General features: G+C 40.8%; 4 protein-coding genes across 9 annotated transcripts; 3 read left to right on the top strand and 1 right to left on the bottom strand.

Annotated features, from left to right (window-relative positions):
* The first annotated feature begins 24328 nt into the window (after nt 1-24328).
* Nucleotides 24329-27008, top strand: LOC118562320. The gene is made up of 2 exons (XM_036134607.1): nt 24329-25177; nt 26438-27008. Exons 1-2 carry the CDS (start codon nt 24341-24343, stop codon nt 26762-26764), a joined length of 1164 nt encoding a protein of 387 aa, XP_035990500.1. The 5' UTR covers nt 24329-24340; the 3' UTR covers nt 26765-27008.
* A 373-nt stretch (nt 27009-27381) lies between these two features.
* Nucleotides 27382-32409, bottom strand: LOC118562315. The gene is made up of 5 exons (XM_036134595.1): nt 32255-32409; nt 29791-30729; nt 29426-29539; nt 27979-29040; nt 27382-27414 (listed from the first exon to the last, which is right to left on the bottom strand). The coding sequence occupies exons 1-5, from the start codon at nt 32330-32332 to the stop codon at nt 27382-27384; spliced, it is 2226 nt and encodes a 741-aa protein (XP_035990488.1). The 5' UTR covers nt 32333-32409.
* A 25249-nt stretch (nt 32410-57658) lies between these two features.
* Nucleotides 57659-134449, top strand: mcm9 (minichromosome maintenance 9 homologous recombination repair factor). 6 transcript variants are annotated; one of them, XM_036134601.1, is made up of 15 exons: nt 57659-57736; nt 59957-60138; nt 60416-60575; nt 74187-74293; nt 84753-84959; nt 85084-85165; nt 91092-91292; nt 91382-91507; nt 98970-99089; nt 112248-112422; nt 125352-125554; nt 125712-125915; nt 128656-128738; nt 131492-131637; nt 132715-134449. In XM_036134601.1, the coding sequence occupies exons 2-15, from the start codon at nt 59974-59976 to the stop codon at nt 133607-133609; spliced, it is 2874 nt and encodes a 957-aa protein (XP_035990494.1). In that variant the 5' UTR covers nt 57659-57736; nt 59957-59973; the 3' UTR covers nt 133610-134449. The 6 variants fall into 6 exon arrangements, with proteins under 6 accessions (XP_035990494.1, XP_035990495.1, XP_035990497.1 ...); XM_036134602.1 differs by lacking the exon at nt 98970-99089; XM_036134604.1 differs by lacking the exons at nt 128656-128738; nt 131492-131637; nt 132715-134449 and adding an exon at nt 126136-126348.
* LOC118562319 lies at nt 67644-73263 on the top strand. Its single transcript, XM_036134600.1, has 2 exons — nt 67644-72867; nt 73113-73263. The coding sequence occupies exon 1, from the start codon at nt 67879-67881 to the stop codon at nt 70810-70812; it is 2934 nt and encodes a 977-aa protein (XP_035990493.1). The 5' UTR covers nt 67644-67878; the 3' UTR covers nt 70813-72867; nt 73113-73263.
* Nucleotides 134450-137041: the final 2592 nt, after the last annotated feature.

Raw genomic sequence — 137041 nt, 5'->3', positions numbered from 1 at the left:
AGGTCTACAGGTATTCTGTGCTGAGTGAAAAGGTCAGGCATGTCACAATACATATTGCTGTGCAATCCAGCGATTTCCAGTTCAGGTACAATAAAGCTGTCCATCACTTTCTCTTGTCCCATGGTGCGCAAAAGAATCTTTGTTTTTCTCCCAGTGAGATTCAGCTTGTCCATAAGACCCACTGTACAAAAGAATGCTGAACTCCCTTGGTCTAGAAAGGCATATGTTTCTACAATTCTTTGACCTTTCTTTGATTTTACTTTGACTGGCACAATGGAAAGCTTACAGTCTTGTTCCCTGGCCCCAGTAAGACCACTAGTCTGGACTGTGACAGGAGTGTTATCTGGCTCAGTGTCAAGTTTGTCCTTGTTCTTCTTGAACAAGGTCAAACTTGACACTGAGCCAGCTTTAATTAATTATATATATATAATATTTTTTTGGAGTCCTTGGAAGGGGTACTGGAGAGTGCCCCTCCTGGGGACTCCCTCGTTTTGCTGGGGGACTTCAACGCTCACGTGGGCAATGACAGTGGGACCTGGAGGGGTGTAGTTGGGAGGAACGGCCCACCTGATCTGAACTCGAGTGGTGTTTTGTTGTTGGACTTCTGTGCTCGTCATGGATTGTCCATCACAAACACCATGTTCAAGCATGGTGTTTCTGATGTGCTCAAATGTGCTCTTGGCACCAGGACACCGTAGGTCGCAGTTCAATGATCGACTTTGTTGTCGTTTCATCTGACCTGCGGCCGCATGTCTTGGACACTCGGGTGAAGAGAGGGGCGGAGCTCTCCACCGATCACTACCTGGTGGTGAGTTGGCTCCGATGGCGCGGGAGGAAGCCGGTCAGACCGGGCAGGCCTAAACGTACTGTGAGGGTTTGCTGGGAATGTCTGGCAGAGTCCCCTGTGAGGCGGAGCTTTAACTCTCACCTCCGGGAGAACTTTAAACACGTCCCGAGGGAGGGGGGGACATTGAGTCTGAATGGACCGTGTTCCGCGCCTCTATTGTTGAGGCGGCTAGTCGGAGCTGTGGCCGCAAGGTTGTCGGTGCATGTCGCGGCGGCAACCCTCGAACACGCTGGTGGACACCAGCAGTGAGGGAAGCCGTCAAGCTGAAGAAGGAGTCCTATCGGGCTTTGTTGGCCTGTGGGACTCCGGAAGCAGCTGATGTGTACCGGCAGTCGAAGCGGCAGGCGGCTCGGCCATTTCTTAGGAAGAATAATCATTAGCCCTTCTCTCCATAGCACATCATATGCTTTTTCCACATCAAAAAACACAACAACAACAGTTTCCTTATTAATCTGAGCTTTTCTAATATCATCTTCTAAACATAATACAGGATCTTTTGCTCCTCTCCCTCTACGAAAGCCACTTTGATAAGGCGCAATTATATTTCTTGACTCCAAATATTGTATTAATCTCTCATTCACCATCCTTTCCATCAATTTACACATATTAGATGTTAAAGCAATCGGTCTGTAGTTTCCAGGATTACTATGATCTTTCCCAGATTTCTTTATTGGAATAACAATGGCTTCTTTCCATTTACACGGCAATCTCCCCTCTTTCCAAATCTTATTATACAAAATTAATAATTTATTTAAAACATCATCACTCACATGTCTTAGCATAATATAACACACTTCATCTTTACCTGGAGCACTCTTCCTAGTTTTACACAACGCTCTTTTCAGTTCTCCAATAGAGAAAAGATAATTCATCAAATCATAAGAATTCCTCTCCTTCCTTCTTAAACTTTCAGCATTTTCCCTTTTAGTTTTCTCTCTTCCCTGTATTTCATTAACTGAGAAGTTTTTCCCACTAGGAATCTCCACAAACGTACTTACTAAAATATCAGCCTTCTCCCTGTCAGTTACTGCTACAATATTGTTTTTAAGTATCGGATAACTCCATTCTCTTCTATCTCCTCCCATTTATTTATTCATTCACCAAACTTCCCCTATCTTTGTACTACTACCAATTTTGTCACAGAAATTTCTCCAATATGTTCTTTTTGCTGTTCTTATTGTTTACTTTTGCCTGGGATTTTTTTTATATTCAATTAAATGTTGAAAATTATGACACCTTTTAACCAATTTAAATGCTCTATTTCTTTGTTTGATTACTTTTTTACACTCATTGTTCCACCATGGAACTAACTTTTTCCTATTTCTCCCTGATGTCTTTGGAATAGACTCCTCAGCAGCTGCCAAAATACACTGACTGATCTCTTGATTCATACTTTCAATACTCAAATCATTCTGAACATTTGAAATTTTACCTTCACATAAGTTATAAAATTTTTCCCAATTTGCTTTCCCAAATATCCACTTTCCTCCTATTATTTTAGGACTCTGTACCTGACCGATCCTTAAATTGCTGGTTATAATGTAATGATCACTACCAAAAGACTTATTTTTAACTTGGCAATCACATAATGGAGCTAAACAACTAGAAACAAATGTTAAATCCAATATAGATTACTTACCTGAATTAATATCAATTATTGTCTTCTTACCATTATTCAAACATACAAGAATATTACTATCTAAAAAATCTTCTAAAACTTTACCATTATAACCACCTTTTTTACTTCCCCATAATGAATGATGCACATTAAAATCTCCACACCAAATATTTCCTTTCATATCCATCTCCTCACGTTTACTTATATCAAGCTTCTTACAAGGATTGTAAAAAATTATAATCAATATTACCTTCTCTTCTACCCATATTTCAATTGCTACATACTCCAAATCACCTTTCTTTTCAATAATTTTATATGGAATACCTTCTTTAAACAGAGGAAGACACCCGCACCCATTTCCTTCTTTTCTATCATACCTCACTGCAATGTATCCATATACTCTGAAGTCCAAAAATTGCTTCAGCCAAGTTTCCTGTATACAAATTATATCAGGTTTTACTTCCTGCTTACAAATAAACTGTTTAAAATCTTGACCATTTGACAAAAGACTCCTTGCATTCCATTGTAAGATTAAAACTATCCTTCTTGACTTGCTTGACTACATAATTCTCCCCTTATGTCTTCCCATCGAATATTCTTAAAATCTAAGCAATGGCACGCTGCTTTAACAATAATCTGAATCCTTTCTGTCTTTGATTTCACATCTGTGGTTGCATTTATTACTCCTGCAATAAAATGCACCATTTTCTTTTTTTCCTCTTCTATTATCCTTTCAAATATTTCCATAACCTTTTGAATTAATTGTTTTTCTCCTGTCAAAGATTTCCCATTTTTTCTCTTTTTCAACCATCTTACATGCTTCTGCATATGTTACTTTCTCCATAACTTTTGTTTTCTGTATACTTATTTGCTGTTTCATCACTTCACATCCCCAAAAAGCAACACTATGCTCTCCTCCACAACTACAACACCTTGGTTTTACTCCAACTCCACATTTTCCATATTCATGGTCTCCAGAACATCGGGCACATCTCCTTTTTCCTTTACACATTTTTGCAACGTGTCCAAATTCCTAACAGTTGAAACATCTTACTGGTTTAGGCACAAATTCCCTGACACTAAATCTTATCAAACCAAAGAAAACCTCCTTCGGTACTTCTTTTGTTTTAAACTCTACCAAGACAGTTTCTGTTTCAACTTTCTCTGGACCCTTTGTCATCCTTCGTGCTCCTTTTATTTCCCTATTTCTTTTTTTATATTCCCAACTAAATCTTTCATATTTACATTTAAAGGCACTCCTGTGATAATTCCTTTACTTCCATCAATTCTTTTTTCACCCACTCTAACAACTATTCTAACTTTGATTTTACACAACCACCCAAGTTTCTTTGCCTTTTCCACCTGAACTTCCGAATTACATCCAATCAGAAGATTTCCGTCGCTCAGTATTTTGGCATATATATTTCTCCAACATGCGCTTTAAGTGCTTTTGTTAACTTAAGTGGATCAATCTTCTTGACCCCTTTCCTTCCTCAAATCTTACTATAATATTCATAGTTGGATTTTTTATTTCTTCTGCTCTTTCCTCAATGCCTTCACTATCAGTATCTTCTGTACTTTCCTCACTTAGTTTTTTCTTCTTTCTTTCAGCGGCTCGCTGCTTCTTACCACCCTTCCCCACTCTTTTTCTTCATTTTGACCACCCATCCCTTCCTGGTCACTATAATCCACACTATTCCAGTCACTTCTTTCTTTCAGTTCCAAACTTTTCTGTCTTTGCGCTACCGCAATCCTACGTGGCTCTCTCCTCCGACAAAATACAGTTTCCGCTTCCCCCACACCTACAGCCGCGTCAACAGCTCTTCCGGTTTGCTCCAACATAAAGGCGGAGGCGCCTCTTTTTCCCAGCGGGGAAGTGGAGGCGGAGTGAGGCTTAAACAGGGAAGCTGGCAGGTGGAATGGAGTCTGTCTAATTAAGCTTAACGGGTGTGACTGATTACTGAAGGAGTGGAGGGTAAGCTAAGTGAGAGGATGATGAACTGAAAAGTCATAGAACAAAAGGCAAGACCAAAACTAAACCCTGACAATATATATATATATATATATATATATATATATATATATATATATATATATATATATATATATATGGCATATATATGGCATAGAAAGTTTGACTGCTAGCTAATAATATAATAAGTTGGTATTTATTGCACTCCAAGCAGCTTTCTGTGATATTGATGGTGTTTATAGTGGTAATAATAATAATTGAACTTTATTGATCTCACAGTGGATAAATTCACTTCTGCATCTTAACCCATCCCCTTAGGGAGCAGTGGGCTGCCACTGTGCGGTGCCTGGGGAGCAATTGGGGGTTAAGGGTCTTGCTCAGGGACCCAGAATGGTAGCTTGTGGGAGATGAACTCAGAACCTCTGGGACCGAAGCTCTGTGCTCTAACCACTAGGCCACCACTCCCCCTACAAATGCCCTGTGTGAGGGATGAACTCACGACCTTCAGATTATGAGACTGACGCGCTGCCTGCTGCAGGTAATGCAACAAGGCTGAATTTGCAATATATTGTACAGCCTAGCCCACTGCACTGTATGGCTCTCTCAGATGCTTTTTGGTAGATCTGCCTCAGGGGTGTAGCAGCGTTGGGCTGATTTCAACATCAATACTGCTCTGGTACAGTGAGCCAAATGTTCTATAGCTTCCAAATCGATATGAAGTGGCTCATTCTAGTCTTCAAACTTTCAATCTATACATTAAAATGTTTAATTTCATTTTGCGTGTCTACTATTTTTTTTGTTTTTAGCTTTCATTTGTTAGATGGTTTTAAATGAAGGAAAAAAATTCAATCAAAAACAGTTCTAGATTTCATGTAAAATCTAACACATCAACATCTCTGTTCTTTTTGTGCTCTGTCTTCTCAAACCTCCAGTCGGTCATGGCAGAAAACTGTTCACACGTAGCCTGGTTGTGGTTCTGCTTCTGCTGGGGGTTGGTTCGTTTAAAAAAGTGTGGACTTTTTCTCTCCAGTCTCTACATGCATGCTTGGTATTTCTACATGCTGACATAATGCAAGCAACTGGCAACTGGCAACATGCTCCTCTCGGAGTGAATGCTGCAACTACAAGTCAATGACTTGATGCAATCTGCTGGATTACCTTAGAAACTTTAAACAATCTGTAGGATTTCATGTAACTGACTGTAAAGTGCTTTGAGATGACATGTTATATAAAGAAATTTTAACATCTAACACCACACAACAATATGAGACGAGACAAAAAACAGTATAATACGTTTGTACAATTTTCATAAGTAGTTATTATTGTTAAAAGTTTAGTTTTGCAAGATAAAACACATGTAAGCACTTCCTAGTTAAAGCTAACCTAGCGTGTTATTAGCATCAGCTGTCTCCGTCTGCAGCTCCGACCAGCTTCTGTTTCTTCAGCTCTTCTCTTCTGCGACCCGCTCTCCTATCCAAGCTGCTCACACTATGGGCCCTGCACGGGCCCATGACCGATACACAAGCCATGCTTGACCCAGTATGGGGTAAGATAGCTTTCTAAATAGATTTGTACATAAAAGGATAGTTGTGTCCATATTAGTCAGAAGTTGTGCATAAAAAACATTTGTAAACTCATAATAATTTAAATCACATTCAAAAGATACAACATACGGTTTAAATAGTTACAACTTCAATAACTAATAAATACAAATTTCAAGTTTAAATTTGTGCTTTACTCTTTATGAACACAAACAGCAGCGGCTGCCTGAGAATACGTATTTTTTCTTTGAGAATACGAATTCACAACAGTGGTCTGACGTCACGGTTTCCAAGGCTGGTTAATGGAGCACAGAGCGCGAAGATAGGAGCCGCGCATGCGTTCTTCAGACTGACCGTCTCAGAATGCACCGCGGCTGCAGCTTCATTCCAGACAGCGCAGAGCTCACAGTGGTAAGTTAAACACTCCCTTTTCTGCTGCTGTTGTTCTTCAAAAGTACGTTTTCAGGTAGTTTGAAGCGAGAACATTATACTTTTAAGCTTCCCTATGTGGCCTGTTTACAGAGTTAGTGCGTAATTTTAATAAAAAGTCAGACGTTGAGCGTCTGTGCCAACTGGTAGGTTTTTTATGATTGACAGCCTATTTCCTACTTTTATCTTTAAAAAAACAACATTGAGGATGGTATTAAACATGTGATCACGTTGAAATTGTGACTATTTATCTGTAAATAATTAAAATGAAAACATAATTTTTATATATTAGTAACAGTAAAGGAAGTAGAGTTAAGCTACTTTGTCTAACCTTCACAGCATTGTTCATTAAGGAAAAGTTATTTCTGTCTGTCCACCTTTACAGCGATTAATCTATAAATTATGTGCAGTTAGTTCAGTTAATTCTTTCAGTCAAATGGTAGAAATACCAGAGAAGGGAAGCCATTTGTTACATTTACTACTATACATTTGACCCTTTCTTTCTTGAGAACTATAATAATCTGCATGTTAACCACATATAGTTTTATGGTGTGAAAAGGTGAGAATTGAAAAAAACAATTATGGTAACATTTGGTATTTTTATTTACAGGAAGAAACAGAAACAAAATATGTGAGGATAAACACTTCTGTGCCAATCCTCCAAATATTTTTTAATGAAGGGGACCTGAAACCAGCCTTCAGGCTAAACAGGGCCACCATCGTCCTCCTCCTTCAGTTGCTGCCCATCAGAAGGTCCATGGATGGCCACAGGAGATAGAGGTGCTGCTGACCCTCTACTGGTTGGCCTGTGGTGCATCCTATAGGGAAACAGCTTGCCAGTAAGAAATCTTACCTTCTTGTCCTTAAATAGAGCCAACAATGACACACAATTGATACATACATTATATTAATTGGATAGAAGATTAAGACATATCAGCATATTACCTAAATTACAAGTTAATTTTTTATTTGGTACAGGTCAAGTGGAGGCACGCTACAACAGATACCACGCCAAGGCTGATAAACATAATTGAGCGTGTCTTTGGTGGTCTGAAGACACGGTGGCGTTTCATCTTCTTAAGGGTGCTGGAGTTCCGCCTGACGTTTGCCCCAAAAGTTATCACCGGCTGCTGCATCCTCCACAATATTAGTATAGTAGCAGGTGACCAGCTAGATGAGGAGGTGGACCCAGAGGAGGATGACCATCCGGCGGCTCCAGCTGGCTGCATGTTTAAGTGAACATGACTACACCTGACCTAATGTAGATCGGTTCTAGTCATGTCCACATGCTGCTTCATTTCATTTTTTTCACCACCTGTAACAATACATAAAATAATCAGTGAATTAATTTCCATTCCAACTATTTTTAATTGTATGTTTGTAGGTGTTGTCTATTTGTATAAGATGTTAATAGAAGTTATTTATTTGTTTTAAACCACGTTAGTAACTGTTAATTTGTTGAATATGTTACACCTTCATTCTGTTCCAAAGTTAAAATATTTGTATAAAATAAATATCTGTTTTTTTTTCATATATTGTTACTATTGTTTTCTTTCCCACTTTTTCTTCTCAATTTTTCGTGTCCTCACTCAGAGGAAACTCACTTAGGAAAAACATTTAAAGAATTTATTTATTTATAGATTTTATAAGTGTCAGGGTTCTCTGTGCTACTCTACTCTAACTCTACTCCTGAGGTGTGTCTAGTTGGCTGAGGAGGCGTGGCCCACACCTGCAGCTCGTTGCAGGCGGCTTCCTCTGGCTTCTTAAGCAGAGCACTGACAGATGGAAGACGCCAGAGCCTTAACCAGTCGTGGTACGACGTGGCCTCTGTCCCACCTTCGGAAACCAGCTTGTGAGTTCTTGCTCTTTGACTTTGACTAATTTTTGGATCTCTGTTTTTGCTTCAGATTTTTTGGTGCTTGGATGCACTCACCTGTCTTGACGTCTAGTCCGAAGAAACAGACCAGCAGAACTGTCTGCTCAGATTTTGCTCTGGCGCTCCCCTCATACTTCCTGGATGTTACCCAGCGAGGCCCGAGATCCCCTCTCCCGGTTCCTGCTGGTTCTGCATTCACTCTGGTCAATCCATCTGTCAACCATTGCCGACGAGGCTCGCTCAGGATCCCTCGCCAGTTACATCAGCCGTCCTCAGCCACTAGCCGCCTATCTCCAGCAGAGTAGAATCATAGAGTACTCCCGACGCTACTTCTTCCCGGTTAGGTCCGCCCAGCCCAATGGTAAGCAGCGCAACTTCTAGCAATTCTCCTGGTTCTACTTTCAGAGTTACTCACTCCCTCTTTCTTGCAGACTCTCCAGCCGTGACGTTCTGACCCAGCCGAATCGCCCGTAGTTCCGTCCGTAGATCTGCCTGTTTCCAAAATAAACATCTTTAAACTGTGCATTGCCTCCCGATCGTATCTGCATGTGGGCTCGTCACCTGAAAACCATGACAGAAGAAGGCTCTGGCCACCAAAGTCCAGCGGATACGTTCGGGCGGCAGATGGCCGCACAGCAGGAACAGATGCAGTCGCTAGGTTTAGCCGTCAATTCAACACAGGAACAGCTTCATAGATTAGCCGCTCAGTTTAGCCAGCTCATGGACACAGTCACTTCCGCGATGACGTCGCCTGTCACTCAAGACCTCAGCACCCCGCCTCCCGTCGCTCAGAGTACTGATAATCAGATTTGGACTCCGCCACTTGAGGGCGCGTCACCTTGTCCGGATAAGTTCTCTGGTGACAGTGGGAGTTGCGGTGGTTTCCTTTTTCAGTGTAAACTGGTGTTTAACCGATCCCCTCAGACATTCGCCTCAGATGAGGTTAAGATATCTTATGTCTTATGACTACTAACGGGTAAGGCTCTTAGATGGGCCGAGGCTCGATTCCCTGATTGTCAGTCATTCGGGGTTACTTTTCAGGACTTCGTTACCGAATTTAAAACAATTTTTTCACCCGAGTTAGATTCGGCTCAACAGTCTCGTCATCTCCTCTCTTTGAAGCAGCGCGGTCGACGCGTATCAGACTTCTCTGTGGAGTTTCGCACGGTTGCCGCTGCGGCGGGTTGGCAGCCGAGGCCGTTAAAGGCAGTATTTTTTCAGGCTCTTGATGAGACTCTAAAGGATGAATTAGCCCGGGTTGAGGAACCTGAGGATTTTGAGGATTTTGTAGCGTTAGCTATCCGTTTGGATTCCCGGCTACGTAGTCGGAGCCGGGTTAGACCGAACCAAGTCTTGCGATCAGCCACCTCTTCTACGCTTACCCATAGGGAACCCCGGTTCAGTTCACCACCTCCCGAACCCATGCAGTTGGGACAGGTCGGTTTAACTAATAAGGAGCGTCAACAGCGCTTCTCAGGCAACTTATGCCTTTATTGTGGAGGGGAAGGTCATTTCCTAAGAGACTGTCTGGTTCGGCCAAAAGACCCAGTCCGCCGTTCGTAACGGGGAGAACGGTGGACGGTAGTAGATCTATTCCCCGAGTAGCCACTAAAGCGCCTTCTCTTTCTCGCTTATGTTTGCCAGTCACTTTAATGTTTGACCAGGATACTTTCGATGTCTCGGCTCTAGTAGACTCTGGTTCGGATTTTAACTTGATTGACCAAACCATAGTGGATCAGCTTCGTGTGCCGGTCGAACCTTTACCCGAGCCTCTCCGGGTGTCGTCTTTAGATGGGCAGAAGTTAACTTTGATCACCCATCACACCCGACCACTAGTAGTGATAGTTTCTGGTAACCACCGGGAACAACTTTCGTTTTTTGTCTTCCCAGTAAAGCGTTCACCCGTGGTTTTGGGTTTAGCCTGGTTAAGTGTCCACAGCCCGCAGTTTAACTGGGCTGAGTCCCGACTAGAATCTTGGTCTCCAGCTTGTCATTCTCGTTGTTTACAGTCCGCTCGCCCCGTATCTGTTTCCCCTTCCTCCGTGACAGAATCAGGGGACGTTATTGACCTCTCTCGTGTTCCGGAGGAATACCACGATTTACGGAAGGTATTCAGTAAAACTCAAGCTTGTTCACTTCCTCCACATCGCCCTTACGATTGCGCCATTGACCTATTGCCTGGGGCGCCACTACCGGTGAGTCGGCTCTACAACATCTCTAGGTCAGAACGTCAAGCGCCCGAGAAGTATATAGGGGAGTCTCTGGCTACAGGGTTAATTCGTCCTTCATCCTCCCCATTAGGCGCCGGCTTCTTTTTTGTCGGTAAAAAGGATGGTACCCTTCGACCCTGTATCGATTATCGAGGGCTTAACCAAATAACCGTTAAGAATAAGTACCCGCTCCCTCTATTATCTTCAGCTCTCGAGCCAGTCCAGAATGCCAAGATTTTTACTAAACTTGATCTGCGCAACGCTTATCATTTGGTTCGGGTGAGACAGGGGGATGAGTGGAAGACGGCCTTTAAGACCCCGTTAGGTCACTTTGAGTACCTAGTCATGCCTTTTGGTTTGTGCAATGCTCCGGCAGTTTTTCAAGCACTGGTGAACGATGTCCTTCGGGATTTTTTTAATGTTTTTGTTTTCGTCTATCTAGACGACATCCTGATTTACTCTCGTGACCTAGAACAACACAAACAACACGTCCGTCTTGTTCTCCAGCGATTATTAGAAAATCGCTTATTTGTTAAAGCCGAAAAATGTGATTTTCACCAGTCTTCTATCTCCTTTCTTGGCCTTGTTTTAGAAGGCGGACAAGTGAAGTCAGATCCGGAGAAAATAAGGGCAGTAGTGGAATGGCCCGTTCCTGAGTCGCGCAAACAGCTCCAACGCTTTCTTGGTTTCGCAAACTTCTATCGGCGCTTTATCAGGAACTATAGTCAGGTAGCCTCTCCATTACATGCTCTCACTTCTCCCAAGGTCCCTTACGTCTGGAGTCCTGAGGCCGAGGAGGCTTTTAATAGACTCAAGTCTCGTTTTTCCCAGGCTCCCATACTAGTTCACCCCGATCCAGCCAAACAGTTTATTCTAGAGATCGATGCCTCTAATACCGGGGTGGGAGTGGTTTTGTCCCAACAGTCTGAGGTTGACTGTAAATTACATCCTTGTGCGTTCTTCTCCTGTCGTTTATCCCCGGCAGAGCAGAACTATGACGTAGGTGATCGTGAGCTACTAGCTATTAAACTAGCGTTGGAAGAGTGGCGGCACTGGCTAGAGGGATCCGAGCAGCCCATCATAATATGGACAGATCACAAGAACCTCTCCTATCTGCAGTCAGCCCGTCGACTCAACTCAAGACAAGCCCGTTGGTCTTTGTTTTTCTCTCGATTTAACCTCACCATCACCTACAGACCCGGCTCCAGAAATGTCAAGCCTGATGCACTTTCCCGTCAGTTTACCTCTTTTGAACAAGAGAGGGAGCCGGAACCGATTCTTCCCCCTACTTGTACTGTTGGAGCCCTGCATTGGGATCTGGAGGACAGGATCAGACAGGCCCAACTTTTAGACCCGGACCCAGGTACAGGTCCACCTGGACTTAAGTATGTTCCCCAGTCAGTTCGTCCTGAGATTCTACGCTGGAGTCATGATACTAAGTTTTCCGCCCATCCGGGCATTTTTAGAACCCAGTCCCAGGTGTCCCGGCGTTTCTGGTGGCCTTCATGGACTAAGGATGTTAGAGAGTATGTTCTAGCTTGTCCTGTTTGCGCCCAGAATAAGTCCTCTACTCAGCCACCTTCCGGTTTGTTAAATCCTCTCCCCATCCCCAGACGTCCATGGTCCCACATTGCTATTGACTCCGTTACCGGCCTCCCCTTGTCCCAAGGTATGTCAACTATCTTGACAGTAGTTGATCGGTTTTCTAAGTCTTGTCATCTTATTCCCATCCGTAAATTACCCAACGCCCTCCAGACAGCCCAGCTCCTCATCAAACATGTGTTCAGACTTCACGGCATCCCAGTTGACATTCTCTCTGACCGGGGTCCTCAGTTTATCTCCCAGGTCTGGCGGCACTTCTGCTCTGCTCTGGGTGCCCGTTACACACTCACCTCTGGATATCATCCTCAGACCAATGGCCAAACTGAACGCATGAATCAGCAACTAGAGACTACTCTCCGCTGCCTTACGTCATCTTCACCCTCTGACTGGAACAAGTTTTTGCCCTGGGTAGAGTATGCCCTTAACTCACACATCACCTCAGCTACTGGACGTTCACCCTTTGAAGTTGCTTTAGGATATCAACCTCCACTTCTACCCACAGATGAACTCAGGATTCCCTTCACCTCCGTTAACGACTACATTGCTCGCTGCCAGGACATCTGGAGAACAACTATCACAGCACTCACTCGCACCGCAGAGCGGAGCAAGAGGTTTGCCGACCAGCACCGCCGACCAGCTCCCCATTATCGCCCCGGTCAGAAGGTTTGGTTATCCTCCAGAGACGTTTTGTCCAACCCGTCCGCTAAGAAGCTTGCTCCCCGGTTCACTGGTCCCTATGAGATAGAGACAGTTATTAACCCGACCACCGTCCGTCTACGTTTGCCCCCTCACTCCCGAGTGCACCCTACCTTCCATGTGTCCCAGATCAAGCCCGTTTTGGACAGCAACTTGTGCCCTCCTTCCGGACCCCCTCCACCCTCCCAGGACAGTCAGAACCCTCGCGTTCTCAGGGTTGTGGATGCCCGTCGGCGAGGTAGGGGCCACCAATACCTCGTCGACTGGGAGGGTTGTAGTTCTGAGGAGCGCTCGTGGGTTTCTGCAGCTACCATCTCGAATAAGGACTTGATTTTAGATTTTTGGGCTACTCGACCCAGCACCTCTTCGTCTGGGCCGCCAGGAGGCGGCCGTTGAGGGGGGGGGTAGTGTCAGGGTTCTCTGTGCTGCTCTACTCTAACTCTACTCCTCAGGTGTGTCTAGTTGGCTGAGGAGGCGTAGCCCACACCTGCAGCTCGTTGCAGGCGGCTTCCTCTGGCTTCTTAAGCAGAGCGCTGACAGATGGAAGACGCCAGAGCCTTAACCAGTCGTGGTACGACGTGGCCTCTGTCCCACCTTCGGAAACCAGCTTGTGAGTTCTTGCTCTTTGACTTTGACTAATTTTTGGATCTCTGTTTTTGCTTCAGATTTTTTGGTGCTTGGATGCACTCACCTGTCTTGACGTCTAGTCCGAAGAAACAGACCAGCAGAACTGTCTGCTCAGATTTTGCTCTGGCGCTCCCCTCATACTTCCTGGATGTTACCCAGCGAGGCCTGAGATCCCCTCTCCCGGTTCCTGCTGGTTCTGCATTCACTCTAGTCAATCCATCTGTCAACCATTGCCGACGAGGCTCGCTCAGGATCCCTCGCCAGTTACATCAGCCATCCTCAGCCACTAGCCGCCTATCTCCAGCAGAGTAGAATCATAGAGTACTCCCGACGCTACTTCTTCCCGGTTAGGTCCGCCCAGCCCAATGGTAAGCAGCGCAACTTCTAGCAATTCTCCTGGTTCTACTTTCAGAGTTACTCACTCCCTCTTTCTTGCAGACTCTCCAGCCGTGACGTTCTGACCCAGCCGAATCGCCCGTAGTTCCGTCCGTAGATCTGCCTGTTTCCAAAATAAACATCTTTAAACTGTGCATTGCCTCCCGATCGTATCTGCATGTGGGCTCGTCACCTGAAAACCATGACAATATTAGGGCTGGACAATATAGAAAAAAGCATATTGATAAAAAAATGCATATTGATGGATAGATAATTATCAAAAAGATTTAAAACCTGGCTCTTATAATATTGCTAAATGACTTAATTTTAATATATCACACACAAACACTCAATCCCAAATAAATTCTTATTTACCCAACATTTTTAACCATAACTGATTTTTTTAAAAGAAAAATAACTCAACTTAAGAGACCTGGGTGATGTTATTAAATACTGACAAAGAATAAACTAAAGTGACCAGCGCTGTTAGAGAAAAACTTGCGTACCAGAACTTTATATCGCGGATCAAGAGTGGCAAGTTTGAAGCCAGGTTTTTCATATCCATCACTATGAAGCATGTTACTGCATGCGTGATGTCCTTATGCCGCCAGGACGCCTTGTCATTTTATCACAAAGAAGGAAGCCCAGTTTAGCTGCTGTACCTGCTTTGTTTTGGAAGAACTTCCAGAAGATTCCTAAGAAGATGACGCGGAGCCGCGCGGGGCTAAAACAGCTCGCGCTGCTGCGGGTGTGAGCGACTGAGCGGCTTACGTGATGAAACAAGTTGGTTGCGTTACCAGACTTTGTTTTTACCGGTTCCTTGCAAGTTTTACAAATCACTGGTTTATTTATTTCAGACTGGCGAACTAGTAAAACCCCGTTTTGGTACCGTTTCCCCCGCTGCTCCTTGCTGCGACATATTCACGTGCTCTGTGTTGTGGTTTGAGAGGGCGGCGCTTTGTGACGGCGTGCCTGGGTCCGTGATTACGATTGGTTGAGAGGAAGCAGTGACTGTAGCATCAACTAGGTTAAAAGGAAGTAAGGAAAACTGTCTCACCAACTTTTATCGATCCTTTTTTCCCTTATTGTGCCACACGTCTTTCGACTGATATATATTGTTATTAAATTATCGTCCACCCCTATTTTCTATGCTGCTGTCATCCATTTACAATTTATTCCAGCAATTATTGAGTTAATAAAGCAACACGCGTCAGTCTGATAAACACAAAACAAATAAATCAGACTCTTTTTTTTAAATTACGCACCAACTCTGTAAATTGGGAAGCTTAAAAGTATATTATTCTCGCCTCAAAAAATCTGAAAACGTACTTTTGAAGAACAACAGCAGCAGAAAATGGAGTGTTCAACTTACCACTGTGATCTCTGCACTGTCTTCTTCTTCTTCTTCTTCTTCTTCTTCTCTTGTTTTTAATGGCTTTTGGAAAACAACTTATAGGTGCATTGCCGCCACCTTCCAGAATGGAGTATGGATCAGACACTCTGCGCTGTCTGGAATGAAGCTGCAGCCGCGGTGCATTCTGAGACGGTCAGTCTGAAGAACGCATGCGCGGCTCCTATCTTCGCACTCTGTGCTCCATTAATTAGCCTTGGAAACCGTGACGTCAGACCACTGTTGTGAATTTGTATTCTCAAAGAAAAAATCCGTATTCTCAAGCAGCCACTGCTGTTTGTGTTCATAAAGAGTAAAGCACAAATTTAAACTTGAAATTTGTATTTATTAGTTATTGAAGTTGTAACTATTTAAACCGTATGTTGTATCTTTTGAATGTGATTTAAATTATTATGAGTTTACAAATGTTTGTTATGCACAACTTCTGACTGATATGGACACAACTATGCTTTTATGTACAAATCTATTTAGAAAGCTATCTTTCCCCATAACCCAGGGTCTGCTGAACTCACCTGCTGCTTCAATGGAATGACCAAGGGGAAGCTGAGGACCTGACTGAATCCAGATAAACAACACACTGCAACAGAGCTAAGTTTCACTCTGACTGCTGAGCAAACCAGCCGCCAAGTACAGATTGCCGAAACAGCTTTGTTCAATTTTGTCAGCTGTTACAGGAGAGCAGACGCAAGACGGTGGATGCCTCCCCTCACCAGACAAGCTGAGCGATATTGAATGGACATCGGTCCCGACCACACATGCGTGTTTCTGCTAGGCCGCAGAAACCTCAAGCATTCCCTCCACACGCTGTTGGTTAGCTCATAGCTGGAGAGCTAAGCGCTAGCCCGCCAACAACAAACCAACGATTCTCCCTGCTTTTACGTTAGGGTGACCAGACGTCCCCGATTTCCGGGGACTGTCCCCGGTTTGGACCACCTGTCCCCGGCAGGGGCGTTTCCAGCTTTGAAGGACATCCGGGGCTTAGCCCAGACCATTTTATGTAAATACAGGATCACTCAAAGTGTTTTTTTTTTTTATTATTATTATTAAAGTAACAATTTACTTTCAGTCAAAATACATCTTTAACATTATGCAAAACACATCTATCTGGTGTGTCCTTCTATATTTGTTATATTACTCTCATCACTTGCTGTTGTCTATACATACCCTAATTATTCATCTAAGGGTTTTTGAATTGATAATCATTTTAATGGATGATTACATTATTGCAAATGAAAAAGGATTTTTAAGCCAAAATCTCTCGGTTTTTACAGCATGCACAAGGTTAAAAAGTAGTTTGAAGAAACATCCTTAAAAATTAATCAAACTAATTTTCTTTATTTCCAGAAATGATTTTTATTTAGTAAAACGAAATTTAAACACCCAAGGACTTAGAACAGTTTGTTATGGTTCAAGTGATAAAGGAGTTTTGAACATATTTTAACCAGATAAACTTTATTGAGAAAAAAAACTTTAAAGTAAGTTAAACCAATGAACATGTATGGTGATGTTAAGCCATAAGCCTATAATAGAACAGTAAAACTTGACAAAGAATATTGTTCTCTTCTACAACACCTTCAACTTTATGATGAAGATGATAATGGGTTTATGAATGTCAACCTTCTGGGATGCTTCTGGATAAATATGTCTATGATTTTGTTGATGTCTAAATGAATGTCCTTGTGGACATACATAGTAGCAAAGCCACAAACCTTTCCTGTCCCATAGTCGACCTTAGCAAAGTTTTCACTGCTTTAAGGCCCAAGTTAGCACGTTCCACAGAAGCACTGGTAACAGGTAGAACTGACAGAAGGTTAAGAATCATAGAAATGTTTGGGCAGACCTTCATATTTGTTATCCTTAGAATTTCAGGGAGAGAGCTGGGTTTTTCCACTGATGATGACCACTTTGTGTGCCACAACTTCATTTCCTGCATGAATGTTGATCTTGATGGTAGATCATCTTTATATGATGTAAAGATCTTTTTCTCACTCTCATTGTTCATCATATACAAATTGAAAAAAAAAATCATTTTATATGCTTCAGGCTGAACAGTGTCTCTGTGACGACTTCAGTACTAAGCAAGAAACTCAATAAAATCCCAAAATCTAAAAAAATCTAACAAAACAAAAGCAACACTGTTTTCTGTGTTACCAAATTAGACATGTTTCAACCAGATTAAGCTTCTTTTGAACACATTGAGGTGGAACAAAAATAGCTCATGGGCAGGTTGTACAAAATTTGGGAATTTGTTAGAAAGAATTTCTAACAAAATATATTTCAAAATAGTTGTCTATGTCTGGAAGAAAACTAAAACCCTTTTAATAAAATGCCATCTCATTGAACTCATTTTACTGGTCAATTTATTTTTTAAATAAGTGGAATCTGACATCATGAATGAATAATAGTTATAATGAATCATATTGATTGTTATAATAAAACAAGGAAAGAATAATGGTTAATCAAGTGTCACTATGAAATTGTATTGGTCAATGTACACACTCGAGAGGGGTTCAGTTCTACTGATCAACTTAAAAATATTTCATGGCTGTGTGAAAGAGAAATTTGTGATTGAGCTATATTCTATAAGAGAAATTAAGTTTATATCAAGATAGATTTATTATTCGTGTTGGGAAGCTATTTATAAAAGTTTTGTTCCCCCCCCTCGGTTGATATATCATGATTGTTAAAGCGATCTTGTTTGTTATTTGGTTGACTGATTGTACATTTTGTGTACATTGTGGCATGTCTTTGTGTGTTTAATGCTTCTGTACTTTTAACATCAGAGAGTCTGATATTTGGGCTTGTTATTTTTTCCTTTTTAGTTGGGCAGGTTTTATGCTGGAAACTAAGTGAGATACAGCATCCTGTAGAGCTGTGTCTGCACTCAGGTCAAGCATTAGCATACATAACCATGAGCGGAGGTCCCAAGATGGCGGAGTGAGAGGTGGTGTTTTTGCAGGCTCTAGCATACAGTCTTTTTTTAGCCAAAATTTAACCTTGTTTTGTGCTTTAGCCCCTGTCTTAGAGCGCCTTGGGGTTTTTGTCCTTAGTTTAACAACTTTTTGAAACGAATTCAGCCTTCCTGTTGCTTTTTTCACCGTCTGTGAATTTGTATACGGAGGCAAGCATGTCTGACCACGACTACAGCCGGTCGGCTCTTCAAGAGGCTTGCGATGATGATGTTATTGAAGAAATGGAGTTGACTGGGGCCGCGACTGATCCTTCTTGTAAAGATCAAAAGGTAAACCGGGAGCATACACCTATTAAGAACAAAACTAAAAAGAAAATGAAGCTACAGGAGACTGAATGTAAGGAAGACACAGCGAACGCTATTCTTCGAGCGATAGGAGAGCTTAATACAAAGATGGATAATCAGACTGAAATTTTGAGAAGTATTGAAAAACGTATTGAAGCTAATACTGTCGCCATTGATGTAAATAAGAAAGCCATAGCAGAGCTTCAAGCTACGGTGAACCTTCTCAAAAAAGAAAACACAGCGCTGAGGATCTCCTGTGAGGACCATGCTCGTTACAAGAGACGCTGGAACCTGAGAGTGACTGGACTGCCTGAGAAAGATGATGAAAACATACGGAATTCCATCATCGGGATCCTCACGAGGATCATTCCTGTCTCCGTGGATAGGCTTCGGGATACGGTCGACACCGTTCACAGATTGGGGAAAAAAGCCGACGCCGCTTCGGCTAACAACCTTCCCAGAGCCGTCATTGTCCAGTTCGGGTTACGAACCATGCGAGATGAGGTCTGGAAAAAATCCAAAGATGCTAACGTTTGTAAAGAAATGCACATCAGCTTCAGAGAGGACTTTTCCAAGGAGGACAGGGTCGCCCGGGCTAAACTGTGGCCCCTGGTTCAGGAAGCCAGGAGCCGTGGCAAACGTGCCTATTTGAAGGAAGGTTTCGCTCTGATCGATAATCGAAGAGTGGACCCTGACTAAGTACTCCACCGTGCCTCTTTACTGCCACTGGTATGGCATAATATGTTCGTATTTGTTTAAAGGGCTATTGCACTTTTCCTTATAATTGTTATTGGCTGTTATCTCATTCCTGCTCATCGTTCCTGAGCTTAGTTTTTGCACAACTACTGTGTTTATTTCATGTTGTCTTTACTTTCACTTAATGCTAGGGGGTTGAAAAATAATGTCAAACGTAAGGCTACTTTTCTTTATTGCAAAGAGCAAAAGGCAAATTGTTTTTTTCTGCAGGAAACTCATTCATCCAATGAGGAGGCTAAATTTTGGAAACTTCAATGGGGTGACCATATTTATTTCAGTCATGGTACTTCACATTCTGCTGGGGTTATGATTATGTTTCATAAATTCCCAGGTTCTTTGTTGGAGCATATCAGTGATACAAATGGCCACTGGGTAACTGTAATAGTGGAGATTGGTGGAAATAAGATAATTCTGGTGTGTGTATATGGATATAATATTAAAGCGACGAATAGTATATTTTTTGCTGACATCGGAGAAATGATAAAACAATGGAAAACAAAATATGCCACTGATCAGGTTGTTTTGGGTGGAGATTTCAATGTAACTCCAGATGGATCGATTGATCGTCTCCCCTCTCGGGGGCAGCACCATATATACGACGATATTTTTGTAAACTTGACCTCTAATACAAATTTGACAGACTGCTGGAGGATTAGAAATCCTGATACCAGACAATACTCCTGGTTCAATCCTTCTGGAAATGGCCAGAGCTCTAGGCTAGATTACTGGTTAATCCCTCATAATATGTTAAATAATATTTCAAGCTGTGAAATCTCAGCCGCTCCTCTAACAGATCATTGTTCAGTCACCTTGCTTCTCTCCTTAAGTAAATCGAAACCACCTTCAAATTTAACTTGGAAATTTAATAGTAATCTACTGAATAATAAAAGGTTTTGTGCAGAAGTTCTGAAACTTCTTCAGGATATCTCAATAATGGATCTGTCGCCCTTAAATAAGTGGGAATGGTTCAAATTTAATGTCAGGACTACAGCGATAAAGACAGGCAAACTTGCTTCAAAACTGAGGAGACAGAAACAATCCCAACTTATTGGCAATATTAATTCTCTATGTTCAAAACCAGTTTTATCGTCTGAGGAGCTGAGTCAGCTCGATGTTTTCAAATCTCAACTAGATGATGTTTTTCTAGATAAAGCTAGGGGGGCTTTCATTCGCTCCAGGGCTCGGTGGATTGAAGACGGGGAAAAGAACTCTTCATATTTTTTCAATCTTGAGAAGCAGAGACAGTCCAAAAAGAAGATTCAGAAACTAATTATTAATGGTAATATCACTGAAGACCTGGATTTAATACATGCCACAGTTAAACATTTTTATAGCAATCTTTATTGTTCTAAGTATTCGGAATCCAACTGCCAGTCTTTTTTCGATGAAATTCAGGATTCTGTTGAAAAAATTAATCTTGATTTTAAAAATGTTATGGAAGATGACTTAAGAATTGAAGAGCTTGACGTAGCAATACAAAAAATGGCAAAGGGTAAATCTCCAGGCCTAGACGGGTTAACTACAGAATTTTATACTTTCTTTTGGAAAGATTTACGAAAACTATTATTTGAGGCCCTGCTGGAATGCATTTCAAACAATAATCTTTCTCCCACTATGAAGCGAGGTTTGATTACTCTGATCCCCAAAGCCAACAAAGATCCTTTATCACTGGACAATTGGAGACCGATCACTCTTTTATGTACAGACTACAAAATTTTAGCTCTTGTTTATGCCAATCGCTTAAACAGTGGATTAGGTTCGATTATTAATGAGTGCCAGTCAGCCTTTTTAAAGGGAAGAAATATCCATCATCATACTAGACTGATTTTTGATATGATTGATTATCGGAACTTTATTGATAGTGACAGTTTTATTTTATTTCTGGATTTCTTTAAGGCTTTTGACTCACTGGAACATTGCTTTATAATAAAAACCTTAAAATATTTTGGCTTTGGGGAAAACTTTTGTAACATAATTAGGTTATTTTACAGTGATATAAGTAGTTCAGTTTCCTTGGGAACGAGTATGACACCTAGTTTCTCTATGTCAAGAGGAATCAGACAGGGTTGCCCAATTTCACCTAAATTATTTATACTAACAACGCAAATGCTTACCTTACTAATTATGAAAAATTCAAATTTTCATGGAATCAAAGTTTTTGACAGGGAATTCAAAATAAGTCAATTTGCTGATGACACAACAATTTTTCTAAGAGATAAAACTATGGTAGACGTTGCGCTTAAATCCATTTCAAAGTTTTCCAAAGCGTCTGGTCTGTCTCTCAATATTAATAAATGCGAACTTTTGCCGATCCATTCCAGCTCTGAGGCGTCTCTTGCCTCTATTACAGTTAAGTCCGAAGTTAAATACCTGGGAATATTAATTTCGAAAAATGTTATTAGAAGAGAGGAGGAAAACATTGGTAGTTGCTTAAATGGCATGAAGAGATCTTTGAGTCATTGGTTAACGAGAGATCTGACTATTTTTGGACGAACTCTTTTATCCAAAGCTGAAGGAGTATCTAAATTAATTTATCCATGCCATTCTGCTTTTATTTCTGACAAAAATATTAGAAAAGCCAATTCAATAATCTTTCAATTTATCTGGAGGAATAAAACTCACTATCTACGACGATCACATCTCGTTAAAGATTATGATAAAGGTGGTATTAGAGCTTTAGATTTTGAGGCTTTGGTTGGTTCATTTAGGATAAATTGGCTAAAGACCTTTTTGTCTCATTCCAATTCAATGTGGTTTCATATTCCTAAATCTATATTTAAAAAGCTTGGTGGCTTGGATTTCTTGCTTAAATGTGATTTTGAATTAACCAAAATTAACATTTCGCTGTCTAACTTTCATAAACAAGTTTTACATTTTTGGAAGATGATATTTACTCACAACTTTACCCCTCATGGATCCGTAGTGTGGAATAACAGATCAATATTAATAAATAGAAAATCTATTTTTAAAATTGACTGGTATGAAAAAGGTATTTTGTTTGTAACTGATTTAATGGACAGCAATGGTGTTTTGCTAAATCATAGAGATTTTACCAACAAATTTAATCTGTACTGTACTTGTAATGAATATCTAAAAGTATGCAAAGCTATTCCTGTCGCTCTGATCCATCTCATCCAAAACACCTTAACATATTCAAATGTTAATCCATCTTTACCCAAATTGAAAATCGGAGAATATTCTGTGACTGATAAAAAATGTAATAATGCGATGCTTGTGACTGCCTTCAAATCCAAATTATTTAATGATTACTCTAACAGTTTTTTGAAAACAACCAATTTGCCTATATTTGAGAAGGCGTTCTCTAAGTATGTTAAATGGCCGGTTTCACCAAAGGTTAAAGAGACTCATTTTAAAATCTCTCACAATATTTACCCAGTGGCAGAATTTTTGCACAAAAGATTTAAATTTGACTTAACATGCTGTGCCTTTTGTGAATCTCCGGATGAATCCCTTAATCATCTCTTTTTTTCCTGTCCTTTTTCCTTTAAACTATGGAGAGACATTAAAAATTGGTTGTCCCTTAAAATTGAGGACATCCCAGAAATAACCATCACTCACATATTGTATTATGTTGATGACCTTGATAGTAAAATATCAGATATGGTTAATATTGTATTCCTTCTTGTCAAATATCATATACATTGCTGTAAATGGAGAGGTTCTACTCCTTGTTTTGATTTTTTTCTTAACCAATTTAAACTGTATTACACCTCACTGAAACATTTGAAATCTGTATCTGCCAAAAAAGTAACTGCCAGTATTTCTACATTTCTTTTGTTTTGAATCTTGCTCCATAATCTTTCATTGGCCTTATTGTTTATGTATCTGTTCTTATTGTTTAGACCCATTTTTTGAAAACGTTTTCTACCCATGTTGTAATGTTTGTACCTCAACGAGTCTTTGTACACTATTTGTTTGATATATTAATAAAAAAAAAAAAAAAAAAAAAAAAAAAAAAAAAAAAATACATAACCATGAGCAATGGTGTCAGGCTGAACACTGACTGAAACAAAAATTCACACTAGCAGAGGTTCTGTAATTACAACAGCTAGGAGCACAAGGATCAGAACAAGGCAGAGTTCCCTTCTGCCTGCAAGTAACCCAAGTTTCTTCAGTTTAGCAGTTAACCTGCTGGGTTCAGCTTCTTGTGCTCCTAGCTCTCATAGCTAACTCTCCTAGCGTCCATGTTTACTCCAGTGTTGACTTCAATGCTGACGTTTCAAACAGAAATTAATAGCGCTGCTTTCAGGTGTCGCTTGCTTCTTTGTCTCTTCTTGTAATTATTTGGTAATCAGACCGAATATCCATCCCGCTCTACCGACACCGACTGGGAACACTGCCGAACCACGGCTTCTCTCTGAAGACTGTTGTCTGACCCAGCGACCCGCCCCTCTCCAGCTGTAATTGGCTAGCAGGTTGTCTTCAGTCGTTGATTTGATTGGTTGAATTGTATGACTGACACATCAAAGATTGTACTAAAAGAATGATGGCCACTCGGAGGTTAAAAAAATAAAAAAGTACAGCGTGACAGTCATTACATTCGGGGCTTGACTCAAAACATTCGGGGCTGAAGCCCCGGCAAAATAGACCCTTTTCACAGTGACGTCATGTGAAAAGGGTCTATCGGCTGGCGACGCCACTGCTGCAAAGCGAGGTTTCTGATTTGAAAATTTAGATTTATGTACATGATATTTGGCAACGAATAAAATTAGATTGATAATATATAAATTGATAATATTTTTTTTGTTTTATTAGTGGGATAAGTACGGAGCCCCTAAGGGGACATGGAGAAAAAAATAAAAGGAAAGAAATCCCGACTTATTATCGCGAGATCCCGAGAAACTAAGTCGAGATCTCGAGATCCCGACTTATTATCGCGAGATCCCGACTTATTATCGCGAGATCCCGACTTATTATCGCGAGATCCCGACTTATTATCTCGAGATCCCGACTTATTATCGCGAGATCCCGACTTATTATCGCGAGATCCCGACTTATTATCGCGAGATCCCGACTTATTATCGCGAGATCCCGACATCAGTACATAACGACCTTTTTTTTTTTTTTTTTTTTTTTTCAGTACATAATGACCTAATCACAGTGATGGAGGACACCCACCCATGGGGTAGATATATAGATTTTTATTTCGAGCTTGGGCTTGAGTATAAACACATTAAATCAGTGCTTGACAGCAGACATGGATTTAGTATTAGTGAGAGACATCTGAAGAGAGTTTTCAGAGCGCGGGGACTCATTCGGCGCAAGTCCTTTTCCGACTTGGCAGTTTTGGTAGAATTCATTAATAACCAGCTACAGTCCTCTGGACAGCTTCACGGTTACCGATGGATGTACGCTAAATGCAGAGAGCATGGACTTCGTGTGAGAAAAGAAGATGTGCGCTTTGTGTTGAAGGAATTGGATCCCCAAGGGGTGGCACTGAGGCAGGCAAGACGTCTCAGACGGAGAAATTACTTTTCAAAGGGACCAAACTTCATCTGGCACATGGACTCCTACGACAAACTTAAACCATATGGAATATGCATCAACGCAAGTATTGATGGGTTTTCAAGAAAAATAATCTGGCTTAATGCTTACACAACAAGTAGTAATCCAAAGGTGATCGGGGGGTATTACATCGAAGCGGTGCAGCGTTTAAATGGCTGCCCTAGAGTTGTACGTGGTGATCTTGGAACCGAAAATGGCCATGTGAGAAGTTTCCAGCGTTTCCTTGTACCAACGGAACCAAACGAGACCCTTGACAGTTACCTGGAAGGAGCAAGTACAGCTAATCAAAGAATTGAATATTGGTGGCGTTTCCTTCGTAACCAGTGTGTGGAGTTCTGGTTGTCCCTTTTTGGAGACATCAGAGACAACGGTTACTTTGATGGTGGATTTTTAGACAAAAACCTTCTTCAGTTTTGCTGCATGGGGATCATACAGGTGAGTTAATCTTAATAATTTATTTATGTTTGGATAATAATAGCAAACTGAGATCCTAGAGGGATTACTTGTTTTTAAACACAGCGGATGCTGCGCAACTTAACTGCAGCAAGAGCCGGTGGCCGGTGCTCGCACACGCATCCGCTGTGTTTCCAAACAAATAGTCCCAACGTAGTTCATTTGACATTCAGATCAAATAATAAAGTCATACCAGAACTCTGGAGAACTCAACAGAATAGCGAGATCAGTCTACTTTGGACCGAGGACACATTATGGGTTCCAAAGTGTGGTTATATTCTACAAAAAAAGACTAGGACCCAAACAAAGCTTGAATCACAATAAAGGGAACAAATCCTTCCAACGTCCCAAATTAACACACATCATGCAAATGACTATTGAATGTAAAGTGTTTGACATGTTGCTTAGCCGTGATCCTCAGGGAGGTCTGAGGGTCCCTGGGGGAGGAATGGACTCTGGCTCTTCTGCCAGGCAACTTTAGATGCTTCCATATCAAGGTTATTGTTTTAATATCAGCTCTGTACTGTATGAATAGTCTCAATCTCAGTTATATGTACAGTCATATTCAATAAATTAGAATTTGGGATGAGTACTGTCAAATTAAAAGCACTTTAAAATAACCTTAAAGCAGGAGTTTAGTGTTTTTATTGGTGTGATGTAATATTCTAATCTAAAATGTTATATTTTCCTTAGCTGTAAGCAAGACATCATTTTCATTAACACATAAATGCTATGTGTTAAGTCCACTAGTTTAAGCAGTGGACTAAATAAATCAGTATGACCATGATTTGATCTTGCATACTTGAATTTGCTTAGCTTTCTCAGATGTTTAAATAACAATACACATATAATAATGTGTTTAACCATAGCTGGAGACACTGTAAGTCTTGAAAGATTTTTCCTGAGATGTGAAACATGCAAAATTGTGTTTGCAAACATTGTTGATGTGCAAAAAGTTGAATTTCATGTTAAAATTGTAGTCTAACTGCAGGATTCTTCTTTTTTAAGCCACTTTCAGTTTTGTTTGAATTGAATACAACATGGTGCAAATTTTAAATTAAGGACTTTATTCTCTAACTCATTGAGAATTGATGAAAATAAAATCAATAATTAATAATCATAATGAAATTGGTATTGCAAAGTTTTTAGGAATTCCTATCCCTATTTATGACTCTTATAATTTACTAATTTTAAAACAGATGAGTGTGTATGATTCTCATATTCATGTGTTCTTTGTGACAGGATGAGCTGGATGATACTGCCCAGGTTTGGAATGCACACTCCATCAGGCCATCAAACAACAGAAATGTCCCCAGTGGTCGACCCAATGTGATGTATGCATTACCTGAGCTCTACAGGACAAGAGACTTTCTTTGCCTTGTTGAAGAGGAACATGTTGAAGTATGCAAAAATGAGTGCATTTCTCGACTGACCAAACCATGTGATCCAGATGTCTTTGACCTCTGCAACATCCTTATGGCAGAGTCCCATCTGACCTTACCCACAGACGCTTACCAGGCTTTGAACTTGTATATGCATCTAAGAGAGGCAATCATTGCATCACTTTAAAATGTGCTGACTGCAAGCAAGAACATTTTTCAGCACCTTTACAAGCCCACTTAGAATGGCATGCAGATGTAAACAAACTGTTTCTTTTCTTTCAAAAGTATTTCATTATGTTCTCTAGAAGGGACAATGAAGAAATGTATTGTTCATTTGAGTTTCATGAACTGCCAGTTTATTCAACTGCTTCTAACCATTTTGTAAATATGCAATATCTGTTTCAGATCAAAATAAACTCTGTGAAAGCAAATACTTACTTGTCAAACAAAGATAAACATAAAAGGAAAATAAGGGTATTTAGTATAAATAATATTTATCTGAAAATGTAATTCTGTGATCAAAACAAAATGCTTCTTTTAAGTGATAAACTCTGTCCTGCCATTCTATTTTTAAAATAAATGTTGCATTAATTAACTTTTTAAAATTTGAAATGCTATAAAGAAAGGAAAAGTATTTGAAACAATCAACATGATACAAAGCAAAATGCATATTTCTTGCCTCTGAAGTTAAGGGTTGTAAACACAATTATGAACTTTTTAAAAAATCTGTAAAAACATCTAAAAGCTTAAACAGTAAACCTTACTGAAAGAACAAACTCTGCTTAAAGCAACATTGCACAGAGGCTACATCAACAGATCTGTCTTGTAGTACAGCATCTTGAAAGAAATGAGAACACATTTCTGTTTAATTACAAAAAAAGGGGTTAGAATATGATAAAATCAAAGGAGCACTTCTTCATACATTGAAAAACAAAATCTTAACAAGTAATTCTGGTCTAGTTTCTAGTGAAAATATCCTATTACACTTAAAATAACACAAATTAACTTAAAAGTAACTTTTCAGCAACACATAGCGTTTTAAGTAAGTAATTCTTTAATATTGATGAGAAAGTACTTGCTCTATTGGCAGATAAATTAACTTATAGGAAAAATATCTTGTTATAAGTTAAATAATCTTCCAATATAAACAGTACTTTTTAATCAATATTAAGGAATTATTTACTTAAAACAAGATCTTAAAATCTTGCGGAAAAGTAATTTTTACATTAATTTGTATTATTCACAAGGTATCTTTGAAAATAAATACAATTGAAATGTAAAGTAACAAAAACATACAGCCAAACCATGAAAACATAAAATCAATTGCTATATGACTGAATGCATTAAATATTTAAATATGAAATTTAGAAGAAAAAAAAAACTGCATTCAAAATTTCCAACATTACTGGAGAGGATGTTGTCGAACTCTGTGCGAAAGTCTGGGTAAGAACTATAAGTGCAAGGAAGTTCTAGGGTAGCTCCACAGGTGTGAGCAACAGGCCTTCTATTAAGCCCAGTTTCAGTGTTGAAACAAATGAGAATTTTGTCAACACAGATTACAGAAGAGCCGGTGCAGAAACGCAGTATTTTTTCAGCCTTGTCTTCATCAGCATTTTTTACAAAACGTTGAAGGTGGTTAAAGGTTGTCTGTTCTCTCTGGGACAGCGTCACATTTGCTGATTCAAACAGCTGTAACAGTCTTTTACCTGAGGCCTTCTTTTTTTCATACAAAGACAACAGACTTTTCTTGTCAGCAAGTTCCACTTGTACACATGCCATGGATGTGGAGAAGCAATCCAATATATACTTTGGCTCTTGAAGAATTGCCTTGTGAGCCATGGTTTCAATGGCCTGCTGAATGTTCTCATTGGGAGGCAGGAAGTGGGACCCCATCCTTGTGAAGAGGTCTAGCAAGTCCTCTTCATCACCTTGATCCATGGTGCCCTGTAGAGCCTTCTCAACAGCTGATCTCTCTACTAGAGGGAGGTAGTTGAGAAATGATGGGATCAATACATCATCATCCACTGATTCAATTCCATGGACACAAGCTAAAATGAAAGCTTTCGATAGCCTCACTGGAATGACTCCATGGTCTAGAAATCCTTTGACCCAAATGTGTCCAATGGCTTGCCATTCAGACTCACAAAAGTCAGGCCTCAACCTGGGAACTCGCTCTGTTTCACCCTCACACTGTTCCAAAAACTGCTCCCAAAATGCAGTGTAAACCTCCCTTGATACCCCAGCATCATCGATTGCTCTTTCATTCACAAACTCCATTTTTAAAGTCTGATTCCAAAGGTTGTTTTCCATAAACACAGCCAAAAGATCTTCCACAACCTTGATCCTGCGAATTGACACATGTAGATGGTTTGCTAGATTTTCTGAGTTACCAGCTGAAACAGATTGGGGCAGTAGACCGCTTGAACTTGGGTGAGAATCTTCGGGTGGAATCAAGCCAGAGTCCTGGGTAAAAGATAAAGCAATAACCATTATTAACAACACAGATACAAATATGAGATTTCTACAAACAGATTGGACATTTGTTTGTTAATATTCTCTTCATTACTATGTTATGATTACCAAGCTAATTTGTAGAACTTTGGAAGATCTGGTGGAACACTAACCCTTCTGCTTAATCTATACTTTAATACTTTCATATGATTTTTTTTAATTAAATAGAAAATACCAATTCAATTAAATGAAAAATATATATTCAATTCAATAAAAAAATATGTATTCAATTCAAAAGATGTAATAATTGCATGACCTTTAAAAAAAAGGTGGTACTGAGTTGTTCATTACAGAGGAGAAAATGAGCTCTGGGTTGTATTGACTGTGTCCATTTCACCTGGCCAGTTTGTCCTGCCTCCATATTACTGGTTTGCATTTGTGATGAGAAGAGACTCCTGGCTGAAGGCAACAGTATCGGGGAACCGTGTCCAAAGGGACTGCTGAGATCATCCTGAATGACAAAGTTGTACAGTATTGTAATATATAAAGTTATGTTTGATTACAGCACACAACACAAGTGTTAAACTATTCATACCTTTGCCTTAAGATAGATATTTATTTCACAGTTGATTAAAAATACATCACAAAAAAACTATGTAAATTCTACCAATTAATATGTTACTATTTTACCTCAATTCAAATGTCACATATCACTTCTATAAGTATCTAAATCGTATCACGCCAAAGTGTTTCTGATCTTACCTGTACAACTTCTTCAGTGTTGTCATAATTTAGTGTTACAACGACTATGTCACTGTCATCATCCAATCCAATTAGGTCCTCTTCAGGATTCCATACAACCGTGTCTCCCTCATCCATGTGTGGAACAGATCCAGAATTTTCAGAGCTGAAGGGCTGGGGCTGCCGAGGTGTGGATCCAGAATGAGGTGGATCTGTAAAATCAACAACTCCAGAATGGTTGTAGGAAGAGTCTAGGTGATTCAAAGTTTGATCATCACAATCCTCCATTTCACCAAAAGATCCTTTTCTAGCTGTTGGGGTTGAGTCCATGTCATTTGGTTGTTCAGGACTTTGACAATCTTCTTCAGATGAAAACTGAACTGTTTCTTCTTTCTTTGTGCACATGTAAAACCGTAGAAGCTTCAGCTTGGTTTTTTCATAAAGACTTCCGACTGTTTCATCTAAAGAAATCCGATTTTTTTGGAAGTCACAAACTTCAAAAAGAAAGTCTTCAATTACCCCTTTGGTGGAGGTCCCATCTGGAAAAAAAAGCTCCTTTCCCATTTCAAGAATTTGAGAAACAGTTGTAGTTTTATCCACTGTTGCATGCCTCGTTCCTCCACCATTTCTTGTTCTCACTTGTTGGTATTCATCAATGTGAAAATGAAGCCACCCAATTTCAATTTTTCTCGAACTCCTCCCTGCTGCCTTACTTCTTCCTCTTGCCATCTCCACCCCTTGCATTTGGAACAAACCAGATGTGCTACAAACAGCTCTTTTGGTCCTAGATCTCATTTTCCGTGCTCCAATTTTATCTCTTAAGTTCTGGAGAAGAGTATCTTTTTCTGCAATAAGTGTACTTTGCTGACAAAAAGACAGAACTGCTATTCTGTCACCATATGAAGTGATGTAATTGGTCATCTGTTCGTCTGTCATTATAGACAGCACAGCCTTGTCCACCTGGAGACATAAAAAATAAAAAAATAATTAGAATAAAGACATCCACATCTTTTTATATATATATATATATATATATATATATATATATATATATAGTAATAGTTGTATTTCAGAAAGCCATGCGAAGACTTCTTGTGTAGCACTATCGCTGCTAGTTATGGGTCGCATAATTTGTTGTGCCGTTGCCATAGTAACCCCCTTTTTTGAAGACAAATTGTAGAATGTGTGGTCAAACTTTAACAGATAAAACAAGTTTTTCTTGATAAAATACAAAGCGGTTCTTACCTAAGGCCAGACCTCTCAACTTTTATCAAAAGTTAGGAGTGAGATTATGCTAATTTGGGGGCGGGGCTTGTTTGGGGGCGGGGCTAACCGGACCCTGGAAGAGCCGGTGGAGTCAACTCCATCTCATTTTTATCCCACCAGACAATGAAGTAGACATGTATTACTTGTGTTAAAAAGAGAAAGAGACATATTAATACTTAATAATAATAATACTTAATTGTTCAGTTAATGGATTAAAACATAAATAATACACAATTGTTCAAATAATACTGAATAAAATTAAGTAGATTTTAATTATTAACCGATTTATTATACTGTTACACATTCATCTATGGGTTGTTTATCATTGTAAATCTATAACCTGATTGGTGAATCAGGCTGAGTTTCATCAAGCCTTTATGATCCCCTCAGCAGCAACACTGAAGCACACAGAGGTTCCCGCTGCGTCTTTACGCACGATCCAGCTGCTGATGTGTCCCTCTTTTCAGCTCAATGCACTTCTAGACTGTTACAGTTTATAACCATTATCACCTTTCACAGCGACAGGTTTCTCAGTCAGTCGCCGCGCTGACCAGACAAATCTCTATTGCTCTCGTCAGTGTGCTCTGGGCGCCCAGAAAGCACCTGCTCCGAGGGAAAGGAGGGGGGAGAGGAGCAAGCGCGGAGGCACAGAAATACGGTGCATGTAGTTACAAAATGCAGAATTAATAAAAACGAAACTTATAAACTGACCAAGTGGCGTTTTAAACTGCATCTGGTTAGCAGAACTGTTTTTATGATCAGCGTGCAGCCATGACTGGTTCTGAATTAACTGGTCATCTTGCAGCAGCTCCACCCCCCCCCCCTCCTCCTGTGTACGCGGTACAGGACCTTACCGGCTCACTTTCACCACTGTTAAGACTAAAATTATTCATAACTCTGATCACTCTTCCTGCTGCTCTGTTAACATGAACTGCAGCAGGAATTACTGATGGCCACAAGCTGTGAAAGAAGCCGAAACAGCTCAGCAGAAGGCGGAGTTTTGTCGTCCGCAGCCCAGATGGGCTTTGTGATTTTTATGCGTGAGAAATGCCATGTTTGCGTGTGAAATGTCATGTGTTGCGTGTGAGCGTGTGAAGTTAGTGAAATGCGTGTGTCACACGGTCAATGCGTGAGAGCTGAGAGCTATGCTAAGGCTATCAAACGTAGTTTTTCACTGAGCGGATATTTATCAAACAATGTTTTATGCGATTATATTTACCTTGTCTCTTTGCATGTGCATGATATCCTCCTCTGGGACATCTCTGGACCGCAGAAAATGATATAAGTCGTCCTCCATAATCAATGTAGACACACTCCCCCACGTTTACCGCATAAAAACATGCCTTTCCCCCCCAAAAAAGTAACTCGCGATTTTTCAGAAATGTCTAAACGCTTATTGACTGAATTAACAAGTCATCTAAAAGAACTAGCTCATAAATATTCCACAAACAATTTTATATTGGGAGGAGATTTTAATATGGTTTATAATGAATGGCTTGATAGATCACCCTCTAAATTCCAATCTCATCAGATAAATGTAGTTTTACAAAACTTTTGCTTAGACCTTAACCTGCTGGATCCTTGGAGAGAAGCAAATCAGAGCGGTCAGTCCTTCTCCTGGTTTAAACCTGATGGCTCAGCTAAGTCCCGTATCGACTTCTGGCTAATTTCAGGAAATCTGATGCAAAATAGTGTTAATGCTGGAATTTCACCTGCACCTTTATCTGATCACTGCCTGATACAACTCAGTATTACAACTCAACTGAAAAAATCCCATAACAAAGGTTACTGGAAGTTTAACTCAACCCTACTTAACAATGAAAAGTTTAATAACGACATCCTGGAGCACCTCAATTTAATTTGTGGTGATAAAAATTTAAACTCTTACACGGAAAAATGGGAATTTTTTTAATTTAAAGTCCGCCAAATCTCAATCAAATACAGTAAATTAATAGCTACCCAAAACAAGGAGAAGGAATTAGAAATCATTCAACAACTTAGTCACATCTGCTCTAAACCTTTTTTTAATGATGATGACAAAAAGCACAAAAAAATTCTACAGTCTGAGTTAGATAATTTTTATACTAAAAAAGCCAAAGGAGCATATCTAAGGTCCCGAGCTAAGTGGATTGAAGATGGTGAGAAAAGTACTGCATATTTCTGTAGATTAGAAAAAATTAGACAGGAAAGAAATGCGATAAATTGCTTGCAAATTAATGATAAATCATGCACTGACTCAAAGTTAATATCCAAAGAAATTTTTACCTTTTATAGCAATTTATATTCCTCCACATACAATAACTCAATGGCAGAAACATTTTATCATTCTGTTCAACATTTAATTCCAAAAATTGATGACAATTTTAAGCAGATTTGTGAGGCAGACATCACCATGGAGGAATTGGATAAAGCTTTGGATGCTTTATCCAAGGACAAAGCTCCGGGCTGCGATGGCTTAACAAGTAACTTTTATAAACATTTTTGGGTTCACATAAGAACCCTTGTATTTGGAATGCTTACAGAGCTATTAGAAAATGGCTGTTTAACCCACACTATGAAACAAGGTGTCATCACGCTCATCCCTAAACCCGGAAAAGATCCAACTCTTCTTGATAATTTAAGACCAATAACACTATTAAATAATGATTACAAGCTTCTGACACACATTTTTGCTAACAGGTTAAAATCAGGCATAACCCAAATTATCTCTGACACTCAATCTGGATTTATAAAAGGACGCTCTATTCATAACAACATTCGCCTTATTTTGGACTTAATTGACTATAACCATTTAATTGAAAATGAAGGCTTTGTATTATTTTTAGACTTTTATAAAGCCTTTGATATGATAGAACATGAATTTATGTTCAAAGCTTTACATTTATTTGGGTTTGGTAAAAAATTTATTAATGTAATTAAAACATTTTATAAAGATACAAACAGTTCAGTGTGTCTTCCACATGGTACCTCACAAAGATTTAACATCAACAAAGGTATAAAACAAGGTTGTCCAATCTCTCCTTTGCTGTTTATTGCTGCTGCAGAAATGCTTTCCATATCAATTAAAAATGCTCAATTTGGCAAATTGTCGGTGGGAGGCAAAGAGTTTTCTATTAGTCAGTTAGCTGATGACACAACCATATTCTTAAATAACCTAAATGAAATTCCCAAAATTCTCAAATTGATTGAAACATTCTCAAATGCTTCAGGTCTTAAATTAAATTTAAACAAATGTGAAATCTTGCCTCTTAAAGACTGTCCCATGTCTACTGCTTTTAGTATTCCTGTTAAATCCAACGTTAAATATCTGGGTGTGCATATAAATAAAAATAAATCTGATTTAGAAAATCTGAATATTTGGGACAAACTTCAAAAATGCAAAACTCAACTAAATAAATGGACACACAGAGATTTATCTATTCTGGGAAGAATATTTCTCACCAAAATGGAAAGTATCTCCAGACTAATCTACCCTGCATATACATTAGGAATACCCAATTCAGCAATCAAATCTATCAACAGAATGAATTTTGACTTCATATGGAAACAAAAAACTCATTATATCAGAAAAGGTAATTTAATTAAACAGTTTGAAGACGGAGGCCTGCAAGCTATTGAATTTGATAGTATGAATGGCACTTTAAAAATAAATTGGCTCCGATCTTTTCTGACAAATCAAAATAAATTATGGTTCCATATTCCAAGCAAAATATTTTCAAATCTGGGCGGAATTAGTTTCCTTCTTAGATGTGACTTTGACGTTAAAAAACTGCCTGTTAAACTTTCCTTCTTTCACCAGCAAGTTTTATTATACTGGAGATTAATTTATAAGCATAACTATAGCCCACACAATACTCCCTTATGGAATTGCCGTTACATAAAAATGAATAATAAATCAATCTTTGCCCATAATTGGCTAGAACAAGGTGTTTGGTCTGTGATGCATTTATTAAATAATGGAGGGATTATGTCTTTTGAAGACTTCTGTGCAAAATATAACCTGCAAATAAATAAAAGTAAATTTGAAAAAGTTATTAAAGCTATTCCGCCAAATATTTTATGCACAGCTAAATGCTTTTATGAGAACCCTAATTACAGAACCCCTGTGCTTCCTGGACTTCTGATTAATGGGCACAGTATCACAGATAATAAACTGAAAAATTCAAAAATTAGGGAATGCTTTACTAATATTTTATTTCCTTTTGTATCAAATCCAAATTTTATATCACATCTTTTTTCAAAGGACCAAAAGGTAAATATTAGAACAAATTATTTAAATCTCCCAGTTCCTCCAAAACCCAAGGAAGTCCACTTTAAAATCTTTTCAGGTGTTTACCCCTCTAAGGAATTCCTTAGACTTCGATTTGCTATTGATGATAATACTTGTTTTTTTTGTAACGGTAATATTGAGTCAACTGAACATCTTTTTTATGAATGTGTGTATTGCAAAGCTTTGTGGGATGATGTGCACTACTGGCTTTTCCCTAAAATTCCAAGTTTACCTGAATTTTCTATAAAAGACATTGTTTTTGGAACTCTGAGAAAAGAAAAGATATTTGAAAGATTACTAAATGTAATAATTATCATGGGTAAGTTTTTCATTCACAAATGTCGTTTTCTTAAAATCAAACCATCTTTCCCCACTTTTCACAAGGAACTCTGCCATCTCTTCTTATCTCTGAAATTCATGGACAAAAAACAAGATTCAGAACTGTATAACATGGTGAACAATTTGAGACTAATCGAAAACCCCTAATTATTTTTATTATTATTTGTATTATTATTTTATTTATTTTTATTTCTTTTTTATTTTTACTGTATTTGTTTTCTCTGCAAGTACGGAAGCAAGTTGGATCGGCTTCTTCAAGTTTTTCAGATTTGTGTACATCTGATGCCGACGCTGTTTGTCATATATGATGATAATAAAAAAAAAAAAAAAAAAAAAAAAAAAAAAAAAAAAATTTTCAGAAATGTCACGGGATCTCGCGATAATAAGTCGGGATCTCGCGATAATAAGTCGGGATCTCGCGATAATAAGTTGGGATCTCGAGATAATAAGTCGGGATCTCGCGATAATAAGTCGGGATCTCGCAATAATAAGTCGGGATCTCGAGATCTCGACTTAGTTTCTCGGGATCTCGCGATAATAAGTCGGGATTTCTTTCCTTTTTTTTTTTTCTCCATGTCCCCTTAGGGGCTCCGTAGATAAGAGAAGAATCCAAACAACACATTTATATAGTTAAGAGAAAAGCCATCAAGAATTGTTTGGGAAATAAATGTACAAATATCTTGCCAGAAAATATATGAGAAATTACATGACCAGAATAAATGACAGAGATCTTCTTCATGGAGTTGGCAGAATGAACAGTTTGTGTCAATGTCTTTTTTGTATCATTGCAGGAAAAATTTACAGGGATAAAAACGATGGATCATCTTAAAAGATACTTCTTTGATCTTATTAATAATCAAATATTTAGATGGAAGACACCAGATTTTTCCCCAGTCCAGGTTGGAGGCAAAGTTATTCCAATACGAAATAGCATTTGGAGCAGAGACAATGTCCTTCTGGAATAAGGGACGTATATCACGGTTGTTCTTTCGTTTTATAGTAGAAAAACAGATTTGACCAACATTAGTGTTAGCAGGGTCCAGATCCGGTGGAGTCAGAACAGAAGTTCTAGAAGATTTAAAAAGCATTATGACACCAGACGGGATGGCATCAAAAACAAGTGCATATTCTTTAGGAGGTATGGGGAGACCAAACTTTTCTAGAAGTTCAGAATATGACATTAAGACTCCATCAGGACTGAAAAGCTGCTGAACTAAAATGATTCCACGTTCAAACCAATTTTCCAAGAACAAAGATTTATGTTTGTACATATAGTGGGTCTAGAATTAATGTTTTACTAAAACAGACACCCCCATTTTTGAAAAGATTATTTTATTTTATGATGATTAGAACAACTTTCTAACATTAACTGACACATGTCGATGACCACCTAGTCAGTAAAGGGCGTTACTGTGAGTGAATGAACAAACGAGGAAACTTCTGTAGTCTCTGCCCGCGCATGCGCAATCAATAATAAACCGCTGCCAGCAGAGCCAGGCACAACGTATTAACGTGTCCGTTCCTCATCATTCACAGGTACTATTTGTAACTATTCCTAAACATTCTTAAAAATGAAAGTAATGTGAACTGTCTGTGACATTATAGTAACATTTTGAGAGAACTTGATCCGAGTTCTGATAAATATCTGTTTTGTTTTGCCGAGTCGAATAACGGCTACCGTTAGTTCTTTAACGGCTGGATTACAGAGAGCACACGGGATGTACCGATGTGCATGTGAAACAGAATATAGTGTCCGTTTTATGTTTACTTTTTTGTATCTGTCTTTGGTGATGGGAAGTTATTATTTTGATGAACATTAAGCTTATTTTGCAATGAAAGACATATACACTCAGAGACAGACACATGTAATGGGTTATTACGTTGCACTTTATTTTATTTTACAAGAGTATTTGTTTGTATTACTCAGGTTATTAACAATATTGTAAACTAAGAGGTCAATTGTATTTTGAGCTGTTTTGAAGTTAAAGACTATGACAGTGTATTTTGACATGAATACTATCCCCATGTTATGATGTTTTGTGATATTCTCAAAGCCAGGATAGTTTGATATTTGTGTTTAAATGGAATGACTGAATGTTTAAGATTGTTGAAATAATAATAAACCGCTGCCAGCAGAGCCAGGCACAACGTATTAACGTGTCCGTTCCTCATCATTCACAGATCCACAGCGCATCCTGCCTGTGTATCGCTTGTGCCGGCCCAGATTTCCCCTATAGGTCTGAGGCCGGTAACATACAGAATGTCTCCATTGTTCCAAATATGATATCGATGGGGCGAAAAATTGTGTTTGTAAATTAGAGACCAGGGGTCCGTTCTTCCTACGTCGCTAACTCAGTTAGCAGGATTTCATTGTTGACGATTTGGCATGATCTTGGATCGTTTGGTTCTTCAAAAGACATCCTGCACTTGTTGTCATAGCAGCATGTGCGCCAGCTTAAACCTTTATTAGGAAAAACTATGGATGGATTATCTAGCCACGGAGCAATACAGTTTTACCGTGTAAACTGTGTTTGACTTGGAAAAGGAAAATTTTCATTTTTATGGATAAAGATTTTTTTTTTTTTTGTTAAAATTCCCAATTTGCACGTGTCCTTTACTTCCCGTGTCTAAGGAATGACACTGAAATTTGGATCTCTTGACATAACAAGTGCCTTTTTAAAATAAAGTATAATAATTAAAGGCTACCGTTTTGTAGAATATTCTTGTATTTCACTTTTACTTGTCCCCATGTTCTAGTGGGTCCCGTGGAGGCTCTGATATAAAAGAACAAAGTTAATATCAAATTATTAAAATGCAAAAATTCATACTGTAGAAAGTGATAGAAACATCTACCATGGACAGTATTTACGCATTAATTTGTCTGCTGCTTTTTGCCGGCCCTCTCTCCTGGCTTTAACTGATTTTGAGGTGTTTTAATTAATGACTCAAATTCGGCATAACCTTCCATTAAAAGCTCTTGTTCTGCTTGGGAGAGAAACTGTGTGCGTCCTTTGGCCATGCTGAACAGCCAATAGCAGCGCTGCTGATCATTGTTTCTACTATCGATACATTTCCCCTTTTAAACAAACGCATGAACACGCAGTTGTCTCAGATAACTCAATCCAGCCATACTAATCGTAAACAACAGGTGTGTTCGAAGAACCCAATTAGCCGGATCATGATTAGCCGGATGAAACCATCTTGGATGTCTCATTTGATCTTGGATGTTTTAAGCAACGTACGAAGAACGGACCCCTGGGGTCCGTTCTTCGTACGTCGCTAACTCAGTTAGCAGGATTTCATTGTTGACGATTTGGCATGATCTTGGATCGTTTGGTTCTTCGAAATTCATCCCGGACTTGCTGTCATAGCAACATGTGCACCAGTTTAAACCTGCTCCAGAGCAGGCTTATTTCATGTAAACAAGATTAGATCACAGCTGTATAAGCGGAGGAGATGGGGAAGTCTGCCGTAGCCATGTCCATTTTTACGACAGCAACCTGTTGCGGAAGGTGCAAGAATAATTTGCAGAGTTTTTCAAATTAATCGTGTATTGCGCAATAGACAGGATCCTTTAGCGCAGCGCGACAGTGTAATTGTAGAGAGATTTTTCTTGGTGGCTGTTATAAACAGACAAACACATCATTTAACAGTAGCTTTTAAAGAGGAAAACGTGGTGTTGGAGCCATAAATCTAAAATATTTAAGTTATTTGTATGATAGTTTGGTTTTTATTTTTATCATATTCAGTAAGAAGAGTTGTTCGGGCCATTTTATTGTGAAGTTTAGTTTTACTTTGAAAGGCTTGCTTCCTGTCGAGCCGTATATTGTATTAGAAAAAACTATGGACGGATTATCTAGACACGGAGCAATACAGTTTTACCGTGTAAACTGTGGATAACTTGGAAAAGGAAGATTTTCATTTTTTATGGATAAAGATTTTTTTTTGTTAAAATTCCCAGTTTGCACGTGTCCTTTACTTCCCGTCTCTAAGGAATGACACTGAAATTTGGATCTCTTGACATAACAAGTGCCTTTTTAAAATAAAGTGTAATAATTAAAGGCTACCATTTTGTAGAATATTCTTGTATTTCACTTTTACTTTTCCCCATGTTCTAGTGGGTCCCGTGGAGGCTCTGATATAAAAGAACAAATAATATCAAATTATTAAAATGCAAAAAATTCATGCTGTAGAATATAGAAACATCTACCATGGACAGTATTTACGCATTCATTTGTCTGCTGCTTTTTGCCAGCTCTCTCTACTGGTTTTAACAGATTTTGAGGTGTTTTAATTAATGACTCAAATTCGGCATAACCTTCAATTAAAAGCTCTTGTTCTGCTTGGGAGAAAAACTGTGGGCGTTCTTTGGCCATGCTGAACAGCCAATAGCAGCGCTGCTGATCATTGTTTCTACTATCGATACATTTCCCCTTTTAAACAAACGCATGAACGCGCAGTTGTCTGATAACTCAATCCAGTGATACTAATCGTAAACAACAGGTGTGTTGGAAGAACCCAATTAGCCGGATCATGATTAGCCGGATGAAGTCATCTTGGATGTGTCATTTGATCTCGGATGTTTTAAGCAACGTACGAAGAACGGACCCCAGGAAAGAAGCATTTGTTTGTGGAAATTAGATAACTTTATAGGGAGTCTTTCAATGTTGTAGTTGCAAAGAAGAATAAATTTAAGGCCACCAAGTTTTGAGAATAAATAGTTTGGTATAAAATTCCAGATTGAGGATCAATTTTTAAGAAACTGTTTAATCCAATTTATTTTGAAGTTGTTGTTTAAGGTCGAAAAAATCAAGAAAATTGAGGCCACCAAGTTCCAATGAGTTCATTAAAACTGATTTCCTGATATAATGAATTCTATTTTTCCATACAAATCTGTAAAGCATTTTATCAATGATGTCATATGTTTGTTTATTTACAGAAAGAGACAAAGCTGGATAAGTTAAACGGGAGATACCTTCTGCTTTTGCTAATAAAATTCTTCCTTGAATTGATAAATATCTTTGGAGCCAAGAATTGAGTTTCTTTTGTACATTTTCTATAATAGGGTTCAAATTCAGAGCATTTCTAAAGATTTGATCTTTGTTGATCTTTATGCCGAGATAGGTGACAGAGTCTTTTACAGGAATATTATAGATGGAGGATGTGTTACAATTTTTAAGGGCTAAAAGTTCACATTTACTAATGTTAAGGTAGAGTCCAGACGCTCTAGAAAATTTCTCAACTGTATTAATTGCTAAAGAAACCTGAGAAGCATCTTTTAAGAATAAAGTGGTATCGTCAGCTAATTGACTAATTATAATCTCTTTTTCAGCAATAGTGATACCTTTCAAGTGGTTGAGTTTAATGAAATCTGTAAGTAATTGAGAGCAGATCAAAAAGAGGTATGGGGACACCGGGCAACCTTGCCTGACTCCTCGCTTAAGATCGAATCTGGGAGAGGTACCAGCTTGATTGAACAATTAGCATTTTTATACAAGGTTTTGATTGCTGCACAAAAGTAAGGGCCAAAACCAAATTTCTCTAATGTTTTGAAAATAAAATTATGTTCAATGGTGTCAAAAGCTTTACAGAAATCTAAAGATAATATAAGGCTGTCATCATGACACAAATCTGCATAGTCAATCAGATCCAACACTAGCCTGATGTTGTTAGCTATATGTCTTTGTGTCATGAAACCATTTTGAGTTTCATCAATTATAAGGTTAAGAGCACTTTTCATCCTCATCGCAAAAATTCGAGCTAGTATTTTATAGTCATTGTTAAGAAGGCAGATCGGACGCCAGTTATCGATCAGAAGGGGGTCTTTTTTAGGTTTAGGAATTAAAGTCAGAAGGCCTTGACACAGAGTAGGAGGAAGGGTTTGGTTATGGATGCTTTCTGCAAACAGCCGGTGGAGGAACGGGGCCAGTTGATCTGCAAAGGTGATGTAAAACTCTGAAGTTAGGCCATCAACTCCTGGAGATTTATTGAGTTTTAGGTGCTTGATAGACAGGACTTCAGCAGGAGAAAGGGGACTATCACATATATCTCTTTGGTCATCATTAATTGATTTAGTTTCAGTAAGATATGTAAAGAAAGTTTCAGATTTATTGTATTGTGATTCATACAACTCACTGTAAAAAGTGGAGCAATACTTTGCTATTGTTTTGGGATCATCAGTGATAAAGTTGTTAATGTTAAGTTTTTGAATTGAGTTGAATTGACCACGGGTTTTTTCTAATTGAAAGAAATATGCAGTGTTTTGTTCCCCTTTCTCCAGCCATTCTCCCCTCGATCTCACAAAGGCCCCCTCTGCTTTCCTTCTGTGTATTTCATTTAATTTGTTCTGTTGAATGGTTAAATCCTTTAAATCATTTTCAGATAAATTTTCAGGTAAGATTTGAGTAATTGCGGTTATTCTGCATATTACATTTGTTTCTTTATCTTTCCTGGATTTAGATAGAGAAGCACCAAATTCTCTGAAATTTTGTGAAACCTCAAATTTAAAGGCATACTATGCAACATTTTTCAGTTAATTAATGTGTTCCATACCGTTTTGGATGATTAAATGAGTCATTTCAGGTCGAACAAAGGTTTTCTCGGCCGCCCTGGGGGTCTGTGGGGGAAATACCGTACTTGCAATTGCAGGAGCTCACGGCCCGCACACACAGAAGTCTCTCTTTACAGTGAGAACTCCATGTGTTTTTGCCCTGCCATTCACTATATGCACGCGCGAAAGCAACAACAAAGAACCGCGTGTTAACATCAAATAATCATGCAAGCATATCGAGTTTTATTATTATTATTATTATTATTATTATTATTATTTTTATGTTGGCGAGACGCTACCGCGGCGGCGGCGGCGGCGAACATAAAAAAAAAAATAATAATAACAATAATAAAACTGGCGAGGCGGCCGCCTCGCCAAGATAGCGCTGCGGGAAGCTTGATGTTCATACCTTCACTGTGTTAGTCATTGTTTGTACTGCCGTTTTTTCCACTTTTCGTTGCGTTCGCCTGTCTGCTAAGCTCAAAACAACCGCGCCTGGCTTGATGGAGAAACAAGAACAGCTGAGCATCTTTATGACAGTGCACTTTTACTTTCGCCCTCTGGGGGGAGCCTCGCTGGAAAATCAACCCCGGTTGCATAGTATACCTTTAAGGAGTTCCCAATTTCTAGTGAAATTGTTATCAATTAAGGCTTTTTTCCAGAAATGGTTTATTAATGAATTGACTTTATCAATTATTAATTAATTTTTTAAGATAGAATTGTTAAGTTTCCAATAATAACTTTTGAATGTGGGAGAAATGTGAGGACTGAGTGAGGCAATCAACGATATTGCTTTATGATCGGTTAAAGGTGTTATTAATATTCTAGGATTAACGTTATTCTTATCCAAGTAATCATAAACTAACCAGTAATCTATGTGAGACATTAACGTGCGATTCTTATTAGACCAGGTATAATCTCTAGAACTTGGATTTTTGACTCTCCATATATCTATGAGATTAAATTTTTTTATAAAGGAGGACAAGTTAACAGAAGAAGTGTTATTAACATTTGGAGGCCATCGGTCTAAGGAGCTATTCAAAGCAATGTTGAAATCCCCTCCCATTAAAATCAGAGCATTTGGGTATTTTGATAACCAGTGTAGAAAACTAGATTATAATCCATCAAGTAAGAAATCATTTTCAGGTTTTGAATTATATCCATATACATTGGCAAGAAGGATAATGTTGTTGTTGACATTCAGGATTAATATTATATAGTGGCCATTAGGATCACTTTCTGAGTGTAGAACAGAACCATTAAATTTGTTTTTTAAAATAGTGACCCCTGCTGACCTTTCTGAACCATGAGAAAACCATAAATCATTTCCCCATTGAGTTTTCCAAAAGGATGCATCATTTCTTACACTATGTGATTCTTGAAAAAAACAAAAATCAGACTTTTGTTGTTTTGCAAATAAAAATAAAGCTTTTCTTTTAACGTTTTCTCTTAAACCCCTGGCATTTAATGAGAAGATTGAAAGGGACAATATAGGAGAAGTGAACACAGAAAACAATCTTCAGATCCCGAATGGTGGGATTTAAACCATGAACTGATTGGAGCTGAAGTGACTCAGCATGTCAAAACATCTAGGAGAAGCCTGCAGTTTGGAACAATATGGCTGCATTAATAACTAGAAAGGACAATAAACTGAAATTGATGTAAAGGTGCTGAGACGCTGAGGCACCCAACACTTAAACACATTCAGCAGAGCACAGTCAACCAGAATTCAATAACAAACATATAGCCAATTCTTAAACCGTGGAGTGAATTAAGATGATGCAAATGAATAGATAAACTGCTTCCAAGGATTAGAAAATAGAAAGGAAGCCAAATAATAATGTGTAGGTTCTGTAGGTGACCATCTGAGCAGAACCGGAGATCTTACTTATGAAGGGCTTGTAGTGTCCATTAGGACAGGACTGAATTTCTGTCCAGTTGAGGGTAGCGGTGACTTGACTTCTTTTCCTTCAATGATCACTCGGACTCCAGCAAAGTGGGCCTTTTTTCCTTCCTTCCTGGCTGCCTCAATTAATGGCCACAGATTTTCACGCAGAGCTTTGTCAGCTGTGGTGAGATCCTCTGTCTGTTTTCCTTCAGATAGCACGCAGCACGTATTGTGCATTGGAACAGAAGTATACTCGTGACGTCATCACACCCACAGCGCTTGAGCATTTCTTCTAACGTTCAAAACTGTTTATACACTACACCATTATATCTTATTGAAAACGTTTTTTTTTTTTTTATTTCTAAAAAGTCTAAGAAAATATCTAAAAGAAATTACAGAACTGTGGGTGTAGAACTAGGAATAGCGGGAATTTCTGGGGACTTGTAATTGTTGTAGTTATAGAGGCGATTGAATCTTCTTAAAAATCTTCTTAAAAAATCAGCACTTTTCAGCAAAATGAGCGATACGAGCAATACTGCTGTTGCTTTGGTTGTTGGTCAGCTTTACCAGCAGGCTGAAGAGGAGGTGATACAGTTGAGGAGGCAAATCCGAGCAAGGAGAAGATTATCGAGCATGCATCAGAGCAGACTTGTGCGTTCTTCAGACTGACCGCTTGCCCAGAATGCACCGCGGCCGCAGCTTGATTCGAGACAGCGCAAACAGAGCTCACAGCGGTAAGTTAAAAATCCCCTTTTCTGCTGCTGTTGTTCTTCAAAAGTACGTTTTCAGATCGTTTGAGGCGAGAATATTATACTTTTAAGCTTCCCTATGTGGCCCATTTACAGAGTTAGTGCGTAATTAAAAAAAATAGTGTGCGTAGTACCGCTGGTTATGATTTATTTGTTTTGTGTTTATCTGACTGACGTGTGTTGCTTTATTAACTCAATACTTGCTGGAATAAATTGTAAATGTCTGCCAAGGACGACAGCAGCATATAAAATAAATAAATAAATAAAATCTACAAATGTTTTTCCTATCTCAGTGAGTTTATTCTGAGTCAGGACACGAATAATTGAGAGGAGAAAGAGGGAAAGAAAATAATAGTAAATGAAAAAACAGACATTTATTTTATACAAATGTTTTATCTTTGGAACAGAATGAAGGTGTAATATATTCAACAAATTATTAACAGTTACTAACATGGTTTAAAACAAAGAAATAACTCAGATTAAGATCTTATATAAATAGATAATGCCTATAAACTTACAATTAAAGATAGTTGGAATGGAAATTAATTTACGCATTATTTTATGTATTTTTCCAGGTGGTGAAAAAAATGAAATGAAGCAGCATGTGAACATGACTCCAACTGATCTACGTTAGGTCAGGTGTAGTCATGTTCACTTAAACATGCAGCCAGCCGGAGCCGCTCCCTGTCTTCAGCCGCCGGATGGTCATCCTCCTCTGGGTCAACCTCCTCATCCTCCACGTCAAGCTGGTCCCCTGCCTCTATACTAATATTGTGGAGGAGGCAGCAGGCGGTGATTACTTTTGGGGCAAACGTCGGGCAGACCTCCAACGCCCTTAAGAAGATGGAACGCCACCGTGTCTTCAGACCACCAAAGACACGCTCAATGATGTTTCTCGCCCTGGCGTGGTGCCTGTTGTAGCGTGCCTCCACTAGACCTGTACCAAATATAAAATTAACTTGTAATTTAGGTAATATGCTGATATGTCTTAATCTTCTATCCAGTTTAGATAATCTATGTATCAATTGTGTGTCATTGTTGGCTCTATTTAAGGACAAGAAGGTAAGAGATCTTACTGGCAAGCTGTTTCCCTATAGGATGCACCACAGGCCAACCAGTAGAGGGTCAGCAGCACCTCTATCTCCTGTGGCCATCCATGGACCTTCTGGATGGGCAGCAGCTGAAGGAGGAGGACGATGGTGGCCCTTCTTAGCTAGAAGGCTGGTTTCAGGTCCCCTTCATTAAAAAATATTTGGAGGATTGGCACAGAGGTGTTTATCCTCACATATTTTGTTTCTGTTTCTTCCTGTAAATAAAAAATGTTTTTTCAATTCTCACCTTTTCACACCATAAAACTATGACTGCTTAACATGCAGATTAATATAGTTCTCAAGAAAGAAAAGGTAAAATGTATAGTAAATGTAACAAATGGCTTCCCTTCTCTGGTATTTTTACCATTTCACTGAAAAATGAGCTGAACTAACTGCACATAATTTATAGATTAATCACTGTAAAGGTGGACAGACATAAAAATATGTTTTTTCCTTTCTTAATCAATACTGTGAAGGTCAGGAGGTGCAATAAAGTAGCTTAACCCTACTGTTACTAATGTTAAAATTAGGTCTTTATTTTAATTATTTATAGAAAAATAGTCACAATTTCAACCTGATCACGTTTTTAATACCATCCTCAATGTTTTTTTAATGATAAAAGTAGGAAATAGGCTGTCAATCTTAAAATGCCTACCAGTTGGCAATAGATGGGTGAGCAAAGCCTGCCTTCTGAGCCTCCTCTGCTGCATCAATCTTCTCCTTGCTCGGATTTGCCTCCTCAACTGCATCACCTCTTCTTCAGCCTGCTGGTAAAGTTGACCAACGACCGAAGCAACAGCAATATTGCTCGTATCGCTCATTTTGCTTCTACAAAGTGCAGATTTTTAAGAAGATTCAATCGCCTCTATAACTAGAACAATTACAAGTCCCCAGAAATTCCCGCTATTCCTAGTTTTATACCCACGGTTCTGTAATTATTTATATATATTTTATTAAGCTTTTTAGAAATTAATAAAAAAAAAAACGTTTTCAATAAGATATGATGGTGTAGTGTATAAATAGTTTTGAACGTTAGAAGAAATGCTCAAGCGCTGTGGGTGTGATGACGTCACGAGTATACGTCAAGTCCGATCTTCCTGTGTTCTTACCGAGAACAGACTTGACGAGAACGCGAGTCCGTACTCGCGTTCTCGTGAATTGAGAAACGGCCTCTGTCCACTGAGCTGATTTTGCCGAAAAACTGAAGTCACTGGCCGCCATCGGTCCGTGTACCTTCAGGCAATTCGATTTTTTCCCGGAAAACCAAAACGGAAAACGGAAACTACTTCCGTTCTCTCGTTTTTCCATTTAAAATAAAAAACGGGAAAATGGATAACAAAGCCGTTTTTCCGTTTTTGTCAACACAATTTAGAAACGGAAAACCAGAAAAACCTAATGAAAAAAACGGCCCGTTTTTCGATTTTGCCCATTCATTTTTCTATTTTCTTCTTCAGATTGAAAAACGAAGACGGTTTTCACGGCTGGCCCGGAAGTGCAGAAAAATATTTCAAAATAAAAGCCTTGATGTACGCGTAACATAATGCAAGCCTGGAAAAAAATGAAGCGGGGAGATGTCTTTTGAATAAAAAGAGAACCTTTTTACGTTGCAACATGATAGTTTATTGTAAAAAAAAAACGTGAGCTTTATTACGTTATTGTGTGTTTTATTGTTTGGGCGGGGGGGGGGGGGGGGGGGGGTGGGGGGGGTGTAATGTCTGGGCAGGATGAAGTTTGAGATGAAAACCTGTTGCTGTTAAATGTGACAACAAAGATTATGTAATGTAAAAATCTAAAATAGCATGAGTATTGGGAAAACTCAGCAGAATGAACTTATTTTTAATCAGTTGAATGATTAAAATTAGTTTTTTGAAGCAGCAACATCCCTACCAGTAGTATAACCTCACCTTGTGGGGATTTGGTATAAGCAGTTGTTTAAGTAAATAGTGTAACACTTCAATAAAATAGTAACCACTTGGTCTTGTATAAATGTGTGAAATAACCACAAATCTTCAGTATTTCAAGCCAAAATAAATATTAAAAATTCTTAGTACCTTAAGGGAAATTTAAATATATAAAAAAAAAATCAATCAAAAATATAGTAGAAGAATGTGAGCTGCTGGCAGGAAGGATCTTGAGGAGCTATCATCTTAAAGAACACGAAGAAGTCCCTTGCTCTTTTGATTCTTCACTGTGTTTTGGAGAGGAGGAAGTTATCCATCATCTTCGGCAGCTTATGCAGCATTTTTTTCTGTACAATCAGCTCAGCGGTTCCAGTAGTGGATCCTCAGCACAGGACCAGCTTTCTGGATCGGTTCTTTCAGCAAATGAGCAAATAATTGCACTTTCTAAAACAGACTTTAAAAAAGCTAGGCAATGCAGCTTATCTAGCTATTGGTTAGATTGGATCTCAGTTTCTTTATGAATAAGAATCTCCATCTATAGGCTAGTCAATAAGGGAGATTGTAACACTTGTTTAGTAAAAATGTAATCAAAAATTTCCATCAAGGAGAGAGGAAGCACTGAGGAACTCCCGTGAAAACCGCTATAGATGCTTTTCTAGTCCAGACAGGGAACAATTTCACTTTTTAATTAGCATCTTTTCTATGAAAAATAGGAAATATATGAGGCACTCTATCCCCCTGGCTGTAGGGGAGACCGGGGCTAGTTGTTACATTGCAATTATCTTCTCCATCAGAGGGTGTAACCAAAATGTGGAATACTAGTTTTCTTCCTTTGCATGGTCAGGTCTCACGGACTGAGTGAGAAGAGGACAGGACATTGTAAGTTTAAATGAGCACCAATTGACCACTTTCCACTACCCAAAGTAAAAAAATAAAAAAATATTAACTCTATATTTTTTAAAATGACCTTCATTCAGATAAAAATTCTGGGGTTACAGAAGACAGAGCAGAGACACAACAAGACAGACAAACAAGCACAGAAGCACACATTGATCTAGTAATCTGTTCTACATTAGATGGTAGTAGCGGGTGAGCCGTCTTCTCTGGATGATGTCACAGTTAACAGAACGCCAGACCAGGTGTACCTACTATGAAGAAAAAAGAGAGAGAACAAAAAACAAAAAAATTAAAAGTTGAAATGACAACAGTCATTTCAATGCAATGCAAAACTGGAGAACAGTAGAAGTCAGTAGAGTGAGAAAAATAGGCCCTGATGTCTAGCTACACGAGAGCGTGCTGAGTGAAGCTGAGCCGTTGCACTGATTCAAACCCCGATATGTTCCCATTCAGGAAATAAACTGCCTGACAACCCAGAAACTCGTCTTCATTTAAAAAAACTACACAACGCAGAGTCGAGGGGTTACTTGGGCCAGCCCGGTACAGTGGACTGAAGCAGAACCCGGTTACATTGGTGCCGTGACCTGAGCTTCTGCGATCCTGTATCTGCAGCGGTGCTGTCTATTTCCTGGACAGTGGTTGGGGTCACCACATGGACTGTGGGAAACCCCGTGGGATTTCCCTTCTTCCCACCGTTTGCTGTTTTCTATTGGAACACTGAGGTGGGATTCTGTACGTCTGGTTGTAAGAAAAAAAAAGAAAAGAAAAAAAGCACAAAGCAGATTTAAATCATGACAGACCTTCCTGGTTTTGGCAGAGGGAGGGGGACTGTTAGTTTTACCCCACTACAGTCATTTGGCAGGGGTAGAGCAGGTTTGCTGGCAGCCCCAGTCTCATCCACACCTAGGCCTGTCTTTGCTGAGTTAACTGAAACACCTGTTGATGGTGACTGTGATGATTCCCATCATTCTAAATCAGATACCAAACCTACAACAGAGAGCCTTTATGCAGAGATAGCAACGCAAATTGGAGTTTCTATTGGAGAAAGCATTGCCTCTTGTATTGAGTCTCGCTTGGGCTGTGGAATGGGACACAGTGTTCTTGGGTCTGCCAGTAATGTGCTCTCAGAACCTTCACTTTTGAATGTGATTGTGAAATCTGATGTTAAAGAACCTGTGTGTTTTAGAGGGGATGGTTGTGACACATGCAGTGTTCAGGAATGGGAGGAAATGATGATGACCTATTTGAAGAAAAAAGGGGTACAGACAGCTGAACAGGCTGATGAAGTGCTTAGTAAACTGGCAGGGAAGGCAAGAGAGGTAGTCAGGGTGGGCATACATAGTAATCCATCCTTGTGTCTTAAAGTAGGCCCAGAACCTATTTTTGAGATCTTAAAACAGCACTTTAGTGACACTGCCTGTTCGAGCATGCCTTTGGCTGATTTTTATGCAACATTACCTAACTTAGGTGAGACACCTTTCGATTACTGGCTCCGGCTGAACAGAGCCATGGAACTCACAGAGGACTGTCTCAAACGACAGAATAAGTAATTTGCATATCTGACAAAAGAACTGACTACAATGTTCATTCGACACTGCCCAGACCCAGAACTGTCTCTTATTTTCAAATGTAAGCCGTTGTGCAGCAGTGACACCTGCTGATGTACACGAGAAGTTGCTGGAGCACAGCAAAGATCAGAAGTGTGGCTCTCAGCTGAGTGCATCCAGTGCTTTAAGCTCTCAGCGACAGGAGGTGAGTCCTCATGTGCAACAGGTGACATGCAGCAGTAAATGTACCACGCCATCCCCGATCTCTACCTCTACTGGGCTCAATGTACCGGCGCCTGCTGATCGTCTTGATCATGTGATAGCTCTGTTGGAGAAAGTTCTGGAGGGTCAGCCTCGACAAGCAAGAACACCTGCTAAAGATGATGTCAGAGCACATCGAGACCAAGTACACAAAGTCGTGCCCTGTGTAATTTGTGGTGACACAGCACACTCTACCTATTACCACTGTAGAGCCAATCAGCTGTGCTTCATCTGCCATGCTGCTGATCACACACGGGCTCGATGCCCCAGGGCCGTATCTAACAAAGCGAGAGGGCCTGAATCAGCTGACCGGCAGATGGGAAACTAGTTGGCCTACATGTGGAGGGGGCAAGTGTTAGGCCTGAAATTGTGCCCCAAGAGACTGATTATGATGATTTGGAGTCTGTATACCAAACTGTCTGTGAAGAACGACAGCTTGGTCATCGACCAGTGCTTCAGAACACCCAAAGATTGAAACAACACTATTAGAGCCATATTTTGGAGTTTTGTGTTTGTTTACTGTTTGTTGTAATACCCAAAATGGACAGTGGGTGGCTTCATCTGTTTTAAATTGAGTCACAGGTAGTGGCACGGTAGGTGTGCTGATTGCGGCGGAAACAAACAGTTTTTTGACCGTCGTCGTCGTCGGTTGTGGAAGGTTTTTGTTATTGATCACTGCGTTGCAGCAAATTATAGATCCTTTGGATGTAAGCCAGTGGGCACCATTGGAAGTTGCATTATTGTGAGAGCGCTACATCAATAAAAAGCTCTTCGATCATACCTGAAGTGAATTCATTGGATGCAAGAGGACGACGCGTCAACTGAGTGCCAGTCAGCAGCCTCACTGTGGCTTAGGTTCGTTTTTTTTGTTTTGTTAAGAACAAGTCACTACAAACACGATAAACTGTTCTATGAAAATGTGACCCTTGGTGGCAGAGTATCTGTTAAAGCAATGCTTGATAGTGGCTCCATGGCCTGCACCCTCAGTACTGATCTGATACCCCACCTCTTAGATCATGCAGTGTTGCAGACCCCCACCTTGCAACCCACTGATGTTGTACTGATTGGTTGTGGTGGTTCAAGGACAATCCCATCTGGTGTGTGTGACATTACAGTGGAAATGTATGGCTGCAAAGTTGTTGTGCCTATGCTGGTGGTTGCAGGACAAAGTGAGGACCTTATCATAGGCAGCAACCTTATGCGGCATTTGGTCAATCGCCTGAAGACAAAAGATAAGTTGGGGGTGGAATGCAGCAAGAGCTTAAATGCAGAAGATATGTCTGATCACACTGTGCTAAGTTTAATGTCAGAAGTGGTGGTTCCGGAGAGTGCCGGTGATAAGATTGGAACTGTCAAGCTAAAGAGAGCCATAACCTTGGAACCTTTGACAGAGCACCTAGTCTGGGGCAGGCTGCTGCTAGGAGATAATGAGGAAGTTGGCAGAGCTGTAGTGATCGAGCCCATAGCAACAAGATCCAGGCCAAGGTCAGTTATGGTTGGAAGAACTGTGGCACATCTAAATAGTGATGGGTGGCTCCCGGTAAAGGTGTTAAACCCCTTTGAAAAGTCAATGACTTTAAAACGAAACATGAAGTTGGCTGACGTGTTTACCTGTGCAGCAGTGGAGAGCTTCAGTCTCACTGACTCCTGCTTACAACAGAATATACAACTGCCAACTACTAAATCAGCACAGTGCAATGATGATCAGAGTCTAGTCACTGATGTCTCTACCTTGCCTGATCATCCATCTTTAGAGCAAGTGATGGGTGACAGTAGCTCTTTACATGCAGTGCTGCAAAATCTGGGGCTGTCTGACATTGATATCAACTCATGTGAAGTGTCACAAGCTAGCAAAGAGAAACTAGTTGACCTCATTGCCCAGTTTGAGTCCATTTTCTCGAGAGACAAGCTAGATTGCGGCAAAGCTACTGGCTATCTTCATAGGATTCGAGTTGTAGATGACAAGCCATTCCGGTTGCCTTGCAGACGTGTGCCACCGACTCATTATGACAAATTAAGACAAGCTCTGAATGAAATGGAGGAACGGGAAATAATCCGAAAGTCTTGCAGTGAGTTTGCATCACCATTGGTCTTAGTTTGGAAGAAGTCTGGTGATTTAAGAATATGTAATGATTTTCGCTGGCTTAACGCTAGAACTGTGAAAGATGCACATCCTCTTCCGCATCCAGCAGATGCACTGGCTGCTTTAGGAGGAAATGGATTTTTCTCTACAATGGACCTGACTTCAGGCTACTATAATGTGGAGATGCATGAACAAGACCGCAAGTACACAGCATTTACATCACCATTCGGGTTATACGAATACAATCGTATGCCACAAGGACTGTGCAACAGTCCAGCGACCTTTATGAGGATGATGTTGGGCATTTTCGGAGATCAGAACTTCCTCAGTGTGTTGTGTTATCTTGACGATGTCCTGGTTTTTGCCCCCACAGAAGAAGTAGCACTGCAGCGCTTGCATATGGTGTTTCAGAGTCTACAGGCTCACAATCTTAAGTTGGCCCCAAAGAAGTGTCACTTCTTGAGGCAGTCTGTGAAATTCCTAGGGCACATTGTTAATGCTGATGGAATAAGGTCAGATCCTGACAAAATAGCATCCATTACATCCCTTACGGAAGCGGACCTCATGGAAAATGGTTCTAAGGTTCCATCCCAGCAGAGGATCCGCTCGTTCCTGGGAATGGTCATGTATTACCAGCAATTTATTGAGAACTGTTCATCCATTGCAAAACCTCTGTTCCGGCTGACATCTGGGGACAAAGGTCCACGTGGTCCAGGGAGAAGGCGCCAGAGGGCGCGTGCAAAGCTGTGTGAGGAGGACTGGACAGATGATTGCATAATAGTGTTCTTCAAGTTAAAGCAGGCTATGTTGGATCGGGTGCTCTTGGCCCATCCAAACTTCGAAGAGCCCTTCCTTCTATCGGTTGATGCCTCCAGCAGTGGCCTTGGTGCTGTGTTGTCGCAAGTTCCAGCTGGAGCTTCAACATCAAGGCCAATCGCCTTTGCTAGTAAGACACTCAGACACTCATGCACAGTCCAAGTATCAGTCCAAGTATCCAGCACATAGGCTGGAGTTCTTTGCCTTGAAATGGGCAGTGTGTGATAAGTTTCACCACTGGCTTAGGGGTCATCGGTTTACAGTATGGACCGATAATAACCCTCTGACTTACATACTGTCTAAGCCAAGATTAGATGCATGTGAGCAGAGGTGGATTGCAAAACTGGCACCTTTTCAGTTTGACAAAAAATACATCCCTGGTCCTAAAAATGTGGTTGCTGATGCACTGAGCAGGGAACCCTTTGTGCAGCCGACTGCCTCCCATCGTCTAATAAGAGTGCCATACAATGATCTGCTGGCTGAGGCAGAGGCAGTTGCCAGGGGTGCAGGAGGCCCTGCGTCCTGAAGGGAGTCCATGATGAAGCAGCCCACCAGGGCCAACAACGAACCCTTTATCTGGCCAGGCAAAGATTTCATTGGTCTGGCATGGCTAAACATGTGGCAGAGTATGTGAGGTGCTGCAAGCGGTGCATTGTTAGCAAGTCACCGGAACCAGAGGCTAGAGCACCTTTAGAGAACATCAAGACATCAGAACCCCTTGAACTAGTCTGTATAGACTTTTGGTCAGCTGAGGACTCTGCAAACAAATCAGTGGATGTGCTTGTGGTCACAGACCATTTTACAAAGATGGCGCATGCCTTTTTATGCCCCAACCAGTCTGCCAAGGCAGTGGCATATACATTATATATATATCCATCCATTTTCCAAACCGCTTAATCCCTCATGGGGTCGCGGGGGTTGCTGGTGCCTATCTCCAGCGTTCACTGGGCGAGAGCCCGGGGTACACCCTAGACAGGTCACCAGTCTGTCGCAGGCAACACAAAGAGACAAACAACCATTCACACCTAAGGAAAATTTGGAGAAGCCAATTAACCTGACAGTTATGTTTTTGGACTGTGGGAGGAAGCCGGAGTACCCGGAGAGAACCCACGTGCAGGGAGAACATGCAAACTCCATGCAGAAAGACCCAGGGGTGTACTCGAACCCAGGACCTTCTTGCTACAAGGCAACAGCGCTACCCACTGCGCCACTGTGGTGTGTACGTACACACACACACACCCACACACACGTGTGTGGGTGTGTGTGTGTGTTTGTGTGTGTGTATGTGTGTATATATATATATATATATATATATATATATATATATATATATATATATATATATATATGCACACATATACACACATATACACACACACACACATATATATATATATATATATATATATATATATATATATATATATATATATATATATATATATATATATATATATGTGTGTGTGTGTGCGCCCCTGCGCACACCTGCGCCCTATGACGCGTCTACGTATATGATGTCTGTGATGTCTATGAGGATACGAACGTATGACTCGGTGACTCGCCCTGTCTAGCTGTAATTGGCTAGCGTGTTCCTTCAGTCGTTGATTTGATTGGTTGAATTGCATTATTGACAAATAATACTCCGGCCCCCAATGCCCGCCCATGCTGCCGGCTCTGGGGCTAATGGGTGGGGTTTTACTGTAATAAATTATTTTTTCAGGGACATGGAGGATGGGGTTTTCATTTTTTGTGGATGACGGGGTGATTTGGAAGAGCGGAAGAAAATTAAAATGCATTGTTCTACTACAGGAAGCTATCATAGATATAGAGGAGTGGTCGTATAAATGGGGTTTTAAATTTTCAGTATGACAAAGAAAATGTTTTTACAAAGAAAATAATTGGTACTGAGTCAAAACTAAAATTACATCAAGCGAAACATTTTAAGTTTTTGGGCTTATGGTTTGATAAGCGAATAACATGGGGTGTATATAATCAGAAAGCACTGGATAAAAGTAGGAAAGTGTTAAATATTATGAGATTTTTAGTGAGAAGTGATTGGGGAGCTGACGGAATTGAAGATAGTTTATTGGTTTGTTTTAGTACGAAAGAAGTAGTCATTTTTATTTACACTCCGTACCAGGTCGTGGCAGTAATGCACCGTTTCGTTGTTTGCCAACCTCCACTAAAATTCCATAAAAAAGAAGAAGAAGAAGAAGAAGAAGGAAGATGAAGAGAGGGGTGTTCACTTTTTGCAAATGATGGAGCTGTTTGGAAAAGAGGGAAAAATGTAGATTTCATTGTAAAGAAATTACAAGAGGTTATTATTGAAATAGAGAAATGGGCGTTGCAATGGGGATTTAAGTTTTCAGTTGAAAAAACAAAAGTAATAATATTTAATCAGAAAAAAATAAACAAGGGAATAAAATTAAAATTATATAAACAAGAATTAGAGCAAGTAAAGTGTGTAACATTTTTAGGATTATGGTTTGATGAAAAACTAAAATGGAATATACATATTCAAAAGATTATTGATAAATGTAAGAAAATCTTAAATATTATGAGATGCTTGGCTGGCAGTGACTGGGGAGCAGATAGGCAATCACTAAAACAGATTTATACAGGTATGATTAGATCTAACATAGACTTTGGATGTATAGTTTACGGTTCAGCAGCTAAAACACATCTGGCTAAATTAGACATTATTCAACATCAGGCATTAAGATTATGTACTGGAGCATTTAAAACCACACCAACAGCAGCAATAGAAGTAGAAATGGGAGAAATGCCATTAGATTTAAGAAGAACAAAACTAGAAATAAATTATTGGCTGAATTTAAAAGGTAATAACTTAGAACATCCAACTTGTGAAATTTTAATGTTGGGAAAAAGAAAAGAAAGAAATGAGGAGTTTTGGATGGACAATTGAAGATAAAATAAAAGAATTTAAAATGAATAATTTAGAAATTACTCAAACAACACCAATATCAATTATACCACCATGGATTTTACCAGAAGCGACAGTAGATATGACAATAATGGAAAAGAAACAAGATAAATCTTACATTGTAGATAGTTATTCAGTACAGTTACATTTAAACAATTATTATCAATATATTCAAATTTATACAGATGCATCAAAAATAAATGAAAAAATAGGAATAGCATTTGTAGTACCAGAATTCAATATAAGAATGGGAAAACGAATTACAGACGGATTATCAGTATACACAGGAGAAATGTTGGCAATATTATTAGCTTTACAATGGGCAGAAGACATAAAACCATTAAAAACAGTCATTTGTTCAGATTCAAGTTCTGCATTATTAAGTTTAAAATATAATAAATCAGATAGTAGGATGGACATTTTATTAGAAATATTTCATACATTATTCAGAATACAAAACATGGGTTTAATAGTTATATTTGTGTGGGTTCCAGCGCATATTGGGGTAGAAGGAAACGAGAAGGCAGATAAATTGGCAAAGAGGGAGACTCAAAATCCTATAAATTTTATCATTAAAACAAGTAAATCTGAGGGAAAGAGTATGATTAAAGAAAAACTTATGGAAAAATGGCAAAAAAGGTGGGACGAAGAAAAAACAGGTAGATGGTTTTATAAAATTCAAAAAACAGTAAGAGGAAAAAGAAATGGAAGACGAAATAGAAAAGAGGAGAGGGCGATAACAAGATTAAGATTTGGGCATACGGGACTTAATTATACACTTTATAAAATTCAAAAGCATAATACCGGTAAATGTGATTATTGTGGAAAATATGAAACAGTAGAACATGTTATATTAGAATGTAATAAATATGAAAAAGAGAGAAATTATATGAAGAAAGAGTTGAAATGTATTAAGGAAAAGATTAATTTGTTAGATATTTTGAGGAAGCATTTGGGGAGTAAACATATACAAATAGTTATTCAGTATTTAAAGAAAACTAAATTATATCATAGAATTTGATTATAGAAGGAGTAAATTATATAAAGTAGAATATTATGAGTAGAATATTAAGGTACATATATATATATATATATATATATATATATATATATATATATATATATATATATATATATATATATATATATATATATGTATGTATATGTATATATAGGTATATATAGATAAATAGACCATTAAGAACCACACTCCATACCAGTAAGTGGCGGTAATGCTACTTAAAGTTTGTTGCCAACCGCCATAAAACTCCACAAGAAGAAGAAGAAGAAGAAGAAGAAGAAGAAGCAGAAGAAGAACCCGCGTAAAGCAAACCTGTTGTCTTTCAGCGGCTGTTTGTGAAACAAGTAAGTCGTAGCAGAATAATATATTTAAAAGAAAAATGTAGTTTAAGGCAGTCAGTTGCATAAGCTTGAAACTAATTACGATAACGTTGCCCCGCTGCGGTCAAGTGAGCCCACACATGGAAATACACGGTCAAGGCAGCTGACGTTGGCTCTGTTGTAAAGGTTAGCTTCGCGCATACAATGTGCATTACGGTAACAAAGAAGCAGGCATAGACATATATAAAGAGTAGACTCCGCATCGACCGCTCTCGCCTATAGGCGCGGACGAGATTTAGGGGCGCCATCTTGGGGCGGTCGAGAACTCAGCTCAGTGTAATGTGTTAACCAGGTGCAGAATCAATTTAATCAACTATACTCGCTGATTATTATTGGTTTTTTTTTTTCGGAAAACTTTAAAGCTATAGCTATTATAACAAATGGTTCAGTGCATTTAAATGTTCTTAGTGTGGTTAAATGTAATTGAATATTCTGACAGAATTTATGTATGCTGCAAAACACAGCCACTCATACACTTTAATAATTTTTTGTTATTACTATATACAAAAACACAGTTACAGTATACACAAACATATAAATACATATATATATATATATATATATATAGCATATATAGATGTGTATATATATATATATATATAGACACATATATTAGATATATATATATATATACTATAGTATAGACGACGACGATAGCTATATAATGACTACTATATATATATATATATACACTATATATATATATAACATATATATATAATCTATATATATAGATTATATATATAGTATATAATATATATATTATATCTAATAATATATATAATATATTAATGTGTGTATATAATATATAATGTGTGTTATATATATATATATATGTGTATATATGTGTATGTAGTATATATGTGCGTGCTGTTTATTCACTAATGTCTAACAAAGCTCTGATACCTTCACGGAGCAGATGCGGTTTTGGAGAGACTAAGTCACAAAGACTTGGATGTGTAGACCTGTATCTCTCTGCCTAATTTTACAAAAATCACATTCTAATCAAAAATATAAACGATATATTTTCATCTTACTTGTGAAAAGTTATCCCTCGAGCCCTGACGTCAATAGTCCCTCGATTTAAACAAAAATGAGCCGCACAGTGCTGAGGTATCATTAGTGTGTTCAGCTTAAATCAGCAGGTTAGGGTAGCAAGTCGACCGCCCCAAGATGGCGGCCGTAATTCCTGCGTGGCGACAGTCAATGCGGGGTCTACTCTTATATTATGTCTATGGAAGCAGGGGTGGCTTTGCAGGTGAAAAAGACACATTAAGAAAATAAGAGAAGCATAACCCTCGGAAAATGTATATTTATAAAAAAAAATATTACTTTGACTTTAACCACAATAATCATGTCATCTGTGACTCTCCTGAACGCAAAAAAGAAAAAGAAAAACCTTGTTACCCTTGTTCATTGACAAGAATATAGAATATAACTACAATAAATATTTCACAATTTTACTGTAGATTTTTGGAGAAAAGCCAAGTGATTCCTCATACTGCCCATTATGGATGTGTTTCTAATTTTCGGTTATTTATTTCTCCCATAACCTAAAAGGTGACAAAAATGTCTCTTCATATTATGTTAAAGGGTCACCTATACTATATCTCGAATAAACATGTCATAATTTTACTGTAGATTTTTGGAGAAATACCAAGTAAAAGTTTCTTATATTTCCCATTGTGGATGCATTTGTCTCATTTTCAGTACCATATTTTTTGGACCATAAGGCGCACGCACCGGTTTATAAGGTGCATTAAATATTCTTCCCAAGTGTGTAAGTAATATCAGTCTGGCTTTCCACGTACACAGCTCTCTCCTGAGAGGTAGAGCTATACGTCTTTGTTGGGAGGACAGAGTAGATGGACTACACTGCCCTGTTTCTAACATAAGGCCAAAATAATCTTAACCTTTATATTAAAATAACTTACTTGGTTTGTAGTTGCTAGTGCGTACTCTTGGCGAGGGCTGTCTTATATGAATGCACTTCTAGTTTAAACATTACAGTCAGGCAGTCTTATAGACTGCTCAGGGTTCCGATCAGGCAGTGACACAGTGTACTGTAATGCTCCTAATATCCATTGAGCGGAATGGCTTCGTTGCTAACCAAAGTCGGTTTGACCTGCGTAGGTCCATCTGCATGGCAAACCCTGACATCTGCCCTTTTCTCCTGGCTTTCAGATCTCATTCACCTCATTATGTTGATAAACCCTGAGGAGAAAGCCCTGATTGGTCGAGTGTTTGAAACCTATCTGACAGAGCATCATCGCAATGACATCCACCAGCTCATTACAAATATGAATGAAGACACTCATCGCTCTGTTGTGGTTAATGCCATGACATTGTTTGAAGCCAATATGGAGGTACTGGTGACACAATGTCTCTATTTTTTACAAAAGCAGAAGTAAATTCAGGACCTTTAGACTTTAGATGTAAGTTTTGTTTGTATTAGAATGACACTTTGAGTTAACCCGCTTTCTCCAGGTTGATTATTTCTATTCATTGCACAGCTCTGTAATTGCTCAGAGTTTACTGTGGGCCGTAACACAGGCAGGCTGTTGCATAACTGACTAGTGCACCAAAGTAAATGTGTCTTAAATGAATTCATCATTTGCACTGATATAATTCTCTTTTTATAAGGTTGGGGACTATTTCAACGCGTATCCAAACGATGTCTTGGCTGTATTTGATGAAGTGTTACAGAAAAAAACTTTGGAACTAGCAGATGATGCGTCTCTGAAAGACAAACAAGGATCCATACAAAGAAGCAAGAGGCAGATATACCACACACGCATCACAGGTAAGACATTCAGCTTGCAATCAAGCTTTCTTTGTTTTATTATGCTGTTTTGTTTTTCACTACTGTATGTGTTATTTGCATTTTTTTTAATAATTTTTGTCAGTTGCAATTAGTGATGCACGATATTAAAAATTTCAACCGATATCGATAACCGATAATTTTCTGCTTTTCATGGTCGATACCGATACCGATAAGTTCATATCTAATATAGTTTTTGCATAATCAGCAGCTTATGCTGGAGGCATCTATGACAAACAATTATTAAGTAGCTCTGGCTTGTTTATAACAGCAAACAAAAGGTTTTGGCTCTTCAAATGTTTATTTTTTTATGCTATCACACAAAAAGTGGTAATGTGCTTTACATAACAAAAGACACAAATCAATTCACAATACAAAGAGCAAACATCTCTTGAAAATTACTGAACAGATCCATGCCTGCATAGGTATTTGTGAAGTGAAATATTTATATTCAGTTCAATTCAATTTTATTTATATAGCACCAATTCACGAAACATGTCATCTCAAGGCACTTTACAAAGTCATGTTCAATCATATTATACAGATTGGGTCAGATTATACAGATTGGTCAAAAATTTTCCTATATAAGGAAACCAGTTGATTGATTCAAAGTCCCGACAAGCAGCATTCACTCCTGGAGAAGCGTAGAGCCACAGTGAGAGTTGTCTGCATTGTACATGGCTTTGCTACAATCCCTCATACTGAGCAAGCATGAAGCGACAGTAGGAAGAAAAACTTCCCATTAACGGGAAGGAAAACCTCTGGCAGGACCGGGCTCAGTATGAACGGTCATCTGCCTCGACCGACTGGGGTTACAGAAGACAGAGCAGAGACACAACAAGAGAGACAAAAAAGCACAGAAGCACACATTGATCCAGTAATCTGTTCTACATTAGATGGTAATAGCGGGTGAGCTGTCTTCCCTGGATGATGTCACAGTTAACAGAACGCCAGACCAGGTGTACCTACTATGAAGAAAAAGAGAGAGAACAGAAAGTTTAAGCAGAAATGACAACACGTAATGCATAATTGAAGAACAGTAGAACTCTATTGAGTGAGAAAATTTGATCCTGATGTCCTCCAGTGTAAAGGTAGCTCAGAGTAACATGAGCCACTCTAGTTATAAGTTTTGTCAAAAAGGAAAGTTTTAAGATTAGTCTTCAAAGTAGACAGGGTGTATTCCTCACGGACCAAAACCGGGAGTTGGTTCCACAGGAGAGGAGCCTGATAGCTAAAGGATCTGCCTCCCATTCTACTTTTAGAGACTCTAGGAACCATCAGCAGACCTGCAGTCTGAGAGCGAAGTGCTCTGTTAGGAACACACGGGGTAATCAGTGCTCTGATATATAATGGAGCTTGATTATTAAGGGCTTTATACGTTAGATGAAGAATTTTAAATTCTATTCTTGATTTAACAGGAAGCCAATGAAGGGAAGCTAAAATTGGAGAAATATGATCCCGCTTGTTGATTTTCATCAGAACTCTTGCTGCAGCATTTTGGATCAGCTGAAGGCTTTGAACTGCATTTTGTGGACTTCCTGATAGTAAAGAATTACAATAGTCCAGCCTTGAAGTAACAAATGCATAATTTTTCAGCATCACTCCTGGACAGAATGTTTCTAATTTTGGCGATATTCCGGAGGTGAAAAAAGGAAACTCTGGAAACCTGTTTAATATGGGATTTAATTGACATGTGTTGGTCAAAAATAACACCAAGATTTTTTACTTTATTACCAGAGGCCAAGTTAATGCCACCCAGATTAAGTGATTGGTTAAGAGGTTTATTTTTGAGGACTCTGGCCCAAAGATTACAACTTTGGTCTTGTCAGAATTTAAATGCAGGAAATTTAAAGTCATCCAGCTTTTGATGTCAATTGATTGGATTCATCAGAATTTATGGATATAGCTGAGTGTCATCAGCATAACAGTGGAAATTAATACTATGCTGTCTGATCATTTTGCCGATCGGAAGCATATATATATATATATATATATATATATATATATATATATATATATATATATATATATATATATATATATATATATATATATATATATATATATATATATATATATATATATATATATATATATATATATATATATATATATATATATATATATATATATATATAGTAAAGAGAATTGGTCCAAGAACTGAACCCTGTGGTACTCTACAGGTGACCCTAGAGTTTGAGGAAGATTTATTATTAACATGAACAAACTGGAATCTGTCCGACAGATAAGATTTAAACCAGCCTAATGCTTTCCCCTTAATCCCTACAGTATGTTCAAGTCTTTGTAGGAGAATATTGTGATCAACTGTATCAAATGCAGCACTGAGATCTAACATGATAAGTACAGACACAAGTCCATTATCTGAGGCCATGAGAATATCATTAGTGACCTTCACCAGAGCTGTTTCAGTGCTATGATGAGCTCTAAAGCCTGACTGAAACTCCTCAAGTAGGTCATTACTTTGTAAATGTTCACATAGTTGATTAGCAACTACTTTCTCAAGAATTTTAGATAAGAAAAGAAGATTAGATATAGGTCTGTAGTTTACTAGCTCATCTTGATCAAGAGAAGGTTTCTTAAGTAAAGGTTTAATAACAGCTACTTTAAAAACCTGTAGTACATATCCATTTACTAAGGATAGATTAATCATGTCTAAAATACGACCACCGATCAAAGGGAATACCTCCTTAAACAACTTGGTTGGGATTGGGTCTAACATACAGGTAGAAGGTTTAGATGAAGCTAAGATTTTAGATAGCTCAGAAAGCTCTACTGCTTCTAAAAAGTTCAAACACTGTGCAGGTTCTAAAGATTCCTCCAATGCTGCCTTACTTACTGAGGATGAGGTATATCATATATAAAATTATATGCATACACTACCGTTCAAAAATTTGGGGTCACCCAAGCAATTTGGTGTTTTCCATGAAAATTTAAACTTATTCACCACCATACGTTGTGGAATGAATAGAAATTAGATTCAAGGTTAGAAATAATGATTTGTATTTGAAATAAGATTTTTTTTTACATCAAGTGACATTCCACCAGAGAGGTGGAATGTCACCTCTCTGGTGGGGAAGGAGCCGGAGCTAGTGCGCAAGGTTGAGAGGTTCCGACTAGAGATAGTCGGACTCACCTCGACACATGGTTCTGGCTCTGGAACCAGTCTCCTTGAGAGGGGCTGGACATTCTTCCACTCTGGAGTTGCCCCTGGTGAGAGGCGCAGAGCTGGGGTTGGCATACTTGTTGCCCCTCATCTCGGTGCCTGCACGTTGGGGTTCACCCCGGTGAACGAGAGGGTGGCCTCCCTCCGCATACGTGTGGGGGGACGGGTTCTGATTGTTGTTTGTGCTTATGCACCAAGCAGCAGTTCAGATTACCCACCCTTTTTGGAGTCCTTGGAAGCGTACTAGAGAGTGCCCCTCCTGGGGACTCCTTCGTTTTGCTGGGGGACTTCAACGCTCACGTGGGCAATGACAGTGAGACCTGGAGAGGCGTGGTTGGGAGGAATGGCCCACCTGATCTGAACTCGAGTGGTGTTCTGTTGTTGGACTTCTGTGCTCGTCACGGATTGTCCATCACGAACACCATGTTCAAGCATAAGGGTGTCCACATGTGCTCTTGGCACTAGGACACCCTAGGCCGCAGTTGGATGATCGACTTTGTTGTCGTTTCATCTGACCTGCGGCCGCATGTCTTGGACACTCGGGTGAAGAGAGGGGCGGAGCTCTCCACCGACCACTACCTGGTGGTGAGTTGGCTCCGATGGTGGGGGAGGAAGTCGGTCAGACCAGGCAGGCCCAAATGTACTGTGAGGGTTTGCTGGGAACGTCTGGCAGAGTCCCCTACTAGACGGAGCTTTAACTCCAACCCCCGGAAGAGCTTTGAACACGTTCCGAGGGAGGCGGGGGACATTGAGTCGAGTGGACCATGTTCCGCTCCTCTATTGTTGAGGCGGCTGGTTTGAGCTGTGGCCGCAAGATTGTCGGTGCATGTCGCGGCGGCAACCCTCGAACACGCTGGTGGACACCAGCAGTGAGGGAAGCCGTCAAGCTGAAGAAGGAGTCCTACCGGGCTTTATTGGCCTGTTGGACTCCGGGAGCAGCTAATGTGTACCGGCAGACGAAGCGGCAAGCGGCTCGGCTGGTCGCCGAGGCAAAAACTCGGGTGTGGGAAGAGTTCGGAGAGGCCATGGAGAAAGACTTCCGTACGGCTTCGAAGCGATTCTGGTCCACCATCCGGTGTCTCAGGAGGGGGAAGCAGTGCAGTACAAACACTGTTTACAGTGGGGGTGGTGTGCTGCTGACCTGGACACGGGACGTTGTGCGTCGTTGGGCGGAATACTTCGAAGACCTCCTTAATCCCACCAACACGTCTTCAATTGCGGAAGCAGAGCCTGAGGTCTCTGGGTCGAGTTTTCCCATCTCTGGTGCTGACGTCGCCGAGGTTGTTAAAAAGCTCCTCGGTGGCAAGGCCCCGGGGGTGGATGAGATTCGCCCTGAGTGCCTTAAGGCTTTGGATGTTGTGGGGCTGTGTTGGTTAACGCGGCTCTGCAGCATTGCGTGGACATCGGGGGCAGTTCCCCTGGATTGGCAGACTGGGGTGGTGGTTCCCCTATTTAAAAAGGGGGACCGGAGGGTGTATTCCAACTACAGAGGAATGACACTCTTAAGCCTCCCTGGTAAGGTCTATTCAGGGGTTCTGGAAAGGAGGGTCCGTCGGATAGTCGAATCTCGGATTCAGGAAGAGCAGTATGGTTTTCGTCCTGGCCGTGGAGGGGCATTCTGGAGGGGGCATGGGAGTTTGCCCAACAAGTCTACATGTGCTTTGTGGATCTGGAGAAGGCATTCGACCGTGTCCCCCGAGGGAACCTGTGGGGGGTACTCCGGGAGTATGGAGTACCGGGCCCTTTAATAAGGGCTGTCAGGTCTCTGTACGACCGGTGTCAGAGTCTGGTTCGCATTGCCGGCAGTAAGTCGGACTCGTTTCCGGTGAGAGTTGGACTCCGCCAAGGTTGCCCTTTGTCACCGATTCTGTTCATATCTTTTATGGACAGAATTTCTAGGCGCAGCCAAGGCGTTGAGGGGATCCGTTTTGGTGGCCTTAGGATTGCGTGTCTGCTATTCGCGGATGACGTGGTCCTATTGGCTTCATCAGGGCGTGATCTACAGCTCTCACTAGAGCGGTTCGCAGCCGAGTGCGAAGCGGCCAGGATGAAAATCAGTGCCTCCAAATCCAAGACCATGGTCTTGAACTGGAAAAGGGTAGAGTGCCTTCTCCGGGTTGGGGAGGATTTGCTGCCCCTAGTTGAGGAGTTCAAGTATCTTGAGGTCTTGTTCACGAATGAGAGGAAGATGGAGCGGGATATCGGCAGGCGGATTGGTGCGGCATCTGTTGTGATGCGGGCGCTGTACCGATCCGTTGAGGTGAAGAGAGAGCTGAGCTAAAAGGCGAAGCTCTCCATTTACAGGTCGATCTACGTTCCTACCCTCATCTATGGTCACAAGCTTTGGGTCGTGACCGAAAGAACGAGATCCCGGATACAAGCGGCCGAAATGAGTTTTCTCCGTGGTGTGTCTGGGCTCTCCCTTAGAGATAGCGTGAGGAGCTCAGTCATCCGGGGAGGACTCAGAGTAGAGCCGCTGCTCCTCCACGTCGAGAGGAGCCAGTTGAGGTGGCTCGGGCATCTGGTTAGGATGCCTCCCGGACGCCTCCCTGGTGAGGTATTCCGGGCACGTCCCACCGGGAGGAGGCCCAGGGGAAGACCCAGGACACGCTGGAGGGACTATGTCTGGGAACGACTTGGGATTCCCCCGGAGGAGCTGGCCCAAGTGGCTGGGGAGAGGGACGTCTGGGCCTCCCTACTGAAGCTGCTACCCCCGCAACCCGACCCGGATAAGCGGAAGAAGATGGATGGATGGATGGATGGATGGACCATGCCTGCATGTGAAGTCAAATATTTATATCAAATATAAAATTATATGCATTTACACTACCATTCAAAAGTGGAATGTCACCCCAACAATTTTGTGTTTTCCATGAAAAGTCACACTTATTCACCACCATACGTTGTGAAATTAATAGAAAATAGAGTCAAGATACTGACAAGGTTAGAAATAATGATTTGTATTTGAAATAAGATTTTTTTTTTTACATCAAGCTTTGCGTTCGTCAAAGAATCCTCCATTTGCAGCAATTACAGCATTGCAGACCTTTTGCATTCTAGCTGTTAATTTATTCAGGTAATCTGGAGAAATTGCACCCTACGCTTTCAGAAGCAGCTCCCACAAGTTGGATTGGTTGGATGGGCACTTCTTGCGTACCATACGGTCAAGCTGCTCCCACAACAGGTCAATGGGGTTCAGATCTGTTGACTGCGCTGGCCACTCCATTACCGATAAAATACCAGCTGCCTGCTTCTCCTCTAAATAGTTCTTGTATAATTTAGAGGTGTGTTTAGGGTCATTGTCCTGTTGTAGGATGAAATTGGCTCCAATCAAACACTGTCCACCGGGTATGGCATGGCGTTGCAAAATGGAGTGATAGCCTTCCTTATTCAGAATCCCTTTTACCCTGTACAAATCTCCCACCTTACCAGCACCAAAGCAACTGCAGACCATCACATTACCTCTACCATGCTTAACATATGGCGTCAGGCATTCTTCCAGCATCTTTTCATTTGTTCTGCGTCTCACAAGCATTCTTCTTTGTGATCCAAACACCTCAAACTTGGATTCATCCATCCACAACACTTTTTTTCCAGTCTTCCTCTGTCCAAAGTCTGTGTTCTTTTGCCCATCTTAATCTTTTTCTTTTATTGGCCAGTCTCAGATATGGCTTTTTCTTTGCCACTCTGCCCTGAAGCCCAGAATCCCGCAGTCGCCTCTTCACTGTAGATGTTGACACTGGTGTTTTGTGGGTACTATTTAATGAAGATGCCAGTTGGGGACCTATGAGGCGTCTGTTTCTCAAACTAGAGACTCTAATGTACTTATCTTCTTGTACTACCACTAGGAGACAGGGTCGGACCACGGATGCCACCACCGCTCTTGCAGGCCGCATACAGGGGCCCGACGCCGTCTATCCCCAAGTTCACACGGGGTGACCCCAGAGAATTTTCCAGACTAAAGCTTGCCCTCGATAATATTCTTCCTGCTGACGCGACAGAGATGTTCAAGTACCAAGTGCTCTGTGACCACCTCAAGTTTGAAGAAGCTCTCCTGATAGTAACTCCTATAGTAACTCCTTATTCCCCTACTCTGACACTATGGCTTCCCTGACCAAACATTATGGTCAGCCCCACCAGCTGTCTCTTCAGCGGATCGCAGAGCTAATGGAAGAGCCCGCTATCCGTGCTGGCGACACTGTAGCATTCAGGAGGTTTGCTCTGAGAGTCCGAGCTCTAGTCGGGATGTTGGAGCAGCTTGGTGAAGATGGACGCATAGAGTTAAGGTGTGGGTCTCATGTGGCCAGATTAACGAGCAAGCTCCCCCAGGATCTTCGAGCCACCTTCCGTCGCCATCTTCACTCCTGGAAGGCAGGAATCCCATCTTTAATGGACTTCGCAGAGTGGCTTGAATACGAGCTGGAAATCCAGGAGGATGGAGACCGGTTCGGCAAGATAGAGGACATCCAAAGAGGGAGAAGCTGGGCAAGGAAGGAGCATGATAAAGACCATAAAGCCACTAGGAAGACCTCAAACGTGTTGCATGGCACTGCTCATGACACACCACCCCAAGCGGGTCAAGCTGAAGTCTTGGACTACCAAGGGGCTCCGGAGAAACCCAAAGCTTACTGCCCCTACTGCAGTAACGCGCAAAACTTTCTGGACCAGTGCTTGAACTTTAAGCAATTAACCAAGGAACAGAAGACGACCTGGGTGAAGTCCAACAATCGTTGCTGGCGTTGTGGCCGACACCATCAGGCCGCCCAGTGCAGGTTGAGAGTCCTATGCAAGACGTGCAAGGGGAAGCACCTTGAGGCCTTGCATGAGGTTAATCTTCGGTCCGGCAGGAATGAGACCACACCAGTGAACGGCACTGGTGCAGAGGTGAAGTCAACCACAGATGTTCTGTACCTGGATCGTCGTGCAGGCTGCAATCAGGTCCTTCTAAAGATCAGTAAAGTGCTACTGCGCAATGGTGACCACACTTTGGAAACATATGCCATATTGGATGATGGCTCAGAGAGGACGATCCTCCTCCAGGAAGCCGTCCAGACGTTGCAGCTGCAGGGAACTCCAGAGAACCTCACCTTGAGAACAGTTCGGAAGGATGTAAAAACCTTAAATGGCTCATCGGTGACGTTCAAAATATCTCCAACTGGTCAACCAACAAAGACATTTACCATTGAGAGCGCCTTTACTGCAGACGGACTAGGCCTTGCAGAACACTCTTACCCAGTGAAGAGACTCCAACGCAGATATAAGCACCTCAGGATGCTCCCCCTGCAGCCATTCACAGCGGTTCACCCACTTCTGTTGATAGGATCTGACTGTCCACACTTGGTGACCCCGATCGAACCTGTCCGTCTCGGCCCACCTGGGGGCCCAGCTGCGGTAAAGACCAGGCTTGGTTGGTCGCTGCAAGGGCCAGTCAAATCCCTTCAACAGGGCAATCGCCCAACACAGTGTCTGTTCATGTCCACCATGTCCCCGGCAGCTGAACTCTTTAACCAAGTAGAGAAGCTCTGGCAACTGGACATCTTGCCATACAGAAATGAGAAGCTAGTGACTAGGTCACGGAGAGACCAGGAGGCCATGAACCTTTTAGAGGCAAAGACCAGAAGAGTGGAGGTGGATGGGGTCCTCAGATATGCCACACCACTATTGCGGGTGAGTAACATGCCTACACTCACAGCGCAGCCTGAAGCGGTACTCGCCAGCTTACGTAGTACAGAGAAGCGCCTTAGCAGAGACCCAGAGAAGGCAGAGGCATATCAGGCAGAGATTGCGAAGCTGAAGAAAGCAGGCTATGTCTCAGAAGTTAGCCAGGAGCCGGAGAAGACCTCCAATGAGTCGTGGTTTATTCCCCATCACCTGGTGACCCACAATGGGAAGAATCGGATCGTGTTCAACTGTTCTTATACTTATAGGGATAAGAACCTCAACGAGCTACTGCTGTCTGGTCCAAACCTGGGTGCATCCCTTCTGGGTGTCCTACTGCGGTTCAGGGAACATTCCATTGCTGTCAGCAGTGACATAAAGGGAATGTTCCACCAGGTGAGATTGCTGCCAGAGGACCGCCCTCTGCTGCGTTTCCTCTGGCGTGATCTACAGAGAGACTCCCCACCTAGAGTGTACGAGTGGCAAGTCCTTCCATTTGGGACTACTTGTTCCCCATGCTGTGCCATATACGCCCTACAGAGGCATGTACGTGATCACACTCAACCAGGGGATGCAGTGCGTGGGTCCATCGAGAACCACTTCTATGTAGACAACTGGCTACAGAGCTTCCCTACCCCAGATATGGCCAGAGATGTTACAGATCAGTTGAGAGGGCTGTTACTGGAGGGAGGCTTGGAGCTGCGACAGTGGGCCAGCAGTAGGCCAGATGTCATCGGTCACCTACCAAAGGAGATCAGGTCAGAGAGCAGCGAACAGTTGTTAAACCACACCGACATGGACCCGCAAGAACCTGCCCTGGGGCTGCGTTGGTTATGCCACTCAGATTCGCTGCGGTATAAATCACGGCTGCTGGATAGCTCCCCTGTCACCATGCGGAACATCTATAAAGTATTGGCCAGCCAATATGATCCCATAGGGTTCCTCACGCCCTATACTACGAGGGCCAAGGTGCTTGTTCAGCAGCTGTGGGAGAAGAAGCGGGAATGGGATGACCCTCTGCTGCCTGACGAGTTGCTCACGGCGTGGCAAGAATGGGAGAACGAGTTACAGTACCTGGACTGCATCAGTATGCCTCGCTGCTATGTTAGTCCAGCCATGGATCATTCAGCCTACAAGCGAGAGGTCCACATATTCTGTGATGCGTCTCAACGGGCGTATGGCAGTGTGGGATATCTACGCACAGAAAATGCAGAGGAGTATGTGGAGGTGGCTTTCCTGACAGCTCGGTCCCGAGTGGCCCCCAAGCGTCAGCTCTCAATGCCACGACTGGAGTTATGTGCTGCACTTACGGGTGCACAGCTTGCAAACGTGCTAACTCAAGAGCTTACTTTAGAGATATCCAGAGTGGTCATGTGAACAGACTCCACAACTGTTCTTTCTTGGATCCAGTCGGACTCTTGCCGCTTTAATGTGTTTGCAGGAACCCGTATTGCAGAAATTCAAGAGCTGACTGATAGCCATGCTTGGCGCTACGTGGAGACGTCACAAAACCCAGCAGATGACCTCACCCGGGGAAAGTCACTGAAAGACCTATCAGGTGAGAATCGTTGGGCTTATGGACCCCTGTTCCTGCGGCAGCCACCTGACCAGTGGCCAGTGCACCCAGTCACAACAAGTGAGGACATCACTGAAGAGCTGCGAAAGCCAACGATCTGCCTGGTTAGCACAGTAACCGGCACCCATCATTCCATACCTGATACTCAGCAGTTTAGCACATTTGGTGAACTGGTGAAAGCCACTGCGGGGTACCTTCACGGGGCGGCTGCTGACGCTAAAGAGACTCCCACAGCAGAGGAGTTCAAGGAAGCAGAACTCAGCATCCTGCAGTCCGCCCAAAGAGACAGCTTCCCTGAAGAAGTCCAGTGTCTGGAAGCTGGGAAACCAATCCCTTCCTCCAGTTGCCTAATCATGCTGGCTCCAGAATATGACGCATCAGTCCAGTTGATACGGGTTGGAGGGCGTCTAAGGCGTTGTCAGGAACTGGAGGATGACGTTATCCACCCTATAGTCCTTGACCCGAAACATGCTGTGACTAAGCTGCTCATCCGACAGTTTGAGCATGACTTGAAACACCCTGGGGCAGAGCGACTCTTTGCAGAGTTGAGGAGGAAGTTCTGGATCCTTCGTGGCCGTGAGGCTATAAGAAGAGAACAGCGCTCATGCCCTGAGTGCCAGAGATGGAGAGCCCAACCGGTCAACCCCAAAATGGCGGACTTACCCCCTGCACGGCTCAGGCTACATCAACCAGCCTTCTACTCTACGGGGATTGACTGTTTTGGTCCGATGCAGGTTAAAGTCGGCCGACGAATTGAGAAACGCTGGGGCTTACTCTTTAAATGCCTCACGACAAGAGCTGTCCATATTGAGGTGCTGTCCACCATCAACACAGACTCCTTCCTGATGGCCTTGAGGAGGTTCATATCCTGTCGGGGGAAACCAACAGAGCTGCTTATGGACCAAGGCACCAATTTCAGAGGTGGAGATAGGGAATTGCAAGAAGCTTTCAAAGCCCTCCATCCTTCTCTCCAAGCACAGCTGGCAGAGTACCAGATCAAGTTCCGCTTCAACCCACCTAGTGCCCCTCACCACGGTGGCTCCTGGGAGCGGGAAATCAGGTCTATCAAGGCTGCTCTGATTGCTACCCTGGGCTCGCAAGTTGTCAGTGGAGAAGTGCTCACCACCATCCTGATTGAAATCGAGGGTATCCTCAATTCCAAACCCCTTGGTTACGTGTCATCTGACGTAGCAGACTTGGACCCGGTGACACCTAATCTATTGCTGATGGGGCGGCCAGACCCCTCCCTACCTCAGGCAGTATACCACGACTCAGAGCCGCTCAGCCGGCGGCAAAGGAGAGCCTGTCAGGTGCTTTCGGATCGCTTCTGGGTGCGGTTCTTGCGCCACTACCTGCCCACACTGCAAACCCGATCCAAGTGGCAGTCCGACACGTCCCCTCTTCAGCTGGACACCATCGTGATGATCGTCGACCCTCAACTGCCCAGAGCATCATGGCCTGTTGGGAGAATCAAGCAGGTGTTCCCTGGGGCCGATGGTCTGATTCGCACAGCGGAGGTTGAAGTTCGGGACCGCACCTATGTCCGACCTGTGAGCCGTCTTATCAGACTCCCTGCTATACCAGAGGAGAATGAACAGTGATAGACTGGGTACGACAAATTTGTTAGAACAAATTTGGGGGCGGCTGTTTTGAAGGCTGTATAGTGTAGCTGGGGACTTGGCCAGATCCGGCCACTAGGGGCGCAATAGTGCCAATCGGGCTGAGTGCCACTGCAAGTAAGAAAGAGAAGAAGAGACTGACGACGGTGAGAAGCGAGTAATGCAGGCAGCAGGTTGTGATTGCAACATTGTATTCGTCGCTCTGCCTCTTGTGGTTCAGTGTGCGTCCAGAGAAACGTAAGTTATGTTGTTTATGTGATATTTAGGTCGGCTGGTTGAGTTTATATCCGGTGCTGCAGTTCATATTTCTAGCGGTGCTAACTGCTAGTAGCTTTGGATGGTCTAAATGGTCAACTGGGTTATGTTATGCTGCTGACCATTTCCTTTGTTGTCAGTTGAGTACAGGACATATATTACTATTGTTTTTATTTGTGTGCTATTGTTAAGTATATTGATGAATGTTATTGTTTGGGTAATTCCAGAACCACACACACACATTGGATTAAATTACCATAAAAGGACTGACTGCTGTCATCATTTTATAAGTCTTGGGGGAACTTAGTGCGTTCTGACAGACGCCCACTTTGTGATTACAAATCAGAGAAGCCAGTCTATTAACTTTGAACCTCCGCAACAGTGTCACATGTAAAACTTTAGGAACAGACTTTTTGGGGGAGTATTAAACAGGTAAAATTTCTAATATGAGAAAAAAAGACCTGGGACAATAATGTAAAAAACAAAAAACAAAAAAAAAACATAAAAGTGGTAATAGTATGAGAAAAACGTCATATTATGAGAATTAAGAGGGAACATTTCCAGAATAGTCACAGTTTGCAGAATTATTTCACTCCTGGAGTAATAGGGCAAGGTTTGATTTCTTTTTTTTCTTTACGAGAATAAATTCAGGAGAATGAAGCTAAAGGGATACGAAAATAAACTTATAATATTACAAAAATAAAAATATTACGAATACAAAGTATGATACTGTTTAAGTGACTGAGTAACTGCAGATTTGCCACATTTAACATGGCGGACGCTCTGACGCATCGCAGCATAGGCAGAACCCGCCCAAAGACATATGATGACATATGACATATGATGTCTATGTGCAAAATCCACAGGGCTTGTCCCGCTTTGGGGCTACTCTGCCTTAATAAAATACCACCAAATTTAATTAATTTATCTGCTATTTTTATCGGAAAATTTTACCTATCGGGCCGATAAAAAAATTCCCCCAAATCGGCCGATATTTAATCGGCCCGATAGATATCGTGCATCGCTAGTTTTAATGTAAAAGAACTATTATTCATTAATTTCCTGATTTATAGGATTCAGGTTCCTGCATGTTTAAGGCTACTTATCCAGAAGCCCTGAAAGTAAAGGGAAAATTGAGAGTAAAATATTGCAGACTAACACACAAGTTCTTATTACAATTTCTTAAAAAATAGATATATAATGTATAGTATTTTTATATGTAAAATGTGAATGCTATAGCATTCATGGTTTCTTTTGTTGTACTGTGGTTTGCTTGTCTTTATATAAACATTTGTTCCCAGGTCTGCCAGTGTGTCCAGAACTTACTAGACATACTATCCCAAGGTCCAGAGATGTGGGGCATTTTCTGTCTGTGACGGGTACTGTCATACGTACCAGCGTGGCTAAGGTAACAATATAGATGATAACAATTCAGCTATACAGTTCACATAATGATCCTCACTGCTTGGATTAAAATCCTTTGTTTCTGTTTAAAGTTAATTCCATAAACTGAGCAGCTGCTGCCACTGGTCTCTTTCTCTTGTCATTGTTAGAGACTAAACTATCTCCACCAGAGAGGCAGGTTCCAATTTTTATTTCTAAAGCAAATTTAAAAGCTATAAATGGTTGACTAAGGCATTTTTCAACAGAATAAGTACAAATAGTGAATAAAGTATGTTACGACCCGGCTCGTGAGCCGTAACAAAATCCAGGGAGACACGGCCTTCAATAAAAGAACACGCTCTTTATTGAACAACCCAACCAAATAAACAGAGCCAAACAGCGACAAGCAGGTGGCGCCCCCTGTGGTCGATGGCATCTCTGAAACCAGTGATGAACGAAAAAGTCCTGCAAAAGAAAAGAAAGGTCAAACAAGCAAAACCTAACAAAGACAGGGTGGCCAGACGGGTAAGGGAAGAGCCACCTCTGCAGGGCAGAGCTGGGTGAAGAAGCCGACTCCGCTCCAACCAGCTTCAACTCCACTCTCCTCCACGCGCTGAAGCGGCTGCTTCTATAGCGATGACGCGCTGGCCCTGGCGAATCCTGGTCCCGCCCACTCTGCTCCGCCTCAGGACAAAACACAATAACTGACGGATCCCTCCACGTAAAGTGGAGGGGGACGTCACAAGTACAACAGACAACTACTTTAGGAAACACATGTTGTGCCATTAATACGCACTGTTTAAATTATTCAATGTTTAATAAATAACTTGGTCTGTTAGGTATTGTCCGGTGAATATCAGCCCGACTGCTGATACTAAGACAATAGTTGAAAGGAATGATACGAGCACTGGCATTATTTTAATAGCAAACTCTGCACACATATGGAATAAATGGTGACAACTTCTGTTCAAGTTCATGAAATTTATTAACAGAAATAAAAATTAACATCCAGAGAACACCACTGTAGAATGCTGTTTATCCGAATTAAGACTATATGTAATTTCAAGCTTTAAAAACACAGTGAAAATACGTAAGTAAGCCATTGTAAAATGTCCTTGTTTATTTCTCTGCCAAACCTCTGCCGTTGCTTATGGTTGTGATGATAGGCGTCCGGTTGCAGTGAATTATTCCAAGGTAAAGCTTGTTGTTCCAGCAGCGAGCAGGTGGCTAGCTCCAAAGGGGAAACAGCTGTCATCTGTGGGATGCCAGGCCTGCCAGGGCGGGCTGGACATGGGTGCGGGGACGGGGTGCGCTGTGTCTGTGAAGAGGGGTCTCTGCACGACCTTTTCAGCGTCCGGACCTCAGCTCAGCCTTTCTTGCGTGGCTGTGTGGAGGCTGCGCCGTACTCAGCTTTTCTGCAACAGCTGAGAAAATTCACAAGTTTTGGCATAGATGTATTCTTTACTCCAGCCTCTGGTTATGCAGAAGATAGGCTGCAGAGTTAGCTTCCATCCAGGCTTCAGTTCTCTGAACTCCAGCCATAAACTAACACGTGTATAGCAATGCTATCAGTTTGATTTTTGCAGTGATCAACCCCAAAAACTGCATTACTTGTGCATGGTGTCAGTGGACATAGTTTCTGCTGATTTTCCACAATCTGACTCTTCAGATTTTTTTTTTCTTTTTGTGTCAAATTACATCACTCTTATAAAGTGTTTTATCAGCACTTTTGTAACTTTCCAAAATCTGTCTAAAGAGCAAATTCTCTTGTCAGGGAGCCCAATTAGCGCTCTACACAAAGGAGTGACAGGAGTGCACAATGAAATTTTAATAACTCTCACAATCCCTATATCGAAGTTTAAATTGGAAACTATATGACTATGTCAAATCTAGTCACTAAATGATTTAATAATTATTAGTAATTTTAAACAAATTTAAATTAAACTACTTAAAGTAAATTCTGAGAGGATACTTAGAATGATCAAATTATCTTTAGCTGATTTAAAGAGTTAAATCAAATAATGCAAGAGGGCACAAGAAAAGCCTTGCCTTTTTTGTCCTGAAAATACAGGTCTTCTAAATGTGACAACAACATGCCCTTCTGTTTGGTCAGAACCTCCGGTCAATAGTATGAGGATTACTATTAATAAACTCCTCAAAAAGTACAAAACTTAATGTAACTGATGTTTATCTATAATATTAATGGCTTGGTATTATTTTTGCCATATGATGTTAGTTAAAAGTTGAATTGCTGGTATGAGTCGGGCTAAAAGCCATTTATATAGTTGATAAAGAAGCAATAAGAAAAATCTCATTATTTTAAATAGAGAGAACTAAAAAATAGTTTTGTGAAGAACTAAAGCTATTTTTAGATGGACTATGGTATGATGTCACACACCATCTCTCTGTGTTTAATTTCTTTTTTTTTTTTTTGTCAAACTGTTTTATTGAGAAATCAGACATGAGAATTACAACCTCAACAATACATGTTTGTTTTCTTTTTTTTATGTGAACATAAAACATAAAGACAACACAAAATTAAAACAAAACAAAAGTGACATAAATAAGGACATTCTCAAGACCCAATCACCTCCCCCAGCCCACCCTCCTCCCCTTTTCCTGGGACTTACATCTGATCTCACCGATAATCAAAACAAATCATCTTGAAATAGGGTTATTAATATATTGCTGAAGGGGTTGCCAAGTTCTGTTGAATCGCTTTAAGTTATTTGCTAATGAGAACCGTACTCTTTCCAAATGAGAGAGCCTTACCAGTTCCTCCAGCCACAATTTAACCGATGGAACCTCTGGTTTTTTCCAGAACATCAACACTAGCTTTTTTCCTATGATAAAGGCATAAGATAGTAATTGTCGTTGGTATTTATTAAATTGAGAAAGCTGAACAGAAACTCCGAGTACAATCAGAAGTGGGTCCAGCCTTAACTCTATACGGAGCATATTCTGATAGAGTTTCAAATATGCCAGACCAAAATGGGGTTAATTTTGTACACAAAGAGTAAGAATGGAGAAGCGTAGCTTCTGCAGTATGGCATTTGTCACACAGTGGGGATGTTAGGAAAAATTTTATGCAACTTCACCTTACAGTAATGAAGCCTGTGAATAATTTTAAATTGAATAAGACAATGTCTAGAATTGGCAGAACACTTGTGAATATTCTCTAGCGCAGCCTTCCAAAGTTCGTCACTTATCTCCGTTCCTAATTCCTGCTCCCAGCCTGATCTAAGGCCTTGCATGGACGGCGAGGAGCTGGCTAATAACACATTATAAATCTGGGAGATTAGATGTCTTTCTCCACCACCCAGCTTAAAGAGTTCGTCAAATTCGTTAGGTAATATATTCTCTAAAGTGCGCATGTGTTTTTTGACATATGCTCTGACCTGTAGATATCTAAAATGATTGTGTTTATGGAGACCAAATTTGGCCTGAAGTTGAGAGAAAGAGGCAAAATTACCACCCACCAGCAAGTCACCAATAGTCCTGATACCTAAATCTTTCCATTGTGTATAACCTGAATCTAAAGTGGAAGGGACAAATGAAGGATTCTTTGCTATTGGTAATAAGGTAGAAATGGATTCAATACCAAACTGGGATTTTATCTGTTTCCAAATACGTATAGTACTGTGAATGATGCAGTTATTGTTGTATGCCAAGGTATCTGTACTTGTGGGTGACAAAATAAGAGCGCTAATTTCATAAGGGCTGCAGTCTTCCTTTTCCATTGTGATCCAATTGGATTGTGTAAAATTACGATCTAACCAAATTGTAGTGGTGCGCAGCGTACAAGAGTAATAGTAAAATGAAAAGTTTGGGAGGGACAGTCCGCCCTCTACTTTTGCCTTGCAGAGATGAGCTTTGCTAATTCGGTGTGTTTTATAGTCCCACAGAAATGGAACAATTATAGAATCAAGTTTCTTAAAAAATTTCTTAGGTAAAAAGATGGGAATATTTTGAAACAAGTAAAGGATCTGAGGGAGAAAAACCATTTTTATTGCATTGACTCTTCCCACTAGGGAAATGGGAAGAGACTTCCAAAACTGGATGCTCTTTTGTAGCTTCACCACAAGGGGGGAGAAGTTAGCTTCATAAAGTGAATTAAAGTCCCTCGTAATCTCTATTCCGAGGTAAGTAAACTTATCATTGGCAATTTTAAATGGCGTACTTTCCAAAATCAAAGAGTCTTTGAGCTTAATTGGCATCAGTTCACTCTTAGACCAGTTAATCCTATAACCAGAAAACCTCCCAAACTCAGAGATTGTGTCTAGGAGCGTTGGTATGGTACACTGAAGATTGGTTATGAACAGTAGGATATCGTCCGCGTATAAGGAAATTTTATTTATAGTCCCTTTAGTAATGTATCCTTGCACAAGCGGGTTGGCACGAATTGATTGAGCAAGGGGTTCTAGGGCTAAGACAAAAAGTAAGGGTGAGAGCGAGCAGCCCTGTCTGGTGCCCCTATGTAATTGAAATGCAGGAGATAGTGTCTTATTAGTGACAATTCTAGCACAAGGTTTATGATAAAGGATTTTTAACCATTTTTCAAAGTGTTCACCAAGATCATATCTTCTCAGGGTTGCAAAAAGGTAGGGCCATTCTATTTGGTCAAAAGCCTTTTCCGCATCGAGGGAAAGGACAGCCAAATCAGAAGTTTCCTCTTTCTGAGAGTAGATCACATTATAAAGACGTCGCAAATTAAAGAAAGAGTGTCTGTTTGGTATAAAACCCGTCTGATCGGGGTGAATCAGTTTATCCATAAATAAAGTCAATCTATTAGCTAGAATTTTGGCTAGAATCTTTTGATCATAGGTTAATAATGAAATTGGCCTGTAATTACCTACTTCCTCAGGATCCTTATCCTTTTTTGGTATTAGTATTATTGTGGCTTCTCTCATAGTAGGCGGTAGGATATTATCTGAGTTTGCTTGGGTGTACATTTTTAGCAAATAAGGTGATAATAGGTCACTAAATTCTTTATAAAATTCCCCAGGATATCCATCAGGACCAGCTGTTCTCCCACTTTTCAGTGATTTGATAGCAACCTGAATATCTATGCATGAGAGATTTGCATTAAGAGAGCTCTTGTCTTCCTGAGTTAAAGTTTGGAGATTACAGCTATCTAAAAACGTCTGTATAGTTAAATCATCTTTCACAGCCTTGGAAGAGTACAGTGATTCATAAAACTGTTTAAATCTATGATTAATGTCTTTGTGTGAAGTTAAGACTTCTCCATTTTCTGATTTAATTTTGTTAATTGTGCGGTCACTTTCCATTTTCCTTAATTGTCTAGCCAATAACTTATTAGGTTTTTCCCCAAATTCAAAATATTTCTGTTGAGTAAAAATGAAAGCTCTAGTAATGTGGTCTGACAATAATTGATTATATTTGTACCTCAGCGAGAGAATTTTTTTGTGAGTTTCTGTGGAAGGTTGCGTAGCATTATCCTTGTCCAGACGCCTAATTTGTTGCTCTAAATCCACCAATTCTGCACGATTCTTTTTCCTCTTTGCTGCTCGAAAAGATATAATTCCTCCCCTTAAGTAGGCTTTCATAGTTTCCCACAGTATTGAAGGAGACGTTCCCGGAAGGTCATTCATTTCAAAGAAGAACGTAATCTGCTCTCTGACAAACTTACAGAATTCTGGTTCCTTCAATAGTTGTGGATCTAATTTCCATGTTCTTTCAGTTTGGCTCACATGATCTAATTGTAAATTTAGAGAGAGTGGGGCGTGGTCTGAAATTGCTATATTGTGATATTTTACTTCACTAGTATAGGGCAATAATTTTGCATCTATCATTAAATAATCAATTCGTGTGTACACATTATGAACATTTGAGTGGAATGAGTAGGCTCTCCCTTGAGGGTTAAAAATCCTCCAGCTATCAAACAAATTAGAATTATTTAAGTATTCCTTAAGGAAAATACTAGCATTAGAGGTCGATGCTCTACGTGTTGACGAGCGGTCTAAATATGGATCTAAAACAAGATTCAGGTCCCCTCCAATAATTAGATTGGTCTGCGAGATGTCAGGCATTTGGGCTAAGACATGTTTGTAAAAAAGTGGAGAGTCTATGTTGGGGCCATATATATTGACCAGAGTTATAGGAACAGAGTACAATTTTCCTACTAATATTAAATATCTGCCTTCCCTGTCGGATATGGTTGATTTATGGATAAAAGGTATACCTTTTTTGAATAATATTGCCACGCCTCTAGCTCTCACTGCACAAGTAGAATGATAAGCTTGCCCTGTCCACCTGCATCTCAGTTTTATGTGTTCATTCTTATTAAGGTGAGTTTCCTGAAGGAAAATTACATCACTGGACAGTGTTTTTAGGTGTGCTAGTATCTTACCCCTCTTAACAGGATTGTTCAAACCTTTAACATTCCATGTGACCAAGGTAATTTGTCCGCCTTTCTTTGTTTGTGTTGTATTAACTTGCATAGCTCAGAATAGGATGAAAAAGAATATAGAGGTCCTCATAAGTGTAAAAGGGATGATTATACATCATATATAAGTCCCAGCCCACCCCAAACAAAATACTCACTGTCTTGCCTATACTAAGAAGAACCTGCAAAGTAAGGCGCGACCCCTCTAAGGAAGTTATAAAGAAAAAGATAACCAAAACATTCACACAACAAAGACACATTAACCTACTTAACTAACAACTTCCCTTACTACTAACTCCTAATTAGAAGTTGAAAAAGCTCTGCAAGAATATAAAATTCAAGCACCAAACCAACATCTGAACGGTTGGAAAAAGAAGAAAAAAAAATGGTCTGAAAAACACATATATAAGCTACCTATTTATAACTATCAGCCCACTTCAAATTGTCAACGAAACTTAAGGCAGCTAATTATGTAACCAAGATGAAGATTCTAAACATTATTTAAAATTAGCTGGATAAACATCCCAGGAGAGTCCAACATTGAGTACTACCAGAATCCAGCCACTCCACATCCTCGTTAGGTGTCCGCCACGGGGTCATCTGCATCGCCTCCACCCGTACCGAAGTGGAGCTCCGCGAATTTCTGGGCTTCCTTCGCGTCTGTGAACATTGTTTATGTTCCTCTGAAAGTCACTCTCAGCTTTGCGGGATACAAAAGTCCATACCGAACTCCCGGCTTGTCCCGAAGAAGTGCTCTGACACCGTTAAATGCAGCTCTGCGTTTCGCGATTTCGGGGGTGAAGTCAGGAAAGATGTGGATCTTCTGTCCGCGGTAGGCGAGGTCTCTCTGAGTCATGGCCTTCCGGAGGATCATTGTAACGTCGCGGTAATAATGGAGTCTCACCACCAGCGCTGTGTCGTCTGGGCGCTTTCGTAGGGCTCTATGAGCGCGGTCCACCAGCGGTAAGTCATCCAGAGTCAGCACGTCTTTGAGGAGCTGTGAAACGAATACGTTCAGTTCTGCGCCTTTCTCTGCTCCTTCTTTTAACATTGCAATCCGTATATTTTGTCGTCTGGACCTCCCTTCAAGACCCATGTATTTTTCTGTTAGCTGATTCGTTTCTGTGCGTAGACGTTTTATCTCCGACTCTAGCTTGGTTATGGCATCTGCTGACTGTGTGGCCGCTCGTTCTAGTTCAGCAATGGTTGCGCCATGTTGTTCGTTGGACGTTTTCAGGACTTGAATAGCATTTTGAGTCTCGGTCTTGAGGGTGAGGAGTTCTCCTCTAATAGTGGCGGACACCTCTTCAATGCAAGTGTCAATTGTCTGGCAAATTTCGAATTTGGTGGCTTGTAGCTCTGTGCGGAGAGAATTTATAGCATCTAGGATGGTAGCATTAGCCATCGGGTAGCTACCTTCGGGCGAGTCCGGGGCGGCTGGGCCCGATTCTTTCGCTTTCTTGTCCTTGTTGGAAGCAGGCATCCTCAAACTTGCTTTCTTCATGTCCTAATGCAATTAAATGAAGACTAGACTTTCCTCTCTCCCAGTCTATAATAGAGTTGTCCAAATGTCGATTTAGTACCAAAAATATTCCTAAATTTGCAGGAGCTCCAGGGAAACGCTGCCTACTCCTCCATTGCTCACTAGCGCCCCCCCCCCCCCCCGTGTTTAATTTCTCCTATGAGCCAGGCAAACGATGAGCCTAACGACTCTCCATTGTTGGGGCGAACAGTTCCAGGTTAATCTACATGCACATCTAAGCTCTAATGAGGCCTCGTCAGCAGGTCTATAAAGCTTGGAACTCTACACTACTCCAGACGTTTTGAATTGAGAAAGCTTTTTGGATGGGAAGCGAAATGACTTCAGCTTCAGAATAGAAATCCAGTTGTTTTGTTTTTTATAACCTTTTTTGGATTGATCATGACCTGGATGACTGAGAATCTTCACCGTCAGGGAAGAAATCGTGGATTTTCTGACCACAAGCACCCTTAGCTGCTCTTATGGCAAGGTTCAGGTTGACTCTGGCTGATCTGAGTGAATCTCTGTCCCCGCACTTGAACGCTGCATTTCGTGTCCTCAGCATTTTGCATGAAGGGGTTTCAGAGCTTGCCGCACCCAGCTATGCTTTTGTAGGCGAGGCCCATCGGAGCTTAGACCTTGGGCTGTTCAAGGTCCAAAGGCCAGAGGTGCTGTTTGGTACACACCCATACTGTTGGTTTTCTTTTTTTTCCCCTTAAACTTTTTTATTTTGGTTTTCTGCAGAAATTGCAAACATAGCCATCATGTAATAAGGTGTAAGCCTCTATGCAAAAAAACATACAATTCATTCTTTATGAAAACATTAACTCCTGGAGAAATGGATTAAAATAAATGTCAAACTAGCTGAAACAGTGGGTGCCATGTTTGCAAAAATCTATCTGAAGAGCTGTGTAAGGACATTCTGATCTTTTTATACAGAACATCCTTGGGCCAGTGTGCGAAAGAGGGATGTTGTGATAAACATTATGAAAACATGTGAACGAGGGTTGCTGGAGACTGCTGGCATCTATTGCAGATCGGAGAAACATCATATATTTTGGATAATTGAGCTTTGGTATAGTAAACGTGGTGTACCAGCTTGCATTGAACAAGACTATATTTTGAACAAATAGAGGACTTATGAACCTGCCTGAGGATTTGTGGCCAGAACTTTTAGGTTCCCCTCCCAGAGGGTTCTGACTGGACTCTGTAAGTATATACATATTGATGTTCTGGTTGTATACTGTATTTTTTGGACTGTTAAGTCGCTTCGAATATAAGTCGTATCAGTCAAAAATGTGTCCTTCAGAGGAAAGATTGCACCAGACTATAAGTCGCATTTATTTACAAGTTTATTTCACACAATCCAAAACTAAACAGCAACATTTAATGGTAAGGCCACTTATTCAATCACACAGCTGCATGCTGTTTGAAAGCTGCATAAAGCTCGCATGCATCAGCAAAGTTGTAAATTGTTCGGACAACATACCTGTAAGCCAGTGCTAGCTGTTATTAGCTTCACAGACAGCCCAATAGCAGGGTTGTATGTCAGTCTGGGCTCTCCTTTGGAGCTGCACCACGCAACTCTCTGCTTCGGAAATGCAGACTGAAAGAGTAAAACAACATACAAACAGCTGTTCTGTTTTTGTTGTCTGTAACTTAATAAGTGGTACAGGAGCAAATGAAATGGATCCCTTCAATTTTGAAATGGGCAAAACCAAGGAGTCCTCAGCTAGACTAGGAAAAGTAGAAAAATTACTGCAAACAAAATTGCAAACTTGCAAGAAAACTGAAACAAATTTAACATTGAGTTGATGAAAAGTGGCAGACATTATCAACAAATAAATCCTTGAGTGTTCTAATGCCAAGATTTGATCAAAGTTAAAAATATCTGTTGGTATATAATTTGGCAAGCACAGAGTAATGCTGTAGGCCAAAATACCATTTAAATTGATCTCTAGTCCTGAGAGATAGTTTGATACGTTTGTTTTTGTATATATTGTAATATTTAAAATGTCTAATATTGGAGGCCCAGTAATATCTGATGTTTAGTAAGGCCATCCCTCCCAATAATTTGGTTCTTTGTAGACATTGCTTAGACAGACGCTTCCCTCCGTTTGCTGCAGTCTATGTTGGCGTTATCGATGTGGACCAGGCACAAACATTGTATTCATTTTGCTTGCAGCTTTCAGTGTCTTAAATAACAACATTAGGTGGTTCAAAAATAAAGTGTCACACACTAGATTGTTTGATTAGATTTATTAATTTAGTTTTAGTTACGATTTCAAAGAAATGTGGTATTTTTAATTATTGATATCATTCTGTCCAAGAATGACCGATTCCTTGCCCCCTGATTGTTTTAATAATATTCATGAGAATATGATAGTTTATTGTCATTCTAAGATTAATATTCTTCCTTTCTTGTCTCCTCCTGATTGAAGCAACATCCCATAAATCTCTAAATCTCAAACATCTGTGGGATTTACAAGTACAATAGAAGAGACACATAAATTAAAGATGGCCTCATCTCTCTGCATTTCTTCTTTTCTGTGTTCATAGGTTCTGGAGTATGAACGTGATTACATGTGCACAACGTGCCGTCATGTTTTCAAGGTGCAGGCTGATTTTGACCAATTTTATACCTTTGTCCAACCGGTGGGCTGCCCAAATCCTGTTGGCTGTAATTCCTTTAAATTCAACTGTCTGTCTGGAGGATCTGAGCCTGCTGCCTGTAGGGACTACCAGGAACTCAAGATACAAGAGCAAGTAAGTTCTTTTTTTGAGTATCCTTCCTTTTCTGTAAAACAAAGTTTCAACATATAAATGGAATGCAAAACAATACATGGTGTTTTCTTTTAAACATGAAAGGAATGACCCCTTCTTACAACAGGTGCAGAGGCTGTCAGTGGGCAGTATTCCTCGTTCTTTAGTAGTTGTTCTGGAGGATGACCTTGTTGACAGCTGTAAATCTGGTAAGAATCAGCAGCCAAATTATTTGTAAGATCCACTTAAAAAGGCTTAAATATCCTACAAATGTTTAATGCTTTTAATGGTCTCTGTGCAAGAAACTGTTTAAATGAGCGGTTTAATTGCATTCCTTAATGTTTTTGCATTTTAAGAAATAAACCATGGGGAATGCCGAAGTAATGACCTTTACAGGATTGGTCACATATTTTGTAAAACCCTCGGCACCCCCAACTTCTGGAAAGACACGTCAGTGTCTAGAACTCAGAAGCATGGAGAATGAGAGAACACTGTACCATACGGTACAGATGCTTTTATTCTATCCCACAGACTGTCAGTCAGGTTACATTTCTGCTGGTGAGTAAGCTGGTAGTTGGCAAAAATATTCAAAAACCTAGAAAGTAAGACAAATGTCAAGGCACACATTTAAACCGCTCATTATATCATGGCCCATTAGCAAGCCCTGAATTTCTAAACCGAAAAGTATATGAGTTGGAAACTAGTAACCAAGTTTTTACCCAGATCAATCATGGTCCCTTTTTCTAATTCCTCCAGTAAAGAGCCAAGATAGAGGGATGTCCATATTTTGTCCAACTGGTTGACTTTTCCATTCTACATTATTTCCTATGTTGTCAAATCTTTTGAATGTATTGCCTAACAAAGCTTATGTTATCTGTATTTTTATATGCACACATATAATATGAAGTAATTATTTGAATTATTAATTAAACTGCATTCTTTATGGATAACTTCGTTTAATAAAGCAATTTTAATAAGGAATGCTGAAAGAAAACTACCAATCAAGAAGGCTAGCCCAGCTAGTTGGCTTTATGTGTACACACACAAACAGCCTCAGAGACCCCCGAGCAGAGAGGACTCAGTGCTCAGAGTTTTATCAAGGCAAAAGCCCCGCTTTAGGGTAAAGTCTCGGGGTCCTCCAGACAAAGATGACGACTACAATTGATAAAGGGGAACACAATATCCAGAGACAGTGATAAAACGGAGCACAAAATCAAAAAAAAAAAACACTGAGTCCAGGTTCTTGAGATTTTGCTCAAGTGAATTCCTGGACCAGTCATCATAGTCCAGAAGAGGAAGGAATGGGTTGAGAGAAGAAGGGTTTTTCTCTTGAGGAAGTCCAGGTTATTTTGTATTTAAACACAAGATTATTAAGATGCTCTTTAAAATGTAAATTGTGTGACTGCTATATTACTATATTAGGTCAAAAAGACTTCAAACAGTAAAAAAAAAAGCATCCACTCTGTTAAAGCTACAGTAGATAATGTTTGTAAAACTTTTTTTATTTTTTACATACGTGTTAAACTGTCACTGTGTCCTGACAGTAAAATATGCAACAGATAATTTATAAAAAAATTAATCTCCTCTGGCTGCTCCCAGTGGTCCTACTGCAGTTTGCAGGAATGTGCGCCTCCCAGTCAGAAACAACTAATTGGAGAAGGGGGATCTGACTGGAGGCCAGTCTGTCTCCTGGTCTGAATGCTACATCCCTCGCTGTGCTGTCTATTCATGGGTTCTGAATGGGAACCATTTAGATGGTCTTCATGGGTAGGACAGCATCAATGCAAAGATGAACATAGGAGTGCAGATGCTGTATATTCCTCCAGATCAGCAGCTTTTTTAAACACCTCCCAGTCTGTGTGTTCAAAGCAGTCCTTAAAAGCTGAGCCGACCTCTGCAGTCCAAACCTAAACGGTTGTGAAAACGGGTCTGCTTCTGCAGATGAGTGGTTTGTAGCCTGGGCTTCACAGAGATATTATCTGATGTCCAAAGTAAGGAGCTACTCCTGCCTTATACGCTCCTGGGATGTTGCAAAGACGTGGTCTAATATACTGTTGTCTCAGGTCGCAAACTTGAATTTGGGGAGCACAGCTTTTTTATGATTAAAGTATTTAGCTATGGTCACAGCAGCCTCGGGAGTACTGTTGATTTGGCTGCTGATGAAATGATAGAGTTCACTCAGGGCTAATAGAACGTTAGCTTTAGGTTCAATTCAATTTTATTTATATAGCGCCAATTCATGATGTCATTTCAAGGCACTTTACAAAGTCAAATTTAATCAAATCATACAGATTGGTCCTCTCTAAGGAAACCCAGCAGGTTGCATCAAGTCTTGACAAGCAGCATTCACTCCTGAAAGAGCTTAGAGCCTCAGTGGACAGTCGTCTGCATTGTCCATGGCTTTGCAGGGATTGCTGCAAAGCAATCGACTTTGAATGTATGCTGCAACAATAATCACAGAGCTGAGCACGCTAACTAGTTTAAATGGTCTGCACTTTACTGCCAGATATTTCAGATTAGGGGAGCAGAAAGTTCTGATTGCTTTTGCAGTTGTGCACTAAGAGTTGTGGATGAACATTGACAACCCATTGAATCCGACCCACGGTCCTTTGCCACATGTCTCTCCCCTTCTTCCGCCCCTTTACTGTCAGTCTCCTGTCAATAAAAAGTGAGCCACTAGAAGCCTAAAAAACAAAAAAAACAAAAAAAAAACTATGAAAGACAAAATGAAAAAAAAAACCCAGGAAATCACAATGTAGGAGTTTTAAATGATACATTTTTCAATTATGGTGGAAAATAAGCAAGATGTCTGGCCCTCACAGACAGACAGAAAAGGACCGTTTACACTACACTTTTTTTAACTGAGCCGAGACCAGTCCGAGCTCGGTAACCGAGATAACTCTTGTGTGTAAACGGTCAGCAGACTGAACTGGACCACGCTAAACATAACCGGACCGCGCTAACTGCAGACCAGTTCCTGAGCAGGTCTCGGCCTGTTTTTTTTTTTTTCTGGCCCGGTTTTCTGATAAAGAGCGCATGAGCAGACCGTGTCACTACACTTTTTTAACCGAGCCGAGCCGAGACCAGTCCGAGCTTGGATCAGTTAACCAAGCCGAGACAACAGTTTACACACCACACTATTCCTGTTCCTTGGTTGCTCCTCGCCTCCTAGTGATGATCTGCGGTACTACCGCTCTCTGGGATTGAAGGCGTGACCGAGCAAATCAAAATGGCGGCGCCCGTAACATTCAGGATGCTATGGTTAGACAGAGTCGGCTTTTGGGACGTGGATAAGACAAACAAACGTCTAATAAGGATTTACAGACGCAGGAAACAACGACAGACGCTGAGGTTCATCACGCTGCTAAACAGAATCATCACTGGAAACCGTGTGGCACGGTAAGGAAGCTAGTATTATTATGAATGTCTGAAATTTGTCTGAATGGAGTGTGAATCGGGACGTGCAGCCAGACACGCCGGAAAAAACGCGGACAGTCAGCTGACTGTAAGGGGATGACGCGGTCAGCTCATGCGCTTTTCGTTATCAGATAACCGGGATAAAAAAACCAGTCCGAGACCTACTCAGGAACTGGTCTGCAGTTAGCGCGGTCCGGTTATGTTTAGCGCGGTCCAGTTCAGTCTGCTGACCATTTACACACAAGAGTTATCTCGGTTACCGAGCTCGGACTGGTCTCGGCTCAGTTAAAAAAGTGTAGTGGAAACGGGCCTAAAGAGCGCATGAGCAGACCGCGTCATCTCTGGACAGTCAGCTGACATTTCAGACATTCATAAAAATACTAGCTTCCCTACCGTAACACACGATTTCCAGTGATGATTCTGCTTAGCAGTGTGATGAACCTCAGCGTCTGTCGTTTCCTGCGTCTCTAAACCCTGATTAGACGTTCGTTTCTCTTATCCACTTCCCAAAAGCCGACTCTGTCAAGTAAATCCACCAAAAGTTGCCGTCTTCGCCTGACTCTCCGCAAACAACGACGAATCACCAAGCATAACTGCCTGAATGTTACGGGCGCCGCCATTTTGATTTGCTTGATTTCCTCCTTCAATCCCAGAGAGCAGTAGTACCGCAGATCGTCACTAGGAGGCGAGGAGGAACCAAGGAACCGAGATAGCTTGATGTGTAAACGGTCGTCAGAACCAAGCTCGGCATGGTTAACTGATCCAAGCTCAAACTGAGCTCGCCATGGATCGGTTTAACAAGGGTAGTGGAAATAGGGCTATAATCTCACTCGATCTGGGGTCCCATGCAACAGCTCTATATAGTTCAGTCCATTTACCATTTTTTTCTAAAAAGTGGACAGGTCGACTGATCCATGTTAAGGAAGAATGAATGGTGCCACATATCTTTAGATTTTAAGCCAGAAACTCCTTCCATCAGTGACAGCATTGAAGATGGAACATGGCTGGGTCTTCCAGCATGACAATCATCCCAAACATACTGCTGGACCAACAAAGTATTGTCTCCGTAAAAAGCATTTCAAGGACCTGGAGTGGCCTAGCCAGTCTCCAAACCTCATCCTCATATAAAATTTGTGGATGGAGTTGAAAGTCTGTATTGCCCAGTTACCGCACCAAAACATCACTGCTCTAGAAGAGATCTGCATTGAGGAATGGGCCAAACTGCAGGGTTGCACAATCAGTGGCTGACTAAATACTTTTTTGCCACACTATACAGCTCAAATGTTTCTGTCCATTTTCAGACGATACATGCAATCAAAACTTGGCAGTGGTGGGGCAAGAGTAAAGGTGATGGAATACCTGTACTGGTCACCAACAAATAGTATACAGGACATACTAGTGTGACATATTGTCTCTTTTGCTCCAACCTGGAGCTTTTAGCTTTTGTCAATTTTCTCTACTGAGGGAGTTCACTAGCGTTATCCGAGTAGTTGATTACATTCCCCGGTCAACTGGTGCAGACTCTTTGTGTGTGTGTGTGTGTGTGTGTGTGTGTGTGTGTGTGTGTGTGTGTGTGTGTTGTGTGTGTGTGATGGCATCAGCTCAGTTTTTGATACCCCAACACATTTATGACAATATCTAGTGATTTGAAGCTTGCATTCCTGTCTTCTACACTTCAGGTGTTTCAACAGCTTGTGAGCTGTGCAAAATAGGAAACACATTTTTACATATATAACTTCGGTAATATTATATGTTCAAAAAGGGATTAAAGTATCTTTTTTATTTTTAAAGAAGCTATAAGTCAGATATTTACTGTAGAATCAAACTAAATCATTCCAATTTCTCACCTTGGATGGAAGTAACATTCCCTATAAGCAATCAGTCCTCTCCAACAAAAATGTCTTAGGCACATTTTTCTCCTTAAAAACATAGAGGTACGGTCTGGAACTACTTTGGTTAAGAGTATAGTCCCTGTTTACTTCCTGGTTTTTGAGCCAATCTTATGAGATTTCACAGGGTTTCTAAACAAAGCTGAGTATTAGGTATTTTATCTTGGCAAAGGAGCAGCAGCCTGCTAACATGGAAGCCAGTAAGAGAATCCATCCATCCATCCATCCATCCATCCATCCATCCATCCATCCATCCATCCATCCATCCATCCATCCATTTATTTTCTGACCCGCTTAATACCTCATGGGGTCACGAGGGGTGCTGGTGCCTATCTCCAGCGTTCACCGGGAGAAAGGCAGGGTACACCCTGGACAGGTCGCCATTCTGTCGCAGGACTATACAGAGACAAACAGGACAAACAACTATTCACGCACACACTCACACCTAAGGACAATTTAGAGTTTAGAGACCAATTAACCCAACAGTCATGTTTTTGGACTGTGGGAGGAAGCCAGAGTGCCCGGAAAGGACCCATGCATGCACAGGGAGAACATGCAAACTCAATACAGAATTAATGAATTAATTCTGGTTGTGCTTACTGACCTTGAAGCGATTTTGTGGTTCACAGCGCTCTGTCAAAAGTTTTTAGTATGACTTGTTTACATAACATGGTTTTTGTGAAGATTGTTATCTCTGAACACAGTTTTCCTGACTCTGTTCAGTAATGTGTTGAATTCCCAAGGATTTTTTTTTATTATTTTTTTACGATTCATTTGTATAACTCCTGAGCAAACCAGTGAAGAGTAAATTGTGTTGTGATGTTTTCAGGTGATGACGTAACGGTTTATGGCGTGATGTGTCTTCGTTGGAAGCCCTTTCATGATGGTTCTCCTTGTGATGTGGAGTTGGTCCTGAGAGCCAACAACATAGAAGCAAATAATCAGCAGGCTGCTGCTGCTTTGTTGGTTAGAGATGTTCAGAAAGAATTTGAAGAGTTCTGGGACAGCTGCAAGCATAATCCACTGGCTGGTTTGTATTATTTTCCATATAACACAATATTTGCATATGTTGTGGTACAAGTGGTTTGTTTAATGCCATTTCCTCTTTTCTTTCTGTAGGTCGGAATGAGATCCTGTTGAGTCTGTGTCCACAGGTTTTTGGCATGTACGTAATTAAGTTGGCTGTGGCAATGGTGCTGGCTGGTGGGGTGCAGAGAATCGACTCTTCTGGAACCAAAGTTAGGGGTATTTGTCTTCTTCTTTTGCCTCCAAATCAAGCAACATAAAGAATTAACATTTTTTTTGTTAGTGAGTCACGGTTGATGACTCACTAAGATGTTTAAATTGTCCTTTTTTTTAACCAAGCGTCAACTGACTTGCAGCGATAAAGGCATTGAACAATTACTAAAAACTAGAGCTGCACCATATTGAATCACAGTTGTCATTGCAGTATTAGTGTGTGCAATATCGCATTCACAATAGGCCGTGGGCCAGAATCTGTGTTGGATCGTTTGGTTCTTCTTAACTCATCCTGGACTTGCTGTCATAGCAACATGTGCGCAAACTTAAACCTGGTCGCGAGCAGGCTTATTTCATGTAAACCGGATTAGATCGCAGCTTTATAAGCGGAGGAGATGGGGAAGTCTGTGCAGCCAGTGCACTTGGACCACCTAGTGGCAGAGGACGGGACAGAATTGTGGAACACCATTTTTCAATGTTTAATAAAAGACGAAACAAATAATGCTTAGTTCCTGTCGTTTTATTTAAACAATTATTTATAAAGAAAAGACAGCAAGTCATCTTTTGTCTGCAATAAGAGACAGTTATGTAAAGTCAGCAATACTACTGTCAAATGGTGTATTAGAACTTACTCTGAACGTCCTTTTGAAGCAACTCGATCTCTGGTGCAACTTTTCTCTTTTTCAAGTTGTAGAGTTCAATTTCTCCTCTTAATTTGTATTTTTTCAGGTCAAAATACTATATTTTTTTATTGAAGAAGCCGTTTATATAGGGAACGGAGAGCACTCTGTATCATTTTGTGAAAGAAAAAGAAAGGGTGAAACATGCCTCATGTAACAAAAGTAAAAATAACCTGTTTTTTTTTTCAGCCTTTTTCTAGGTGGCTGTATAAACAGACACCACATCATTCAACAGTGGCTTTTAAAAAAGAGGAAGAAGTTGCTTTTTAAAATACAGTATAATAATTAAAAGCTATCATTTTGTAGAATATTCTTATACTTCACTTTTACTTGTCCCCATGCTCTAGTGGGTCCCGTGGAGGCTCTGACATAAAAGAACAAAGTAAATATGAAATTATTAAAATGCAAAAATACATACTGTAGAAAGTGATAGAAACATCTAACATGGACAGCACATACACATTAATTTGTCTGCTACTTTTTGCCAGCCCTCTCTCCTGGCTTTAGCAGACTTTAAGGTGTTCCCTGTCGTTTTAATTAATGACTCAAATTCGGCATAACCTTCCATTAAAAGCTCGTGTTCTGCTTGGGAGGAAAACTGTGGGCGTCCTTTGGCCATGCTGAACAGCCTATAGCAGCGTTGCTGATCATTGTTTCTACTATCGATGCATTTCCCCTTATAAAGTTGTCGAAGTTGTAATCTTTGGGCCAGAGTCCTCAAAAAATAAACTTCTTAACCAATCACTTAATCTGGGTGGCATTAACTTGGCCTCTGGTAATAAAGTAAAAAATCTTGGTGTTATTTTTGACCAAGAAATGTCATTTAAATCCCATATTAAACAGGTTTCCAGAGTTTCCTTTTTTCACCTCAGGAATATCGCCAAAATTAGAAACATTCTGTCCAGGGGTGATGCTGAAAAACTAGTCCATGCATTTGTTACTTCAAGGCTGGACTATTGTAATTTTTTACTATCAGGAAGTCCACAAAATGCAGTTCAAAGCCTTCAGCTGATCCAGAATGCTGCAGCAAGAGGTCTGATGAAAATCAACAAGAGGGATCATATTTCTCCAATTTTAGCTTCCCTTCATTGGCTTCCTGTTGAATCAAGAATAGAATTTAAAATTCTCCTAACGTATAAAGCCCTTAATAATCAAGCTCCATCATATATCAGAGCTCTGATTACCCCGTATGTTCCTAACAGAGCACTTCGCTCTCAGACTGCAGGTCTGCTGGTGGTTCCTAGAGTCTCTAAAAGTAGAATGGGAGGCAGATCCTTTAGCTATCAGGCTCCTCTCCTGTGGAACCAACTCCCAGTTTTGGTCCGTGAGGCAGACACCCTGTCTACTTTTAAGACTAATCTTAAAACTTTCCTTTTTGACAAAGCTTTTAGTTGGAGTGGCTCATGTTATCCTGAGCTATCTCTATAGTAATGCTGCTATAGGTGTAGGCTACTGGAGGACATCAGGGCCTATTTTTCTCACTCTACTGATTTCTACTGTTCTCTAGTTTTGCATTGCATTGAAATGACTTTCGTCATTTCACCTTTTAACTTTTTGCTCTCTCTCTTTTTTTCTTTATAGTAGGTACTGGTCTGACGTTCTGTTAACTGTGACATCATCCAGGGAAGACAGATCACCAGCTATTACCATCTAATGTAGAACAGATTACTAGATCAATGTGTGCTTCTGTGCTTTTTTGTCTGTCTTGTTGTGTCTCTGCTCTGTCTTCTGTAACCCCCAGTCGGTCGAGGCAGATGACCGTTCATACTGAGCCCGGTTCTGCCGGAGGTTTTCCTTCCCGTTAATGGGGAGTTTTTCTTTCCACTGTCGCTTCATGCTTGCTCAGTATGAGCGATTGCTGTAAAGCCATGGACAATGCAGTCAACTCTCCCTGTGGCTCTACGCTTCTCCAGGAGTGAATGCTGCTTGTCGGGACTTTGAAGCAATCAACTGGTTCCCTTATATAGGACATTTTTGACCAATCTGTATAATCTGATTGAATTTGACTTTGTAAAGTGCCTTCAGATGACATGTTTCATGAATTGGCGTTATATAAATAAAATTGAATTGAATAGTAACAGCACAGCATTTAAAGGTACATTGTGCAAGTTTTTAAGTCAAATACTATTTATTTTCATTCCGATATATGCCCTTTCAATTGCCTGACATGTAAAATTAGTTATCTCCTATTTACCGCAGTTGCCTCATAGGTTGGTTCAGTCAGTTTGCTCGAGAGTGATTTGGGCTGAATCCTCTGTGTGCATAAAAGTGTGATATGTCAAGTTGTTCGAAATGTTATTCAGCTGTTACTTTGAGAGTCTTTGCAGCCATGGAAGCATCATTAGCGAGAGAACAGCACAACTGTTTTAGAAGATGAACTACAAAAGCCCAGCAACTGTCACCTCTCAGACCCCACACAAGAGTGTGTTGCACTTAAAGAGATCCCTCACAGTAACCAATTCACACACAATCCCTGTAATTATTCACCTCATCCACTGTGGGCGCCTGTGCTATATCTTTTGGTTAAAATTGATAATAAAGAAAACTCATAAATCTAGTTTGTATTCAGGTAAAATATTATTTTCTACTTGAAATAATTTTATAATTTTTTTTGTTTGTTTTAAACATATTTAGATTGTTTTTAGTTTCTGTCTAGTAGATGTTGGTTTTCCTCTCTCCTACACAACATTCCTCCCTCCTACAACATACTTTTTATTCAAGCTATAGTGTTTTAGCCGTTTGTTTATATATAACGTTATTTATATAATATTTTTTATTGCTCTATTACAGGGGTTTCCAAACTTTTTTAGCCATGCACCCCCTTCCATGTCCCAGCCGGGTTGACACACTCCCAAGATTTATTTATAACTAACTTTCACCTTAGATGTCTCACCTGTTCCCCTGATTTCAGCCTATTGAGCATATTTGCGAGAATGATTGAAGCAGAGACCACAAGCCATATGCGCATATACAGCACAATGCATATTTTTCATCTTAAAATTAAGCGTAGAAGAAGATTTCTTCTAAATAAATACATTTTATTAACATTTTCATGTTAATAATCTATCGTTCCGTTATGACACCCAAGCACCAGACGAGGTTTTGCTGCTAACACTTTATTTTAGGACGAACAGGACGGGACAGCTTTCACTTCGCCGGTCCCCCGAACCACGACTCCTCTCCCCGGAAGCCACACATTTCCTCCGGTATGACCCCAAAGCGATCTGATTTAAATGAACAGTAAGTGTGCAACAGCATTTAGCAATAAAGTCTAATAATGATCATTACAATATATTTTTATTTATTGATTAAATTTCCAGTTTTTTGAGCTTTACAAAAGAAAAGCTTATTTACACATCTTTATTGTGTGTGGGGGGGGGGGGGACATGGTCAGACGCCATTACAGTTTTGGCCTCGCGCACCCCCTAGTGGCAGCTCGCGCACCCACACTTTGGGAAATCCTGCTCTATTACTATAAAACAAATTTACTTTGTACTTCTATTTTGTTTGCTTTTGTTCCAAATATTTTAGAAATTAACCAGTCAGTGATATTTTTTTTATTGTTTTAAAAATAAGTATCGATAGTACTGATAAAAAACGGATTAATAAGGAGTCTTGTTAAGGGTAAGGCAAGGCAAGGCAAATTTATTTATATAACACAATTCAGTACACAGACAATGCAAAGTGCTTTACATGATTAAAATACAGGAAATAAAGCAGAAAAAAGCAAGTAGGAAGAAGCAGTTGGATTATATATATATAAGAAAAGAAAAAAAATGCATTTGACTATTTAACTAGTGCAGTCGAATGCAGTCCTAAACAAATGTGTTTTTAGTGTTGATTTAAAGGAACTTAGGCTTTCAGCATTTTTACAGTTTTCTGGAAGTTTGTTCCAGATAAGTGCGGCATAAGAACTAAATGCTGCTTCTCCGTATTTAGTTCTGGTTCTAGGTATGCAAAGTAGGCTGGAGCCAGAAGACCTGAGTGGTCTGGAGAGTTGATACACTGATAACAAGCCTGTGATGTATTTAGGTGCTAAGCCATTCAGGGATTTATTGACTAATAGAAGTATTTTAAAGTCTATCCTCTGAGATACAGGGAGCCAGTGTAAGGACTTTAGAACTGGGGTGATGTGCTCTACTTTCTTGGTCTTAGTGAGGACGCGTTCAGCAGCGTTTTGGATCAGCTGCAGCTATCTGATCCACTTTTTAGGCAGACCTGTGAAAACACCGTTGCAGTAATCAATTTGACTAAAAGTAAACGCATGGATTAGCTTTTCCAGATCATGCTGAGACATTAGTCCTTTAATCCTGGAAATGTTATTCAGGTGGTAGAAAGCTGACCTTGTAATTGTCTTTAGATGCTTTTGGAGGTTCAGGTCTGAGTCCATCACTACACCCAGATTTCGGACCTGATCAGTGGCTCCTAGCTGAAGCAGCTGAAGCTGTGTGCTAACTTTTGATCTCTCTATTGGTCCAAATATTATTACTTATGTTTTGTTTTTGTTCAACTGAAGACAATTTTGGCACATTCAGGCATTGATTTCTTCTAGGCATTTACTCAGTGCCTGAACTGGTTCATAGTCACCTGGTGACATGGTGATGTAGAGCTGTGTGTCGTCTTCATAGTTATGGTAGCTGATGTTATTTTTTATTATCTGAGCTAGAGGGTGCATGTAGAAATTGAAGAGGAGGGGACCCAGGATGGACCCTTGGGAAACCCCACATGTGATTTTTGATTTTTGTGACCTTTGATGTGAAGTTACCTACTGACACAAAAAATTCCCTGTCCTTTAAGTAGGATTTAAACCAGTTGAGAGATTACCAGAGAGGCTGACCCAGTTCTCCAGGCGCTCTAACAGGATGGAGTGATCGACAGTATCAAATGCTGCACTGAGATCCAATAGTACCAGCACGGTGGTTCTTCCACAGTCTGTATATATATGGATGTCATTAAACATTTTTATAAGAGCGGTCTCTGTACTGTGGTGAGCACGGAAGCCAGACTGGAAAACGTCAAAGGGGCTGGTCAGTAGTATGTAGTAGTATGGATAAATCTTTAAGGATACCCATCCCCATTCAGTGGAACTGCTGCTCACTCAATTGGCACTATTTTACTTGTAAAAAGTGAATCAGCCGCCACAACAGGGAAAATAAACACTGCACCTATGTATGCCAAAGCCAAGGAGAAATACAGTTCATCACCCCTCCCTCCCTTGTGCTGATCAGATCTCAACCTGGTTCATCTCAAACCTGTGTATGAACCCAGAGAACACAGATAACCAATAGTCTCATGCACAGTAAAGAGATGGTCTGAGGAGACGGAAGAAGCTCTGAAGGACTGCTCCACTGTGTGGGAAGAGCTTTGTGCTCCTCATGGGGAGAACAATGACAGCAACAAAGACTGAATCCTGTATTACATTAACTTCTGTGTGGACAACACTAAGCCCTTCATGAAGGTACAATGTTTCTCCAATAACAAGCCCTGGATCAACCCTGAAATAAAGGCTCTCTACAACAACAAGAAGAGAGCCTTTAGATCAGGAAATGAGAAGCTGAGAGCTGCGGAGAAGGAACTGAGGATCAGGGAAACAAAAAGAAGATGGAGGGTCAGGTGCTGCAGAATATCAGTGAGGTTTGGAAGACCTGAAAACAATTTCAGGTTACAAACCAAACTCCAAGGCTGTAGGAGATTTGGGGTGGGCAAATAATCTAAATCAGATCTTCAGCTAGTTTGATCAGCCACTTACCCCTCCTTTAGCCCAGTCTCCCCTGCTGCAACTCCCCTTATCTTTGATGACTGTCTGGTCTTCTTCACCAAAACCTCACCTGTCAGCCACCAACCCAGCCTCCATTTCAGAGGACTGGTCCCATAGCCGCCTGATCACTTCAGGAAAACCAAAGAGCTGGTGGTGGTGGTTTTCCACAGCTACAGACAGCTAGAGAGCTCCTTCAATGAATGACAACTGCATCCTAAATGCACTAGATAGCTTTAACACAGATCCTTCCTCTTTAAAGGCTCTACAAACATGAAAAAAGCAGAACTCTCTATGACCTTTCAAGGGCTACGTCCGGTTAGCAACATCCTAGTCATTAGCTGCTAAGAGAGTTGTGTTCAGTATCACTAGGAGATGGTGATACTGAGTTTGGTCCAAATCCTCAACAGGGAAGTGTCTTAAAAGGGAAAAAAAACAAAGGTCACACAAGGTCAGCAGTCAGATCGGCCTCCTCCAGCAACACAGCCTCTCCATAGCGGCACCATTTTCCACCGGTTGGTGGTGTTATGTTACCCTGGGTGTGTCATTTTTGGGCCTCCGTGTAGGGTCCAAGGCCGTCCAGTCTAATGTTGTGGGAACTTCAGTTCTACTCCCCTTATGTGTATCTGTATGCATCATTAGCCTTTCACTTTGCTACTAACACAGTTGAAGTTCCCCACTGTGGGACAATAAAATGTTTAAATTTTATTTCTGTTATAATGATCTTGTTTCACTTGAGTGCATTGGGTGTAGAATGTTATTCCTAGCTCTCCATTTAGTTCTGTGGGAATGCAGCTGTGGTAAAATAAATTTTACATTGCAAAACATTACCATATTTTTGTTTTTTTGTATCGCACAAGTATAATCAGTCAGGTTAGGTAAGATGTACTCTCTTATCATTTACAAACATTTACACAACCCTTGAATCAAACTACTACTGGTGATTAATTTCTAAATTAAAAAAAATGCATATGAAACTAATTACACACTCCCATACACTGTGCTTACTTGATTTGTCTCCTGTAATCTCTAGGAGAATGCCATATGTTGCTGGTTGGTGATCCTGGTACCGGGAAATCTCAGTTTCTGAAGTATTCAGCCAAAGTTATATCCCGATCTGTACTTACAGCTGGAATTGGATCAACCAGTGCTGGTAGGCTTTTGTTTTTCTTCTCCTCCTAATTTATGATGTACTGTTTTGTCAAAAAGAATTCAGTCCAAAGCTCTCTATTTAGTTCTGTGGGAATGCAGCTGTGGTAAAAACAACCCTAGTCAGAGTCCAATCACTCTACCAACCCTTTCTACATATAGCCATTCAAAACTGCTGAATCTTTTCACATCCCCCAGAGGTAGTGATTCCATTAAATAGTTTTCATTTTGGACAGTTAGTATTGGGAGAGGCCCCAATTGTGTATTTGCTATACATGTATGGAGATAAACACTCACCGGCCACTTTATTAGGTACACCCAGCTAGTCTTTTGCCTCCAGAACTGCCTTAATCCTTAGTGGTATAGGTTCAACAAGGTACTGGAAACATTCCTCAGAGATTTTGGTTCATATTGACACGATAACATCACGCAGATGCTGCAGTTTGCTGGCTGCACATCCACGATGCAAATCTGTCATTCCACCACATCCCAAAGGTGCTCTATTGGATTGAGATGACTGTGGAGGCCATTTGAGTACAGTGAACTCATTGTCATGTTCAAGAAACCAGTCGAAGATGATTTGTGCTTTATGACATGGCCCGTTATCCTGCTGGAAGTATGCATCAGAACATGGGTACACTGTGGTCATAAAGGGATGGACATGGTCAGCAACATAGTTAGGTAGGCTGTGGTGTTAACATAATGTTCAATTGGTACTAAGGGGCCCAAAGTGTGGCAAGAAATTATCCCCTACACCATTACACCACCACCAGCCTGAACCGTTGATACAAGGCAGGATGGATCAGAGACGCTCTTCTGCATACCTTGGTTGTAATGAGTGGGTATTTGAGTTAGTGTTGCATTCCTATCAGCTCAAACCAGTCTGGCCATTCTCCTCTGACCTCTGGCATCAACAAGGCATTTGCGTCCACAGAACTGCCACTCACTGGATATTTTCTCTTTTTCGAACCATTCTCTGTACACCCTAGAGGTGGTTGTGCGTGAAAGTCCCAGGAGATTAGCAGTTTTCTAATACTCAGACCAGCCGTCTGGCACTAACAAACATGCCACGTTCAAAGTCACTTAAATCCCCTTTCTTCCCCAGTGTTAAGCCTGACATCAGCGCTTATGTTAATCAGAGAGCCTGTTTATACTTATTCTTGAGTTTTGAGTTAATTGAATGGACACAGCACTACACTGTGTTGCCAGATCTGACTGTTTCCTGCCCAAAACAACATAAAACCTGGCCAACTACAAAAAATCCACCCCAAATCTCAAAACGTCAGCACAAAACTTCCCATAAAATGTGTCATCAATCAAATAACCTGCATACACAAGATCACTTTCCCAATTATGTCATAACAACCACTGAATGTTTTACCAATAGTCTCTAACATGAGTTGTAAATCAGTAAATCTCAACCTATTTGGGGCATTTATTATTGACAGTGGCCAATACCACTTCAAAGTGACACTTGATTAAACAGAGACTATTAATCGTTTATTATATCAAGTTCGACATATTCGACACATTTCAGAATAAATGAACGAATTAATTGAGTACAAGATGTCATTTTACTAAAATGAAGAAGTTTTTACTTTTCTGCCACACAATGACAACTATTTTCATATGACTTCCTATTAATTATTTCTAAAAACTGAAAGGCAGCTGTTTTTCCAGCCCCATGTGTTAAAAAGAAGTTCAATTGGCAACACTTTTTTTTTTTAAGATTTTGGGATTTTATTGAGCAAACTGTTTTCAGTGCAGCGGGGCTGGGAGCCACTGTTCAGTCTGAAGTAAATAAATTGTGTGCTGAAAAAGTGTGCACCTCTGCGAAATAGAAAGCCCCCCCTTAATTTATCTCTGGGTCGTATCCGTTGAACTGAGTGCACACCCTGAGCCGTGGGGACTGGCCGCAGATGTTTTAGCCTTCTAGTCGGGCGTACCTATCACCTATATTTCTTGTGACAAATCAATACATTTTTCAAACTTTCTGCCAGTGGCACGAAGCAGAGGGGATAGTAGCATGTTTGTTAAGCTAGGTGGCGCCTAGAGCTGTTTCTTCTTCAACAGGCAGCCACTGCAGCCAGCAGAGAGCATGTGAAGCCACGCGTCCTTGCCTGCTTGAAACAGTTCAGTGCATCCGCTCTGAGTCACATAAACAGTTTGATGGGAAGACTTCTTCCTGCCGAGTAGATCACTGGGTGACCACAGTCGTAAAAACAAGAGCTTTGCGTGCCTGGACTTGTGTTCACAAGTCTGTGGGAGGGAAGTCTTTAGCTGCTGCACTTGTTTGTTCAAAAAAGTCATCAGCTCTTTTCTAGCATGCTGAGCCCTCCGCAGTGTTCTGTTGGTTTGGTAGATTCAGGTTTAATTGTTTACTGTAAATAATGCAATTCTGTCCGTGTTTTCTGCATTGTAGAATTTATGGGCCCCGGCAAGTACCTACTTTATCAGTCCCTTATAGAATAGTCATGGGAAAAGGTATACTTAGCTCTGAAACACCAGCTTTACATTCTGATTGTAGGTGCATGAAGTAGACTGCTGATGCTGGTCGCTGCATTTTTTTTTTTTAAGGGGTGAAGGGATTTATGTTCCTGGGCGGGTCTCAATTTACATGGGCGTGCTGCCCAAAGGTCCTAACCCCCCCATCCCGGCCACAGACCAGACGACCCACTGGTCCACCCACCTGGAGAAGGGGCCAACATGAACCGAATGGACCAACCACCCTCCAGAGGTGCCAGCCCCAGTCCTGGCCAATCACCCGGACCCAAACCTTACTGCCAGCCAAGACTCCAGACCAGGTGGCCTGCTCCTCCTCCAGTCCCCAGACTCATGGGCTCTTTCTTTTGGACAGTATTGTCAATTGTAACATAAATAAATGACAGGATACAATGGTTTTATATATTCAAGTACATAGCACTGATGGCAAAAATTAGGTATAATTAGGGCTGGGCAAGTTAACGCGTTAATTCCGCGTTAATTCATTAGACTATTAACGGCGATATTTATTTTATCGCGCATTAACGCATGTTGCTCACATGCTTTCAGTCAGTGTCAGTCAGGCAGCACTCTCCCGCTCCCCCTCCCCTCTCGTACATGGCTCAGCGGCGCCAGCCAATCAGCACGCAGGCTCAGCCTGGCCCGCCCACTCAGCTCTCACACAAACTTGACAAACAAACAGCTGAGAGAGACCGCAGCAGCGAAAAAACATGAACGGGGAAGTAGCACCGTTTGGCTTTATTTTAATACCGTAAATGAAATCAAGCTGTATGTTTTGTAAAAAGCCGGTTCATTTCAGTGGAAACACAGCAAATTTATCTAAGCACGTGAAAAAACATGAAAACGTCGAGGCCCCGAAACGGAGAGAGGAGACGAAACTTCTCTCATTGCCCCGACAGACCCACAGACGTCTCTGACTGAGGCGTTTCAGTCCTCCAGGGAACATCCAGGTAGATCAGTGGATGGATGGATGGATGGATGGATGTTACTGGAGCCCACACATAACATGTAATTAAGACCTTGAAAGAACCCAGTACATATATTAAAAAGTGTTATTTAAGATAAGATAACATTAGCTAATCCTTTTTTTATCCCATGAGGGGGAAATTTATAGGATTAAAGCAACAGGCAGGTGCACACAACACAGACAAAATTACATAAGGATTGAAATATATAAGAGGTGGATTAGCGAAAAAACACTGAACATAACATTATTATTATTATTATTATTATTATTATTATTATTATTATTATTATTATTATTATTATTATTATTATTATTTAATTGTAATAATAAAATAAAAACCACAAAACCCAAAAGGTCAACAGTTTCATGATACATCAAGCTTAGGGACTGGCTAATATACAGCAGGTCAAAAAAGGCCATATTTTGGCTGCAGTGCTTGCTGTTCTCTTATGAAGAAAAGATCAACTAGTGCACTAAATTCAATAGATGGGTTGAAAATATCCAGTATAAATAAGTGCTACAAATGTTACAACACTTTTGTTCATATGGCAGCAGAACATTAAAATAAAAGTGCTCTTTACACTACTTTTGAATTCATTCTTGGAGTTTGTAAATACAATGCGATTAATCGCGATTAATCGCGATTAATCAGGGCGATTAATCGCGATTAAATATTTTAATCGTTGCCCAGCCCTAGGTATAATAAATAATAGTTTGTTCTTAAAACATTTATTTAGGATATACCTGTGTGGTATACAATGAAAAGGAATAATATACTCCCCAGCTTCTTCCTTGAGCAGAGCAATAACACCTCCACGACATCCCATGTTTACTGCTACACCATCTGCTCCAAATGTTACTCGCCAACTGCATGACTGTGTCAGCTCTTGTTGCCCAACTAGCTTATTTGTGGGTTTTCCATTTTGAACCAAGTGCACATAAACCATCTCACACTCCTTGTTTGAAGTGTCTGTATTGCCGTCGATCATGACTGAGATTTAGCGGGCTTGCCTGATTTCTTCAGCCAGAGCGGATTTAATTTCTCCTGCAATGGTTGAAATCTATTTAATTTATTTAATTTCCCTTTGGGAATTATTTCTGAATTTCAATTGAATTCTCTCCCTGCATCTGACATGTTTGTCATAAGATGGAGGGATATCTGCTCCGTTCTTTTTGCAAAGTGATAACAAACTTCTAAATTTGGTGAATGTAGCTCTTCCTTTGCAATGCAATAAGCCACATTAATCTTCATCTGTACTTCTTTAAGTGCAGCCTCGTCTGCTCTGGCTACTCCGGTCTTTAGAGAATGAAGCACGGTACCAGCACACTCCGGTTGTCGTTTTAAGATGAATGCATCCCTGTCCAGAATGTGGCGATGTGACATGTGGTGTTTTTTAGGGTTCCAAGCCTGCGGTGCAGAAAGAACGGGCTATGCAACGCATAGCCGTTTGTCTGCAGTACAGAGAACACTATTTGTGTTTTTAAATGATTTATTATTTGGGTTCCAAGCCCGCAGCGCAGGCAAACGGCTATGCCGTTCGTCTGCACTGTGTGCAGAGAACACTATTGTTTTTCGTGTGTTTTTAAATTATTTATTAGGGTTCCAAGCCCGCAGTGCAGGTGAACGGCTATGCCTTTCGTCTGCTCTGTGAGCAGAGAACACTATTGTTTTTCGTGTGTTTTTCCATTATTTCTTATTATTATTACAGAATTAAAACGCGTTGTGCAGCCCACGTGGATTTTTTAACGAACCTATTGAATAAGTTATCTAAGTACAGAATGTGCACCGCTACTCAAACCCAGAAATTCAGACACCTCAACAACTAGGGGGCACTATAGCAAAGGACAATGCGTTTACGCCTGTAACCACCAAACTACTGGTCCCATTAAAAAACTTGATATCACTTTGTTAATTGGAGGATTCTGCATCAAAAAGGGAATTGGCAATCCTTTCATTTCCCAGCTACTTTTCGTGCAACATGGCTACAAAGGTTAAACCTTTCTTGTTAAACTCCTCCTACATTTTTTGTGCAATCCACGCAAAACTTTAAATATAAGCGTGTCATGGACAAATAAAAAAAGCATATTTTTGAATTTTGACTTTTTTGAAAAGTAACGCTAAAATAAGTGATTGTTAGCTAGCTAGCTCTAAATGTAATTGCTGATTATTGTAAAACCATAACAGATTTTAACATGTCCTTCATAAACCCATACTCAAAATAAGATTTTGCACATGTGACCCACATTTGAGGATCGTTCATCACTAGGGGGCGCTGTGATGTCAAGAAATCTACTACGCAAGAATGGCTGATCGGATTTTTACAAAACCTTCTTCATCCCCTTCCAGTCATAGCCCCGAACTTAAGTATTAAATATGGTAATGATTGAAACAAGTGGGCGGGGCCTATTTCGAAAAGTGTGAAAAAAACCTTGAAAACTTCAAAAAATTACCAAAAATCCATTTTGTGGTGTAACGATCTTGGATTTTCAGGATGTATTCCTTGAATAAGGAGTAACAATTCTCTCACTGCATGTATAGGGCTTGGGATTCGCGTTGCATTGTGGGACGTGAATATTTTCAGAATTTTAGAGCAAACCGTTGATTTTTAACGATTTAATGAATGTTATGATCTGGTCACAGCTCTCACCATCCAGAGCTCTGACCATCCAGAACTGGAAAGTTATTTAGAAGGCAAAGAAGACAAAATGGAGAGATTTTTGTGATTCAATAGGCAGAACAACTCCTATAGCTTAAGTATGGGGAATGATTAAGAAAATGAAGGGAAATAGACCAGAGAGAACATATCCAGTTCTAAAACATAAAGAAGGAACAGCAGTAACAAATGAAGAAAAAGTAGAAGTAATGGCAAGAACATTTGCAAAGATCCATAGTTCAGATATGGATCAGACTTATTCGAAAAGTAATGCTATAATATAATATGGATAGATAGATGGGTAAATAGACTTAGAGAGAATTAGAAAACTTTATTTGTCATTTTGTATGCACAGAGTGCGTACAGAACGAAATTCCGTTGCATACAGCTTGTAAATTGCAGTGAAATAAATTACAGTATAAGGTGTAGCAGTGATTTGAAGTAAACAATTGAAATGTAAACAATTCAGGAGAAGTCACAGTGTACAGGTGTGTATTTTTGAAAAACATTTGTATGTGCAGAATTGATTGTGCAGAGGGCAATTTGTGCAGGAATACAGCTTGTAAATTACAGTCAATTTAAATTACAGTATAAGGTGCAGCAGTGATTTAAAAGTTTGAAGTGTAAATTGAAGTGTAAACAATGCATTAGAAAGTCACAGTGTAGAGGTAAGTATTTTTAAAACCATTTGTATGTACTGAATTGATTGTGCAAAGGGCATTTGTGCGAGAATGCATTTAGAAACTGAGAGTTCGACAGCATTTGTAATGCTAGTTGGAGATGCAATGATGCAAAATGAGGAAATATGCAAATGTTGGGCAGAGTTTATGGGTTATAGTTATAGATAGCAGTGACATGCAGTCAGGGGAGGCAATCATGGAAAGAAAGAAAATATAGAATAATGATAACATAATATATATTGTGATTCACTCAGTCATTTGTAATAATAATTATTTTTTTAATCTAATTTAATCTATTATATATATATATATGTATGTATATATATATGTATATATATAATATATATATATATATATATATATATATATATATATATATATATATATCTATATGTATGTCTATATGTATCTCTATCTATCTGTATCTATGTCTATATCTATATATGTCTCTCTATATCTGTCTATATGTCTCTCTATCTATATATATCTCTCTATATCTATATATATATCTATATGTATATGTATATATGGGGAACAGTTCATGGTGGGGGTTTGCTTAATGGTGGGAAGAGGAGCCCCGATGATCCCTTCTGCTGTCCCCACCACTCTCCTCATTTTCCACCAGTTGGAGGCGCTGCCGCCTCCACACCACACAGAGTAATAGCTGGTCAGAATGCTCTCTATGGTACTTGTCTAGAGGGTTGTGAGGATGGGCGGGGGCAGTTGGGCTCTCCTCATCCTCCACAGGAAGTACAAGCGCTTCTGTGCCCTCCTCACCAGATGTGGTGTTCACAGACCAGGTGAGGTTGTTCGTGATGTGCACCCCGAGGAATTTGGTGCTGCTAACCACCTCCACAGCTGAGCTGTTGATGAGTTTGTGTCATCTGCGAACTTCATGATGTGATTGGGGGTGAACCTGGGGGTACAGTCGTGTGTCATCAGAGTAAACAGCAGGGGGCTGCGGACACAGCCCATAGGGGAGCCCATGCTGAGGGTGATGACAAAAGAGGTGTTCTGTCCGACCCAGACCGACTGAGGTCTGTTGGTGAGGAAGTCTAGCAGCCAGATGCGGAGGGGTGTGCTGAAGCCCAGATGTTCCAGTTTTTCCACCAGGTGCTGTGGGATAATGGTTTTGAACGCTGAACTGAAGTCCAGGAGCATGCTCAAAGGGGCGGGGCGTGGGTGGGCTTGGAACCCGTTAATAACTGCTTGCAGTTCTAGTTTTTTTTTTTTTTTTTTTTTTTACATTATCCCTTTTAAATATTGTTTTCCACAATGTAAGAGTTTTCTGATTAATCTTTTTCAGCTGTTCTAAACAGTACTGGCAGTAGAGCAGTTGCACCTTTTGCCACTCCATGTTGTACTTCAATTCAATTCAATTTTATTTATATAGCGCCAAATCATGAAACATGTCATCTCAAGGCACTTTACAAAGTCAAGTTCAATCATATTATACAGATTGGGTCAGATTATACAGATTGGTCAAAAATGTCCTATATAAGGAAACCAGTTGATTGCATCAAAGTCCCGACAAGCAGCATTCACTCCTGGGGAACCGTAGAGCCACAGGAAGAGTCATCTGCATTGTACATGGCTTTGCTGCAATCCCTCATACTGAGCAAGCATGAAGCGACAGTGGGAAGAAAAACCACCCATTAACGGGAAAAAAAAACCTCCGGCAGAACCGGGCTCAATATGAACGGTCATCTGCCTCGACCGACTGGGGTTACAGAAGACAGAACAGAGACACAACAAGAGAAACAAAAAAGCACAGAAGCACACATTGATCTAGTAATCTGTTCTACATTAGATGGTAGTAGCGGGTGAGCCGTCTTCTCTGGATGATGTCACAGTTAACAGAACGCCAGACCAGGTGTACCTACTATGAAGAGAAAAGAGAGAGAACAGAAAGTTAAAGCAGAAATGACAACACATAATGCATAATTGAAGAACAGTAGAACTCAATATAGTAACCTAAGCCTATAGCAGTAAAACTATAAAGGTAGCTGAGAGTAACATGAGTCACTAGTTATAATTTTTGTCAAAAAGAAAAGTTTTAAGCCTAGTCTTAAAAGTAGACAGGGTGTCTGCCTCACAGACCAAAACTGGGAGTTGGTTCCACAGGAGAGGAGCCTGATAGCTAAAGGATCTGCCTCCCATTCTAGACCTTTCCCTTCTTCTGAGAAGAAGCCTGCTAACATTGAAGCCAGTAAGAGAAGCAGACCAGAAATGGAACAAAATACAATATCATATCCCTATCCTGTGGAAGTAAAAATTCACAACAGCAACACACCGTTTAAAAACGGTATGTTAGATTGTTGTGATTGGCAACCTGTTGTAATAATTTGAGCCGTAAGGTGTCATTATTATTTATAGCTCCTTTTAATGTGATTTGTTTTTAACTTTAATAAGCATAGAAATAGCATATACTTTCCATTCATTTTCCGACACGCTTATCCCTGCTGGGGTCGTGAGGGGAGCTTGTGCCCATCTCCAGCTGTCAATGGGCGAGAGGCGGGGTTCAACCAGGACAGGTTGCCAGTGCATTGCAGGGCACAGCTGTTACGGCCCCAAGGTCTAGGGGTGCAGGGGCAGTAACATAAAAATGTGTCCAGAGAAAAGAGTAGAATGAAAAGGTGATTTATTACAAAAAAGATAGGTTTACAAACACAAAACAATATAACCCAATTTAAAACAAAAGAGAGGTCTGACAATCTTAAAGTCTAACTCTTGTACTGAAGAAAATATCCTGAAAACCGTTGAATAACTTCCAGAACAAGGTAAACTTTGAATATTCATGTATCAAAAGTGTTCTAATCAAGTTTAAATATGAAACATCGCTAATTTTTTACACCGATTATGGTATTTTGCGTTTGAGTGCTGCCTCCGTTTACGATCGGCCATTTCTGACAGTGTGACGTCAGTTCAAGAACACATAGAACGCGCGAATCGAAATCACATAGAAACACACATTGTTTACTTTGTACAACCGGTATGGGGAACCAGGATATATATGCATGTTTTCCGGGATCTTCTTTCACACACCAAATCTGCGGATCCACGTGTACGTTGAGCAAGCGCTTAAAAAAATATCGGCGACCTAATTACAAGATAAAATGCCTTCTAGGTGTGTAGTTGGTGGCTGTAGTGTCGCTTATAGGCCTAGTGCAGACCTGATCTGATTTGATTTTTGTTTATCAAGAGTGCTCCGCTAACTCGGCGGAGCTTGAATGTGCAATGTCAAACCAACTTCACCGCGGTCTAGTGCAGGCCAGAAAGTATCGCTACATACTTGGCCGGTGGATCAAAAGGTCCGAAAGAAATGGGATAAATTCGTAAAAGAAACGCGAAAGGACTGGATTGCCGGCAGTGACAAAAGTATTTTATGCAATTCACACTTCACGAGCGAGGAAAGTCGTAGTGTTAGCAGACAGTGTTATTGCCGGATGCACAGTACTCGTTCTGTGTGTGACGTCACATACCGGGTCGGCCGATTGAGGAATGTTCGGGCTCATTCGCCTATACAGCAAGTTTTATCGAAATTACTTCCAAACGGCGCACATAACAGCTTCAGTAGGGAGGCCCAGAAGTCCCTCTCCCTGGCCACTTGGGCCAGCTCCTCAGGAGGAATCCCAAGGCGTTCCCAGGCCAGCCGGTCGACATAGTCCCTCCAGCGTGTCCTGGGTCTTCCCCTGGGCCTCCTCCCAGTGGGACGTGCCCAGAACACCTCACCAGGGAGGCGTCCAGGAGGCATCCTGACCAGATGCCCGAGCCACCTCAACTGGCTCCTCTCGACGTGGAGGAGCAGCGGCTCTACTCTGAGTCCTCCCCGGATGACTGACCTCCTCACCCTATCTCTAAGGGAGAGCCCAGACACACCACGGAGAAAACTCATTTCAGCCGCTTGTATCCGGGATCTCGTTCTTTCGGTCACGACCCAAAGCTCGTGACCATAGATGAGGGTAGGAACGTAGATCGAATCGCTCCAGCGAGAGCTGTAGATCACGTCCTGATGAAGCCAATAGGACCACATCATCCACGAATAGCAGAGACGCAATCCTAAGGCCACCAAAACGGATCCCCTCAACACCTTGGCTGCGCCTAGAAATTCTGTCCATAAAAGTTATGAAAAGAATCGGTGACAAAGGGCAACCTTGGCGGAGTCCAACTCTCACCGGAAACGAGTCCGACTTACAGCCGGCAATGCGGACCAGACTCTGACACCGGTCATACAGAGACCTGACAGCCCTAATTAAAGGGTGCGGTACTCCATACTCCCGGAGTACCCCCCACAGGATCCCTCGGGGGACACGGTCGAATGCCTTCTCCAGATCCACAAAGCACATGTAGACTTGTTGGGCAAACTCCCATGCCCCCTCCAGAATCCTGCTGAGGGTATAGAGCTGGTCCAGTGTTCCACGGCCAGGACGAAAACCACACTGCTCTTCCTGAATCCGAGATTCGACTATCCGACGGACCCTCCTTTCCAGAACCCCTGAATAGACCTTACCAGGGAGGCTTAAGAGTTTGATTCCTCTGTAGTTGGAACACACCCTCCGGTCCCCCTTTTTAAATAGGGGAACCACCACCCCAGTCTGCCAATCCAGGGGAACTGCCCCCGATGTCCACGCAATGCTGCAGAGCCACGTTAACCAACACAGCCCCACAACATCCAGAGCCTTAAGGTACTCAGGGCGAATCTCATCCACCCCTGGGGCCTTGCCACCGAGGAGCTTTTTAACAACTTCGGCAACCTCAGCACCAGAGATGGGAGAACCCGACCCAGAGTCATCAGGCTCTGCTTCCGCAATGGAAGACGTGTTGGTGGGATTAAGGAGGTCTTCGAAGTATTCCGCCCACCGAAACACGACGTCCCGAGTCGAGGTCAGCAGCACACCACCCCCACTGTAAACAGTGTTGGTACTGCACTGCTTCCCCCTCCTGAGACGCCGGATAGTGGACCAGAATCGCTTCGAAGACGTACGGAAGTCTTTCTCCATGGCCTCTCCGAACTCTTCCCACGCCCGAGTTTTCGCCTCGGCGACCAGCCGAGCCGCCTGCCGCTTCGACTGCCGGTACACATCAGCTGCTATTTGAATGCATTTGTGTTAAAATACATTATACGTGCGACTTAGACTTTAAGAATGCTAAGAGTAAATTAAATTACTAAATGTTTAAACAGGTCAGTTTAACTCAAACCAACCCAAAAGAGAAAAGAAACACACACATGCAAAGGGAACACCAAATTTCCCAAACACAAGCTTCTAGCTTGTACTAAGTCAATCTAAACACGGTTTCAAAGTACTTAACCAAACTAGCAAGCACAACTAATTAAAATGGCCCAATGCAATTGAAAACACCAAAGGTCGGGGAACAGCTTAACAAAACTGCTTCCTACTAGCTGTCCCTCCTGAAGGAATGACTTTAAGAGTGAATGACTGTAACTCCCTCCGCCCACTTCCTGCGAGTTTCACAGCACATTTTTCTCAGGTTGTGAGTCTTTGACCCCCGTGCGGCCTGCATGGCTGGCTGGTCCCACAGTGCGGACCCTCTCCTTGAGTCCACCAGCAAGAAGTAAAAGATAGTGAGGTGAAGTCTGGCCTCATAGCAGGGCACCCTGCTGTGAGAGGCTGTCTCTGTGTGGATGTTTGAAATTCCTTTGCTTACAACCCATTTTGATTTTTCCCTTATGTTACATGTTGTTTCCCAATTCAATCTGATTTTTTCTCATGGCTCGATGGCACAAAAGTTTTTTTCATTATCATTTCTAGCAGATTACTTTAAAGTGTAAATGTCTCAAACAGGGTGTGGGGTAGGGGGGCCAGGGGCTAAAGCCACCCACAAGATGCGTTTGCCTCTTCCAGACATTTCTAGGCTGGTTCAAACACAAAGTTAAACTGAGTAGGGAAGAGCCAAGCTGGGCCAGCCAAACAGAGTAGTCGGTGGAGCTGTGGCTATAGAGAGGAACAGGGGAATGTAGTCCTAAGGTGGGATGGAGTACCTCATCACAGATATTGTAACTCTTAACAAATGTTCACTTTTTGCAATTAATATTTTGAGCTGTAAAAAAAGAATTAGATATTGCTCTTTTTGGAAAAGCCTGATAATCAATTTCTCACTCTGAGTTGATAACAAATTGGATATTTATTTTCGTTTTCTAATTTGACATAATTGAGTGTTCATAGTGCATTTGAATTTATGGAAATTAAAATTTATGTGACGATTTCAAGCTTTTCAAAACATACTTAGGAACACAGATTTCTAAAGTTAAGAGCTTGATTTTGCTCTGATAGGACATATTCCATCTTTCCTATGTATAATTTTCATGATGTTTTTCTATATTTCCTCCGTATCTTAAGGCCTGACAGTTGCTGCAGTAAAGGATGGAGGCGATTGGCACCTGGAAGCTGGAGCCCTGGTCCTGTCCGATGGTGGTTTGTGCTGCATTGATGAATTCAGCAGCATCAAGGAACATGATCGCATCAGCATTCATGAAGCTATGGAGCAACAGTCAATCAGCGTAGCCAAAGCTGGGTAGAGCAACCTTACATACAGTTTTTTTCCACATAAATGCAGGCCATTTAGTTTGTACCCTTCCACAATAGACCGAAAATCACAGTTCTCTATGAAAGAACATAAAATGGACCAAGATATAAATGGCATCCATTTTTCATTCCAGAACACATCAAAGTTTGGTCCTCAATTCAGGTGATTTATTTAGTGAAAGTGTTTGTGTAGTTGTACTAGCAGCTGTGTAACAACATATTTTTCGTACTTTACCACAAAACTGAGCACTTTGATGTAAACTGAGACAGCCCTAGCTAGAGCTTAGGTTATGTAAGGCTTAGGTATGTACTGGTAATGGTTAGGTAACACAAGAGAGAAAACATGATAAATGAATTTGAGGTGTTGAATCATGTCAGTTAAAAAATATAGTAGAGGCAAAAACATCTTATTTCCATTTAACACGTAACTGACGGGGAATGATATATCAAAGCAAATCATTTATGTGTAATTTTAGCTGTAGAACTACCTTTGTTGTGTTCACTAATTTATCATAGAGCCTGGAAAGTCACAGGTTCTGTCTGATTTACACCCAAAATACTTATTTTCAATCAGGTGATTAACTCTGCAGTCTGCTAACCTTGTACAGCTAATGTTGCATGGTACACTTATTTCCCTTATTCACTCGAAACAGTTCCCTCATATTATATGTGCACAAGTCTCTGAGCATTGACCCTGAACTCAAACAAAGTCAGTGCCTCCAAGCTGATCAAAACTGCATCAAAATTAATTTTAATCCAGTTGCGTACATTTTTTGATTTATTTTAATGATTGCAATTGGATAACATGGAGATATTTTTTGTAAAATGTGTGTTTTTTTAATCTGGGATATGTTTACTCATTTTCTTTATTTACTGTCAGGTTTATTTGTTTTATTGAACTTTTTCAGAAAAAAAATCAACATACAGCACAGTATTTCGTTTAAACACATTTAATAAACTTTGCTGCACGTCAGTCACCCCCACAACCTCCTCCCCTACCCACAGGCCAAATAAGCACACACAAGCATGCATACACACACAAACAGTTACAAACCATTGTAGCTAATACTCAAAATTGAAAAGGGAAAAAGAAAAAAGGTTGGTATTGTCTAATCGTCCTTCAAGTCATACTGAATGTTCAACGAATCAATTTGCTGCAAGAAGGGATCCCAGGTGTCATGAAATAACTTGAAGCACAAAATGAGAAGCGTAATTTTTCCAATTCGAGATTATGTAGTACCTCTCCAATCCAATGGACATGTGAGGGGGGATCGGGACACTTCCAGTTAAGCAGAATCAGCCTGTGCACAAGCAAAGTGGTAAATGCCAATGCTTGTTTAAATGCTTTTGGCTGACCTAGAATAGGGGGGGGACACACACCAAAAATCGCAGACAAATAATTTGAGACGATGGAACAGTGATAAGCTTTTCTCAACACATCAAAAATGAAAGTCCAACAAGGGCCCAGTTTGGGGAATGACCAGAACATATGTGCATGATTTGCCAGTGATAGGTTACTGTTACAGGTGTCACTAACCGAGTGGAAAACTCTAGCCGGTCAAGCATTAGTATAGTGAGCCCTAAAAAATACCTTGTACCTATACAAATCTGAGATACATCCTTTAGCTTACAGAGTCTGTGGAAACTGCCACATAGCAGAGGGTCCATAGAATAAGGGAGACGCTGGCCTCCGACAGAGTGTCCGGTAGGTGGCCAAGAATAAATGCCTCATTGTACATATCTTATAACCTGGGACTGAGTAAAGTGGAAAAAGTTTTATGATATTCTGCAGTGAAGCCCTCACGTCCAGGGGATTTTCTGCTCTGTAGTACACCAATAGCCTCCTGAACCTCATCTTTGGTAATGGGAGCTCCCAAAATTTTTGCTTCTTCATCCTTAATACGTGGAAATTTGATGTTATCTAGTATCGCGTCAGGAGGGTGAGGTCAGCCTGATGTGTGTACTGTAGGCTGTGTAAAACTGCAAGTGTGCAATTTATCCCCATTGGATCAGTTAGGCTATCCACTAAAACAGAATTTATTGTTGGAATGAGTCTAGAAGAAGCCTCAGCCCTAGCCTGATGTGAAAGCAGCTTTCCAGATTTGTCACCAGACTCATAAAAGCGTTGTCTAGATTTAAGTAATGTGGTTCTGATCTTTGGAGTGGAAGCAAGATAAACATGAATTAATAAATATTAATATCAATGTATGAAACCCTTGTGGAGATAACATTTGTTATAACCATAAAAAAACACTCCAATCACATCGGCAATGACTTAGTTTCAGAATGATAGCATTAGCTACATCCGTTAGCTATTTGTATTTAAAAACACAATGAAACCGCATCACACCAGCTTTTTAGACAAACCCTTCAACTCTCCCTGCCTCAATCCTGCCAGACCTGTCGGTGCCTCATGTGAGATCGGTCCACTTTGGCCATCCAAGGAAGAGAGCAGGGGAAAGCAGAGGATACGTTGGTTCTTAGCCCGCTAGCCCGCTGCCAAAAGGGGTAGCAGCAGCAGACATGTGACCATGAGCTAGCCAAAATGTGGTCGGAGGGGAGGCCTAACCCAACGTCCTTTTAGTAGTCTGAGCTAGGGCTGGACGATAATTCAATAACAATATATATCGATCGATAGACGTGTGGCGCAATAGGAAAAAATAGGGTCGATAAAACTTCAATAGAGTTTTCCTGCCTTCCTTTCACCCTATCATATTAGTTGATGCTACAGTCACTACTTCCTCTCGACCAATCGTAATCGCGGACTCAGGCACGCTGTCACAAAGCGCCTCCCTCTCAAACCACAACACAGAGCACGTGAATATGTCGGAGCAAAGAGCGGCGGAGGAAACAGTCCCAAAACAGGGTTTTACTAGTTCGCCAGTCTGACAGAAATAAACCACAGTGATTTCTGGTGAGTCTGGTAACGCAACCAACTTGTTTCATCACGTAAGCCGCTCACTCCTGCAGCAGCGCGAGCTGTGTCAGCCTCGCGCAGCAGCAACGCCGTAGGAATCTTCTGGAACTTCTTCCAAAACAAATCAGGTATAGCAGCTAAACCGGGCTCCCTTCTTTGTGATAGAAAAAGTCTTCCTATGAAGACGCGCAGCAGCAGCAGCAGCGCGGGGCTGACTCAGCTCGTGCTGTCCTTACACGCCACAACCTCTTACCTCAGCCCTGCGTCAGCCTCTCAATTATGAAACCTGAGGAGTAACTAGTGTACTATTCCCACCTAAATATGCTATTTTATTTGTTTATTTGGTATATTTATTTTGGTCATTTTACTGGTCACTTTAGTTTATTCTTTGTCAGTATTTAAAGGCATACTATGCAACATTTTTCAGTTAATTAATGTGTTCCATACCATTTTGGATGATTAAATGAGTCATTTCAGGTCGAACAAAGGTTTTCTCGGCCGCCCTGGGGGTGTGTGGGGGAAATACCGCACTTGCAAGAGCAAGAGCTCACGGCCCGCACCCACAGAAGTCTTGCTTTACGGGGAGAACTCCATGTGTTTTTGCCCTGCCATTCACTATATGCACGCGCGAAAGCAACAACATAAACATGCAAGCATATCGAGTTTTATTTTTATTATTATTATTATTTATTTTTTTTTTTATTTATTTTTTTTTTATGTTGGCGAGACGCTACCGCGGCAGCCGCGGCGAGGCGGCCGCGGCGGCCGCGGCTTGGCGAGGCGGTGGCGGTAGCGTCTCGCCAACAGAAAAAAAAAAAAAAAAAAAATAATAATAATAATAATAAAACGGACGAGGCGGCTGCGGCAGGGGCCGCGGCTTGGCAAGGCGGCGGCGGCAGCGGCCGCCGCCTCGCCAAGATAGCGCTGCGGGAAGCTTGATGTTCATACCTTCACTGTGTTAGTCATTGTTTGTACTGCCGTTTTTTCCACTTTTCGTTGCGTTTGCCTGTCTGCTAAGCTCAAAACAACCGCGCCTGGCTTGTCGGAGAAACCAGAACAGCTGAGCATCTTTACGACAGTGCACTTTTACTTTCGCCCTCTGGGGGGAGCCTCGCTGGAAAATCAACCCCGGTTGCATAGTATACCTTTAATAACATAACTCAGGTCTCTTAAGTAATTTTCTTTAAAAAAATTCTGTTATGGTTAAAAAGTTGGTTAAATAAAGATTTAATTGGAATTCTGTGTTTGTGTTCTTTATTAAAATTAAATCATTTAGCAATATCATAAAATGTCCAGGCAGAGCTGCACATAAAATATGGTTTTAAATATTTTCAATAATTATCGATATCGATCAATATGCATTTTTTTTATCGATAAGCTTTTTTTCTATATTGTCCAGCCCTAGTCTGAGCTCTCAGCTTGTTTGGTGAAGGGAAGGTGACCGATCCGCATCGTCTCGAGTCCTCTTTCCTGCAACAGCTGATAAACAAAGCTGTTTCGGCATTCTTTACTTCAGCGATTGGTTGCGCAAAAGTTAGATTGCAACTTAGCTTCTGATTCTGGTCGGTGAATCTCCGAACTCAGTCGGGTCCTCTGCTCCACAGAGGACGATAATTCCTCCCCATTTTGTCACTCCATTGAACCAGGGGGAGATGAGTTTCATAGGAGGCCTGTTCTGTGCAGCTTGTGGGCATTCAAGCCTCGTGAGACCTGCATGGTGGCTGGTCTGGTCCTAGCCAAGCTCTCCCTCCTCCTTTGTCTCACGCAGGAAGATGTGAAAACACTGAATTCCATGTGGCTCACAGGGCCTAGTCCGTGGGAGCAAGCTTTTGCAGTGATTGCACCCTGCTGAGAGGGTTGTCTCTCTGGAAGTGTGAAATTCTTTTGTCAAACCCCCTTTTGAGTTGTCCTCCGGTTACATGTTTAGAATTCAATCTGACTTAATTTTTCTCATCTTGGCTTTAATATCATGGCACAACATGTTACTATTGAACATAGTATGGAAACCTCCCCAACCCAATCCTTATTAAGCCTTGCATCTACCCTGTTAAGCATGTTAGTTTCTTGAATAAAATATGTCACCTTTTAAGCTGATTCAAGTGAGCCATCACTCGTCCCAATTTTGTAGCGTTCCCCATCCTCCCACATTCAAAGATACTAACCTGAGTATATTACGTGTGGAAGTCATACCTCAGTGTTGATGTTTTATTAAGACAAAATGGATGAACACAACTGGGACCCTGGCCAGCAAATTGAAGGTAGACACCTGCAAAAGAATTACATAAAGTAGAAATGGGAGAGAGAAAATGGCAGAAGGGAGGAAAAGCAAAACGCACACACATCTATGTGTGTGTGTTTTGAAATAAAAGTTCAGTCAAACATGAGGAAACAGATCTTCTCACGGTGAAATAAGAAAGATATGGTGTTAACCTCCTCAGTATGTCATTAGCCAATGATATTAGTTTGTAAACGTTGTCTCGAGACAACAATTATAAACGCTAGTGCAAAAAAACACCTCTATAACCCCTGTACAACAGTATGAAAAAAGGCAGAAATTTAAATGACGGTCAAACTGATTCAATTAAATTTTATTTATAGAGCGCCAAATCATGAAACATGTCATCTCAAGGCACTTTACAAAATCAAGTTCAATCATATTATACAGATTGGGTCAGATTATACAGATTGGTCAAAAATGTCCTATATAAGGAAACCAGTTGATTGCATCAAAGTCCCGACAAGCAGCATTCACTCCTGGGGAACCGTAGAGCCACAGGGAGAGTCGTCTGCATTGTACATGGCTTTGCTGCAATCCCTCATACTGAGCAAGCATGAAGCGACATTGGGAAGAAAAACTCCCCATTAACGGGAAGGAAAACCTCCGGCAGAACCGGGCTCAGTATGAATGGTCATCTGCCTCGACCGACTGGGGTTACAGAAGACAGAGTAGAGACACAACAAGAGAGACAAAAAAGCACAGAAGCACACATTGATCTAGTAATCTGTTCTACATTAGATGGTAGTAGCGGGTGAGCCGTCTTCTCTGGATGATGTCACAGTTAACAGAACGCCAGACCAGGTGTACCTACTATGAAGAAAAAGAGAGAGAGCAAAAAGTTAAAAGCTGAAATGACGACAGTCATTTCAATGTAATACAATGCAAAACTGGAGAACAGTAGACTGAAGAACAGTAGAAATCAGTAGAGTGAGAAAATTAGACCCTGATGTCCTCCAGCAGCCTAGGCCTATCACAGCACAACTATAGAGATAGCTCAGGGTAACATGAGCCACTCTAACTATAAGCTTTGTCAAAAAGGAAAGTTTTAAGATTTGTCCTAAAAATAGATAGGGTGTCTGCCTCACGGACCAAAACTGGGAGTTGGTTCCACATGAGAGGAGCCTGATAGCTAAAGGATCTGCCTCCCATTCTACTTTTAGAGACTCTAGGAACCACCAGCAGTCTGAGAGCGAAGTGCTCTGTTAGGAACATACGGGGTAACCAGAGCTCTGATATATGATGGAGCTTGATTATTAAGGGCTTTATACGTTAGAAGGAGAATTTTAAATTCTTTTCTTGATTTAACAGGAAGCCAATGAAGGGAAGCTAAAATTGGAGAAATATGATCCCTCTTGTTGATTTTCATCAGAACTCTTGCCGCAGCATTTTGGATCAGCTGAAGACTTCGAACTGCATTTTGTGGACTTCCTGATAGTAAAGAATTACAATAGTCCAGCCTTGAAGTAACAAATGCATGGACTAGTTTTTCAGCATCACCCCTGGACAGAATGTTTCTAATTTTGGCGATATTCCGGAGGTGAAAAAAGGAAACTCTGGAAACCTGTTTAATATGGTATTTAAATGACATGTCTTGGTCGAAAACAACACCAAGATTTTTAACCTTATTACCAGATGCCAAGTTATTGCCATCCAGATTAAGTGTTTGATTAAGAACTTTATTTTTTGAAGACTCTGGCCCAAAGATTACAACTTCTGTCTTGTCAGAATTTAAATGCTGGAAATTTAAAGTCATCCAGCTTTTGATGTCAAGACATGACTGCAGTCGAAGTAACTGATTGGATTCATCAGGATTTATGGATAAATAACAGTGGAAATTAATCCCATGCTGTCTGATAATTTTGCCAATCGGAAGCATATATATAGTAAATAGAATTGGTCCAAGGACTGAACCCTGTGGTACTCCACAGGTGACCCTAGAGTTTGAGGAAGATTTATTATTAACATGAACAAACTGGAATCTGTCCGACAGATAAGATTTAAACCAGCCTAATGCTTTTCCCTTAATCCCTACAGTATGCTCAAGTCTTTGTAGGAGAATATTGTGATCAACTGTATCAAATGCAGCACTGAGATCTAACAGGACAAGTATAGACACAAGTCCATTATCTGAGGCCATGAGAATATCATTGGTGCCCTTCACCAGAGCTGTTTCAGTGCTATGATGAGCTCTAAAGCCTGACTGAAACTCCTCAAGTAGGTCATTACTTTGTAAACGTTCACATAGTTGATTAGCAACTACTTTCTCAAGAATTTTAGATAAGAAGATTAGATATAGGTCTGTAATCTACTAACTCATCTTGATCAAGAGATGGTTTCTTAAGTAAAGGTTTAATAACAGCTACTTTAAAAGCCTGTGGTACATATCCATTTACCAAGGATAAATTAATCATGTCTAAAATAGGACCACTGATCAGAGGGAATACCTCCCTAAACAACTTGGTTGGGATTGGGTCTAACATACGGGTAGAAGGTTTAGATGAAGCTAAAATTTTAGATAGTTCAGAAAGCTCTACTGCTTTTAAACAGTTCAAACACTGCGCAGGTTGTACCTGCGCAGTGTACTACCTTCTTGATTGTAGCCATTTGTAGTAATTTAAACAAAAACATAAGAAAATATGGTAAATAAAAAGTCTTGTTCAAAATTTAAGCAGAGAGAAAGAAAAATAAAAACTCCAAAAGGAATCATGTGTTGAAATTAATATGGGCCTGCTCCTGCTTATTTGTCAAGGCCTGTCTTGCTCCGGTTTAAGATTTGATAGTAAAGACGAAAAACAGATGATCAAAGGCAAACATTTAAAATATGCATATTTATTTCATTTGGAATTCCAAAGAGACAAAGAAAAATTTACAAGCTTAGTTTCAGTATGTTACCAACGTCCTTCTCCCAGCCATTGCAACTTCTTTGTCTACCGTCTTCTTCGCAAAACCCATCTTTTATCAGAATGACCAACCCCTCCCGATTAGTTTGGGGGTTTTGGGCTCAGACACTGTGACTCCAGGTCCTATCTGCTTCCAAAACAAGGAGACTATTCTCTCGAGGGTCTTCTTGTAGTAAGGCTGATTTACCACCCAGATGTCCTATCAGGGGTCAAGCCAGATGACCTCAAGAACCATAAAATAGCTTTCAGCCCTTAAAGCAAACATCCTCTGCCTCAGAGGGGAGACACAGTTTAGAGACCAGAAGTACCTCTTAGTATTTTCCATAAAAATGCCTGATTAATATAACAACTAATGATATTTTCCATAATAAATGCCAGCCCATCACACAGCAAATATGCTAGATTGGTTGTTACATGGCAAGGCAAATGCCATTCTCCTAATAATTAGCACAAGCAGTGTGAAAGTCAGCTTCTCACAAGCAATCTTGTGTCTCGTCATTCCAAGGAGTCCCTCTGTCACTGAGGATAGAAACTTCCTTGCACCACCATCAAGCACGACAGACAGCCTAGCCGGGTATTGTAAAGCTGGCTTGACCATGTCGTAAAGCCTCTTCATGATACCTCGGTATGGGGCGTGTTGCACCAAGACCTCAAGGCTGTAGTTCTCGACAATACGTATGGTAACATCTTTTTATTTCAGCTTACACCGAAGCCTACAGGCCCCATGTACCACCGTTTTCCCGAGTCTTGAAACTGTGAAAATAAACCACCACAGACGTAAGTCTTTCGGAAGGGCCCGGCCTAGCAGCTAGGGAGCTCTGGCCATCTGCGGAGGAACCGGTAAAATACCGGTACCCAGTACATCAAAAAGCAGGAAAAAGCAGTTAGAGCAGGAAAACACAGAGAACCCTGACCCTATGTAGCTAAAAACATTTGTTTTTCAAGGTTGTTTGAACATATTGTGATATATATCATGTATCATGATATAGCCGAAAGATATCGTAATATTAGATTTTCTTCATATCGCCCACCCCTACTTTAGTCTAGCATTTTCTGCAACCAGGGCGTCAACCTTGGCTTGAATATCCATCACTTCAGAGCTGCTGTTGTTCGCAAACCCTTCCAAACTGGAAATGTATTGGTTATGATCATCAAGACTTGTCTGAACAGCATACAGTTTGGCCTCATATTTAGTATAGGTGTCCCTTATCTCGGCCAAAAGATCGTTTTATGTTCCGCTAGCTTCGTGGTTAGCAGTGCTGTAATTGTGCTAGTAAGACTGGGTGACTCCTCTCGTTCCTGTTCCTCCCTCCTCTTACTCTTCGACATTGTTGAGATACTAATGCAAACAGTCCAAATAGAAGACTTTAAACAAAAATAAGGCAAAAGCTTGCAAATGATCCAGTAGACCTAAAGTTCGGGAGCACTAACAAAACACGTCAACTCCATTGAGCGGCTTCTCCTTGGAAAAAGTAACATCAACACTAATGTTCAGATTTTTTTAAGTTCACTTCCTCTTGTTGGTTGTTTTGGCAAAGAAAACACTTTTTAAAACATAATTTATAAATCATGATATTATTAATTATTACTCTGTTAATTATATTTAGTCATATAATTTGTTTTAAAACACAATATTAACGGTTTAGGGCCTTGTCTTTGACTTTGGCATTGAATGTCTCAAGACTTTGATGGAAAGACTTGAATTATTTATCATGATTTAACAAGTGAAGGAATTACTTTTTACCCAGAGGGGCAGGTGGTTTGGATCACCTTTTTTTTCTTACTTAATGCAATCACCACTTTACTCAAATAAAATTTAGTTTGATCGTCTGAAAAATATAGGTGTGACAAAAAAGCAAAAAGACTAGTGTCGCAAAATGTCATTCAACCAAGAACACTAGACACTGAAATGTAGTGGTAATATTATGTTGCTGTGGTGATGTTTGTTTTGAGACATGATTTATTTATTTATTTAATTTTTAAATTTTTTTGCAGCTTCTAGTGGCTCACTTTTATTGACAGTAGGCTGACAGGAAAGGGGCGGAAGAAGGGGAGAGACATGCGGCAAAGGACCGCGGGTCGGATTCGAAACTGGGTCGTCCGCATCAAGGACTAAAGGCCTCCAAACATGGGTCGCACTACCCGCTACGCCACGAGCGCGCCCCATTTTCAGACATTCCACTTGGGCAAGTTCCACTCGCCCGAGTGGAACTTTAAAAAAAAAAAATTGTTGGAAACAATCAAATCAGGACTTTTTGATGTGATCTTGTCTCTGTTGAAGTCAGGTTCATGCAAAAAACTTGTCTCCATACTGTACAATGGTATTCTATCCTCGAAACAAGGTGACACAGATTCAATTAGAAACAAGTGGGTAAAAGAAGGAAATTTATCTCTCTCAACTGAAGCCTGGGAACAGATTAACAAATTACACTGGGTGACCTCGAGCTTAGAGACAGTTTTGTTGGAAAAACACTGTTGGATTTTTTTGTAACTCCAGTTCAGAAAAACACCGGGGAAGCGGAGACTCATGCTGGAGACTCTGTGGAACAAATGGGGCAAATCACCATCACATCTTCTGGAGCTGTCCGGTGATTAAAGGTTTCTGGGAGCAAATGTGTTTCCACCTTAATAACATATTTACTGAAAAAATCCCATGTAAATGTGAATCCCTATACTTAGGTAACATCTCATTTGACAACTGGACTCGGGAAGATAAAAAACTGCTGTTAATGCTTCTGGCAGCAAGCAAAAAGACAATCACTAGAAGATGGCTACAGCCTGAAACTCCTACAGTTGAGGATTGGATCAATATTGTGCAAGACATTTACATTCTGGAGAAGTTATCCTTTTCTGTTCAAGGTCGAAGGGAATCATTCTTCAAGATCTGGTCCAAATGGACAAACTATGTAAAACCAGTAATCCCCGTGGACTAAATATGTATATCACATATAAATATTGTGCTGCTGTATATTTCACCTCGATACTGGTTGATGGCAAAATTATGTTCCTGACCGTGTTTTTCTCCTAACAGAAGAAAAATCAGACTGGACCCCAACCCCCCCCCCCCCCCCCCCCCCCCACCCCCACTCACTCTTCTGTTACGGTTGTTCATTTATTACAACAAAAATCCCGGATTGGCTTGTTATTCCTGCTCATACTTCCCTTGTTGTGGAAGCTGGTTTATCATAAGTAATTGTAATCTGCCTTTCCAAATAAAAATTTAAATAAAAAAAATAAAATAAAATAAAAAAGTTATTGCCCTCTCAGTGATCTCAAAGGTTTGGTTCTCTCTTGATAACAAACAATCCATGCCTTCATGCGCTTGCTCGCCCAGGTCTCTACCAGAGAGAGTGCAGTTGCGAGAAGGAAAAGACAGATGTCCAGTTACGTGAGTGAGCTGTGATTACCTTTACACTAATGCAGTCAGTCTCAAAGAGGGTGCCCTTACCCTGGCTGCAAACCTTGCTATGACTGCAGGCCGGTCTAAGCTTCATGGCGGGGTTTGCAGCCTGAACGAGGCAGCAGATTGAAGTGGAAAGGGAATCACAGGTCCCTCTTGTCGCCAATAACAGAAAAAAGACAAGCAAGCCAACGCATGAACACCATGTATTGTTATCAACAGTTATCAAGTAGTTGGTTGACAATGAGGCAGAGTTAACTGGATTAACAGCAGTAAAAGACTTCTGTCACAGCATCTTATGTTTTTAGCAAAAAGAGAGCCTGGTCTCTTTTCATTCCCAGGGCAGAACGGCGCTCCCTCCATTGCATGAAAACTGCCCCAATATTTACTCTGGTTTTGTTCCTTCGCCGATCTGAGTCCAATTTTGCCCTTTCCATCGCACTAGAGATTATTTGTTTTACTGTTGTGTGGAGTCTGTGATGGTGTCTGCCCAACAATTTGATAATTGGATTTACTATTTGGAGCCAGCAAAATGACTTAAAGCTGACAGGAAAGGCAGTGCAGCTTGCCCACATAACAAATAACATATTTGGATTATGCCCTCTACTCCTGGATTGTTATGGCGGAGAATGCTCAGAAAAGCTCCCGGCTACCGCCTTTCCCCGCAGACACCTGTGGATGCTTTTGCTGAACTGTGGGCCGGCTGATAACATCAAGGACAGTGGCCTCTGGAGAGTGTTCACGGAGATATAAACACTTTCACCCAAACACACACACATAACTGATACTCATAAAACTGATGAACTTACGTACACGCGACTGGTCTCAAATGTTTACCTTACCTTCTGCAAATATGTGTCTTGTGTCATTTGTGCTTTTCGTGCTATGAGGGGTTTTTTTTGTCGGTTGTTTGACTCTTTATTTGTGAGAGCATAAACTGTCAAACATCTGCCTTTTTTTTCTCCCTCCCTTTTCCCCCATGTTGTTGTAATCTTCCTTCTACAGATAAGGGCACCTTCTGGACAGTATTGTCCTTGGCTGCACAGCCTCAGTGAAGCGTCTCCCCCCTGAAATGTTTGTGATGTTTATGTAATGGTGATGGTACTGAAACAGCAATTTCCCTCTGGGATTAATTAAGTATTTCTGATTCTGAGAAGAGCTTGTAGAAGATTACTCATTTTACATGTCGGGCAATTGCAAGGGCATATATGGGAAAGAAAATATATAATATTTAACTTCAAAACATGCTCAACTTGTGGAATGCATCTTTAATGCTACTAAACAAGTTTGAAATGACTAGGTAGACTTGCCACTGGATTCAGCATAGATTAAGGTTAAATAAAAATCATGTTAATCTGAGATATGTGTAGATCAAATCTTTTTACACGTTTTAATCTTCTTGCTCTCTTACTTTTCATTGCAGAATGGTGTGCAAGCTGAATACTCGAACTACCATCTTGGCAGCTACTAATCCTAAAGGACAGTATGATCCCAAGGAGCCTCTCTCTGTTAATGTGGCCCTGGCTAGTCCTTTGCTTAGTCGTTTTGACCTGGTTCTGGTTCTGCTAGACACCAGAAATGCTGAGTGGGACTGTATCATCTCCTCTTTTATTCTCGAGGACCGAGGTAATACAGACACGTTTGAATTTGGAAATGGAAACTTTTTTTTCCCATCTGGTTTAAAATCATTTTACTCAAGCAAGTGTCAGTAATGATATTCATGCTACAATTTTCTTTTTTGGATGCTACACAAAAGAAACTCTGTCATCATAATTTCTCTCAGGAATACCTTCTGAGGCTAGCGGGCTCTGGTCCATGGAGAAAATGAAAGCTTATTTTAGTGTGATTAAACAGCTGCAGCCACGGGTGTCTGAGGAAGCCAATTGCATCTTGGCTCGTTATTACCAGCTACAGCGCCAGCGGGATGCTCACAATGCCGCCCGCACAACTATCCGCATGCTGGAGAGTCTGAGCAGACTTGCTGAAGGTGAGAACAGATTTCAATCCTGGACAATCTGAAGAAGAGAGGTTACATTAGCATGGGGCTAGGTCACAGGACATGAGCCATGATTAGCTAGGGCTTTCAAATAATGAAAACGATATCATTACCAGGCAATGGTAGTGATATCGCGATATCCAAAGTAGAATGAAGAAAGGTTTCTTTTAGAGCTGTACCTCAATTTTTCTCTTTTCATTTTTGTTCTCAGCTCTACACCTTCAGGAGCATGGGAGTTTGCCCAACCAGTCTACATGTGCTTTGTGGATCTGGACAAGGCATTCGACCGTGTCCCCCGAGGGGTCTTGTGGGGGGTACTCCGGGATTATGGAGTACCAGGCCCTTTAACAAGGGCTGTCAGGTCTCTGTATGACCGGTGTCAGAGTCTGGTCCGCATTGCCGGCTGTAAGTCGGACTCGTTTCCGGTGAGAGTTGGACTCCGCCAAGGTTGCCCTTTGTCGCCGATTCTGTTCATAACTTTTATGGACAGAATTTCTAGGCGCAGCCAAGGTGTTGAGGGGATCCGTTTTGGTGGCCTTAGGATTGCGTCTCTGCTATTCGCGGATGACGTGGTCCTATTGGCTTCATCAGGGTGTGATCTACAGCTCTCACTAGAGCGGTTTGCAGCCGAGTGCGAAGCGGCCGGAATGAAAATCAGTGCCGCCAAATCCGAGACCATGGTCTTGAACCGGAAAAGGGTAGAGTGCCTCCTCCGGGGTGAGGAGGATGTGCTGCCCCTAGTGGAAGAGTTCAAGTATCTTGGGGTCGAATGAGGGGAAGATGGAGCGGGAGATCGACAGGCGGATTGGTTCGGCGTCTGCTGTGAAGCGGGCGCTGTACCGATCCGTTGTGGTGAAGAGAGAGCTGAGCCAAAAGGCGAAGCTCTAGATTTACCGGTCGATCTACGTTCCTACCCTCATCTATGGTCATAAGCTTTGGGTCGTGACCGAAAGAACGAGATCCCGGATACAAGCGGCCGAAATGAGCAGTGTTTGCCGCAGCACCATCTTGGCGAGGCGGCCGCCTCGCCAACAATCCCAAAAAAATAAAAATAAATAAATAAATAACTCGACATGCTTGCATGTTTATTTGACGTTAACACGCGGTTTTTTGTTGTTGCTTTCTCGCGTGCATGTAGTGAATGGCAGGGAAAAAACAGGCAAAAATACATGGATACTTTGAAGCGAGAAGCAGGTCGACTTCACCGTCGGCGTCTGCATCGAGCCATCGAGACCCCCCCCCCCCCCTCCCTCCGCCAGTCATCCGCGCTAAATTTGTTCCGGCCGACAACTCACCGCCTCGCCTAAGCAAATTCCGGCGGGAAACACTGATGAGTTTTCTCCGTAGTGTGTCTGGGCTCTCCCTTAGAGATAGGGTGAGGAGCTCAGTCATCCGGGGAGGACTCAGAGTAGAGCCGCTGCTCCTCCACGTCGAGAGGAGCCAGTTGAGGTGGCTCAGGCATCTGGTTAGGATGCCTCCTGGTGAGGTGTTCCAGGCACGTCCCACCGGGAGGAGGCCCAGGGGAAGACCCAGGACACGCTGGACAAACTATGTCTCTCGGGTGGCCTGGGAACGCCTTGGGATTCCCCCGAAGGAGCTGGCCCGAGTGGCTGGGGAGAGGGATGTCTGGGCCTCCTTATTGAAGCTGCTACCCCCGCGACCCGACCCCGGATAAGCGGATCCATCCAATCATCAGATGGAATACCACCTCTTTAAAACACAGTTTATGACTGTGTGTGAAAATGAATCAAAAATGTTTTTCAAATGAATTTTTGGAAGACTGTCAGAAATACAGTTGAGGTTTCTGAGATCACAAGATCTGTCTTTAGTATGCAATTATGCAGACTAGTTTTGACCACTATTTTCCCATCTGTATATTAGATCAGTCGTTTAGTCCTTTAAACGAGCTGCATATCAAATTTTACCATTAGTGTTGTGTCAGTCAGTCAGAACAGTGGGACAAAGACTTAAAGGTAGGCATTATTAAAAAGGTTCCTTTCACAATGATCAGATTTACAGTGCCTTGCATAAGTATTCACCCCATTAGCTTCTTACCTATTTTGCTACATTTCTACCTGCAATCCATCATCTTCAAATGGATGTATGTCCCTCAACACAGACATTTCAAAGGTCTCCTCCTCACCTACAAAACCCTCCATAACCAAGCCCCTTGCTACCTCTCCCACCTGCTCCACTGTTTTACTCCTTCCTGCAGCCTTCGCTCCTCCGATGCCAACCTCGTGTCTTCACCACTCAAAACCAAGCACTGGTCCTGGGCTGACAGTGCCTTCTCCACAGCTGCTCCCACCCTCTGGAACTCTCTTTCCAAACACATCTGTAACTGTTAAAACATATCCACATTCAAATCATATCCCAAAACTCACCTCTTCAGAATAGCTTTTAATGTCCTTATTAATGTCCTTTTTTATGCTCTCCAGTTCTATGTATTTAAGTCTATATTTTTTCTCTCTTCTTCTTTCATATTGTTTGATCTACTTAACCGTCCTTTTTGTAGTTTTATCTGATCCTTGTAAAGTGTCTTTGAGTTTTTAGAAATGGGCTATAAATAAATAAAATAAAATGTATTATTATTATTATATTATACAAAAAAATGTATCATTGTTATTATATTATACAATATGCATGTTTCCAAACAACTGACATCAGACAAATAGGAATTCATTTTGTTAAACATCCTAAACACCTGTTGTTTTCTTTAACGTTTGTATAGCACATGCCAGGCTCATGTACAGAGACACGGTCACCATTGAAGATGCTGTTACTGCTGTGTCAGTCATGGAATGCTCCATGCAGGTAAGAGGAAAACAAATTGCATGCATATATACATCAAATGGAGCACTATGGTGAAAGCAGAAAGCAGTAAGGCTCCACTTGTGAAAGTGCTTAATGCACCTTTTGGTATTAAGACAACAATTCTCATTTCCACATTGCCAGACAGGACACAAAAAAATGACATATTTTACCAAATGAATGATGATCATTTGGTTGTTAACTTCTGTAATCTTTTACATCTACAAAAGTTTTGGTTTTTATAAACGTGCCTTTTTTGTAACATCGTTAATGTCAATACTTCAATTTACCTGGCTGTACTGTCTCCACTGTCTCCATTTTCCTGTCCTACATGAGAAAGTATGAAAAACGTTAGCTGCTGCTACAGCAGCAGCAGGTGCGCCTTCTGGGGAAGATATTTTTTCAAATAAAATTGAATTGAATAGAACTATGGCTATGTATGCTGATGACACCACATTATTTGCATCTGTACAAACAGCATGTCAATTGAATAAAACTTTAAATGAGGAATTGGCTGCAGTCAGACAATGGATTGGATTCAACAAACTCAAATTCAGTCAAATTAATTACCGTATTTTTCGGACTATAAATCGCTCCGGAATATAATTCAGATCAGTCAAAAAATGCGTCATAAAGAGGAAAAAAGACATATCGCACCAGACTCTACACATTTATCTAGACATTTATTTCACACAATCCGAGACTAAAAGCTGACATTTAATCTGGTAAGCCAGTTTATTAAATTACACAGCTGCACCCATAACTGGCTGAATAACGTGGAACATATCTTGGTGGATGAATGAGGTAAATTAGCAACTCCAACCAGCAAGGTTTTATCCAGCGCATTTCCGCATAATGAACTGTTAAAATGAAAGTTGTCAAAATTACGCCTAAATTAGACCATGAGCATAATAGACTACGACTTTGATGTTTGAGACCAACATAAAGCTCACGTGCATCAGCGAAGTTGTGACCCGCATGGACAATAGATCTTTAGGCTAGCGCTAGCTGTTATTAGCTTCACAGACAACCCAATAACAGGGATTTTTTGCAGTCTGGGCCCTTCGAGCTGCACCATACAACGCTCTCCTTGCATGAATGCATACTGAAACAACATACAAGCATGTGTTCAGTCTTTGTTGTGTATAAGTTAATGTTTCAATTAATTTTTAAGTATAGGTGACCAGATTTCTCTAATGAAAACCAGGGATGTCTCTGATTTTGTTGTGAATCTCTGTCTGGGGGTTGGTCCGTGTTGCATGATATGCAACGGCCCTGGGGCGGGGAAGGCGTGTTCAGCTCAGGTCTTCTACTACATTGGGACAGTGGCAGGACCGGGTAAATACCTCTCATCGCGCCAAACTTTTTTTTACCCCACCTGGGACATTTCCAGGACCGCTTTTACCGGAGACGGGTCATCAAAAATGGGGACAGTTCACGGAAATCCGGGACATTTGGTCACCCTATTTGAAGTAGTACAGGAGCAGGATAGTTTTTACAAACCTAGTAAACCCTCTTGTGGCTGTAGACGGTAATGTTTCCTACTTGATTCATGCTGGTCAAGATGAATTACCGTTTAAATTTGATATACAATTTTCTCCTGACTATAAGTCGCAGGATCGGCCAAACTATGAAAAAAAGTTTGACTTTTAGTCCGAAAAATATTGCATGTACTGCAGTAAATGGCAGGGTGTATGGGCACTATTAAACATTGTAGGAAATGTATTCCTTATTGGTTGATTAGGTCACTAGTACAATCACTTGGTACTTTCTTATTTAGGTGATGCATCAGTTGTTTGGTCAAAGACAAGTGAAACTAATTCACACAAGTTACAAGTTGCTCAAAACAAGGCTGCATGAATTATTTTGGGTTGCCCGTATGGCACTATTGCTTGATAGTTTGGCTTGATTAAGAGTTAAATGTAGACTGAAGTATTTTTAACAAGATTTCTTAGAAATGTTATTCTTACAAAATACATAAAACTATCAATTGTCATTTTTCTCCAATAAATTATAGAATACATCAGATCAGTGTAACAAGGTGTGCATTACCTCGTTACAGAACTAATTAAATACAGGAAGTTCTTCGTCGCTGTGCTGGATTTCTGTCAATGTGAAAATGAGACAAAAAAAAAAAGATTTACTTGATTCCGTTTAAACTTTTGTTCAAGGTTTTAAACTAAAGCTGCTCTCAACCAATGAAAACTTCCAGAGCTGGGACATTAGCCAATCAGAAAGAGCGTAGGGTCGGTCTTTGCAAAGCAGACATCTGCTGGTCTGAGGTTTCTCTGTGTTTCATCATTTTAACTTTTGGAAGAACTTCTCAAACTGACCACATGGCATGAATGAAAGTAGTGGTAGTCAAATGTTTTCTTTGGATTTATGCAAACCAACAACTAAGAGAGTTCAGCAGAAACACAATTTGAAATACAGCTAACATTGTCTCCGGACATTCAACGACCGTTCAGCAGACGTCTGAACATTTAGCCAACGTTTGCTGAATGTGGACGATGAGCATTGGCCTTCTTTTGGAGTCTGCAAGAATAAATGTCCAAATGCAAGTTCAACACTTGGAATATATTAACCAGCCATGATTGCATTTCAAAGTATTCTTTGCGATATGAATATGGCACACACTGATATTGGGATGATCTGTTCGCAACATATTGTGCAAACCTCTGTTATAGTATTTTATTTTTACCTCTACTGCCTGATCCTGTGGGAGTCATTAACAATATGGTGCATTATTTCTGTAGGGCGGTGCTCTCCTGGGAAATGTAAACGCAATGTTAACAACGTTCCCCACTGACCCTCTTCAACAATATCGAACCCAGTGTCAGATGGTACTGGAAGGACTGAACCTACCTGTCCTCCTTCAGAGTGAGATGAACAGACTGATATGGTGAGCAACTCTGAAATATGCTAAACAGTTCTCATTTTGTTAAAATGCAAATTTCAGTGCTTAAGGCTTGCTGCCAATGTGATAGCCTTTTGCATCTACTGACAAAACCTGCAAATTACTGAGTTAAGCACCCTGTAGAAACAGCCAAAAAATAAGTTCTAATGCAACCGGCAGTTGCAGTATCAACCAACAGAACGAGTGAAGGACTGCAGACCAAAAGATGCTGTATTTTCTCATCACTCCTGTCACGGCTAAGGCAAAAACCTACTTGTTTTTTTAGCTCTGTGAGGCAAACTTTGGAGCGAATTTAGACAGCATCACCTCCCTTCTGTTTCTGTCTCATTCTCAAACACACACACTTGGCCGGTTGAAAAACAAACCGTGCAGAGTTAAACCGAAAGTTAAACGTAGTTGCTCCGTTGGTTGGACGTGCAAGTACATAAATAAAGCAAGCATGGAGGATGTGGAATCTGGGGTTAAATTTTAACTCTGTGAGGCAAACTTTGGAGAAGATCAGATCGTCCCCTTTTCTTGCACATTTCTTTTAAAGTGGTAATGTCACACAGTTATGCTTAATAGCAGCAGAGTGCACACCACTGACACCAGCTGTCAGTGTTGAAAAGCTGCTGTCTGCCATTCAGACAGCCCCCTAGCAGCCCCTAGAATTTGTAATATTGTTGAAAGTACTTGTTCTCACCTGGAGGGCTTTTATTGGCCAGACTCCTGATTATTTGTGTCAACTTTTAACCACACACTTTGCTCCTGGTAGCCTTTAATCCCAAACCCAGAATTTTGTGGTTGTCCTCAAGCGAGACTAAAAACTAATGGGGGACATAGCCTTTCAGTCTCTAAAACTGGCTCTAAAACTATGAAACATTTGGCCCTTGCAACTTGGCTTTGCTGACTGTGAATGCTTTTTAAAAACCATTTCATTCTAGTAGGCTTTTTATGTCATGGTCTTATTGTGCTTTTTCATCCTCGGTTTTAGGCTGTGTATAACTCAAATGTGACTTTGGTTTGTAGAGCACTTTGCGTTTCTGAAAGGCGCTTTATAAAAAAAAAATCTTTCTTTCCTAGGCTAAGGACCAACACCCAAGAGAAGCTTAACTGTGACCCATCACTTACCACATACCAGCATCAACTACAAGGTTTAGTCTCCATCAACGAAACTCGTAACTCTGAAATCTCCAGTAACAAAAAGAGTTGTTTATCAGTGGAGGGTGCTTTGGACCAGCTCCTTGCCATCAGTCCATCACTGTCCCCAGATGATGTGATCCTACCCATAGTTACATCAACTCAAGGAAATATGAATATACCCGACCAAAGTTGCTTAGGCTCATCAGCAATAATCACAGAACAAAGCACATTTGATAAAAAACAACAGATACACCTGCCTGGGACAAAGGGTGATAATGCTCTGGTAAGTGAAAAGACGGTAGCTGAAGCCAGAATATGTACAGACCTGCGTACAAAACTGTCAGCATTTATTTTCAAACCCAGGGAAAAGAAAACATCTGACCATGTTAGTATTGGAGCAGAAATATTAAGGAAAAAAGGAATAACAATGCTTAAGCCAATTAGTCACAATGACTTAGCCTGTGAACTGCCACTGGCAAAGAAGAGAAAACAAATGGAAAATGCAGATGATTGCCAGTCAGAAGGCTGCACAACCAAATCTACAACAGCTCAGATTAATTTAGAAAAACGTCCTGATGAAACAGAAACTTCTAAGAGCAAACAAAGGCAGTTAGATCTTACTCATGTCCCCACGCAACATGTGAAACATGCAAGTGAGGGTGGGGTAAATCTGAGGAAAAGGAAGTGCTTTAATATGAGCCCTACACAAAGTAATGGATTCAAGCCGTTTCTGTCAGGCTTCTCTTTCCAGGGCTCTACTGACATTTCGAGTGATGTCCTTGACACTGACTGGGACCAAGAATTTTCAAAGACAGCCAAAACCTGGGATGGCTAACTATTCACATCAGTAGTATAGCAAAGAATGGGATTTGTCTTTTCATCTCAAAAAACTTCTTGGTACAAACATTCTAAAAATCCATCAACAGAAATTTTTTTACCTTGTTTTATTTTACATGTGAGTGTACACAGAGTCTGTTCAATCACTTTTATGTCAAAGTGTCTATAAAATAAATACAAACCATAAAAATCTCTGAAACATTTAAAACATCTGTTTTTCTTGCAAACTTTCTTCTTGGATTTCTGCTTTTGACCTATGGGGAAGTGAGGTGTTAACAAAATTACTGCAATCCAAAAATAAAACAGGGGAAAAGAACAAAAACGTGAAAATTATTTCTCTTTGTTAGCCATTTTAAGTTTTTAATAACTCTGACAAGGATATGTAACTTATCTTATGGCTTTTTTGCTTTCTACTCCAGTTAGTCACAAAGCAAGCTAGTGTGGTATTTACACTTCAAAAAAAGCACGTGGAGAAGGAGACAAACTTTTATTGCACTAATGCAAAATACAATACCGTAAGTTCAACTAAATCCCAGTTGCTGACCATATCTTTGTTGCACTGAAAGGATAAAAATTGAATTGAATTGAAGGATATGAGGACATGATCTAATTTGTCCTCTATTTTTTATGTTTGCTTTGCAGTGAAACAGAAAGCAGAAACACTTTAAAGAATAAATTAACAATGGTTGATTTGGAGTTTTGCTGCTTTTACATTTTCTCAATGTTCAACTTCAAACATCAACTGTACAAAAAAGGGCAGCGAGTGCACAAACAAAACATCTTGGTATCTCCCACTTCATGTTAAACTGTCTGCCGGAGCCTTTGCGCTACACAGAGAGACCAGAGTGATATAACTCTCTATATGGTGCTGAGAGAGGCATTGAGAGACGCTGCCCATCACTGTGAATATGAGTTGAGAGACCCTCTCCCCATTGGTCAGTCTGCCTACATGAGCCAGGTAAAAGGTGACGCCAACCAACGTGCACTTAGTAGGTTGTGTGACGTCAAGTGCCACATTTGCTTATTTATCTTTTGTGAAAGTGGAGGCCATTTATTCTCAATGTAGTGGGTCAATTTTACCAGATTATACTGATGCTAATGTGTTTTTCTATGGCGTCTCTGCATTTGGGGCCAATTAAAGCCTGGCCCCACCAGATGTCTCTGTGGAGCTGTATGTTCGCAATAATCCGTGGGACATTAGTCATATTGTAAAAAGACCCTTGCCAATAAAATTCTGTTAGAAACATTTGTGTCTAAATATCTAAGTCTGCCAGAATATTGACAAGCTCAGTAGCCTAAATCCTCTTGAGGCACCCAGAAGTTCTGGCCTACCCACCAACATTTGTTTAAATAATCAGCATCTGAAATTGCAGTGTGCATGCCCAACTTTCTCTAAGTAGACAGCTGTGGGGCACAAATACTATGGCTCCAAGCTCGGATCGTCCAATAAAATACTGGAGTTGCACTCGCTACGTTAACATTCTGCTGGATTGTGTGTGACCATATAGAGTTGTTGTCCTGGCTACCTCATTGAAGGATCGATGTGAATCTTTTCTGTTCAATGAATGAACAATATGAGTGAGCCTTTTTTTGTAATTTATGTAATTTAATGTGTAAAAAAATAAATTACATTTATATAAAATTATATTTCTGTTGTGGTGGTTTATGGTAATTTATATGTTTCATTTAAAATTTATCAAAGTCATTTTGTATTAATCACAGAAAAAACAGTTCCTGCTATTAGGTGAGTTTTTGTGCCCCATTTTGTCATGCCAGAGATGCCACTGGTGTTTTGTCTTCATTGCATCATTTGTGAATGTCCTTGGCAAGCGGATATGTAGTGCATTTGTAGTTCAATGAGAATTTATTTTGGGGATCAAAATACACTAGAAGGCAGAATTTGAAGCATTGAGTATATTTACTGTTTATTATGGTAATCTATTTTGTATTTTGTCTGATTATGATTATCTTGGGGTTGTGATAATTGGGCCCTTGAATATTGTTGCCCAGGGTACAGCGTAGTGTTAATCTGGCCCTGCCCAGAAGAGTGTGTGGGACAGCGGAAAGGATCGATCATAGCAGGCATTCTTGCATCCAGGGCTTTGAGTATTACACTTCATGTTTTCTTTTTCATCTCCCCAGAGTTTATCCACACCAGCGGCCAGGATAAAAATTCTGAAGAGATATAGAACACTCATCCATATCTTTCCAGAGACTGGGACTGTACCTGCCTCGATCGACTGGGGCTTACAGAAGACAGAGCAGAGACACAACAAGAGAGACAAAAGAGCACACAAGCACTCATTGATCCAGTAATCTGTTGTACATTAGATGGTAATAGCGGGTGATCTGTCTTCTCTGGATGATGTCACAGTTAACAGAACGCCAGACCAGATGTACCTAATATGAAGAAAAGAGAGAGAACAAAAAGTTAAAAGCTGAAATGATGACAAGCAATGCAAATTGGAGAACAGTAGGAAATAGACCCTGATGTCCTCCAGTAGCCTACACCTATAGCAGCATAACTATAGAGATAGCTCAAGGTAACATGAGCCACTCCAACTAAAAGCTTTGTCAAAAAGGAAAGTTTTAAGATTAGTCTTAAAAGTAGACGGAGTGTCTGCCTCACGGACCAAAACAGGGAGTTAGTTCCACAGGAGAGGAGCCTGATAGCTAAAGGATCTGCCTCCCATTCTACTTTTAGAGACTCTAGGAACCACCTGCAGTCTGAGAGCGAAGTGCTCTGTTAGGAACATACAGGGTAATCAGAGCTCTGATATATGATGAAGCATGATTATTAAGGGCTTTATACGTTAGGAGAAGAATTTTAAATTCTATTCTTGATTTAACAGGAGGCCAATGAAGGGAAGCTAAAGTTGGAGAAATATGATCCCTCTTGTTGATTTTCATCAGAACTCTTGCTGCAGCATTCTGGATCAGCTGAAGGCTTTGAACTGCATTTTGTGGACTTCCTGATAGTAAAGAATTACAATAGTCCAGCCTTGAAGTAACAAATGCATGGACTAGTTTTTCAGCATCACCCCTGGTCAGAATGTTTATAATTTTGGCGATATTCCTGAGGTCAAAAAAGAAAACTCTGGAAACCTGTTGAATATGGGATTTAAATGACATGTCTTGGTCGAAAATAACACCAAGATTTTTTACTTTATTACCAGAGGCAAGGGTGTAACTTTGTGTTGAAAGTTGGTGGGGACGGCTCATAGGGAAAGGGAGCTACCTGCGCGACGCCTTTTTTTTTTTTTTTTTTGGAAAGGATAAAGCCAAAAAAATGTGAATAACATATATTAATTTAATGCTTACAGTTGAAAACATAACTGTTACAATATTCACTAATATATTTTGTGCAAAAATATCACATAAATCTAAACCTAACAAGTTTCCCCAAAAATAAGCCGATAGAAGAGACAAA

The sequence above is a fragment of the Fundulus heteroclitus genome, unplaced genomic scaffold (assembly GCF_011125445.2).
Source record: "Fundulus heteroclitus isolate FHET01 unplaced genomic scaffold, MU-UCD_Fhet_4.1 scaffold_86, whole genome shotgun sequence".
In the NCBI taxonomy this organism is placed as follows: domain Eukaryota; kingdom Metazoa; phylum Chordata; class Actinopteri; order Cyprinodontiformes; family Fundulidae; genus Fundulus; species Fundulus heteroclitus.
Note: the sequence above shows the minus strand (reverse complement) of the source record. Positions and strands in the feature narration are given on the sequence as shown.

Excerpts from the sequence above, each read along its gene's own strand:
- mcm9 (XM_036134601.1), top strand. The coding sequence starts at position 59,974 with ATGTTGATAAACCCTGAGGAGAAAGCCCTGATTGGTCGAGTGTTTGAA. Across the intron at positions 60,576-74,186 it reads ATACCACACACGCATCACAG|GTCTGCCAGTGTGTCCAGAA; the intron begins GTAAGACATTCA and ends ATTTGTTCCCAG. Across the intron at positions 125,555-125,711 it reads TTTTATTCTCGAGGACCGAG|GAATACCTTCTGAGGCTAGC; the intron begins GTAATACAGACA and ends AATTTCTCTCAG.
- LOC118562319 (XM_036134600.1), top strand. The coding sequence starts at position 67,879 with ATGGCTTCCCTGACCAAACATTATGGTCAGCCCCACCAGCTGTCTCTT.
- LOC118562315 (XM_036134595.1), bottom strand. The coding sequence starts at position 32,332 with ATGGAGGACGACTTATATCATTTTCTGCGGTCCAGAGATGTCCCAGAG. Across the intron at positions 29,540-29,790 it reads ACACTGAAGAAGTTGTACAG|GATGATCTCAGCAGTCCCTT; the intron begins GTAAGATCAGAA and ends TTTGTCATTCAG. Across the intron at positions 27,415-27,978 it reads ACAACATCCTCTCCAGTAAT|ATGCTGTACTACAAGACAGA; the intron begins GTTGGAAATTTT and ends ATTTCTTTCAAG.
- LOC118562320 (XM_036134607.1), top strand. The coding sequence starts at position 24,341 with ATGGAGGACACCCACCCATGGGGTAGATATATAGATTTTTATTTCGAG. Across the intron at positions 25,178-26,437 it reads GCTGCATGGGGATCATACAG|GATGAGCTGGATGATACTGC; the intron begins GTGAGTTAATCT and ends TCTTTGTGACAG.